This window comes from Notamacropus eugenii, chromosome 6 (assembly GCF_028372415.1).
Source record: "Notamacropus eugenii isolate mMacEug1 chromosome 6, mMacEug1.pri_v2, whole genome shotgun sequence".
Taxonomy (NCBI): Eukaryota; Metazoa; Chordata; class Mammalia; order Diprotodontia; family Macropodidae; genus Notamacropus; species Notamacropus eugenii.
Window position 1 is genome coordinate 99,988,431 of NC_092877.1, and position 144,179 is coordinate 100,132,609.

Consider the following 144,179-nt stretch of genomic DNA (forward strand, 5'->3'; position numbering starts at 1 on the left):
AATCAACTCTGCCAGAAGTACTGGATTAATATGTTCCCCTATGACTTCAATCACAATCCCACAATTTCTATAAATTTCCAACCCAAAGTGTTCCTCCCTGCTACTTTTTTCTATATATTATCCCCCCAATCCCCTCATTAGAACATTAGATCCCTGAGGCAGAGATAATCTTTGCTTTCATACTTATATTTCCAATGTTTATTTTAGGGTTCACTCTAGGCCTGCAAAACTAATGGCAATCAAAGTAGGATCTTTTGATGACTTGTTTTACTAAAAGTGTCTCTGATTGAATGTGATTAAAGAAGATCTTTCCCACCCATTGATGGGTCTGCCCATTGTGGGAAGTTTGATTAGGGGAGATGTTTTGTAGGATAATCTCTTTTGCTTTCTTCTACTGGGGCACTGGGTCAGAGGGTTACGCCCTCCATCCCTAAAAAAAGGTATAAAAACTTGAGTTGAGGTTTTACTTTGAGGCTTAGTTTTTGTAAGAGTGGTGAGATGAGGACTCTGAGAAGCCCTCAAAGGAGCTCCCCAGCTTTGAGAACTTAGATGTTTTGCTTCTCTCTCTGGTAACTATGGTCAGATAGCTGTACATGTCTGTTGAATTATGGTCAGGCAGAGGAAGCCATGTTTGTTTATTATTGTGGGGCTTACTGACTGGAAGTGTTTTGTTTGCCTAGAGGAGGACTGTAGGAAGCCTCTTAGGAGCCCTCTGACTTTAAGTACCCAGATGTCCTCTTTCCCTCTCTGATAACTATGGTCAGACAGTTGTACCTCTCTGGTGAATTCAGTCAGATGAAGCCAATCTTGATGACTTTTTAATTACTCTGTATTTTCTTTGAAGTTAAGGGTGCTGACTCTCCTGAATTAAGTGAATGACATATGCTCTTGGTTAAAAGATTGACTCATATGCTTCATTAAAGTGATTGTTAAGCATTCAAAAGTTCCCTTTCCTTTTATGAATGCAGATCCAACAATCTATGATAGCAGTTCCCCTTGTGGATGCTGGAGTGTTTACTGTTACAATAACCTGTGGCCCATCAAAGGATTTTAGTGGCCCATGAAAAAATGTAAAGGAAAAGATCCTCTCTGTTTTTTGTAGGTTGAGCAAAATCCTTTGGCATGCCCATGGGCAGTAAGCAGTCTGCCAGATGCAGGTTGTGTAGGCCTGGTTTAGTACATCACAAGCACTTGGTAAACTTTTTTAAAGATTCATGTATCTATTAATGCATCCATCCTATTGTACAAATAGTATAGGCCTCAAGATTAAATCATCATTTCTATCACTTGGGTGTGATATAGATACTTTTAATTTCATTTGTAAATTTTAAATTTGAGAGTCAAGATGGTGGAGTAAGCAGTAAACCACTGTGTCTCTCCCATATTCACCTTCAAACAACCATAAAATAGCACCCCAGAACAAATCCTGGAACAATGGAGCCCAATGGTGATCCCAGCTGCCCTATTTTCTTCCTGTTTCCTCTGGAGTGCTGAGGCATCCCTGGATCCTAGTGAGAGTTTCCACCCCTCCTGGGGTTCCTCTCTTGGCTCTGAGGCTTGCTTTGGTCCTAGTGAGAGTTTCCTATGCTCTTTCCCCTTTCCATCCAGTTTGCCTCTGCCACAGTAGGAGGAATCCCCCTTAACTATTTTCTTAGCTTCAGTTGTTATGAGACTATTTGCCCCCTCTGCTATTCCCGCTGATCCAGGATTTTTCTGGGGAAATATTTTATGGTTCTTTCAAGGTCATCAAGGGGGAAAGAGAGCATTTACTGATCACTCCTCCATCCTGGCTCCCAGAATTTCAAGTAGGTGACTTATAGAGGTTTAATCTGGGGGCTGAAAGTCTCAGGAGCTGCTGGACTGATATCTGGCCCTCAGCAGCTGTCACTGGCTGGGCTCTGCTGGTCTCTCACCCTGGGCTGTTGCTCTGCAAAAGTTCATTATTCTTACCATATATTTCTAAAATGTTTGTAGGAAGATATAGGGATTTTCTTATAATTTTAAAATAATTATAATATACGAGAACCAATCTACAGAGGTCCAATCAAAACTTCTATGTATACTGAAAGAATGTTTATATATATATATCAGAAATTAATTCTTACAGAAATAAAACAAGTCTTAAATATTTGGGAAGATGTTCATTTTTTCTGTGGTATAGTAGAAAAAACATGAAAATTGTCTTCACAGGAACTGAGTTTGAATCTGGGCTCCAAGGTGGCTACCTATATGACCTTGGTCAAGTCATTTAAGCTATTCGGGCCCCATCTTTCTTATTTATAAAAGAAGTTGAACTAGATTTCCTCTTTGAACCCTTCCAAGCCTGGAGACTATTTGAGTCTATATTTTATTTTTTAATACACCTTCATTTTTTCAGATCCCCATCTCAAATTCACCCCTACTTTGAAAATATCCTACAAGAATCTTTCCACTTTAAATCCAGATATTCCTTAGGAAATGCACATATAAAGACACATATAGCAAGTTTTAGGCCTCTGCCTCATGTAATACAGAGTGACATCTGGCACATAGTCAAACAAATGTCAGTGATATATCAGTTGATATACCCTTTCCCCAACAGGTGCCTGGATGGTTGGCAGTTACTGAATATTACAGCGTGCTCTTGGTGAAAGCCTTGCCCTCTACATAGGGAGCTGTCAAAAGCACACCTGGATAGAGAAAACAGAAATGTGCAGATATGAGATAGTGAAAGTGAAGCAGTCAGACTCAGGCATTTTAAAAAGGTTATTATCAGCTATACCCTTTTTCATCAAGATTATAGCCTATATCCATCTCTAAAGTTAATCCTGTTTGAAAAAAGAAAGAAAGAAAAATACAGGTTAGATTAAAGTTCATACTGTTTAAAAAAGAAAAAAAAGGTTTAGAAAAATGCAGGCTAGATACCAGCACAGTTATGTGGATACCAAAATGGTTGAGTGTCTGGACCAAAGAATAATCATTAACAGTTCAATGCCTTGCTAAAGTAGGGCTCTCTTGTAATAGCCTATGCATTTGTGTTTGGTCCCATTTTATTTGACCATTTTATCAATAGAATAAACAAAATTTGAGATGAAATGCTTATCTAATTTTCAGATGACATGGGGGGAGGGGAAAGTGAGGTAACTAACTTGTAAGATGACAAAATAAACAATGCAAAAGATTTCAATAACCTAGAATGCCAGGCTAAATTAAATAGGACAGCATTTGATAAGGATAAATATAAAGTCATCCTTGTTTTTAAGACAAACTGATTTTGTAAGCATAAGGTAAAAAGGAATGTATAGACTTCAGGTTTTGTGAACAAGTTCAGTACAGGTCATTATGGACCTGCCCAGTGATACACGCAAAAAAAAAAAAAAACCAAAACAGAACTCTAATCTAAATTCCAAATGTTAGAGACTAAAATCTTCAGTGTTGCCATGGGAACACCTTCATCATTAAGTCTTTATTTTGATGTTATTATACTGTGTATGCTATATACTATTTTGTTGTAGTTGCAAAACAATTAGGAAAATAGAAAAATAATAGTTGGCAATCGTTAGTTTTGCTGTCCTTTGCTATTATCAGACTACATCTGGAGTAATACCTTAATGCTGAGTCCTACTTGTCACATTTTGTAAAGGACATTTAAAGAAGAAGCCCTAGAAGAAGATAAACAGGCTACTTATTAAAGTACCTCAAAGTTATGCTATATGAGTATTTACTGAAGAAACTGAGAATCTTTATTCAAGAGAAAAAGACTTCATTAAAGGCTCACAATAGTTTTCTTGAAAGAGTTGAGTGCTGTCATGACAAATGGATTGGATCAAATTGACCTGAACTGTCAGGAGAAGGAGGAGTGGGTGAAAATTTAATGGAAGTACATTTAGGTTGGGGAAAGAAAAAAACACACTAATCAGAGCTTTGTCAACGTGGAATAGGCCTTCTTGGGGAAAGAGTGGATCTCCCTTCATTTAAGAATTTTTGGGGAAAACTGGCTGATCCTTTTCTATATTGGAAGGGGAATTCTCATTCAGGCATAGAATGCAGTAATTGGCCTCTGAGTTCTCTCTAAAATCAGAAGTTCTACAATCCTGTGATCAATAGTAAGGATGCTCTGTCTCTGGTGAGACTTGAGTTCTCTAAGACTGGCAAATATGTATGTATTGCCCTATTTACACTTCAGAGAAAAATAACCCTTTCAAATAGAGGAGTGATACTTGATCAGCATTTAAATGCAGAAATACCTTTGATCAAAGCAGACTATGAGTTAAACATTTTCTATGGAAGCAAATTAAAGGATAATTAATGAATTTTCTGTTTTTTCTTCCCTGCTTTAGACATTACCTATGTTCAGACAACAGTCAAAACGCTTAAAAGTTACTGTCGTTCATAAACAAAAAGCAACATACATTTACAGATACCACTCTTTTATTAAACTAGTTATTCTATAAAATCATGTTATAGTATTATACAGATCTGTATTATAGTATTGTAATATAAATAGTACTATAGACATGGCATTTATGACAGGAGAAATGTTGCATAAATAAAAGAAGAAACACTGCTCATTTTACAAGGAACATCAACTTACCTTCTGGTTACTCTGTCACCACAAGATATGAATAAAACAAAATGAAACAAACAAAACAAACAAACAAAATACACAAGTCTGTTTAAGACTTGTGGTTTCAGGGTGAGAAGGTAACAGTATACTTCCCTAGACCTAGTCACAGGTGGCTGCAGTGTCCATTTTTGGAGCCCTCGGCCTAAAGACCCTGAGGGAATCAAGCAGCTGATCTGAGTTTCAACCCTGAGTGGCAGACCTGGAGTGGGAAGGAGCACTGGTCTGGTGGAGCTGGAGGTAGTTCTGGAGAGGGAACCCTACTCACAGATCCTGGGCAGAAAAGCTTGTGGTTGCTCCCAGACCAGAGCACAGGCCAGGAGAGGAATAAGCTCTGTTCCCTTCATTGTACCACCCTGGAGGAACTGAGAAATTACAGCTCCTTAGAATATACCCTCCATTTGACAAAGGACTCAAAAGTCAAGTAACTGGCTGGAAAAATGCCCAAAAGTGAAACAATATAAGACTATAGAAGGTTACTTTCTTGGTGAACAGGTATTTTCTTTCATTCTTTCAGATGAAGAAGAACAATGTATACCATTACAGGAGGATATCAAAATCAAGGCTTTTTCCATCCAAAACCTCCAAAATAAATTTGTAATCATCTCAGGCCATGGAAAAGCTCAAAAAAGATGTTGAAAATCAACTAAGAGAGGTGAGAAAAAATTGGGAAGAGAAATGAGAGTGATGCAAGAAAATCCTGAAAAATGGGTCAACATCTTGGTAAAGGAGACACAAAAAATACTGAAGAAAATAATACTTTTTAAAATAGACTAACCCAAATGGCAAAAGAGGTCCAAAAAGTCAATCAGGAGAAAAATGCTTTAAAAGGCAGAATTAGCAAATGGAAAATTAGGTTCAAAAGCTCACTGAAGAAAATAGTTGTTTAAAAATTAGAATGGAGCAGATGGAAACTAATGACTTCATGAGAAATCAAGAAACTAAAAAAAAAAAGCCAAGAAGAATGAAAAAATTGAAGACAATGTGAAATATGTAATTGGAAAACCAAATGACCTGGAAAATAGATCCAGGAGAGATAATTTAAAAATGATGAGACTACCTGAAAGCCATGATGACAAAATGAGCCTAGACATCACCTTTCATGAAATTATGAAGAAAAACTACAATGAAATTCTAGAGCTAGAGGGCAAAATAAATATTGAAAGAATGCACCAATCACCTGCTGAAAAAGATCTGAAAAGAAAATCTCCTAGGAATATCATAGCCAGATTCCAATGTTCCCAGTTCAAGGAGAAAATATTGCAAGCAGCCAGAAAGAAATAATTAGAGAATTGTGGAAATACAATAAGGATAACACAAGTTCTAGCAGTTTCTGTATTAAGGGATGAAAGTGCTTAGAATATGATATTCCAGAATTCAAAGGAACTAGGATTAAAACCAAGAATCACTTACCCAGCAAAACTGAATATAATGCTTTAGGTGAAAACTGGTCATTCAATGAAATAGAGGATTTTCAAGCATTCTTGATGAAAAGACCAGAGCCGAATAGAAATTTTGACTTTCAAACACAAGAATCAAGTGACACATGAAAATTTAAACACGAAAGAAAATCACAAAGGACTTACTAAAGTTGAACTGTTTACTTTCTTACATGGAAAGATAATATTTGTAACTCTTGAGACTTTTCTCAGTATTTGGGTAGTTGGAAGGTTTCTATACGTATAGAATAGGTGATGATACTTAAAAAATAAAATTAAGGAGTGAGAGAAGAATATATTGAGAAGAGAAAGGGAGAAATGAAAGGGGGTAAATTATCTCTAATAAAAGAGACAAGAAAAAGCTTTTTCAATGGAGGGGAAAAGGGGAGAGGTGAGAGGGAAAAAGTGAAGATTATTCTCATCACATTTGGCTTTAGGAGGGAATAACATGCACACTCAGTTTGGTATGAAAATCTATCTTACACTACTGGAAAATAAGGGAGGATATAAGTTGGCTGCGGGAGCAGATTGAAGGGAGGGCAAATGGGGGAAGGGAGCAATTAGAAGTAAACACTTTAGGGGAGGGACAAGGACAAAAGAGAGAATAGAACAAATGGGGGACCAGATAGGATGATGGGAAATATAATTAGTCTTTAATAACATGACTATTATGGAAGTCTTTTGCATAACTACACATGTATAGCCTATATTGATCTGCTTGACTTCACAATGGAGATATGTGGGGAGGGAGGAAGGGAGACAAGTTGGAACTTAAAGAGTTAGGAACGAATGTTGAGAATTGTTTCTGCATGCAACTGAGAAATAAGAAATACAGGTAATGGTGTACAGAAATCTATCTTGCTATACAACACAAGAGAAGATAGGGGTAAGGGAAGGGTGTGATAGAGAAGAGGGCAGATTGGGGGAAGTGGCAATCAAATTGTATGGTGTTTGGAGTGGAGTGAGGGAGAGATGGGAATAAAATTTGGAAATCAAAAACTTGCGGAAATGAATGTTGAAAGCTAAAGATAAACAAATAAAGGAAAAAAGGGGGAAAAGAATTGTGATATGGCTGAATAAAAGCAAACAACTACTTTAAATCACATAAGACAATTTTTAATGCATACATAGTTGAAATTATCAGATGTATACCATAGACACAGGAAAGCAGTTGAAGTCAGAAAAATTCAGGTAGGTGTTAAGCACAGATAGGCATCAAGGATAATAGCACTAATACGTGTCACTAAATGAGCTCTAACTCCAGAGGTGAGGGCTGTTGTCTCTCCTCTGTTCTCTATTATATTCCCTGTTATATCATCATGCCCCCTCCCTACAGCCCTCTCCTTGACCAGAGGTTCAATCTTTAGCCAGAAGACCTGCAAGTGAACTCTGTTCCTGACTTAAGTACAGAAAAAGATGCTGATAATAGTTGGAACTGTTTTCTTGAGCTAATGGGGGGAAAAAGTTAAGAAATTAAGGAAAGAAATACATTTCAGAAGACTTAAACCAACTATACTTTTAATTACAGAAGACATAATACCACAGAAATTTAACTTTGAAAAATAACAAAATTTGGAGGAAAAATTCAATATTTCACCAAATATTTTTGTAAAATTTATTTTTTTGCTTTGAAGTTTACACTTATTTATTTATCTTAATTAACTTAATTTCAGTTTTCAATATTGACTTCCACAAGATTTTGATGTCCAAATTTTCTCCTCATCTCTCTTCTCTTCTAACCTCAAGAGAGCATACACTCTGACCTCTCCTTCCCTCTATCTGCCTCCCTTCTATCACACACACACACACACAAACACACACACACACACACACACACACACACACACACACACACACCCTTCTCTTAGGCCCTTCCCTTCTAATTTCCTGTAAAATAAGATAGATTCTATACCCCATTGCTTGTATATCTTGTTTCCCAGTTGCATATAAAAACAATTTTTAACATTTGTTTTTAAAACTTTGAGTTCCAAATACTCTCCTTTCCTCCCCACCCACCCTCATTAAGAAGATAATTTGATATAGTTTGTACATGTATGATCATGAAAAAGACATCATTGTCATGTTATGAAAGACCATATTTCCCTCCATTCTATTCCCTCCATTCATTCTCTTCTCTCCTTTGACTCTGTCCCTCCTCAAAAGTGTTTCCTTCTGATTACACCCTCCCCCAATCTACCTTCCTTTCTATCATCACCCCTCTTTTATTCTCTTCCCTCCTACTTTCCTGTAGGGTAAGATAGATTTTTTATTAATTATTTATTCCACAATCTTCCCAGAATCCTTCCCATTTTTAATTATTTTCAAGTATGTTTTAAAATGATAATAGCTAACAGTCGCATAGTGCTTTAAAATTTCAGAGCACTTGACAACATAATAAGAGTCATAATAAGTTACAAAGAGGTCACATAATAGGAGTATATGGCAAAATATGCTCAGGATGTCCCAGCCCAAAGTCCACCCCTCTATCCACTATGCACCTCACTAACACCTAACATAGAATAAACTTCTTGCCAGGTGGGGAGTTGTGCTGGATTTTCCTCAAGGATATTTTCAACTTAAAGATTCTATAATTCTTGATGTCCTTTCTAGGTATGTTCTTTTCAATACCCCTATGATAAATGTTCTTAAAATATGTATCTCTCTCCTTCATATATAAATAAACCTAAGTTATAGATAATCTAGTAATAATTATGGAATCAAGAGCCATGGTCAGATGTCCTTTGAACTCTCTCCTTTCCAGAATATAGGTACATACTATTTGATTTTTCTCTTGGCTAAAGGGTAGTCAATAGTTAATAACAGAAAATGTTTCAGATTCACATAGTTTTATTTTATATAATCATAATTTATCAATGAATTCATAATTCTCCTTAGAGCTACAAACTCCCCAACAGAATGTTAAGTCATGAATACAATTGGAGTACTACTACAATAAGTGAATAATTTTTCAGTGGTCCAATAAACTATGCAGCATGTTTATTAGGGACTCCAAAATTATGAGCATTAGACACAACTATAATGGTAATCATCTGTCTTGTGAGTGACACAGACTATAGTTCCTGGGAGTTCTAAGAGGAAAAAAACCACAAGCAATATTCAATTTGTAAAGCAATTCAGAAAGAAACAAAGTGGACACAATTAACCTTCAAAAATTACTCATCCATATGTAAATGCCTAATTTTCTTAAAATGAATTATTAAAGGAGCATAAAATATATTTGCTTTTAAACTTGAATTTGATACAGATGAAATACTCTACTAGTTGACAAAGTTCCATGTGTTTTGACTTTTAAAAGCTTACCTGCACGAAGTAATAGCAATATTGTAAGATGATCAGCTGTGAATGATTCAAATACTCTCAGCAATACAAGGATCCAAGAACAACTCTGAAGGACTTATGATGAAAAATGCTATCTATCCCCACAGAAAGAATTGATAATGTCTGAATAGAGATTGAAACATACATTTTTTCTTTTACTTTCTTAATTTTTCTTGGTCTATGTTTTCTTTCACAACATGACTATTATATAAATGTTTTGCATAACTACATATGCATAGCCTATGTTGAATTTTTTGCCATCTCAATGAGGGAGGTAGAGAAGGAAGAAGGGAGAGAATTTGAAATTCAAAGTTTTAAAAGTGAATGTCAAATATTGTTTTTACACAAAACTGGGAAAAATAAAATACTAAATAAGAAAAAAAATGTTTACTTGCTTATGATAGTTTTAAAATACTTTATATGCAAACATGAGAAACAACATATTGGTTCAGATTCATAGTTAATCATGTTCTATGATATTCTGTCTCTGGGATTAACTACAAATGGTGTCTCATAGGATGAAAGAGTTGATTTCCCTGATGTCAACTTCAAGCATAAGGGGTATAGCTCAGACAACCTGGATTTTTCCAAAATTCCATGATAGATCTAGCATTCTTGATATTACCTAAATAGTTTTTGAAGTTATTTATTACTTAGGTTTTTGTTAATGTTAAATTTATATTTATCTTTGTTGTCTAACCTGATCTGGACCTGCAGTTCAAAGAAGCAACTCATTTAAACCTCCCTAATTTCCTATTCTATTTCCTCACCCTATTCTCTCAAAGACTTAACTTCTTACTTTAAAGATGATATTCTATTTACTGAGAATATTCCTGTGAGACATAAAAATTAACATTATATCTGACTTCTACTGCAATGATTTTGATTTTATAATGTAATTAATATTTATGCTACATTGATTTTTAGAATTGTCAATATTTGCTTGAACTTACCTTGATCAAATGTCAGTCTTTCCTAACCTAACTGGCTTAAAGGTGTGATTAAAAGGGAGTAGTATTATAGCCCGTGTTCCCAGCCCACCACTCTGGAAATTTTCTTGCCATCCAGTTTATCTTGGGACTCACTTGTTGACTGTAAACAAAGGATCAGCTTAAGCCAGATGATCCCCAGTCCCCTGGAGTGACATTTCTAAAGGTTTCAGAGACATAATTTCTGGATAATTTAATCATTTTATTAATAATGCCAGCATTTTCATTAATAAAAATGATGGTCATTTGGTCATTAATTGCTATTAATGGTCATTAATAAAAGGATGTCCCTCTCTTAGACCAAAGATAATCATGGCATTGAGCTATTGGGTTACATGACCATTGGAAGGGGCTTGTTCCTGAGGATGCAATTAACTCTGATTGGTTAATAATTAATGAGAAAATGAATATTACACTAAAGGACAATGCATTCAAACGAATTTTGATTAAGTTATTTAATTCTATGTTTTCCCCAGCCTTTAATCTATTCAAAGAATTTACCCCCACCCAAACCTGAGCAGAGCACTGTGACTTCCCCACCTGGGTGAGGTCTTAACAAGAAAGTTCAATTTCATTATCAGTAATGTCCTTCAAGAGAACTTTCAAAATCAAGACTTTACAAAAATGGAGCAACTCTGGATCTCCCTAAATCATTTTTATTTGCAATCATTTCTCTCAAAAGACAGTTCTTCAGTCTTTGCCTGTCCATGTAAAACTAGATGTCTCCAAGGAGACAAGGTATCCTGTGGTCCTTATTTTCATGGTCTTGATTTTCTAGTCAAGATAATTAGAGGCAGTCAAGGCCCCTAAAGCAATCAACATTCCAAAATTGTCATATAGGGGTATGATCAGTCACTTCTAAAGGCTAATCCACTTTGCCTAGCTGCAGCCACATCCTAGGGCCTCCCAACTACCTCACCCCCTCTGTTCTTGCATACCAAAAATGGGTGATTTTTTTCATACCGTCTGAGGTTTACTGAAGTTTTCAGTGTGACCTACTTTATTTACAGCTATATAAGTCACTGTTAATAAGTACTTTTCTTACCTAGAAAAAAGTACCTCATTTTCCCTATTATCAGTATTTTACAATTCCATTTTCTGTACCTTTTAAAATCCTTTTGACATCATGCCTCACTCTCTGCTGTTCTTCAGTAATTGATAATTACATATTCCTTCTTTTATCCAAGTCCAACTTTCTATGTGTAGCTTTGATTCCATATACTCTGTCACCGTGTTTTAGTGTCATGTGAGCAGCAACAGAATGGACTGGTCACTTTTTTCAGACTCATTTCACTCTATTCCTCTGAAATCAGACATAATAGTAAAGATTATTTAAAAGAGAAAATGGTAGAGTAGAAGGATGGACCTGTCTAGCTTTCCCCCCATAGCCCATAAAATACTTGCAAAAATGACTTTAAACAAATTCTATAGCAGCATAAACCACAACACAACAGAGTGAGAGATTTCTAGTCTAAGACAGCCTGGAAGTCTGACAGGAAGGGTCGGTCTATCACACCTGGCTCAGAGCAGAGGGAAGCCCAACCTTGACACAGAGAGGACTAGAGCAGGCTTCAGGGCACAGAAGCACATTTAGCAGTTGAAGTTCCCAGATTTCTAAACCCACAAACACCAAAGACAGCTTCAAAAGTCAGGAAGAAAGCTCTTTTACCTAGGTGAGAGGGGTGTGTGATCTGGCCCCAACCCCTGCCTCCACTTCTGAAGCCCTCATCCTAAAGACTCTGAGGGAATCGAGGAGCTGATCTGGGTTTCAGTTCTGACTGCCAGTCTTGGGGAGAGGAGGAGCACTAGAGTGGTGGGGCTGGAGGTGTCTGTGGAGAGGGAGTCCTATTTGCAGATCCTGCCCAGAAAACAGTGCTTGTGGTTGCACACAGACCAAGAGAAGAGTAAATACTTTTCCCTTGATTGCGGCCCCTTGGAGAAACTGAGAACTTACAGGTTCCTAGAGTATACTCACCACTTGACAAAGGACTAAAAAGACAAGTAACTGACTAGGAAAATACCTCAAAAAGGGAAAAATTAAGACTATGGAAAGATACTTTCTTGATGAACAGGTATTATCTTCCATCCTTTCAGATAATGAAGAAGAAAGTATACCATCAGAGGAAGACATATAAGTCAAGGCTTCTACATCCAAAACTCTAAAAAAAATATGTAATGGTCTCAGGCCATGGAAAAGCTCAAAAAGTATTTTAGAAACCAAGTCAGAGAGGTAGAGGAAAAAATGGGGAAAAAAAACTAGAGGAATGCAAGAAAATCATGCAAAGTGAGTGACCAGGTTGCTAAAGTAGGCCCCAAAAAATGCTGAAGAAAATAACACCTTTAAAAGTATATTAACCTAAATGGCAAAAGAGGTTCATAAAGTCAATGAGGAGGAAAATACTTTAAAACGTAGAATTGGCCAAATGGAAAAGGAGGTTCAAAAGCTCAAAAGAAAATAGTTCTTTAAAAATTAGAATGGAGCAGGTGGAAGCCAATGACTTTATGAGAAATCAAGAAATTTTGAAACAAAACAAAAATAATGAAAAATATTGAAGATAATGTGAAATACCTCATTAGCAAAACAATGGACCTGGAAAAATAGATCAAGGAGAAATAATTTAAAAATTTATTGGACTGCCTGAAACCCATGATCAAAAAAAGAGCCTAGACATCATCTTCCAAGAAATTATCAAAGAAAACTGACATGATGTTCTGGAATCAGAGGGTAAAATAGAAATAGAAAGAATTCAATGATCATCCCCTGAAAAGGATCCCAAAGTGAAAACTCCCATAGAACATTGTAGCCAAATTCCAGAGCTCCCACGTAAAGGAGAATATATTACAGGCAGTCAGAAAGAAACAATTCAAGTATTGTGGAAGTACAACCAGGATAGCACAGCATTTAGTATCTGCTACACTACAGTATCAAAGGCCTTGGGATATGATATTCCAGAGGTCAAAACAATAAGATTAAAACCACAAATCACCTACTCAGCAAAACTAAGTATAATACTTCAGGGGAAAAATTAACTTTCAATGAAATAGAGGATCTCTAAGCATGCTTGTTGAAATGACCAGTGCTACATAGAAAGTAGTGCTACAATAGAAAATAAAACAGAAAACTTTCAAATACAAGAAGCAAGAGAAACATGAAAAGGTAAACATGAAAGAGAAGCCTTAAGGAATTAATTAAATTTCGACTGTTTACATTCCTCCATGGAAAGGCATATATATATATATATATATATATATATATATATATATATATATATATATATATATATATATATATATATTATATATATATATATATAATATATATATATATGTGTGTGTGTCTGTGTCTGTGTGTGTGTGTGTGTGTCTGTGTGTCTGTGTGTCTGTGTCTGTGTGTCTGTGTGTATATGGGTGTATGGGTGTATGGGTGTGTGTAGGTAGGTATGGATATGCATGTATATGTATATTTTATATGTGTATGTATGTATGCATGTATGTATATGCATTTATGGGGTATATGTATATATATATATAGATATAGATATAGATATAGAGAGAGAGAGAGAGAGAGAGAGAGAGAGAGAGAGAGAGAGAGAGAGAGAGAGACAGAAAGAGGGAGGGAGAGAGGGAGAGAGAGGGCCCATGGTGAACTGAATATTAAAGGAAAATACTTACTATAAATAAAATTTGTTGTTGAAAGGGATGTACTAGGAGTAAGAGAAAGTGAGAGGTAGAATGTAGCTAATCATCTCACATAAAAGAGGGAAGAAAGAGCTTTCACAATGTAGTGTAAGAGGGGGAAGATGAAAGGAAATAATTGAACCTTACTTTCATGAGATTTGGCTTAAGAAGAGAATAACACACACTCAATTGGATATGAAAATCTATTTTACCCTCCAGGAAGATAAGGGGGATGGGGATAGGAAAAGGAAGATAATAGGAGGGACAGCAAATTGGGGAAAGGGATAATCAGAAGCAAGCACTGTTGTGGGAGGACAGGTCAAGGGACAGAATGGAATAAATTAAGGACAAGATAGGACAGAGGGAAATATAGTTAGTCTTTTACAAGATAATTATTATGGAAGTACTTTGCATTGTTACACTTGTATGACCTATACTGAATTGTTTGTTTTCTCAAGGATGGTGGGTGGAGAGGGAGAGAAAGAGTAGAGAACTCAAAGCTTTAAGAATGAATGTTAAAAATTGTTTCAGCATGCAACTGTAAATTAAGCTATACATGCAACAGAGTATTGAAATCTATTTTGCCCTACAGGAAAATAGAGGGGAAGGGGGACGAAAGAAGGGTGGATAACAGAAATGAGGACAGACTGGAGGAATGGGTGTATGGGATTCATACTGTCTTGGGATGGGGGTGGGGGTGGCAAAAGATGGGAAGAAAATTTTGAATTCCAATTTTTGTGGAAGTGAATATTAAGAAATGAAAAATAAATAAATTATATATTTTTAAAAAAGGATTATTTACCAGATATAGAGCAAATACAGTTGGGTCTAGAGTACAAAGAAGAGAGAACCTTGACAGAGTAAAAAACTTATGAACTAGTATAAAATTTTAATACTTAAATATCTCACTCAATCCCTACCTCCCCATCCCCTGTCATCCTACATGGATTTCTACAACTGAAAAAAAGCAGACTCTCAAGCTTTTGTTTGAGGTTTATCCTGGGATTTCTACCTGTTTCAAAGTCTCTTCCAAGATATCCTTATCCCATATAAGCCCACCACTTTGCACGTTAAGAGACTGGCATTGAATTCCCATACGCATGAAAAGCAAGGGGTAGAAGATAAATTACAATATTCTCTCTTCTTACCGATCCCAAGGGATAGATTAGGAACTGCTTCTCCTTTGCCGTTTCCTCAGCCTGGGATATCCTCTTTGACCTTGCTCACCATGAAAAAAGGAACAGCTCCTCATTCAGGTAAGGCAGAGAAGGAAGGAAGGAAGGAAGGAAGGAAGGAAGGAAGGAAGGAAGGAAGGAAGGAAGGAAGGAAGGAAGGAAGGAAGGAAGGGAAAAAGGAAAGGAGGAAAGAAGGAAGAGAGAAAGGAGATAGAGGTAGAAAGGAAGAAAGAGAGAATGAAAGAAGAAAGGAAGAAAGAAAAAAAGGAAAGAAGAAAATTTACTGAGGGTTACCTGTTTGTTGAATGCAGAAAGCCTAAAAGAAAGGTGATTTAAATCTTATTGAGACCAGTTCTGTCAACCTCAGATTTTAGTCAGAGATGGTATTCAGAGGACTGATGAACCATATATTCCCTCAATAGATAAAACCTTTGTAGCTCAGCTTTTGTGGGTATAACCATTAATATAGTGCCAGGAATCAGAAAAAGAATAATGGGGGAATAAAAGAGGACTGAAACACTAGGGATTTCAAGAAGAAGAAAAACTTCAATAATAATCACTAGCAAACGCAGATAAATCAATAGGAGGATGAATACTAATCATAAAAAATAAAATACAAAAATGAACCAATGACCTTTGAAATAGAATCTTGTGGAAGCATCCATGCCTTGCACAAACAAGAAGGAATTCTAGAATGTTCAAAAGGGTAATTATGTCAAATAAAGAATGAATTAGAAATGAAAAATGTTCAAAAACCAGAGTCGTTATTGAAGCATTTTAAAACTTAAATAGTAGAAAAGAAAAATTACATTTATGGAAAGAATAGTTAAGATGGTGGAATATGAGAAAGCAATAGAGCCTAGATTTCCCCCACAACTCATTCACAAAGACATAAAACAATGCACCAAATTGAATTCTAATCAGAAAATCCATGGGATGTGAGGGAAATAATGGAGAATAATAATTTTCAGCCCTAATTTGACGTAGAGAAACAACTACCTGTATAAAAAAGGAAAGAAAAGTATGAGGAATTTGTGATACTCAAACCTTGTTTTCATCTGAATTGACCCACAAAATGAAAACACACACACACACACACACACACACACACACACTATTAACAATCATGACTTTGAAGGAACAGCAAAAATAAATTTGATTAAAAGAGAGAAACAGGAAAACTAGTTTGATGAAATGCATCATAGACAATGAGATGATATGAATAGCAAACATCCACCAAATGACATAGCATCTAAATATTCAAAGTAAATATTCAAATATCCAAAATATTCAAGAGTTAAGTGAGGTACATGGAGGACCTCAGCGTGCCCTTTTCAATCCTGGATAAATCAGAAAGGAGGGGCGGGGAGAGAGAGAGAGAGAGAGAGAGAGAGAGAGAGAGAGAGAGAGAGAGAAACATTAAGGACACGAACATAATTTTGCAGTGATCCTTTATGACTGATTTCTGGTGATTATAGAATGGTATTAGAAAAAACACTACATATTTCTCAGGCATGCATAGCACCTAGACAAAAATAGGGCATAAAACTGTACAAACCAAGGTATAAAATTAGAAACGTAAAAGATGTCTTTTTCACCCATATGCTATTCCAAAAAAAAGGGTTAGTGAAGGAAAAAATATAATTAGTTAGAGACATGGTAATCATAAAGAATGAGTAGGTTAAAGAACAAATCATAAAAGTAATATATAACTTTATTAAAAACAATGACAATAATGAGAAAATATGCATAGCATTGTGAGATTCGTCAAGGCAATCCTTGGTGGAAACTTTATATCTCTAAACACTTACATCAATAAAAGCACAAAAAACTAATTGAAGACTTGGAAGTGCAAATAAAAATATATTAAAAATCTAGCAAATTTATAGTACCGTATTAAATCACTAAAGAAAAATACTGTAAGTTGAGGAAGAAATTAGATTTAGTATATATTCTGGGACAATTTTAAATAACAATTGGATCCCCATCATAGAAGTTGTTTGATTTAAAAAAGAAAACATATGATCCTACTAAATTATTTATATGATACAAACAAGATCTTGATATTTAAATCAGGGAAAATCAAAACAGAAATAATATAAATAGGTATAAACCAATATCCATAATAATCATTAGTTCAGAATTTTAAAAATCAAAATGCACAGAGTATACAGTAATGTATTATAAAAATTTACACTATGGTCAGTTTAGACTTTTACAAATAATGAAAGGTTCATTAAGTATTTGGAAAATTATCAACATAATTAACCATATTAATTACATGAACAACAAAAATCAGAAGATTTTACTAACAGATGCAAAATATTATATTAAAGCATTAGAAAACAAAGGAATATATGTGCCTTTCCTGAATATGATAAGAAATATGTACCAAAAGAGTCAGCATTATATGTAATAGGGATAAACTTTCCCAAAAGATCATTGGTAAAATAAGGATGCCCATTATTAACATAGCTACTTGATATATTGCTAAAAATAATAGCTATAGCTATAAGATTGAAAATAATTAAATTAAAGGAATTAATGTAGGCAAACAGAGGAAACAAAATTACTACATTTGCAGATGATATTGTAATTTACTTAGAAAATAAATGAAAAAAATAATTACTAACAAATTTGTAAGATATAAAGCAAAACTTCACAAGTCATGCTCACTTCTATATATTACTTCCAAAATTTGTGTAAGCAGGGATAAAGAAATCCCATTTAAATATATTTCAAAATTTATAACATATTTGGGAGTCAACCTGTTGAGGCAAACATCAAAGCAATGTTCTTTACACAAATACAGATCAAAATAAAAGATGATAGGTAAAGCCAATAAAACAAAAAGACAATAGTACCACAGTAAATGTATTTACATACCAATAAAACTGCTAAGGATTTGTTTTTATAGAACTAGAAAAAGTAATAATTTATCTGGAGAAACAAAATATAAAGATTCTTAAGGGAAATAATGGCTGGGGTCTAGGAAGGAAGTGAGGAGAAAGAAAGGCTACCAATACCAAATCTCAAATAACAATGCATTCTTCTTTGAAATTATTTGTTTTTCATTAAGGAACAGAAAGATTGGATGGTGAAATAGATTAGTCACAGAACATATAGAAGCATATTACCATAGTAGTCTACTGTTTGATAAACTCCCAAACCCAGACACTAGAGAAAAAAAAAATTATTATTCAACAAAAACTGCTGGGAAACCTGGACAATGTTCTGATTGTCAAAGTACTAGGTACAGACAAACAGCTCACACTACCGCCCCTGCTCCTCTTCCTCCCCCCAACAAGATAAGCATCAAATGGATATATAAGTTATACAGAAAGGATGACAGAAACAAGTTAGACAAAAACACATTAGAAGAGCAAGGAAGAAATGATCTTCAGATTTATCATCTTGGAGAAATTTCATCACTAAAGGACAGAAAGGATCCTAGAAGACAGCATAGTCAATTTTGATTACATAAAATTGAAAATGTTTTACACAAGCATCAATACCACAGCCAATATTAGAAGAGAAATATGTAACTTTATGTGTGTGTGCACATGTGTCTATACACACACATGTATATGTATACACTTATGTGTGTGTATGCACACATATACATATTTATTTGCATCAGTGTTCTTTGATAAAGGTCTCATTTTGAAGATATATGAAATGGATGAAGATTTATAAGAATAAGATCCATTTCCCAAATGATAAATGCTCTATGGGGGGTCTATAGATACACAAGGCAAGTGTTCTCAGACTAAGACTGATAACCTCTGAGTTATTGATGATAATTGACCTCAAAGTAGTCTTGACTGCTTTCCTCTCTGAATGTGACTCTGAATACTCCTCTCTCTGAATCAAAGAGAAATGTTTAAGCCTGAGTCAGCACTATTTTTCTTCCTAAATACCTTTTTATCCCTTCTGTTCTTCCTCTGAACCTCTCTTTCTAACTTCAGAGATGGAAAATAGAGCCTATTTTGTTCTCATGTTCTTTTAATCATCTTCAGCCAGATATAGAGGCCAGAAATAGTAAAGGACTTACATCTAGAAACCCAGGCTCAATATGTATCCTTATGTTAATCCCTTTACCTCTCTGTACCTTGGTTTCTTCATACATAAAGTGAAGGAGTTGGACTAGGTGACTGCTAAATTCCCTTTCAGCTCTCGTATTCCCTAATTCTCTTATATTTAAAGATAATCATCAAAAAGACATTTATTTTTGTATGACCATAGTTTTATATCGTTTTTCCCAGGCACAATTTGTCTATTCACTATAATCCCCCAATTAGTTTCTCCTTTTCCTTTAGCATTTAAATAAATAAAAGTCTAATTACTAGAGGCAGACCTGTCATGTCACATGCTTAAATAATGCTTCATTACTTTTTCATTACATGACTCTAATTGTTCTAAATTGATGTTTTTCATAACGAATAGAAAAATAAAAGCCCTTCTAATTTTGTTATTTTCATGAATAATTGCTGTAAGTTTATATTTTATAATTTTAATCAGTTTAACTTTTGTAGTAGTTTTGAAAGAAAAATTTGTCACTTAAAAGCAACTTGCTCAAAAGATGCATTTCTAATTGCAGAATTTCAAAGTGAAGTTCACTCCTCAAAAATGATAAATTCATTCAACAATGTCTTTGTTTTTTCTTCACAGTACATGAATTGTGTAGAACGAGACATCAATAAGACCTAGAAAATTCTGCAAATTCCAGGCAATGGAGCAAATTAATTCCTTGTGGAGAAAATTTTAATTGTTTCTTGATAGTTGAGATTTTCAAATTCACTTTGAGAAGGATGAGATAGAGTTCCTTAGCATCAGATTCAGGGATCATAGCATAATAGATTTAGGATTGCAAGGATTCATGGGACTCATGGAGACAAATCCTCTCATTTTGCAGGTCAGGAAAGAGAGACTCAGAAATGGTTAAATGAGTATGTTCAAGGTCATATGGGTAGTAAATGGCAGACGCAAGATACAAATTCAAATTTTCAGTCTGCAAAACCAGCACTATTTTCACTTTTTCTAAGCTATAACTGAATTTGTCAATGCAGACTAACATCACAGATTAAGTAATTAATAACACTTGTCTAAGGTAGGTATCAAGCCTAAGATAAACTGGCTACTCCAAATTCTCCAGTTTTCTTGCAGCACTTCAGCTAAATACCTCCCCATACACGAAAACTACTTAAATTGATTCTTCTAAGACTTTTCCCCACAAAGCAAAGAAACTCTAGACTGTCATATCTATCCATAATCCTAATTGCCCTGCTTTTTGCTTAGATACAAAAGCTGAATATAATTTTTGTAGGACACTTTTCAAATATTATTTTTCAGTCATGTAAGACTTGGTAACCTCTTTTTGGCTTTTGTTTTGTTTTTTTGCAGAGATATTGGAATGACTTACCATTTTCTTCTCCAGCTCATTTTACAAATGAGGAAACTGAGGCAAAGTTTAGTCACTTGCCCAGGATCACACAGCTAGTAAGTGCGAGACGCCAGATTTGAGCTCAGGAAGATGAGTCAGGCTGGGTCTCTATTCACTGTGCCACCTAACTGCAGTACTAGAGCACAATTATTCCGGAAACATTTTAGTTCTTTCTATCTTTTTTTATAGATGTACTGGATTTTCCTAGTTAAATCATAATTTTTAGGAGGATTAGTAAGCATTAACTACAGATACTTTCACTCGGGAAATTAGCTGCTAGCAATCATTAGTTGTATCCCTTATATCTGACAAAAGAAGCCTCTTATAAGAGTGGAAATCTTCATGGATGAGAGGAAAAGAATGCTTAAGTTTTCCCCACACAAAGGGACAGTGTGCAATTTGTTAGCGCCTTCTCCCAAACATACACACATGCACTACAATTAAGAATAGTCTTTGTTGTCTTCAAAACCTTCTCCCTTCCTTGCCTTTGACTGTCATCATTCATTTTTCTAGTAAATGAAAAGTTATGAAATTTTAAATGGCTTAATATGGAAAAGGGGCAGCTTGGTGTCACAGAGGATAGAGTGACAGGCCTGGGGTCAGGAAATCTCATCTTTCTGAATTCAAATCTGGCCTCAGGCACTTACTAGTTGGTGATCCTGGGCAAGTCACTTAGCCCTATTTGCCTCAATTTCCTCATCTGCAAAATGATCTGGAGAAGGAAATGACAAACATCTTTAGTATCTTTGACAAGAAAACCTCAAATGGGATGATGAAGGTTTAGACATAACTGAAACAATTAATCAACAGCAACAAACAAAAATATGTAAAATAAACATGAAAAGTTTGTCTAGAAGGAGAGACCACAGGTACTCTTATATCACTGATTAGAGAACAATATACATCTAGCAAAAGATGTTGCCTTATTTCATGGAGTAAAGAGCTTATAAGGTTATATTAGAAGTGCTGAGGAAGGAAAGGGATATCAACATAACCCATTCATCAACCTAATTGATCTGGACAATCAATGAGGTAACAAATGTCAGAAAGAGGAGAAGAAGAGAATAAGTATTTGTATAACACCTACTATGTACTAGGCACTATGCTGGATAATCATTTGTTAAAAAAATTCATGATACAATCGCAATTTGAGGACCATCTGACCATTGTCATCATCAAGTCCCCTGGGTTAATTTATCATCTTTATGCTGCTAATTTCCATAACAGTCTATTCCTGGTCTCTTGTCTGAGCTCCAGTCTCATATCATAACAACATCTTCCTACAGGACATATCAAATTGGATTTCCCAAAGATGTGTCAAATTCAATATGTACAAAATAGAACTCTTTATTTTCCTATTGCCATAGGCAATCCATCTGTATTTTTGCTTTTAACGTTTTCTTATTTCAGCTCAGGTCAATTCCATACTTTTAATCACCCAGGTTTGTGACATAAGCGTTATCCTTAAACTCCTCACTCTCACCCCCCAATATCTGTAGTTTTTAGGGCCACAAGTCTTACATCCATTTTTTTGTCTTAGATTACATAGCTGCTACTCTAATGTGGATCCATAACATTATGCCATGGCTACTGAAATTACCTTCTAATCGGTCTCCCTATTTCAAACTTTTCCCCACTCTAATCAGTCCTTTGCAAAAGTGCTAACATGAATATCCTAAAGTGCAAATCTGACCATGCCTAAATGCATTTCCTACTCAACAAAGTATAAAGGCTTCCTATGACTTCTAGGATTAAAAAGAAACTTCTCCATTTGATATTTGAAGCCATTAACAGACAAGACCCTTCCTGAATTTCATTAAACTTATATGTCACTGAATGTACTTTATGATTCATCAGGACTGCCTTACTTGAAATTTCTTATGTGTAATACTCCATCTTCCATCTTTTTGTCTCTGTAGAGTCTCCATCCAGAAATGCTCTCTTTCTTCATTTCTTGGGATCGATGACCTTAAATCTCACTTCCAATTCAAACTTTTTCAACAAGATTTGCCTGGTTTCTTCAGCTACTAATTGCTCACCCTCTAAGGTTAACTTCCATCTACTTTTTGCATATCTTGCATGCACTTATTTTTCTATGTATTATATAACCCATTAGAATATAAGCTCCTTTAGGTCAGGTTGTATTTCTTTTTTTCTCTGTATCCTGAGTGCTTAGCAGAATGACTGACACATTCATTAAACAATAACATTTGATTCAATATAATAAAATGTTGCCTTAAAGAGTCTTCTCCAATAAGGTACTTCTGAAATGTGGCTCAAAATCATGCAAGAGACCTCATAAAACACAAGAATGGAAGCAAATTTGTTTTGCAATCCTGTTAATATTAATAATGAGTGAGAAATAAAAAGGACTATCTATACTTTCCATAGCTAATGGCCATTTTTATAAATTATATGCATTGCAGAACTTAAATGTATTAGGGATTGCCTATAGATGGTAAGGTCCTCCAAATGCTACTATTCTCAGATGACATTGTCATGGTTACCAAACTTGGGAACATTGGATAGCATTCTGAGTGAGATCTACAATCACTCCCTTGAGATTGGCCTAAATATCTGCAATGGGTAAGTGTAAAATGGATCTGCAACATCTACAAAACAACTCTGATAGGCATTAGACCATAATGTTTGTCCAGCAGAATGTATGTATGTGTATATTATAGAGACACCAGATAGTTAATGAATTGCATCTAGAGTTGAATAAGGGGCAAAGTAAACTAGTTTTCATTTAGGAAACTTCATGTTATCTTCAGTGATACTAGGCTTCTCTTTGAAATAAAATTCCATGTTTTTAGCCACTTCAGGCCATGGTAGGATGGAAAAAAACATTGGGTTTTAAGTCATAGGATCATAAAGACCTTAAATGTCATCTAGTCAGAGCTGCTCTTTATATATGAGGAAGCTGAGGGATAGAAAGAAGTTAAATAACCGATCGTATGGGTAATGCAGGTACTAAATGATAAAACAGCACTTTGAAAAGCCTGATGACCTGGGTTCAAATTCCGGTTTGGCCAATAACTATCATTTTGTTCTTTGATAAGTCTCTTTTTCTCCCTTTCCCTTATTTTTTTTCTGAACAAGAAAATGAGGGATTTCAAAAAATGCTTGATGATTTCCATTTTAGTTGTAAACCAAAAAAAAGAATCAGTCTTCAAATATAGTTTTATTTGGGAATGTATTTTTTGTTCAAAATAGAATTGTCTAGCGATCAGTAAAATCACGAATTTTGGTAAATCTCATACCACTAAAGAAAATTAATTATTTTAATAATTAATAGTTTAACGATAGATAGTAATTTAATAGTTAGTAAATCCCCATGGAGAAAGTCTTCATTATTCTGCAATGTCATAACCTTCAAATGTACAGGAATGATCTGTGAGTTTTTTGATTCTCCCATTGGCATCACATATCTGAGAATCATGAAAGATCACACTGTCCAAATAACGGAAATTGGAGCTCACATGAAGAGCTAGGGCAATGATGTATGATGGATACAAATATTGGATTGCCCTTAGGTAGTAACATAATAAAAATTATCAAAGAGATGTAGGAAGAGAAAAAAGTATCGCAATTATGTCATAAGAGGGAGAAGTAACAACCTTTGGACAATCCCTGTACTGCATTTTTCTATAACATGCCATGATATCAAGAGGAAGTCTCCAATTAAGTGAATCCTCTTCAAAGGATTTGGAGGAAAGAGGGGAACAAGAGTCAAAGATAGCCTGATGAGTTGGGTCAATTGCATTCTGCTCTCTTGGAGGGACTATCTCCAAGTGATAAGATCATGAATCCACTGAAGCATTGAAGAAAAATTACATGCGGGGTAAATAGGACAAGTTTGGAGCAACAAAACAGGCAATCCATTTTCTGCTTCACTTCTCCCATTCTCCTCATTCAAAAAGGCCTAATAAAGGTATCTTTGTCCAAGTGTTCTATTTTTCTGCTTATTTCAAAGCATTAAAGTCAACAAGGTGTTCATAACCAGTATTTCACTTTAGAATGACCAGCTTTATGATACGGACACTAGGAAAACAATTTTAAAAGTGAGTGCTAGGAAGACTGTGAGAGAAGATGCAAGATGACAGAGTAAAGGAAATGTTTTTGTTTTTTTTTTGATGAGCTCTCCCAACATTCCCTTTAAATAACTTAACAAGAGCATCAGATTGAATTCTAAACAGCATAACCAACAAAAACTCAGAGTGAATTATTTGTCCTGTCTAAAACATATTAGGGAAGAAAGGAAGGTCTGTGGCCACTGATGTGGGGGTGGTAGCAGAAACAGAGGTACTAGCGTAACTCAGCACCCAGAGATAGTAAAGGAATAGAGTATTTGGTCAGAAAGCGATTTCAGTCGACCTCTTTACAAACACTGGATGTAGGACCAAGTGCCATTTGTTAACTCCATTACCCATTACTCACCTCTGAAATGTAGTTCTAGGGGTTAGAGGAATTATGGTCATATAAGAATACGGGCCCTATTTGCGTCTGTACCAGAGCACAGACCAGGAGAGCAGTGATCACACCTCCCTCCGGATCACACCACAGTGGAAGCACTGAAAACTTAAAACACCTAAAATTAGCTGTGAAGACATCAGGTCAAAAATATCTGAAGCTCAAGACATTTATCCTCTTATCCTAGAAGTGACCAGAGCACAACTTCAAAAAAACTTCAAAGAAAAAAATGGAATGGAAAATATACAATATAATAATTCAAAATTCACCATCCAAAACTTCTGTAGTGATAGGAACTAAAGACAGAAATTCAGGAAAAGATGACTTGAAAACATCTACAAACAACATCAGGAAGGGAAAAAATATAATACAAATGGGACACGGGCCCAACAAGAACACCTAGAAGAGCTTAAAACAAGCAAAACTATTTTAAAAATAATAAAGAAGAAACATTTGAAAAGCAATGAGAAAAAAGAGAAAATTATAGAGAAATATTAGCAGATTGGCAAAAGACACAAAAATACTGAAGAAATAACTCCTTAAAATCAGAATTAGCCAAATTGTAAAAGAGGTTCAAAACCTCACTGAAGAAAAAATTCTATTTTGTCCTTTTTAACTAATTAATTTATTTTTAGTTTTCAATATTCACTTCCAAAAGATTTTGAGTTACGAATTTTCTTCCCATCTTTCCACTGTCCCGACCCCAAGACAGCATGCATTCTGATTACCCCTTCCTCCAGTTTTCCTTCCCTTCTATCACAACCCTCCCATCTCTTATCCCCATCCCCTCTATTTTCTTGTAGGACAAGATGGATTTCTATACCTCATTGCCTGTATGTCTTATTTCCCAGTTGCATGTAAAAACAATTTTTAACACTCATTTTTAAAACTTTGATTTCCACCTTCTCTCCCTTCCTCCCTCCCTTCCCTTCTGAGAAAGTAAGCAATTTGATACAGGTTACATGTGTGTAATCATGCAAGGTACTTACATAATAGTCATGTTATGAAAGACTAACTATATTTCCCTCCATCCTAACCTGTCTCCCATTTATTCTATTATGTCTTTTGATCCTGTCCCTCCTCAAAAGTGTTTACTTTTAATTACTCCCCTCCTCCCATTTGCCTTCCCTTATATCATTCCCACCTCCCTGCTTATCCTCTCCCCCTACTTTCCCGCAGTGTAAAAGATATTTTCATACCCAACTGAATGTCCACATATGATGAGAGTAAGGTTCATTCTCTCTCTCTCTTTCTCTCTCTCTCTCTCTCTCTCTCTCTCTCTCTCTCTCTCTCTCTCTCTCTGTCTCTGTCTCTCTCTCTCTCACCTTCCCCTTCTTCTCCTCTATTGAAAAAGCTTTTTCTTGCCTCTTTTATGTAAGAGATAATTTATTCCATTGAATTTCTCCCTTTCTCCTTCCAATATATTACTCTCTCACATCTCAGTTTTATTTTTTTAGATATCATCCCTTCATATTCATCTCACCCTGTGCCCTCTGTCTATAGATATGTAATGCCTCCAACAACACTAATACTGAGAAAAGTCTCAAGTGTTACAAATATTATCTTTCCATGTAGGAATGTAAACAGTTCAACTTGAATAAGTCCCTTATGACTTCTCTTTCTTGTTTACCTTTTCATACTTCTTTTGATTTTTGTGTTTGAAAGTCAGATTTTCTATTCAACTCTGGTCTTTTCATCAATAATATTTGAAAGTCCTCTATTACACTGAATGACCATTTTTCCCCTGAAGTATTATACTCACTTTTGTTGGGTAGGTGATTCTTGGTTTTAATCCTAGTTCCTTTGACCTTTGGAGTATCATATTGCAGGCTCTCCAAGACCTTAATGCAGAAGCTTCTAGGTCTTTTGTTATCCTGATTGCTTTATCATAACACTCAAATTGCATATTTCTGGATGCTTGCAACACTTTCTCCTTGACCCGGGAAATTTGGAATTTGGTTACAGTATTCCTAGGAGTTTTCTTTTTGGTATATCTCTTAGGAGGTGATTGGTGGATTTTTTCAATGTCTGTTTTACCCTCTGCTCCTAGAATTTCAGGGTAGTGTTGCTTGATAATTTCTTGAAAGATTATATCTAGGTTATTTTTTTTTTTTGTCATAGCTTTCAAGTAGTCCTGTAATATTTAAATTGTCTCTCCTGGATTTATTTTCCAGGTAAGTTGTTTTTCCAATAAGATATTTCATATTTGTTTTCGATTTTTTTTCATTCCTTTGATTTTGTTTTCTAATTTCTTGATTTTTCATTAAGTCATTAGCTTCTATCTGCTTCATTCTAATTTTTAAGGAATTATTTTCTTCAGTGAGCTTTTCCATCTCCTTTTCCATCTGGCCAATTCTACTTTTTAAGGCATTCTTCTCCTCATTGACTTTTTGGATCTCTTTTGCCATTTGGGTTAGTATATATATATATTTTTATGTAATATCTTGAGTTTATTTGAGGTTAGGGGATTATGTTTGCTTTTGGGAAGGGAGGGAAATGTTCTCTTCTTGATTCTGAACATCAGGCATAGGCCAGATCTCCCTACTTTCCCTGTACACACACAGCCTGGCTCTTCTTGTCCTCCATTCCTAAGTCTCTTATTCTTTCACCAGCAGGTAGATGTGATGTTGAGCTCCATGCTCACTTGGAGATACTTCAAACATGTATGCAATACACAGTAAAGTTTCCTGGGTATCTCTGTTGGTCACCACCTGCAAAATAGTGAAGTTCTCCAATACGCTGTTCATCATGTATTTCTCTGACAGATTGTTGGGATTGGAAGCTCAATTCCATGTGGACAGTCTCGGGCGGGTAAAGGTGGGAGCTTCTAAATCTTAGAGCTCTCACGAGACCCCCCCAGGAAACGGCAGTGGATCGAGGTGAACCGAGCTATCTTGAGTAATTCTGCCTCTTCCCGTGAGAAACGTGATGGGAGAGAGATCTCCCCACCCTCGAGATTGTCCCGGATCTGGGCACACCTAGTTACCTAACAGCACGGTATTCAGATGCAAACTATGCGGCTGAAGGTTAAGTAGGATTGAGGAAGCCTGAAAGCTCTCTTAGCACGTGAGGAGCCAAGAGGACAGTAGGCTCCGCTTTCTTCTTTCCTCTCTCCCCTCCCCCTCTCTCCCCGCTTTTACTTCTACTTCCAATCCCTTAAGATCTTAGCCTCCTTAGGAAATCTCCCCCTCTTCCTCCTAAGGAAGATCTCCCTGCATTTGTAACCTAGACCCTGAAATAAAGCTCAACGCTTGTTCGACTCTGGAACGTCCTTTCTCTCATATGAGCATCCGGTTTTGGCCAACCAAAGACCTCGGAGGTGAGGTAAGAAGACTCGGGTAGCCCACACAGGCCTCTAGGCCTGGCAACAGATGCTTTAGCTTATGGATGAAGTTGATCATATATTCGCAGAAAGGAGATCGGTGAATTCGGTAGGAGTAGTGGCCATTCTAATAGTGGGCGTACTCTGTCTCTACTTTCTCCACAACCTGTTTGCCAAAGGAGCAGACTTTGGTGGAGCAGGTGATGATCATATTCTCAGGACTCTCATACTGACTGGAGACACCATAAAAAGAGCTGCCTTCGTCCTCGATGTTGGTGTTCAGGTCAGCCCAGAATTTGACAAGGAAGAAGGCATTTGAGGGTCCTCGTTCAAAGAGTTCCTTGAGTCCTCCCTTTTTATCAGGGAATTTGTCATAGATCTGGTGGATATCCACCGCTTCGAGGTAGGGGTCACTGTAGCTGGGACTGGACTGGCCAATGTGTACAAATAGGTGCTTGTTATACGTGTCTGGGTCTTGCTGCTGCTCCAAGAAGGCAGAGAACTCCAACATCCAGAGCTTGGAGCTGGCCACACTTCGGCCTTGCCATGGAGGGGTTGACGGTGACAAGGTAGATCCGGCAGGAGATTCAAACCCTGGCAGAGGGAGCGGAGGCTGAACAGCATGGGTTTGTTGAGAGAAAGGTTTCACATCATGGGAATTTCCCGCTTGGCCTGGCAAAGTTCCTTGCCAAAACCCTGAGACGGCTGGGTAGGCGGGTCCCCGAGTAAGGGCCATTTTATTGTGGAAGGCTGTAGCAGAGATGATCTGAGCAGATGACATGATAGCCATATTCTGCAGGGTTTTGTCCTTAGCTGCCTGATCCTTTAACTTGGCTTGGATCTTCCGGGCTTTACGACGGGCCAGCACCTACCTGGATGTGGCTAGATACCTGCTTCCTGGTTCTAGTTTTCCCCGTCCGGAGCTTAATGTAGTGAGCTATCAGCTCATTTCGGCCATACATCTTGCCCTCATCTGATAAGATGATCTTGCACCTGTCACAGGGTGGGTAGATGGCAAGGGCCTCTTGGAAGCTCTGCTCAATGTCAGGGCTCCACACGCCCTCTGCATCATTGTCAATGGGTTTGTCCAAAGCCTCGCTGCCTTCGGAGACGTTGCTCCCCTCAGGGGAGGTGGGAGAGCTCCACTCGTTGGAGGTAATGGTGCCGGCTAGGCCCTCCAAGGCTCTGCTTGGAGAAGGACCCGTTGGACCTGCTGTCCCAGGATGGGGGATGAGAGAGGAATGGTGTGCTAAGTGAGTTCTGAGGGGTGCTCTGAGATGCAGCAACTCTGCTCCAGCTCTCCAATAACTCTCACCCTATTGAAAGGAGACTCAGACTTGGGAAAAGTTGGCTGGAGGACAGTAGAGCCCTTCTCCAAAGGACATAATGATGGGGAGACAGGATCCCCACAGTATAGCACACAACTTGCCACACACATGGCTCCCACTTTGAGGGTAGGGGAAAGGCAGGAGGCCGGAAGCGAGAGAGGAAGGAGTTTTTCCAGAATCGAATTGACAGGAAAATACAAGATCCCTATTCTTGGAGGAGTGAGTCAACTGGAAGAGAGGAAGAAGGAACTCTGGAGGAGAAACGAAAGGAAGAAGAAAGGAGAGTTCAAGGAATAGAAAGGGGAGGAAAGAAAGGAGAAAGAGAAGTATGAAAAAGGGAAAGGATAGAGTGAATGAGGGAAAGGAAGAAAGGGAAGAAGAGAGAAAAGAAAAGATGGGGTCAAGAAAGAAAAGAGAAGAAAAAAGGCTAAGATAGAGAGGGAAGGGTAGGATAAAAGAGAGAGGAGGGGAAAGGAGGAAAAAGCAAAGGATGAGGAAAAGAGCCAGAAGAAGCTGAGGAGGGTGAGAAACAAGAGGAGAGAGAATGAAAGGGGAGGGAAAGCTGGGTTAGTATATTTTTAAGGTGTTATTTTCTTCAGCATTTTTGGGTCCCCTTTAGCAAGTTATTCACTTGTTTTTCATGGTTTTCTTTCATCCCTCTCATTTTTCTTCCCAAATTTTTCTCTACTTCTCTTACTTGATTTTCAAAATGCTTTTTAAGCATTAATCCATTGCCTGAGACCAATTCTTATGTTTTCTGGGAGACTTTGGATATAGTAGCTTTGTCTTTGTTGCCTTCTTCTGTTTCTATATTTGGTCTTCCTTGTTACCACTGAAGATTCTATAGTCTGATTTTTTTTTCTTAGTTTTGATCATTTCCCTGGTCTTTTACTAGACCTTTGAGTTCTTTGTTAAAATAGTTCTCTGCTTCCAGTGTGGGGTGGGGGTATACTGTCACCTGCTCGATCACACTCCCCCCCCACACACACACAGTATATGTGGTGCTAGAGTTCCAGAAACAGCCTCTGGTGCTGGTGTTGCCTCTGCTACTGCTGCTGCCTTGGGTTCCTCCACCCCTTCTTCCACTCTGGGACTGGGACCAGACCACTCTTCTCTCTCACACGTTCAACAATTTTGTTTTTCTTTTCCACTGTCCTAGGTGTTTTGGGGTTGTGAAGTCTGGAAACCACCAGAGTAGTCAGAGGTTCAGCCCTCCTGACGCCTGCTCTGGTCCCAGATGTGTGGGGCACTGCCCACACTGGTCTGTACTCTGCTTTCATTGCACTATGATAGATACTTCCTGTCAACTTTCTAGATTATCTTGGGTTAGAGATTTGCTTCCCTCTATCATTCTGCCGGTTCTGCAGCTCCAGAATTTGTTTAGAGTGATTTTTTACAGGTATTTGTCTGGGTTTGGGGGGAGAGCTGTAGAAAGTCCCTGCTTTTACTCCATCATCTTTACTCCACTCCTGAAAAAAAATAATTCTTAAAAATTGGAGTTGGTCAACTAGAACCTAAAGACTCCATGGAAAATTTAAAACTTATTAAACAAAGTCAAGAGAATGGAAAAATGAGGAAAATTAAAGAATCATTGATTTCATTAAAGATAAAGGCTACCATGAGATAACACACCAAAAACTTTTGGATGCAGATGAAGCAGTACTTAGGAAAAATCTATGTGTTTAAGGGTTCACATAATCAATAAAATGGAGAAAGAGCAGATCAATGAAATGGGCTTGCAAAAAAAAAAAAAAACTTGGAAAGAACAGATTAAAAATCTTCAATTAAGCACCAAAATAGAAACCCTGAAAATCAAAGAAGAGATGAATAAAATTGAAGGTAAAAAAAATTATTGAATTAACAAAATAATCTAGGATAAGCCATTGGTAAATTAATTTCAAAAAAGAAAGATGAAGACCAAATCAATATCAATAATGACAAGGGTGAATTAATAACCAATAAACATAAAATTAAAACAATTATGGAGAGCTATGTTGGCCAATTGCATGCCATTGAAACTTACAAGCTAAATGGAATGGATGAACATATTTTTTTGATTGCCCCATTTAACAAAAGAGGAAATAGAATGTTGAAATAGTTCTCTTTCTGGAGGAAAAATTTAACAAGCCACAAATGATCTCCCAAAGAAAAGAGGCCCAGTACCAGATGGATTTACAAACAAATTCTATCAAACATTCAAAGAACAATTAGATCCAATACTATATTAAATATTTGTAAAAAATAGGCAAAGAAAGAGCCTCACCAAATTCCTTCTATGACACATAGTTTTGATACCTAAACCTGGAAGAGCAAAATCAAAAAGAAAATTGTAAAACTATTTCCTTGATATATGTCGATGTAAAAATTTTAAATAAAATACTAGTAAGGAAACTATAGTAATATATCATAAAGATAATATAATATGACCCAGTGGGGTTTATACCAGGAATTCAGTGATTTTTCAAAATTAGGAAAACAATCAGCATAATTAAATATATTTACTAAATAAAACAAGAATCACATGATTATATCAATAGATGCAAAAACAAGTCTTTTGAGAAAATACAGCTCCCAATCCTATTAAAACATTAGAAAGTAGAGTAATAAATGGATATTTTTAAATTAAAAATGATAAATGATATCTATCTAAAACCAAAAGCATTATGTATTATGGGGATAAAGTTTCCAGTTAGATCATGGTGAAGCACCATTATCACCACTGTTATTCCATATTGGACTAGAAATGTTAGTTGTGGCAAAAATACATGAAAAAGAAATTGAAGAAATAAGAATAATCAATGAGGAAACAAAACTAAGCATGCAGTGGTATGCTTGGAAAATCCTAGAGAATCTACTAAAAACCAGGTCAAAACAAATAGCAACTTTAGAGAAGTTGCAGGATATAAAATAAACCCTCATAAATCATCAATTATTCTATGTATTAGCAACAAAACATGGCAGGAAGAGATAGAAATTTCATTTAAAATAACTACAGATAAAATGCTTGAAAGTCTACCTGCCAAGAAAAATTTAAGAAGTATATTAATACAATTACAAAACATTTCACACATATAAATATTTATTTAAACAGCTGAGCAAAACATTAATGGTTCATAGTGGGATGAAACCAATGTAATAAAAATGGCAATGCCTAAAATCATTTATTTATTCAGTGGTATATCAAACTATGAAGAGTTATTTTATAAAAATAAGAAAATTAAAAAAAATTCTTTGGAATAGCAAAATGTCAAGAATATGGAGTATGATTTGCAAAAAAAAGTGAAGGAAACCAACCTTGAACTACCACATCTCAAATAATATTGAAAAATAGTAATCATCAAAACAACTTGTTATTGGAAAAGAAAAAAAATTATCAAATAAATGGAATAGATTAGTTAAAATAGATGGATAGATAGATGTAAATGAACACAGTAACAACATCTGATAAACATAAAAATCTACTGTATTGGGGCAAGAACTCAATAATTGACAAAAGCTACTGGTTAAACTGGAAAGCAATCTAGCAGAAACTAAGGCATAGAGCAATATATTATACCATATGTCAGGTTAAGGTCAAAATGAATATGTGATTTAGAAATAAAGGGTGATATAAGCAAATTAGGAGAGCATGGAAAAAATTACCTGTGAAAATAGTTTGCGACTAAATGAGATAGAGAGGAAGGGGATACAATGGATAATTTTTATTATATTAAATGAAAAGCTTTTTGCTAAAAGAAAAAGAATACAGTTGAAATTAGAAGGAAAGTGGAAAAAAGGGGGTGATTATATCAAATTTTTCTAATAAATCTCATTTCTCAAACATATAGGAAACTGAGCCAGATTTCAAAATACTACTAATAATAATGAACTGTTCCTGAATTGGTAAGTAGTCTGAGGATATTAATTTTCAGAAGTTTTCAGAAAAAATAAAAATCATCAATAGTCATATGAAAAAATGTACTAATAATTAGAAAAATGCAAATGGAAACAACTTTAATGCACCACTTCACACCCATTGGACTGACCAACATGATTGAAAAGGAAAATGATATACTGGAGAGTATAGGAAACAATAGGGACACTATTGCTCCATTGGTGAAGCTGTGAATCACACCATTCAGAAGAACAATTTGGAAGTATGACCATAGGGCCTATAAAACTTTGCATACTCTCATCCAGCAACACTGATATCCCAAAGAGGTGAAAGAAAAGGCAGGAGTCACATGTACAAAAATATTTGTAGCAGCTTTTTTTTACTAGTAAGGAATTGGAAATGGGATGGTCATCAATCTGGGAATAACTGAACAAGTTGCAGTACAGTATATGATTGTGATAGAATACTGTTGTACTGTAAGAAATGATGAAGAGGATGTTTTCAGAAAACAATTGAGAAGATGCTTGTGAACTAATTCAAAATGAAGCAAGCAGAAGCAAGAGAACATTGTACATCGTAACAGAAACATAATGATGATCAACTGTGAGAGAACTAAGGACTGTCAGATATAATTATGGACAATAATTTCAAAGCATTCATGATGATAAGTGCTATTCATCTCCATATTGACAACTGGTAGACTCTTGAGTGAAGAATGAAGCATAATTTTTCATATTTTTGCACTATGACCAGTGTGGAAGTATGTTTTCATTTCTTCATATGTATAATGGATATTGTGTTTCTTGGCCTTCTCAACATGTGGGAAAAGGGATAAAGAAAGGGAAAAAAATTGGGACTGAAAACAAATTTTAAAAATATAAATAAAAGTGAGTGAGTTGTGTCTGAAACTATTTTCATTTATTGTTTACTTGACTACTGGACAAATTTTGAGTATGGTACTAACTTAATGAAACAGATTATCATAAGAATGTTTGGTTCACCATTTATTTAAATAGAAGATCTTATTAGAAAAGAGATATAATCAAGTTGAATAGATATTTCCTAAATATCTATAATGTACAAAGCTGTTGTGTTAGGTGTGCAAAGACAATAAGTAACGCAAACCCTTCCCTGATGGAATTTACAATCTAAGAGTACTATGAGCCAGGTATATAGATGGCAATACTACAGATTAGAAAATGATTAAACATTTGAGAGATGCTAAACACTCCAGCCCAAATTATTTGAAAGGCAATGCTGATTATTAGAGTTCTAGAGTCTAATGCATTTGAGTAATGTATTAGATGCTTTCTAGCTGTCCTCAACCTGCCTGTATGAATGGGCACTGTAATAACAGGTCCAGAGAATGCGCTACGTTCTATTACAAAGGTATAGTGTAGACAACTGAAGGCTAGATTAAGGAATTGGTGGGGGGGTGGGGGGGAGGGCGGTTCAGTTGACTCTCCTTTCAATTGGGTTTTCCAAGTCACAACATTTATTCAAATTGATTTTGGGAAGGATTTAAATCTATTTCTTCAGTTATTATGCAAAGATAGCCAAACACTTGGCTCTTGACACATTTCCTAGACTCCTAGGATCACAAACAGCACATATTTGGTACTAAAAATGTGAAGATGAAGTAAATATTTTTGTAAAAGTATTGATTTTTTTGTCACGTGGTGGCTTTAGGGCTTGAAAACAGGAGTAGCAACTATTCAATTCTCTGCTCCCAGAAAACAGACAAGGGAATCAACCATTGGTACATCATGAGGAATAATTGCAGAAAATAATCATATGGGATTTCTCACACTGCTTGAAAGACAACATTTATATGTAGTGCTCCCTTGTTGAGAAAAAGGGCTGAAGGTCAGTCAGTCTTCAAAGATAAGCAGAAAATCAGTTAAGACAGAGGTAGGGAGCTAGACTATTGAACCAGATTCTTAACAACTATAAAAGTTGGAGAGGTGGGGATGCTAATTAAACTAATAAAACAAACAAGTCTTTAGGAGACAAATGCAGTGGCTGTATGAGTAGTTACATCACAGGTATTATTCATATATCAAATACAGCATTTTGCTGTCTTATTTTGCCATTGTTTTATTGTGTTTATGCTGATATTTTGCCCAATTATTAAATTAGCATTAATGCACTCAACTAGGAATTGATTGATTTATTAAAAAATATTAAATCTCCTAAATAATGGATAGAGTACTGGTCTGAGATTTAGGAAAGCATGGTTGCAAATCCACTTCTGGCACATATTGATTACATGACCCAGGCAAGCCAAGTACTTTCTCCATGCGCCGAAGGTAACTTTCTCTATAGTTAGACTATCTCTTCCCCCCAGAAAAGTACCACTTTATATGTCCAAGTTATTATTCATATTTTTATCAAATAGGTGACTAATTGCAGTGGGATCTTCACATTAAAATATAGATTTATGCTTTCATTATCTGTGAATATTCCCTGTGAGGAAACTCTGTACCAATTGGGACATACTTCACAATTTACAACCTTAGAAAATTGCTGAAGGGACCTGACATTTTAAGTGATTTCCTCGGGTGTCACATACTAAAATGTGTTACAAAGTTGAATTGAAATAAGATCATCCTGACTCCAAGATGAGCTTTCTATGCCTTCTGTCATGCTTTTTCTGTCTCTGTTGCTCCATTTGTGTCACTTTTTTTGTGTAGGAGTTGGACAGAAGAACATATTATAAAATTTTATAAATATTTTTTCTACTTCTATCTCTAATTATAAAATGTCAAAATATTTTCTTTTTCTGGATTTATTAAAGATGGTTTATATTTTTCTTTTCTTCCACCCATCTTTGTCTGGTTTCATTGATATTGATTCCCTAAAATATCTTGGTAATTGTACAGATGATAAGAGATTCTGATAGCTAAGGAAGAGATGACAACTAGAAACTCATTTTCCCTTGAAATCTCATTCATATTATAAATTTGATCATGATTTTTGGGTCTCACTTTCTTTCCAAATGAGCTAAAGTCATTTATCTATACTGCTCTCCAACTGGCCCAGACAGATTCGAACAGTATTATAATTTTCAGTTTATTCTGATGATTTTAAACCATTCTCTATTTCTTCACTTTTCCTTGGGAGGTTAGGTTTTTTGTTTATTTGTTTCTGTGCAGAATCAAGCCTTTTTTTAGGACAGGTTATCAGCAGTATTATGGTACACTAACGAGGTAGAGGCCTTTACAGAACAAACCTTACATTCTATCGTATTATTTTCTGATTTTAGTTGCAGATGTAAGAACAAAGAGGAAGATACTAAAATCCTAAGTCAAGATAGTATAGAAATTAGTGGAGACGATTTTGTTGACTATATAGAATTTCCTCTGTTTGGAGGTTTTTGTTTTAATTATATCATTAAGAGAGAAGCTTACCCTCTCATAGAGAAGACAACAAGCCCACATAGAAGCATATTAAAAAGCAACAAATGGAGAAGAAATACAAGGCAGTTAGGGAGGCATGACATGAGCAGTTGGGGAGATCAAAGAATGTTGTATTTAGAAATTGATACTTTAAGTGATTCTGTGAGGTAGAGGTGAAGAAATGCATTCTCATCAGTATACATCAGTATACAACCATTTATTAAGTGTCTACCACATCCACTGTTCCTAAGTACTGGGAATGGAAGATGGCCATTACAAAGACATATAGTCACAAATACAGTGACCTGTGTGAGAAAGAAAAAAATTGCTGATTGACCAAATCGAATTGAAAAGTGTTGGAAGGGAATAATGTATAATGTCAGAAAAATGAGTTGGGATCAGATTGTAAAGGGCTTTTAAAGGTAAGTAGGAGTTTATATAGAGACAACAGAAATCCATGGTGTTTGGACAGAGCAGTTACATGGTAAAAATTATGTTTAAGAAAATTATTGTAGGAGATGAATGGAAGATAACTGGGAGGAGAGAGGAAGTTAAAAGCAAGGAATACATTAGAAAGCAACAGCATTAATTTAGGTGAGAGTTAGTAAAGGTTTAAAAGAGGGTGGAATCTGAAAGGTTAGATGGAAAAAATCAGATGCAATAAATATTGTGGAGGTAGAAATTGGATATTTGGGAATTGGTCAGATATTTGAGTTCAGTGAGAATGATAAGGATAACAATGAAGTAACAAATCTTAAAGGAAAGAATGATGATGATGAGGTGACAGTGACAGAATAATTCAGAAGAAAGGGGGATTTTAGGTGGACAAGATAATGAGTTACTTTGAGGTAAATGTTGAGTTTGATATGTCTCTAAAGTATCACTTGCTTATCCAGCTTTTTTTCACATTATATGCTTCTGTGCTGCTCTTTCTAATCTTATCCTGATACCAGCAACATTCTCCATTCCCAGATCATCCTCATAAGCACTCAACTTGCATAAAACTGCATCCATTCCTTCATTCCACTTTCCGCCTTTAGCTCTGTGAGCAATTACCAAATCGACTGACACTGCAATACCTGGAAGGGAATGTCAAAATGTCAATGAATTACTCTATGATCCTACTGATAATTTCTGTGACTTCCCTGACTCAGAATATGCCTCCCTAGATATTACTCCCGCATATGTGCTGTTTTGCCCTATTGGAATGCAAAAATCTTGAGTTCAGGTATTGCTTTGCTTTGTCTAATTGAATCCCCAGAACTGATAAGAGTACCTCCCACATATTAAACATGCGATAGATGCATTTTCATAATCCATTTATTCATTCATCCAATTTCAAATGCTCAATAAGCAATTAATGATAAAGTACTGGAACCTAGGAGAGAGGCTTAAAATAAAACAACAATAACAAGGAGCATTTATAAAGTTCTATAAATTTTGCAAAGCACTATATGCATAGTATCTCATTTGATTCTTACAAAAATTATAAAGGAGGTGCTATTATTATTCCCATTTTACAGATGACAAACCTGAGGCTGAGAGTTACCCAATGATATAGAAATAATAAGTGTCTGAAGCAGGATCTGAATTTGTTTTTTTTTTTTTTTATATGAAGTCCAGTGCTCTTTATTCTCCTCTGTAACACCATTTGCCAGATGAAGGATGGATGTATAGATTTGGGAGACATTTGCATTGAGGTATTAGTAAAACCCAAGGGAACTGATGAGGTTACCAAGTTAAAGAAAGTAAACAGAAAAGTGGGTCTTGAATTTAATACTATAATTACTCAAAATATTCATTTTGCACCTGTTCTAGACAAAAAAGAACATTTTATAATTGCAATGGGGCACTAACATTTATATTCACTTTATGAGGAGAAGACTAACACAATAATATATCTACTACAAGAAAGCATATAGTTGTCATGATGCATTGTACTGAAAATCTCAGGTCTGATTCATCCAAGTCATTGTTTGAAAGGTTAAAAATTGGACAACTGAGCACGAATTCCTGGGATACTATGTTGCATATCCATTAAAATTACCATAAAAATTGTATTTAAAATACTGACACCAAACCAGTTTCAAGCCACATCATCAACTAACTCACATATGCCAATCTTTCCCACAAAGAATATAAGATGTTCTCAAAGACTTTGTAGAAATCTAGGTGAATTACATTTATAGCTTTCCCCAAAAGTACCAATCTAACAATACTATTAAAAAAGGAAATGAGGTACATGAGATATGAGCTGTATTTGATGAAATGCTATTTGATATCACTGCTCCTGTTACAGATCTTCACTAATGATTACTTTAATAAGTTCCTAAGTTTTATGAAGAAGCAAAGTCAAGGCTACTGATCTATATTTTGCAGACTTAATTTTCTCCATTTCTTTTTTAGATAATATATTTTGTGCCAGTTTTCATATATTAGTTACCCTTGGTATTGTGGAATAGCCTACTATATTCACTGTTATTGATTTTCCCTTTACATTATTTGCATTTTTTGCTTCTGAGAATATTATATTCCATAATTTGCTACCACATCACATAATATGTTGAATATTGTTGCCCAATAGATGGCTTTTGGCTCAGGAATCAGTTTAGTATAACTTAAAATACCATACAGTTCCTAAATTAGGATTCAGTTTCTTTTCTTCCTCTTACTCTATCCTAGGGTCAGATTATATTCTGACATCTTATTTGTGTAAGTTCTTTTCCAAGTTGGAGGTCCTATTAAAATAAATTTTTATGTTCACTCAATTGTTAAAGAAATTGAAGTTTTCACCTGGGTTATTTACTCCTAATAATGAAGACAAACATTTCTTTTTGAACCTGGCCAGTATTAAGTACTCACAACATGGAAACTCTTTTTATCAGTGCAAATTAATAACTGTTGAAAGAAGAAAATGAAGGAAGGAAAGAAGAAAGGAAGGAAGGAAGGGTATAGGCAGGCTTTTATAGAATTCTAGCTGAAGCATACCACATCTTTGTACATACACTAAAAGTTAATAGAAAGTAAAAGATCTCTGCATTTATTTTTGTCTCTGTGATTTTGTGTTTATTTTTCTATTAATTAAAAAAGGATTTGATTTATAACTGCAACAGAAGCTCAATAGTATACATAAGGTATTTTTCATGAAAATATTAAGGTCAAACAAAATCACACTTAAGATTCATTGAGAAGTGGAACAGAGAAAATTTTGTTCAACCATTATCTGCTTATCAAATGAGTGTTTCAATGGAGCAATATATGTGCAATATAGGGATGAAGTTAGTCTCTCCAAGGTTGAAAAATTTTCTGCAGTTCTTATTGATGTCTTCCCATAAATTCTCTATATCAATATAAATTGAAGCATTTTATGGGGAGATGTTTGCATATTAAAGATATACCTTCATCATTGTCATGGCAGTTGTCCTTCAGAGAGTCCAGTGGAAGAGGATTTCCCTACAGAGAATAAAGTGGTCCAGATGCTTCTGGTTGGAGATCATAATGTGCTTGATACAATCAAGGCCCAAAATACTAAAAGACTTCCAGAGAAATTTCTATGACTGTTGAAAAGAGATCAACCTGAGAATATCTATGAAAACAAAAACAAAAACCAAAAGACAAAAAGAAACAAATAGAGGCTGTACATCACCCAGGTTAAAGTATTCAATTCTATGGAGAACCTAATGAATCAGTTTTGATATGTTGATTGGACAATGAACTTGGCCCACATATGTACTGCTTGTGACATAATAAGCTGAACCTAGAATTGAATAGGCTTAGGAAAACATTACAGTTGTTTTAGTCTAAATTAATTTCCTAACTAGGTTCCTCTGTCTTGAAGAAAATATGATTGAGTAAAATGAACATTGGTCTGTTTCAGAATTGTATTTCTTATTGCAGTTTATTATGTTGACTTTACTATTATAAATCATTCTCATATGATTTAGTTGACTTGAGCCTGTTTTCTCAGGAACTGTGTGCCCCTGGATAAATTGTCTGTTTGGGTTCTTGACCTACATTGAACAACACTTGGATGTACTTTAGAACAAACAAAGTTATTACCAACTTTATGACTGTTTCTGATCATTATACTAGCCCTCACTACTACAAAGGGTCATGGATAAAGACAAAACGGTTGTCAAAAGAGAACACAAACTATACTTGGCAAGAAATCTTTCCATGTGTTCTTTTCAAAGCACTCACCAGGTGATAGGTGTAAAGTAGAAATATTTCCTGTTTCCTTCTTCCTTGGTATCTTCCCAGGAATGCTAATTGGAGGTTTTTGATTAAGTAACTGGCATGTTTGTTGAATTGAGGAAAAGTAAAACCAGAGAGGAGAGAAGCAGTAGCAAATTGTCAAAGAATTACAGTAAAGTCCTGGTCTGCTTTGTGTGACTAATTTGGTTTTTTAATTATTATTTTATTTAATTTTAGTTTTCAACATTCACTTCTACTTGAGTTCCAAATTTTCTCCCTATCTCTTCCCTCTCCCACCCCAACACTGAAAGTATTCTGATTACCCATTCCCCTAATCTGCCCTCCCTTCTATCAACCCCCTTCTCTCATCTTCTTCCCTTCTATTTTCCTGTGTGTGACTAATTCATAACCTACCAACAATCATTTAATTTGGAAAGAAAATAAGTTCTATATGGAAGAACTAACTGAACCACTTATATGATAAAGAAAATATTGTAGAAATGGATAGCTTTGAATCACTTAGAAATAGAAATGCAATGACCAATCAGGATTCCCAAGGACCAATGATTAGGAATGCTGCTCACTTCCTGACAGAGAGGTTACAGACTAAAAATATAGAATGAGGCATATATTTAGGAAATGAGGAAGATCTCAGTTCAAGTTTCTCCTCTCATACATGCTGGTTGTTTGACCCTAGGCAAGTCACTTAACCTCTGAATACTGTAGGCAACTTCATAAAACTGTAAATTACCAAGACTTTTGTTAGTTAAAAAGAGTTTCCTAAGCTGACAAGCTATATAACCTATGGTCAGAAGAACAAATCTGACTGGCTGGTTTTTATATGACCTGCAAGCCAAGAATTTTTAACTTTACTTATTTAAATACAATCAAACTTCAATATATAAAAACCATTCAAACAATTCTTAGCTCACAGACTACATGAAAACAGTGGGTGACATATATCTATATACACACATATTGACTTCATATATTTACTCACATGTGTACATATATACCTGTATATCAGTATATATATATATATATACATATATATATATATATATCTTGTATATTATATCTGTGTATACAAAAGTCTACAGAAAATATGGGAAAAAAACAAGTATCAAGAGGAAGGTCCACAGAATGTTGAATGAATCCCCTAAAGAGACTTTATGGAAAGGAATAGAGAAAAGTTTGACTGATAGGCATGGATGTGTCATTTGTGGAATTATCTATATTGATATACGATAGATCCTTAGAGTTAAAAAAGTATATGTAAGTATCCATAGACACAATTATAGAGATGAAAGTGAAAATACTGCTTGTTTGAGGGGTTTTAAGAATGCCACACCTCTAGGAAGTTAGCGTCTGTATCACATAGTCTCCCATTTAGTAAATTTCATTCACCTCATTGACTTCTAAGATTCCTTTGATGTGCTCATTTCATCCAGCTAGACTCATGTAACCTGGAAAAAAAACGATCCACTTATGTACTTTTCTCATGATAACAAGTGACATTTGAGGATAAAGCTGGATGCCTTGCCTTTATGCTACTATGCAAATATTTATTCCTGACCCCTGCTACTGCATAATCTGTTTCATTTTGTCTTGGCCACTTTATTGTAACTATACAATTTGATCATAGGTTTTGAAATTGAATCAAAATAGTTTTTTTTTCTCATTTAAGAGTTCATATATCTAGAAATGAAGGTGCTGCTATAAGGCTGAAGAAAGAAAATTATTGTAATCAGTCTTGCAAGTTAAAATATAGAACTTATATGACAGTAGCTTTTTAAAGAAAAAAATATTTAATTTTATTAGTGCTGGAACCAAATCTTAGTGTCATTCAGGATCAGTGAAAACATTAAAGAAAAACATAGAATTATACAATTGCCTCCTTCCTCTTGCTCTCTTCAGAGGCCTACTTTTTCTGAATTTGATTTTTATTGACTATGACTTATGAAACATCAAGTGTATGACCCAAATAATAATTTTTTCCATGAAAATTCTGCTTTCTGTACCTGCCTTTATATTGCAGACATAAAATATGAAGTCAATCTCCTCTGGTATTATCATCACTTTTAATGTTTTAAAGGACCAGAAGTAGCTTTATTTCAAAGGAAAAAGAATAAGGATAACACAGGCCAAGAAAAAACATCTTGTCTCAGCTAGCCATCGCATTTTACATGTGAGATATGACCAACATGTCAGTTTCTCGCTATGATATGTATAGAAAAACTGCAAGGAAGGAAGTATTGCTCCTTCAATACACAACTAGTTAGCTCACCGATTTGGAAAAAAGGGCCAAGTGGAGATATAAAGTGGTTATGTTGTATTTTTAAGAGATTCTACTTACAGATAATATTCTTGTCTAAAAGGGCAGTAGGCAAAGGAAAGTTTTCTCTCTTAGATGTCAAGAAAGACAGGCAAAGAGATATGTACCTGACATTTTGTGCATGAATGTGTGCTGATCCCGTCTATCGAGTCACTGGTACTGAGGAGTAAAGAATACTTTAGCTCTTTTGCAGTTTCAAAAATGTTAACCAAATGCTAATGGCCCTGACCTCTAGCTGCTGCTTACTCTTCTGTTCCAGGAAAGACAAGACATCTGCTGGAAAGTATCATGACTTTTATTCTATGGTCCAAGGTCTGTCATCTTAAACAGCAAGAAAGATCAGGGAGCTAAAAGAGTATGACAGCCTTCTCAAGTTCTCCTAAGGTCTGACTGGTCATGTGATCTTCTAGTGGAGAAAGGCTTAGCAGAAGGAAATAATCAACACAATGCAGCAGAAAAGTATAAAACAGAAAGGAAGACATTATCTCTGTTGCTACAGAAATGTGGCCAAAAGATATTAACTTTCCCATGTATCAAGGCTTCTTTTTTTTTTTTTTTCTAATACCTAAACCCATATCAATAGGCTCATATAAAGGAGTCAATATGAAATAATGGAAAGAGTAGAGTTGGAGTCCTGGGATCAAACCCCAGCTTTGCTATGTATTGTGTCATCTTGGGAATGTCACTGAACCCCTCAGCACCTCAGTTTCCTCATCTGTAAAATGAGAGGATTGGACTATGTGGCTTCTAAGATTCTTTTTCAGTACTTATTTATGAGCCTGTGAGCCTGAGGCTATCAATCAAAGTAGGTTAACACTAAAGTTTTTGTTTCTAAAAGTTTAATTATAGAATTACTTAGTGTGATATTGAAGTTAGTATGATATCTAGTGGACCAAGATGCTTTTCAATTTGTAAATTTCTTAGAAAATAGACTCCTACACTCAAACAGTGCTTTTATACAGTATTGAACAACATTTCACACTTTAGAAAAATGAATGTTCACTTCAGAAAGGCTATAATCTTCCATATTCTGGAAAGAGCAGGAAACTTTGAGACAGAACACCTGAATTTTATCCCAGCTCAATCACTTGCAAGTTACTTGACTACTTTTCCTTATCTGCAAAATGAAAGCACATAATTAAACTTAATACTTCTCACCATAATTTGCAAAGAAATTCAATTCAATAAAAAAATCTTGTAAATATCAATTGTGGATATATTCCAGCACAGAGCAAGATATAAAACTTATACACTGTAAATGTGTATGTTGCAGCTGTAAAGCACTTTATAGATACAATATGTTTTTTTCCTCTTTCTGCCCCTCTCAGTCCTGTTACAAGAAAGAGCAGTGGGGATTTGACTGGAGGTCTTGATGGACAGTGAGGAGGACTTGGAAACAGCTAGAGGGATTGCACTCAGGGATTAGGTTGAAATTATGTTGGGATCAACAGTGGAAGCAATATCCCTTGACCAGAATAGCTATTGAGTCCATTCATCCTGCTTTATCATGTGTTAATCAATACCAGTCATAGTTAGAGGCCATCATCAGGAATAAGACCACTAAAACCAAGGGAAGCACAAATTCTCTTGAGTTCTAGTTCAGTTAGAGCCTGAAGTTCCACAATCCCATAACATAAGACCAACGTCCAAAATGCTACCAGAGGTTCTATTTTGCCTATTATTTGTCCTGCTATAAGTCAAATATCTTGTAGACCATTTTGTTATATATTACTTTTCCTGCTTAAGGGAAGATGCAATACAATGGAAATACATGTCCTGAAAATGTTTTAATTATTTCTTTTAAATTGTTCCCTAGTTATTATGTACTCCTTTTATTTTCTGTACCAATTATGTGCTTGTAAGTCAGTGGAGGAAGCATCCAAATATATTTGCCTGTTTCTGAAGAAAACCATTCTGTCAAGGTCATATAACATCACTCCTTAAAGACAACAGGTCATGAAAGCTGCTAAGTATTGACCAGTAGATGGGAACCCAAAGCTAAGTTAAATTAGATAGACCCACAAATCCATCTATTCCATATTAGTGTCACATCCAGACAGAGAACAAGTTAAGAGATAAAATGTTGCTAAGTCTTTGGTAAATATCAATACAGAGAGCATGGCACTGAAGATTTCTAACCATCAGGATATGCATGAATCACCAAATGAAAGTAAGACTCCCCAGAAAGTTTCTATCAACACTACATAGTACATATGTGTGTGTGTATATATGTACATATGTATATATATATGTATATGTGTGTATAAATATATTTATATTGATGCTTATAGATTGATAGATATAATATATCAGTACTACCTAGTATAATAAACATACACTGTTATCCTTATTACAGTATTTGAATATGTTATGAGGTTTAATTTTTTATGAGAATTCCCTCATATTCATAAATTATGTAGGAAGTAAAAAAAAATCAGACTTGCTTTTTCTCAAAAATTCTCCAATATATCCATATTTCTTCTTTAGTGAGAGGTACTAAAGGCTTCCTCCTGTTGTTCAGCACTGTGAACCCCCAAAGTAATGCATATTTGTATATAGCACTCAACCACATACACATTTAACTAATGAAATTTTTTTATAAACTAATATAATTTGGAAGTCTACCTAAATGTGCTTTATTTTTCTTTATAATGTCATCTCACATGTTTTCTAACAGGAGGAGATAATTAACAAGTTAATGGATGACTGTCTTTTTTCTTCATTTTTATCATAAAGGGCAATCAATCTCTTATTTAGATGAATTGAATAAAAGCCTTTCTTCTCATAGGAATTGGTTAATGTGTTGATAAAAGCAGAATGATGCATGCGTGATGCATGCTTAGGTGTATATTCAAAATTTAAGAATATAATAAGAATATAAGGGTTCTAATAGTAATAACAGAAATAGAAAAAAGTGGAAAAAAACCTCACAAAAGTATAGATAGGATCTTTAATGAATAAATACCCCTGCTAATTCAGGATGAGAAGGATAACATAAAACTTCTGCACTTCAAAAAGAGCACTGAACATTTAAAAAGGCAAAAAATTTGAGATGTAACTCTAATACTTGCTAGCATCTAAGCAACCATGGGGAAATCACAATTTGAGGTCTGTTTCCTTGTCTATAAAATGAGGATAAAAATCATATTAGTGATTTTATAGACTTGTTGTCTGGAGCAAGTAAGGTAATTTCCTTCCTTTAATATGGGTTGGAAACATTTATGGCACAACATAAAAAGGAAGAGGGAACAATATTTACAAGGTTCTAACTTAGAAATTGTTTAGAAGCAGAACTCAATATACATTCTGTTTTTGTTTTATTTTATTTATTTTCAGTGTTCTACAATCACTTCCATATAACTTAGGTTATTTTTCCTTCCCTCCTCTTCCTTCTCCCCTTGCTATTCCCTCCCTCCCTGAAATGGCATACAATTTTATATAGGTTCTACACATACATTGCTATTAAATACATTTACACCTTAGTCATGTTGCATAGAAGAATTAAAATTAATGGGCGAAATCGTAAAACAAACCAAAACGTAATACAAAATAAAATGATCTGCTAAATTCTGCGATTAAATTTCATAGTTCTTTCTCTGGATGTGGAAGGCGTTTGACATTAAAATGCCATTGAAAATTTTTTAAGTCCTTGCATTGCAATGAATTTCTAAGTCTACCAGAAAAAATCCTTGCACACTGTGGTTGTTGCTGTATACAAAGTTCTCCTAGTTCTGCTCCTTTTCCTCTGCATCAGATCATATAAGTCTTTTCAGGCCTCTCTGAAGTCTTTCTGTTCATCATTTCTTATATCACAATAGTATTCCATTATATTCTTGTGCTATAGTTTATTCAGCCATTCCCCAATCAATGGGCATCACTTTGTTTTCCACTTTTTGGCTGGTACAAACAGTGCTACTATAAATATTTTTGTCAGACCCTTTCCCATTTTTATGAACTTCTGGGGACCCAGCCTTTGCTGGGTCAAAGAGTATGCACATATTTGTAGCCCTTTGGGCATAGTTCCAAATTGCTCTCCAGAATGGTTAGATCAGCTCACAGTTCCACCAACAATGAATTAATGCTCCAACTCTGGCACATCTTTTCCAACATTTATCATCTTCCCGTTTTGTCGTGTTAGCCTATCTGATAGCTGTGATGTGGTATCTGAGAGTAGTTTTGATTTGTATCTCTCTAATCATTAGTGATTTAAAGCATTTTTTCATGTAATTATAGATATCTTTAATTTTTTCCTCTGAAAACTGCCCGATCATATCCTGTGACCATTTATCAATTTGGGGAATGACTTGTATTTTTGTGCATTTGACTCAGTTCTCTATACATTTTAGAAATGAGGCCTTTATCACAGATACTAGTTGCAAAATTCTTTCCAAGTTTTCTGCTTCACTCCTGATCCTGGTTGCATTGGGTTTGACTGTGCAAAACTTTTCAGCTTAATGTAATCAAAATTATCCATTTTGTACTTCATATTACTTTCTATCTCCTGTTTAGTCAAAAACTCTTCCCTGCTCCATAAATTTGATAAATATACTATTTCTTGCTCCACTAACTTGTTTATAGTATCAATCTTCATACCTAGATCATGTACCCATTTGGACTTTATTCTTGTGTATGGTGTTAGGCATTGGTCCATACCTGGCTTCAACCACACTGTTATCCAGTTTTTCCAAAAATTTTTGTGAAACAGTGAGTTTTTATCCCAGAAGATAGGGTCCTTGTGTTTATCAGACAGTAAATTGCTATATTCATTGACTACTGTATCTTGAGTACCTAACCTATTCCACTGGTGTACCCTTCTTTTGTTTAGCCAGTACGAAGTGGTTATGATAATTGCTTCTTTTTAATACAATTTCAGATCTGGAAGAGCTAGGCCACCTTCCCTTGCATTTCCTTTCATTAGTTCCCTTGATATTCTAGACCTTTTCTTTTTCCAGATCAATTATGATATTATTTTTTCCAGCTCCAGAGAATAACTATCTGATAGTTTGATTGGAATGGCACTGAATAAGTAAATTAATTTAGGTAGAATTGTCACTTTTCTTATATTGGGCACCCAGGAGCAACTGATGTTTTTCCACTTACTCAGATCTGACTTTATTTTTGCAAAATGTATTTTGTAATAGTGTTCATATTGTCCCTGGATTTGTTTTGGCAGGTAGACTTCCAAATATTTTACGGTGTGTACCCTAGCTTTAAATGAGATTTCTCTTTCTATCTCTTGCTGTAGGGCTTGGTTAGTAAAATAGAGAAATGCAGAAGATTAGTATAGGTTTATTTTATAACTTGCAATTTTGTCAAAGTTGTTTATTATTTCAAGTTTTTTGTTCCTTGAATCTCTGGAATTCTCTAAGTATATCATCATATCATTTGCAAAGAGTGATAGCAGTTTCTTCTTTGCCTATTCTAATTCCTTCAATTTCTTTTCCCACTTTTGTTGCTACAGCTAACGTTGCTAGTACCATACTGAATAATAGTCGTGATAATGGATATCCTTGCTTCACCCCTGATCATATGGGAAATGCGTCTAGCTTATCCCCATTGCATATAAGGCTTGTGCGAGGTTTTAGGTAAATACTGCTTATCATTTCATGGAAAGTTCCATTTATTTCTTTCTTCTCTAGTGTTTATAATAGGAATGGGTGTTGTATTTTGGAAAAGGTTTTTCTGCATCTGTTGTGATAATCATGTAATTTCTGTTAGTTTTGTTGTTGATATGGTCAATAATGTTTATACATACATATATATATACATATATATATATATATATATATATATATATATACATATATATATATATATATATATTCATTAGAGAAATTGGTCCATAATTTTCTTTCTGTGTATTGGCTCTAGCTGGTTTAAGTATCAAAACTGTATTTGTATCATAAAAAGAATTTGGGAGGACTCCTCCTTCCAAGAGTTTAAAAAATAGTTTATATAGTATTGGAATTAACTGTTCTTTAAATGTTCGATAGAATTCACTTGTAAATCCATCTGGCCCTGAAGATTTTTTCCTAGGGAGTAAATTGATGGCTTTTTCAATATATTTTTTTTGAGATGGGGTTATTTCAGTATTCAATTTCCTCTTCTCCTAATCTGAGCAATTTATATATATATATATATATATATATATATATATATATATATATATATATATATATATATATATATATATATATATATATATATATATTTTAAATACTCATCCATTCATTTAGATTGTCAAATTTATGGGCAAAAAGTTGGGGAAAATAATTTCTAATTATTGTTTAAATTTCCTCTTCATTGGATGTGAGTTCACCCCTCTCATTTTTTATATTGGTAATTTGGTTTCCTTTTTTTAAAATCAAATTTACAAAAAGTTTATTCATTTTATTGTTTTTTTCTTAAAACTAGCTCTTACTTTTATTTATTTGTTCAATAGTTTTCTTAATTTCAATTTTATTAATGTCTCCTTTGGTTTTCAATATTTATAATTTGGTATTTACTAGGGGATTTTCAATTTCTTCTTTTTGAGCTTTTTCAACTGCATGCCCAATTCATTGATCTCCTCTTTCTCTATTTTATTCATGCAGCATTCAAAGATATAAATCTTCCCCTAAGAAGTGCTTTTGCAGAATCCCATAAGATTTGGTAGGTCGTCTCATTATTGTTACTCTCATGAATGAAGTTGATGATTGCTTCTATGATTTGTTGTTTAACCCACTCAGTTCTTTAGGATTAGAGTATTTAGTTTCCAATGAATTTTTGGTCTCTCTTTCCATGCCGTTTTAATACATATAATTTTTATTGCTTTTTTTTATGTCAGCTGAAGCACAATATATTGTGTTCCAACTCTTACCCTGTGTGCATCCTCCTGTTTCAAACGTACTTCTTGTAAACAATGTACTGTTGGATAATGGCTTGTAATGCATTCTTCTATCTGTCTCTGTTTTATGGGAGAGTTCATCCCATTCTCATTCACAGTTATGATTACTATTGCACAGACTAAATAAGATTGTATTTTCAAATGGCGCTTGTATAAGTACCTATAACTTTCATAGAAAACTAGAACTAGAACTATAATGGAGGTATCTTTTTTTAATATTTCTGTTTACTGGTGGTTTTTTTTTTCACAACTGCTACAGATTTAAATTTTACTAGCAATGTGGCAAACATGTATCCTTTTAACTACAATATGTTTTTTTTCACAGAAACTAATATGTTATGCAATTGTAGTTAAGCCAAATAATAAAGAAAAAATTTTAACATAAATATAAAAATTTTGTGGCTTATTATTCAAGTTTCAGTTTTGTGTGGAATTTTTGAAGAACCTACAGTTTAGTTTCTAATTTCTAATTCCACTCAAAGGATTCCAGTATTTAATTTTGATAGTAACTTACATGAAGGTATATATTTTTATAAGCCTATTCCTAGCATTGCGCATTAAGCTGTTAGTGCATTAAAACACATAGTTAAAATAATATTAAAAAAATCTTAGGAAGAAGTTACACTTTCTTTGAAAGAAATAACAAAAAGAAAAAATATCAGATAATGTTGAGATTTTTTCCTCCATAATTATTGACAAACCAATGGAAAATCTCTTTTAAAAAAATATAGAGAGAGATGACGCTATCTAGATCTTTTTGGAGAAAGACTTTCATTAATAGCATAATTTGCTCTTAGGGATTGAGTTAAGCCTCCTGAGAGTAGTCAGAATGTGATTCAATAAAGGGAAACTGAAATGGGCTCCCTTCTCCTAGATATTTTGCTAAGAAAGAAAAGTCAGAGTAAAACACATTGGAATAGTCATATGGTGGATAGTTTCTCTAGTAGAGGATTATAGCTAAGGAAAAGGCACCTCTATCCTCTAGCAAAAAATGATGTCATTTCTTTCCCATTCATATAACCTCATTTTATGTTTTAAATTATTTAAATTTATTTTTTTTCAACCTTCATTTCCACAAAATTTTGGGTTCCAAATTTTCTCCCCATTTCTCCCCTCCCCCCACTCAAAAATGCCAAGCATTCTAATTACCCTTATCACCAATCTGTCCTCACTTCTAACGTCCCTCCCTTCCCTTATCCCCATCTTTTCTTTTTTTCCTGAAGGGCAAGAAATTTCTGTATTTCTTATTACCTGTATTTCTTATTTCTTACTTGCAAGAACAAAATTCAATAGTTATTTCTAAAACTTTGAGTTTCAGCTTCTTTTCATCCCTCCCTCCCCACCCATTCCCTTTGGGAAGGCAAGCAATTCAATATAGGTGATATTTGTGTAGTTTGGCAAATGGATTCCATAATACTCGTGTGGTGTAAGACTAACTATATTTCCCTCCATCCTATCCTGCCCCCCATTTCTTCTATTCTCTCTTTTGATCCTATTCCTCCCCAAAATTGCTCCCTTCTCCCACTGCCCTTCCTTCCATTAATCTCCTCACCCTGCTTATGCCCTTCTCCCCCACTATACTGTATTGGAAGTTAGATTTTCATACCAAAATGAGTGTGCATTTTATTCCTTCTTTTAGTCGAATGTGATGAAAGTAAGCTTCATGTTTTTTCTCTCACCTCTCCCCTTTTTCCCTCCACTGAAAAGTCTTTTACTTACCTCTTTTATGAGAGATAATTCCCCCCTGTTCCATTTCTCCATTTCTCCTCCCAATATGTTTCTCTCACTGCTTAATTTCATTATTTTAAGATATGATCCCATCTTATTCAATTCACCCTGTGCTCTGTGTGTGTGTGTGTGTGTGTGTGTAATCCCACCAACAACCCAGATACTGAAAAAAGTTTCAAGAGTTACAAATATTGTCTTTCCCTGTAAGAATGTAAAAAGTTCAACTTCAGTAAGTCCCTTATGACTTCTCTTTGCTGTTTGTCTTTTCATGCTTCTCTTCATTCTTGTGTTTGAAAGTCAAATTTTCTTTTCAGCTCTGGTCTTTTCGTCAAGAATGCTTGAAAGTCCTCTCTTTCCTCGAAAAGGTACTTTTTCCCCTGAAATATTATACTCAGTTTTTATGGGTAGGTAATTCTTGGTTTTAGTCCTAGTTCCTTTGACTTCTGGAATATCCTATTCCAGGCCCTTCGATCCCTTAATGTAGAAGCTGCTAGATCTTGTGTTATCCTGATTGTATTTCCACAATACTTGAATTGTTTCTTTCTATCTGCTTGCATTATTTTCTCCTTGACCAGAGAACTCTGGAATTTGGCCACAATGTTCCTAGGAGTTTCTCTTTTTGGATCTCGTTCAGGAGGTAATCAGTGGATTCTTTCAATATTTATTTTGTCCCCTGGTTCTAGAATATCAGGCCAGTTTCCCTTCATAATTTCATGAAAGATGATGTTTAGGCTCTTTTTTTGGTCATGGCTTTCAGGTATTCCCACAATTTTTAAATTGTCTCTCCTGGATCTATTTTACAGATCAGTTGTTTTTTTAATGAGATATTTCACGTTATCTTCCATTTTTTTATTCTTTTGGTTTTGTTTTGTGATTTCTTGGATTCTCATAAAGTCATTCACCTCCATCTGATCCATTCTGATTTTTAAAGAACGATTTTCTTCAGTGAGCTTCTGAACCTCCTTTTCCATTTGGGTGATTGTGCTTTTTTAAAGCATTCTTCTCCTCCTTGGATTTTTGAACCTCTTTTGCCAATTGAGTTAGCCTATTTTTAAAGGTGTTACTTTATTCAGCATTTTTTTTGGGGGGGGGGGAAGGTCTCCTTTAGTAAGGTGTTGACCTGCTTTCATCCTTTTTTTTTTATTTATTTTTTTATTTAACTTTTAACATTCATTTTCACAAAATTTTTGGGTTCCAAATTTTCTCCCCTTTTGTCCCCTCCCCCCAAAGCAAGGAGCATTCCAATTGCCCCTATCACCAATCTGCTCTCTCTTCTATCATCCCTTTCTGCCCTTGTCTCCATCTTCTCTTTTGTCCTGTAGGGCCAAATAACTTTCTATACCCCTTTACCTGTATTTCTTGTTTCCAAGTAGCAAGAACAGTACTTGACAGTTGTTCTTAAAACTCTGAGTTCCAACATCTCTTCCTCCTTCCCTCCCCACCCCTTCCCTTTGGAAGGCAAGCAATTCAGTATAGGCCTTATCTGTGTAGTTTTGCAAATGACTTCCTCGTGTTGTATAAGACTAACTATATTTCCCTCCATCCTATTCTGTCCCGTATTGCTTCTATTCTCTCTTTTTATCCTGTCCCTCCCCATGAGTGTTGACGTCAGATTGCTCCATCCTCCCCATGCCCTCCCTTCCATCATCCCCCTCACCCTGCTTATCCCTTTATCCCCCACTTTCCTGTATTGTAACATAGGTTTTCATACCAAAATGAGTGTGCATTTTATTCCTTCCTTTAATGGAATGTGATGAGAGAAAACTTTATGTTTTTCTCCCACCTCACCTCTTTTTCCCTCCACTAAAAAATCTTTTGCTTGCTTCTTTTATTTTGCCCCATTCCATTTCTCCCTTTCTCCTTCCAATACATTTCTCTCTCACTGCTTGATTTCATTTTTTTAAAGATATGATCCCATCCTCTTCAATTCACTCTGTGCACTCTGTCTCTATGTGTGTGTGCATGTGTGTGTGTGTAATCCCACCCACTACCCAGATACTGAAAAGTTTCAGGAGTTACAAATATTGTCTTTCCATGTAGGAATGTAAACAGTTCAACTTTAGTAAGTCCCTTATGACTTCTCTTTGCTGTTTGTCTTTTCATGCTTCTCTTCATTCTTGTGTTTGAAAGTCAAATTTTCTTTTCAGCTCTTGTCTTTTCATCAAGAATGCTTGAAAGTCCTCTATTTCATTGAAAGACCAATTTTTCTCCTGAAGTATTATACTCAGTTTTGCTGGGTAGGTGATTCTTGGTTTTAGTCCTAGTTCCGTTGACTTCTGGAATATCCTAATCCATGTTCTTCGATCCCTTAATGTGGAAGCTGCTAGATCTTGTGTTATCCTGATTGTATTTCCACAATACTTGAATTGTTTCTTTCTAGCTGCTTGCAATATTTTCTCCTTAACCAGGGAACTCTGAAATTTGGCCACAATGTTCCTAGGAGTTCCTCTTTTTGGATCTCTTTCAGGTGGTGATCTGTGGATTCCTTGAATACTTGTTTGGCCCTCTGGTTCTAGAATCTCAGGGCAGTTTTCCTTGATAATTTCATGAAAGATGATGTCTAGGCTCTTTCTTTGATCATGGGTTTCAGGTAGGCCCTTAATTTTTAAATTGTCTCTCCTGGATCTATTTTCCAGGTCAGTTGTTTTTCCAATGAGGTATTTCACATTATCTTCCATTTTTTCATTCTTTTGATTTTGTTTTGTAATTTCTTGGTTTCTCATAAAGTCATTGGCCTCCATCTGTTCCATTCTAATTTTGAAAGAACTCTTTTCTTCAGTGAGCTTTTGAACCTCCTTTTCCATTTCATTAATTTTGCTTTTGAAAGCATTCTTCTCCTCATTGGCTTTTTGAACCTCTTTTGCCAATTGAGTTAGCCTAATTTTCAAGGTGTTATTTTCTTCAGCATTTTTTTGGGTCTCCTTTAGCAGGGTGTGGACCTGCTTTTCATGCTTTACTTGCATCTCTCTCGTTTCTCTTCCCAGTTTTTCCTCCACCTCTCTAACTTGATTTTCAATGTCCTTTTTGAGCTCTTCCATGGCCTGAGCCGATTGGCTGGGCTGGGATACAGAAGCCTTGACTTCTGTGTCTTTCCCTGATGGTAAGCATTGTTCTTCCTCATCAGAAAGGAAGGGAGGAAATATCTGTTCACCAAGAAAGTAACTTTCTGTAGTCTTAATTTTTTCCCCTTTTCTGGACATTTTCTCAGCCAGTGACTTGAATTCTGAGTATTCTCTTCACACCCACTTTGCCTCCAGATCTGCCCAGCCAATGCTTGGGGTCTGAGATTCAAATGCTGCTTCCCAGCCTCAGGGCTTTGGGCAGGGGCAGGGCTGCTATTCAGTGTGAGATTAAGTTCAGGTGCTCAGGTGGGGGAGGTATGCCACACAGGGTTCAGTTCCCTCAGGGGGTTTATGCAGAGACCTTCAACAATGATCCGGGGTCCTGCCTGCTTGGGGAGCCCTTGTCTACTCCCACCTCCACTGCTGCCTCCCAAGGGGGCCCGAGTTGTGGGGGGACCCCACTCCCCTCTTGGCAAACCGAGAAGATCCTCTCACCAACCTTTGGGGCCCTTGGGTGGAGGGACCTGCACGGCTGCTGGAGACTGTGTCCCTGAAGCCTGCTCGGATCTGCTCCTCTTGGTGCTGCATGGACAAGGCAGGGCTGGGCTCAGCTCTGGGTCCAGGCCTGACGGACCTTTGGTGAAAGGTTTGAAGGGCTCTCTGGAACAGAAATCTCCTTTGCTCCATTGTTCTGTGGCTTCTGCTGTTCCAGAATTTGTTGGGAGTTCTTCTTTACAGATATTTCATGGGTTGTGGGTTCAGAGCTAGCATATGTGTGTCTTTCTACTCCACCATCTTGGCTCTGCCCCCTATTTTTCATGCTTTTCTTACATCTCTCTCATTTCTCTTCCCAATTTTTCCTCCACCTCTCTTACTTGATTTTCAAAATCCGTTTTGAGCTCTTCCATAGCCTGAGCCCATTGAATATTTATTTTTGGATGTTTGGGATGTAGAAGGCTTGACTTTTATGTCTTTCCCTGATGGTAACCATTGCTCTTCCTCATCAGAAAGAATGGGAGGAGATATCTGTTCACCAAGAAAGTAACCTTCTATAGTCTTATATTTTTTTCCCATTTTTGGGCATTTTCCCAACCAGTTACTTGACTTTTGGGTCCTTTGTCGAGAGTAGGTTATACTCTGGGAATCTGTGAGATCTCAGTTCTTCCAAAGTGACACAATCAAGTGTGTACTGGTCTGGATGCAGAGAGGGATTTTTGCACCTAGAATCTTAGCAGATACCTCTCCATAGCCTCACAGCCTCCAGTTTGGCCAAGTCAGCACTGGGGACTGATTTTCAGATAAGCTGGATGGGCAGGGCCCTCATTTAGTGTGAGACAAAGACCAGCTTGGCCAAGGCCTCCACACAGGGCTGAGGTAAGGCTCAACTCTTCAGTGCCCCCAGGGGTTTTTGTGCTCCAACAATGGAGCAGTCCGTATGGGCTGCTGTGCAGCCTCTGTGGCCGCTGTCTGCTGCCAGAGCTATGGGAAAGCCCTTCTCCCTTCTTGGCCAGCTGAAAATACCCCGTCACTGTCGTTTGGTGCCTGTGGGTTGAGGAATCTGGGAACCGTTGCTACTGGGACTGGAGATTCCATAACTGGAGATTCTGCCCCCAAGGGCTGTTTGTGAGCCAAATCACCTGGCCAGGGCTGGGCTGGGGTCCATGCTCTGCTCTGCCTCCAGTGCAACCAACATTTCCCATGGGTCTTTCAGTTCACCCTGGGCTGAAAAATCTCCTCCACTCTGTTGTTCTCCACTTCTGCTGCTCCAGAATTTGTTGAGAGTCTCTCTCTACAGGTATTTTATGGGCTGTGGGGGGGGACCCTGCGTATGTGTGTCTTACTACTCCACCCTGATAAGTCATTTTAAACTAAAGACATGCTGATTCAAATTACTGTTTCAGGATAGGTAGAAAACTTATCTTCCAGGGTTCTCCCATTCCATCCAAAATTGATTTATACTAGGTTTTCCCAGAAAAGTGAGGACTTGGAAATTTCATTGGTGTAGAGGGCCAAGGCATCAGCTTCCTTTCCTTTGTTTTAGCTTCCTAATAGCCTCTAGTTCCATTGACATGGCTTCCTTGTGGTTTAAAGGAACAAAGGTTTCCCACCCAGAAGGGATCATTCAGATTTAGTAGTCATTATAAACCTATTCCATATACCTTCATGATGATCAAATAAGTTTCCATATGGAAACAGTAGAAACATCTACTCAAGCTCAATGCTGAAGAATCCTATGCTATGGGAAAAAAAATTTCTTATTAATCAGTAAATGACCTACAAATGCCTCATTTCATTCCAACATCAGGCTTGTTACAAATTACTTCTCTACATTCATTCTATATTCCAGGCAAAGTGTTCTACATGTTGGACCTCACATGAGGCATTCCCTCTTCATCTTTGGGCCTTTAAATAAAATTATACTGTACACTTGTAATGTATTCCTTCTTGACTTATACTTCTTTATTTTTAAAAGATTTATTTATTTTTCGATTTTGACATTCATTTCCGCAAAATTTTGAGTTCCAATTTTTCTCCCCATCTCTCCCCTCTCCTCACCCCATAATAACTTGCAATCTGATTATCCCTTTTCTCAATGTACCCTCCCTTCTACCCCACCCCACCCTTCCCTTATCCCCATCTTCTCTCTTTTCTTATAGGGCAAGCTAAATTTCTATACCCCATTACCTGTATTTCTTATTTCCCAGTTATATGCAATAATAATTATCAATATTCCTTTCTAATATTTTGAATTCCACCTTCTCTCCCTCCCTCCCTCTCCACCCATCCCCACTGAGAAGGCAAGTGATTCAATATAGGCTATGTCTATGTATGTATATGTGTGTTTACATATTATATATATATATATATATTTATGTATGTATGTCATTTTGTTAAAAGCTTCCATAATAGTTATATTGTGTAAGACTAACTATATTTCCCTCCATCCTACCCTCACCCCCTTCTTTTATATTCTCTCCTTTGACCTTGTCCATTCCCCAAAGTGTTTATTTCTAGATACTTCCTTCTCCCATTTGCCCTCCCTTCTATCATCCCTCTCACCCCACTTGTCCCCTCCTCTTCTATTTCTTGTAGTGAAAGATAGATTTTTATCCCAAATTTAGTTAACATGTTATTCCTTCCTTAAGCCATATGTGAAGAGAGTAAGATTCAATCCTCCCTTCTCACCTCCTCCCTTTCTCCTCCATTTAACAATATTGTTCTTAACTCTTTTATGAGTGATAGTCTGCCCCATTCCATTTTTCTCCTTCTCCTCCCAATATTTTCCTCTCTCACTCCTTAATTTTATTTTAGTTTTTTTATGGATATCATCTCTTCTGATTCAGCTCAACTTGTACTCTGTCTATTTGTGTGTGTGTGTATGTGTGTAATCTCTCCACCTATCCAAATACTGAGAAAAATCTCAAGTTATACATATTATCTTTCCATGTAGTAATGTAAACAGTTCAACTTTAGAAAGTACTTCACAATTTCTCTTTCCTGTTTACCTTTTCATGCTTCTCTTGATTCTTGTGATTGAAAGTCAAATTTTCTATTCAGGTCTAGTCTTTTCAACATGAATGCTTGAAAGTCCTCTATATCACTGTGTGACCATTTTTCCTTTGAAGTATTATACTCAGTTCTGCTGGGTAGGTGATTCATGGTTTTAATCCCAAGGTCAAGGAGAAAATATTGTAAGCAGCTAGAAAAAAGCAATTAGAGTTTTGTGGAAATACAATCAGGATAACACAGGAACTGGCAGCTTCTACATTAAGGGATTGAAGGGCTTGGAATAGAATATTCCAGAAATCAAAGGAACTGAAGTATTATATCCAGTTTTGCTGGGTAGGTAATTCTTGGTTTTAATTCCAGTTCCTTTGACTCTTGGAATATCCTGTTCCAAGCCCTTTGATCCCTTAATGTAGAAGCTGCCAGATCCTGTGTTATCCTGATTGTATTTCCACAATACTCGAATCGTTTCTTTCTAGTTGCTTGCAATATTTTCTCCTTGACCTGGGAACTCTGTAAACAACTTTAAACACCTTAAATCTAATTCTGAAGCAGCAGCACCAAGAAGTACAGGTTAGGGTGAAACAAATTTTCAGATCAGAACAACTTAGGAAGTTTGCAGAAAAAGTCTGTCTCAGCACAGTGGAAGTTGTACCTGACTCTGAGCAAAAAATAATTCAGTCTAGGATGTGCCAGAGTGCCAGAAGCAGTTCTTGAAGGCAGTTTATCATCAGCAATGATAGAAGCTTTAACAATTCACACTCATAGACAGGAAGCACTCAGAAACTGGTTGGAAGGACATGCTGGTACTGGATGTAGAACTCTGTTACATCATCTATAAGCAGTTTCAGGTTATGGTCCCAGAGCTAAGAGGAACACCAGCACACTAGTGCTTGTATGTACAGAGATTCAGATGTCCTGGTAATAGTTCCAGGGTGGAGAACAGTGCTTTTCTGGTTGGTTACAGACCACAGAACAGACAAGGAGAACAGTGAGCAAATCTCTCTTTACATCATAGAACCTTGGAAGAACAAAAAAACCCCAGACGTCCTGAACTATGTCTGAGAAGAGCAGCATGAGAAACCTGAAACTTTGGACAGTGGCCACTCCAACCTGTGAGCACATATCAACTTTAATGTAAAGTTATAGGTCAAATAATAGGCTGAAAAAAAAGAACAAATGATAAGAGCAACAGAAATGAAAAATTATTTGATCATAAAAAAGCTACTAAGGGAGGGCTGGGGACAAAACGGTGGAATGAGAGCAACTATTCACCTAAACTCTAAGACAAACTCCTTCAGATACCTCTAAAAAGAGAATCTGAGCAAATTTTAGAGTGGTAGAATCCAATATGAGAAAAAGGGTGGTAGATTTCCAAATCAGGGCAGACTAGAAGATGGACAAAAAGGATCTGTTGCATGTGACTAGAGGAGCACACAGCACACAGTCCACAAACTGTACTAGTGCAGACCCCATCATAACAAAACTGAGCAGGAAAGCCTTGGCAGTCTGACACAGCAGCAATACTGTAGAATCTCAAACTTATCAGCCCAGGACAGAAGTCCAGTGGAATTGAGCAAGAGAGAACCCCAGAACCCCAGGGTAAATGCAGCATCCACCCCTGAGACTATCAGTCTGCAGATTAAATGTCTATAAGTCACCTATTTGAACTTCTGGGAACAAAGATGGCTGAGTGATTGGTAAATGCTATCTTCCTCCCCTTACCAACCTTGAAAAACACGGAGAATATTTCCGCAGGAAAAATCCGGGAACAATGAGAACATTTGAAGGGGTACACAGTCTCATAAACCTTGAGGCTAGGAAAATCACAAAGGGAGTTCCCTGTTACTGTGGCAGAAGGGGGCCAGTGCAGGACTGGAGCTGTCCCATACAACCCCACCTCAGCAAACTGGGAGGAGATCCTGAATCCCAGGGGAGTGGAGTCAATAACTGTCAACACCAGGACCCCAGACCTACCTAAGCACAGCCAGGGGAATCGGGAAGACATTAGCACAAATGGGGATCACCAAACACTGAGACTGACTGTGCTTAGGAGAGGAGACCTCCTATGGCCAGAATCCCTCCCCAACACTTAATGCAAGTAGCTCCAGGGTAACTCTAGAGAAACTCAGAAAAATTTCTCCTGGCCTCTGCTATGGCACACCAACAAACTCAGCATCAGGTAAGCTACAGTATTCTAGCTTCTAGGTGAAAGAACCAGAGGCCACAATACACAAAACCTCGAGTTATGAGCACAAGAAGCAAGAGCCATGGAACAGAGCCCCCTATTCCCCCAGAAGCAGAGATCCACTTTAAAAGCCAAGGAAAGGGTGATCAATGTGAGCAAGAAGCAAACCAGAAAAGATAAGACCATAGAATCTTTCTACGGGGACAAGGATCAAAACACAAATAACAAAGAGGTCAGCATTGAGAAAATATTCCCATGTGAAATTTCAGAAGGAAATATGAACTGGTCTCAAGGCCAAAGAGCATTCTTGGAAGAGCTCAGGAAGGATTTTAAAATCCAAATCAGGGAATTAGAAGAAAAACTGGCCAATGATTTTAAAAATAAGAAAAAAGAAATCACAAAGGAATTTAAAAGGAAAAATGGACAAATGGAAAAGGAAATGCAAAAACTAACTGGAGAAAATAACTCCTTAAAAGGAACAATTGAGTAGATGGAAAAGGAGATGCAAAAGTTAACTGAAGGAAACAAATTGTTAAAAATTAGAATTGGGAAAGTAGAAGCTCATGACTCTGTGAAACATCAAGAATCATTCAAAGAATGAAAAGAAATAGAATAAAATGTAAAATATCTCATTGGAAAAATAACTGACTGGGAAAATAGATCCAGGAGAGAAGATTTAAGAACTCTTGGCCTACCAGAAAGATATGATGAAAAAAAAAAGATCCTGAACACTATCTTCCAATGAATCATCAAAAAAAAAACTGCCCAGAGGTCTTACATATGGAGGGCAAAATAGTCAGCAAAAGAATCCACCATTGACCTCCTGGGAGGGATCTCAAACTGAAAACACCAAGGAATATCACTGATAAAATTCCAGAACTGTGAAGTGAAGGAAAAAATACTGCAAGCAGTCAGAAAAAAAATGCAAATATCAAGGAGCTACAGTTAGGAGCACACATGACTTTACAGCTTCTACATTAAAAAATCAGAGGGATTGGAATATGATATTCCATAAGGCAAACAAGCTGGGACTACAACCAAGGATCAATGACACAGCAGAACTGAGAATAATATTTCCGGCAAGGAGATGGACATTCAGTGCAATAAGGAATAATGAAATAATAAATTTCCTGATGAAATGGCCAGAGCTCAATAGAATATTTTATTCTCAAAAACAAGTCTCAAAAGAGGCATAAAAAGGGAAATAGGAAAAAAAACACTAGTAATACCATATGAGCAAACCATATCCCTATAAGGGAAGATGATACTTGTTAATCTTGAGAATTGTACATTTATTATGACATATAAAAGGGATTTAAATAGATAGAAGGAGTGAGTATAAATTAAATGATGTGATGATAAAAATGTGATTTAAGTGTGTGAAGAGATTGTAACTGGAGATGTGAAAAAGAGGAGGCAGAACAAAGGTAAATTACATCACAGGAAGAAGCACAAAATCTTATTACATTAGAGGGAAAGAGGAGAGGGAGATGAACATCATTTGATACATACTCTCATCTGATTTGAATCAAGGAAGGAACAAAAAATTCAATTAAGTATAAAAATCAAATTCACTTTATAGGCAGTAGGAGGAGAAAGGGGAAAGAAAAGGGAGGGGAGGCTAAAAGGGAGGGAAGAAGTAGAAAGGGAAAAGGGAAGTAAAATGGAAGGGACTTAAAGAAGGGAGGCAAGACTGAGGGAGCCAGTGGTCAAAAATTAAAACTCTGTTGTGGAGGGGAAGGGAGAAGGAACAACTAAAAGCATAAACATGGGGAAAGAAGATGGAAAGAAAGACACAGTAATCATAACTATGAATATGAATGGGATGAACTCTCCCATGAAACGGAGCCAGGTAGTAGAATGGATTAAAAACCATAATCCAACAACACGTTGTTTACAAGAAACACATTTGAAATCAGGGGATACACACCAGGTAAAAGCAAATGTTTGGAGCAGAATATATTGAACTTCAGCTGATGTAGAAAAGTAAGGTTTCAATCGTAATCTCAGATAAAAAAAGCAGAAATAGATCTAATCTAAAGACGAAAACTATATCCTGCTAAAAGGCACCATAGATAATGAAGTAAAATCATTATTAAACAAACATGCTCCAATTTGGTATAGCATCCAGATTGTTAGAGGAGAAGTTAAAGGAGTTACAGGAAGAAATAGATAGCAAAACTATACTACTGGGGGAGTTCAAACTCCCCCTCTCTAAACTTGATAAATCTAACCTCAAAATAAACAAGAAAAACGTTAAAGAGGTGAATAAAATTCTGAATAAGGTAGATAGCATAGATCTCTGGAGAAAACTGGATGGGGATAGTAAAGAACATACCTTTTTCTCAGAGGTATGTGGCACAAATACAAAAACTGACCATGTCCTGGGGCACAAAAACATCACATTCCAGTGCAGAAAGGCAGAAATACTCAATGCATCCTTCTCAGACCGTAATACAATAAAAATTATACATAATAAAAAGCCATAGAAAGATAAACCAAAAATTAATTGGAAAAATAAACAATCTCATTGTAAGGAATGAGCGGGTTAAACAATGAATCATAGTCACAATCAACAACTTCATGCAAATGAATGACAATGAGACAAGCTATTAAAAGTTATGGTATACTGCAAAAGCCATTCTTAGGGGAAGTTTTATATCACTGAGTGCCTAAATGAATAAAATAGAGAAAGAGGAGATCAATCTAGTGGGCTTGCAGCTGAAAAAGCTAGAAAAAGAACAAATAGAAAATCCCCAAATAAACACCAAATTAGAAATACTGAAAATCAAAAGAGAGATTAATAAAATTGAAATTAAGAAAACTGCTGAACTAATAAATAAAACTAAGGGTAGGTTTTATGAGAAAAAAACACCCCAACAAAACTGATAAATCTTTTGTCAATTTGATTTAAAAAAAAATAGAAGAAAATCAAATTACCAATATCAAAAATGGAAAGGGTTAACTCACCTACAATGAGGAGGAAATTAAAACAATAATTAGAAACTATTTTGTCCAGTTGCATGCCCATAAATTTGACAATCTAAATGAAATGAATGAATATTTTAAAAATATATAAATTGGTCAAATTAACAGAAGAGGTAGTTGAATACTTAAATAACCCCATCTCAGAAAAAGACATTGAACATCCATCAATGAATTTTTAGGAAAAAAAAAATCTCCAGGGCCAGATGGATTTACAAGTGAATTGTATATCACATTTAAAGCAGAGTTAAATTTAATACTATATAGACTATTTGAGAAAATTGATGAAGAATTGCTACCCATTTATTTTTATGATACAAAAATGGATCTGATACCTAAACCAGGAAGAGCCAAAACAAAGAAAGAAAATTATAGACCAATTTCTCTAATGAATATGGATGCAAAAATTTTAAATAAGATATTAGCAAAAGGAACATAGCGACTTACCATGACAGTAATATATTGTGATCAGGTAGGATTTATACCAGGAATGAAGGGCTGGTTCAATATCAGGAAAACTATCAGCATTATTTATCATATCAATAAGAAATGTAACAGAAGCCGTATGATTATCTCAATAGATGCAGAGAAATCTTTTGACAAAGTACAGCACCCATTTCTTTTGAAAACACTGGAGAGCATAAGAATAAAGGGTGTTTACCATAAAATAATAAGTAGTATCTACCTAAAACCATCAGCAAACATTATATGTAATTAGGATAAGCTGGATGCATTTCCAATAAGATCAGGGGTGAAGCAAGTATGTCCATTATCACCACTGTTATTCAATGTGGTACTAGAAATGTTGGCTGTACAAGTAAGAGAAGAAAAAGAAATTGAAGGAATAAGAATAGGCAAAGAAGAAACTAAGTTTTCACTCTTTGCAGATGATATAATGAGATACTTAGAGAATCCCGGAGAATCAAATAAAAAGTACTTGAAATAATAAACAACTTTGGCAAAGTTGCAGGTTACAAAATCAACCCACATAAATCATTTGCATCTTTATATGTTTCTAAGTCCAACAGCAAAAGACAGAAGGAGAAATCCCATTTAAAACTATGGTAGACACTATAAAATATCTGGGAGTCTACCTACCAAAACAAACTCAGAGACTAAAATGAACACAATTACAAAACACTTTTCAAACAAATAGACATATTTAGGTAAGTGGAAAAACATCAGTTGCTCATGGATAGACAGAGCTTATGTAATGAAAATTACAATCATACCTAAATTAATTCATCTGTTCAGTGCCATACCAATTAAACTACCAGATAATTATTTTCTAGAGCTGGAAAAAATAATAACAAAATTCATCTGGAAGAACAAAATATCTAGAATATCAAGGGAACTAATGAAAAGAAATGATAGGGAAGTTGGCCTAGCCCTACCAAATATCAAATTGTAGTATAAAGTAGAAATCATCAAAACCATTTCATGCTGCTTAAGAAATAGAGGGATAGACCAATGGCAAAGGTTAGGTACTCAAGACACAGTGGTCAGTGTTAAAACCAAGAACCCCAGCTTCTGGGATAAGAATTTACTGCCATAATTTGCTGGGAAAACTTGATAACAGTGTGGGGGAAACTGGGCATAGACCAGTGCCTGACACCATACACAAGTATAAAGTCCAATGAATACATGATCTAGGTATAAAACTGATACTATAAACAAATTATGGGAGCAAGGAATAGTGTATTTTTCAGATTTGTGGAGAATGGAGAAATTTTTGACTAAAGAGACAGAGTATTTCATACAGTGTAAAACGGATAATTTTGGTTGCATTAAATTGGAAAGCTTTTGCACAAACACACCCATTGCAACCAAGATTAGGAGCGAAATAGGAAACTGGGAAAGAATTTTTGCTACTAGTGTCTGTGATAAAGGCCTCATTTCTGAAATACATAGAGAACTGAGTCAAATGTACAAGAATAGAAGTCATTCCCCAATTGATGACTGCATATAGAGAGACAGAAGACATAGGCTGAGCTCAATATGAAAGGAGAATACCTAAAAATATATAATGAAAATTACTCTTGAGTGGAACATAATAAGAGAAAGGGAGAGGTAGAATGCAGTTAATAGTCTCATAGAGAGAAGAAAGATCTTTTACAATGGAAGGGAAGATGGGGGAGACGAAAGAAAATAATTAATAATTGACTCTTATTCTCATGGGATTTGACTTAAGGAGGGAATAATATACAGTCAGTTGGATATGGAAATCTATTCTACCCTGCAGGAAGGCAAGGGGAAAGGGGATGGGAGAGGGAAGATTTTAGAAGGGACAGAAAATTGGGGAAAGGGATATCAGAAGCAAACACTGTTCTGGAAGGACAGGTCAAAGGAGAGAACAGAATAAATGGAGAACAGAATAAGATAGAGAGAAATGGGGTTAGTCTTTTACAGCATAACTATTGTGGAAGTGCTTTGCATTCTTACACATATATGACCTATATTGAATTGCTTGTTTTCTCAATGAGTGTGGGGGAGAGGGAGAAAGGGAGAGAATATGAAACTCAAAGCTTTAATAATGAATGTTAAAAGTTGCTTTTGTATACAACTGGAAATTAAGCTGTACAGGCAATGGAGTATAGAAATATGTTTGCCCTACAGGAAAATAGAGCAGAAGGGGATGGAAGAAGGGTGAGTAATAGAAAGGAGGACAGACTGGAGGAAGGGGTGGATGGTGTGCATGCTGTCCGAGGGTGGGGGGGTGGGAAGAGATGGGGAGAAAATTTTGAATTCAAATTTTTGTGGAAGTAAATGTTGAGAATTGAAAATAAATAAACTTTATAATTTTTTTTTAAAAGCAGAATTGGCCAAATGGAAAAGAAGGTACAAAAGTTTACTGACAGAAATTATTCCTTAAACATTAAAATTGGGCAAATGGAAGCTAATGCTTACATGAGACAACAAGAAACAATAAAACAAAATAAAATGATTGATAAAAATGGGAGAAAATGTAAACTATCTCATGAAAAAAAAAAACTGACCTGAAAAATAGATTGAGGAGAGATAACCTGGAAGAGCAAGCAAGGTGAGACTTTTTGTTTTGTTCTGTTTTGGTTTTGTTTTTTTTTTGGAGTTCATTTTCCCATTCTCATTGAAAACATCTAAAGATTCAATCTCCTTTGAATACTGATGGTCCACAATGGAGCTAATCATGTAAGTTTCATGCTTACTGACTCTGAGCCAATCAGGAGCTGGGTTTTTGTTTTATATACAGGGAGGTTGGCATTTTGTTTAATGGTTTCACTTATGAGAAGAACCTTTTGATTCCCTGAAAGGAACTCTGAGTAGCCATTGTTTAAGAGCCCTAAATACTCAGATGTTAGTCCTACCCACTCTGGTGGTGTACGTAGGTAATTGTATTACTTTATGGGACAGTTGGAGCCTGGTCTACTAATCTTTGTCCTAATTCCTCTGCTTCTGTTTTCTCTGTTTGCAGTCTTTCCATGTTCATGGTATTGACCTTTCCTCTGAATTAGTGAAAAACCTATATATGTTTAATTAAAGAAGGATTGGTAACCCCTTTTAATCTGTCTTTCCTGTAGAAAGCAGATAAAGTGACCTGTGCTAGCCGTCCATCCTCAGTGTGCTATGGTGCTTGCTAATATACTTCCTGAAAGCCACCATAAAAAGAAAAGTGTCTAAATGTAATATTTCAAAAAAAAATATCAAGGGAAATTACCTTGACATGCTAGAATGAAAAGCTTAAAAATAGAAACTGAAAGAATCTGTCAATCACCTCCTGAAAGAGATACCAAAATGTAAATTCCCAGGAATGTTATAGTCAAATTTCAAAGCCCTAAGGTTCAAGGAGAAAATATTGAAAGTAGCCAAAAAGAAACAAATATCATGGAGACATCATCAGGACGATCCAAGATTGCTTCTGCATTAAAAGATCAGAGGGCTTTGAATGTGAGATTTTGGAGGGCAAAACTAAAAAACAAAAACAAAAACAAAAGAACAAAACAACAACAACAACAACAAAAACTACCTATACTTAAGAATGTACCTATTCCCCAAGGAAGTAACCTTCTATAGACTTATTTTTCTTCTGTTTGATCCTTTCCCCAGCCAATTACTTGACTTTTGAGCTCTGTGTTAATTGGAAGGTGTATTGCCCCAAGTTCCAGTTTTGAGCAGCTGTTTTCAGAGATAACTCTAAGGGCTTATAAATTCTCAGTTGCTCCAAATTGTTATGATCAAAGAAGGGGTGCTGACTGCTCTCCTGGACTGCACTCTGATCTGTGACTTTTTCTGCCCTGGAACTGTGAGTAGGATTCCCTCTGCAGAACCACCACCAACTCCTTCCTGGCACTGCCCCTCCTCACCCCAGGATCATCACCCAGGACTGTGAACCAGATCAGTTGCTCAAATCCCTCACCATCAGTTGGCTGAGAGCTCCAGAAGCAACTGTTGTAATGGCAGTGGATCCTGCTGCCCTGTGTCTAGGCCTGGTTCTGGGACTGAACTAAGTTCCTTTCTCATCCAGGTAAGAGAGCTTTCCCACTGACTTTTGAAGCTATCTCTGGCAATTGTGGGTTGAGTAGTCTGGAAACCACTGTGGCTACCAGTGCTTCAGTGCCTTGAGGACTATTTCAGTCCCATTTGTTGCCAGTGTGGCCCATGGAGGGCTGCACTCTGCTCTGAGCCTGGTGGAATAGATCCTTCTTGTCAGCCTTCTAGATTGTCTTGGGGTAGAAATCTGTTTCACTCTGTCATTGTGTGGCTTTTGCTTCTCTAGAATTTATTTAGAGTAATTTTTTACAGGTAGTTTGAGGGGTTTTGGGGGAGAACTCAAGCAGGTGCTTGCTTCTACTCTGCCATTTTGGCTCTTCCCTCTTGTAGTATCCAATTCTTAAAGGAAAGGTTAAATGATTTACAGTGTGGGAACTCAAATTTCTGCTTCCAGAATTACAATATTCTGACTGTAGATAAACACAAAAGAAATCAAGAAGGTGAATAGAATTTTTTTGAGTTAGACAAGATGGACCTCTAGGACAAAAAATTGAATGGGAATAGAAAGGAATATACTCTTTTCCCCCTCAACGGTACATGCCACATGTGTAAAAATTGACCATGTATTAGGGCATTACAAAAACAAACTCAAAGCCAAATTCAGAAAAGCAGAAATTGTAAATTTTTCCCTTTCATATCATGATGCAATAAAAATCACATTCAATAAAGGACCATGGTAACATAGGATTAACAAATGGCAACTAAATAATCCCAAGGAAATAAATAATCAATAAATTCATTAAACAGAATGACAAAAATCAAAAATCATGCCAACACTTTTGGGATGCAGACAAAGCAAGTACTTAGGGGGAAATTAATATCTTTAAACTCTTAAATTAATAAAACAGAGAAATTGCTGATCAATAAATTAGGCATGCAACTCATAAAAAATCTAGGAAAATAAACTAAAAATTCCCAACTAAATACCAAATTATAAATTCCTAAAATCAAAGAACAGTTTGATAAAATTGATAGTAAAACAACAACTTCAAACTAATAAATAAAACTAGGAGCTGACTTTATGAAAAAGAAAAAAGAAAATAGATAAACCATTGATGAGTTTGATTAGAAAAAGAAGAAAATGAAATTACCAGTATCAAAACTAAAAACAGGAAATTCAGTATCAGTGAAGAGGAAAATAAAGCAGTTGTTAGTATCCTTTTTCCAAACTGTATGCCAACAAATCTGAAAATCTAAGTGAAATTAATGAATATTTACAAAAATATAAATTGCCTAGACTAATAGAAGAGGAAATAGAATACTTAACAGTACATTAGAAAAAGAAATTGAATACACCATGCATGAGCTCCCTAATAAAAAAAATAAATCCCCAGCACCAAATGAATTCATACCTGAATTCTTCTAGAATTTAAAAATAATTAATTCCAAAGCTCTATAAAATATTTGGGATATTCTTATATTTAAATTTATACTTATATATTTATAAATACAAAAAATATTTGTACTACAAATGTAGGGCTAGTTTAACGTTAAGAAAAGTATGAGCACAATTGACCATATCAATAACAAAAACAGCAAAAATCGTATCATATTCCAGTTAGATGCACAGAAAGCAAAAGACCATACCAATTCCTACTAAAAATGCTAGAAAGTATAGAAACAAAGGGAAGGAGCTTTCCTTAAAATGATGAGTAGTATCTATCTAACAAGCATTATTTATAATGAGAATAAGTGAGAAGTCTTCCCAATAAGATCAGGAGTGAAGCAAGCATGCCCACTTTTGCCACTATCATTCAGTATTGTACTAGAAATGCTAAAGTATAGCAATAAGAGAAAGAAAAAAAATTGAAAGAATTAGAATAGGCAATGAGGAAGTAAAACCATAGATATTTGCAGATGACATGATGGTATACTTGAAGAATACTAGAATATCAACTAAAAAACTAGTTGAAATAATTAACAACTTTAGCAAATTTGCATAATATAAAATAAACCCACAAAAAGTGTCAACATTTCTATATATTACCAACAAAATGTGGCAAGAAGATACAGAAAGAGAAATTCCACTTAAAATAGCTGTAGACAGATTTCCAGGACCTAACATGGCAGAGTAAGCAGTAAATTGCTCTAACTCTACCATACTCATCTCCAAACAACCATAAAATAGCACCCTCAAACAAATCATGCAACAGTAGAACCAGCAGAAAGTAGTGGTGAAACAATCTTTTAGCCCAAGAAACTTGGATTGTCAGGAAAGGTTAATTTTACATTGGTGAAACGAGAGCACATTCCAGGGTGGGCAGTATCCCAGCAAGTCTGCAGCAAGCCCCACCTTGAGAAACCAGGAGATCTTGAGTACCACTGTGGTAGGGCAAAGGCCAACACCAAGACTTCACCATGCCCCCTTCCCTCCACCTATGTACCTTAGCATAGCCAGGGAATGTATCAGTAAGCACCCTATAATACACAGAGGGGACTGATATCACAGGTTCTTAGATCAGCAATGATAAAAGGAAATCAACTTTCAAGAGGTTAACAATCACTTTAATTAAACACATCTATGATTCAACTAGTTCAGGGGAGTCAACACTCTGAACTTCAAAGAAAATATAGAGAAATTAAAAGTCAACAGACATGGCTTCCTCTGTATGAATTCAACAGACTGTTGGACCCCAGCTGCCTCACCATAGTTGCCAGAGAGGGAAACATGATGTCTGGAAAGCCTGGGACTCCTTGGCCGGCTTCCCAGACTCCTCATCTGGCTAAATACTCTTACAAAAACTAATCTCCAAAGTAAAGCCTCACCCTCAGAGACTTTATACACGTTTTGAAGCCAGAGGGCATCACATTCCTTAATAACCAGTGAATCATTATCAAAAGGCTTGGATCTCTTTACAAATCTTCCCAGACCCAAAAATGGGTGGGAAAGATTCTTCTCAGTCACATTAAAATAGAGACATTATACCTTTCTATTATCCTAAATCAAAAACAGCAGAAAAACCTAGTTTACTTGCCATTACAGCAAACCACCTGACTCCATTTCTGAGAACCACCATTGTGCATCAGTGTAGTACTGGATAAACAGGCATCTTCCACCAGCCAGACCTCCACAAATTTCAATGTAGCCACAGGAAATGCAAGCCTCAGCACACACCAGATACCACCATTAGGACTCCAGCTTAGTGCCATGTAAGCTGCCAGACACTTAGTGCTTCCAGTAGCACCAGCCAACCCCCTCAGTAAAGCACCAGACAGAAGGGTCTCCCATGGGCCTCAGGGCAAGATCAGTGCAACATCAGGTAAGCAGTCAGGGCATGCAGCCCCTAGCACAAGAAACCTGAAACAGTTCCCCTTTCATCCCAGGAGCAGAGTTCAACTTTCAAAGAAAGGAAAAATGGCAAAAAAAAGAATGAAAAACATAAAAATAACTGTGGACAATGTAAAAATCTTGAGACTCCTCCTGCCAAAACAAGTTCAGGAAGTATATAATCATAATAAATTGGAGAAATGTTAATTTCTCTTAGGTAGCTCAAACCATTATAATAAAAATGACATTTTTTGCCTAAATTATTTTATTTAAGTGCCATACAAATCAAATACCCAGCAAGTTATTAAACAGAGTTAGAAAAATCACATCAAAATTCATCTAGAAGAACAAAAGTTAAAAAATATAAAGGTAATCAATGAAAATAAGAATGTGAAGGAAAGTGGCCTAGCAGTAACAGATCTCAAACTATATTACAAAGTGGCAATCACCAAAATAATCTGACACTGCCTAAGAAACAGAATGGTGGAATATATTAGTAAATGAACAGAGTAAAGTAGTTTTTGACAAACACCAAAATTTAAGCTTTTGGAACAAGAACAAAATTGGAAAGTAATATGGAAGAAAGTAGGCATAAACCAACATCTCGCACACTATACTAAAATAAGGTAAAAATGAATACATGATTTATACACAGTGGTTAATACCATAAGCAAATTAGGAGAGCATGAGATATCTAACCTGTCAGAAACTGAGATAGTGGAAGAAATTGTCACAAAACAAGAGATAGAGAGCATTATATGAAGCATAGTGGCTTAAATTAAAAAGAGATTTTGCACAAACAAATCCAATGCATCCACGATTAGGAGGAAAGCTAAAATCTGGGGAATTTTTTTTATAGCAAGAATACAAGTCATTCTCCAATTGATAAATGGTCAAAGGATATGAACGGGTAGCTTTCAAAAGAACTCAAAAGCTGTGTAAAAATGCTCAAATTCACTATTAACTAAAGAAATGCAAACTAAAGTAACCCTAAGTATGACCTCACACCTATCAGACTGACAAATACGTCAGAAAAGAAAAATGATAAATGTTGGAGATAATTTGGAAAAAAAAATATGAACATAAATACACAATTGGTGAAGTTGTGAACCAATTCAGTCATGATCAAGAGAAATTTGAAACTATGCCACAAAGGCTATAAAGCTGTGCATACCATTTGATCCAGCAATTCTACTATTAGGTCTATATCCCAAACTGATTTTTATTTATTTATTTTTAGATTTTGACATTCATTTCCACAAAATTTTGAGTTCCAATTTTTCTCCCCATCTCTCCCTTCCCCTCACCCCATAATACCTTGCAATATGATTATCCCTTTTCTCAATGTACCCTCCCTTCTATCACACCCTATCCTTCCCTTATCCCCATCTTCTCTCTTTTCTTGTAGGACAAGATAAATTTCCATGTCCCGTTACCTGTGTTTCTTATTTTCCAGTTATATATAATAATAATTCTTAACATTCATTTCTCATACCTTGAATTCCAACTTCTCTTCCTCCCTCCCTCCCCACCTATCTCCACTAAGAAGCCAAGCAATTCCATACAGGCTATATTTGAGTTGTTTTGCAAAAGACTTCCATAATAATCATGTTGTGTAATACTGCTATATTGCCTTGTATCATATCCTGTACCCTTCCTTTTTTTATTCTCTCATTTGACCTTATACCTTCCCCAAAGTGTTTACTTTTAATTACTCCCTTCTTCCATTTATCTTTCCTTATATCATCCCCCTCACCCCACTTGTCCCCTCCTCCCCTTCTTACCTGTAGTGTAAGATAGATTTTCATACCAAATTTACTGAGCATGTTATTCCCTCCTCAAGCCATATGTGAAGAGATTAATCTTCACTTTTCCTTTCTCATCTTCTCCTTTTCTCCTCCACTGAACAAGATTTTTCTTCTCTTTTATGAGTTATAGCCTGCATCATTCCATTTCTCTCTTTCACCTCCCAGGATTTTCTTCCATCACCCCTTAATTTTTATTTTATTTTTTTTATGTATATCATCTCTTCTGATTCAAGGCAACATGTACTCTGTCTATGTGTGTGTGTGTGTGTGTGTGTGTGTGTGTGTGTGTGTGTGTGTGTGTGTGTGTGTGTGTGTGTGTAATCCCTCCACCTATCCAAATACTGAGAAAAGACTCAAGAGTTACAAATACTATTTTTCCATGTAGGAATGTAAACAGTTCAGCTTTAGAAAGTCTTTTATGATTTCTCTTTCCTGTTTACTTTTGCATGCTTCTCTTGATTCTTGTGTTTGAAAGTCAAATTTTTTATTCAATTTTGGTCTTTTCATCATGAATGCTTGAAAGTCCTCTATATCATTGAATGACCATTTATTCCCTTGAAGTATTATACTCACTTTTGCTGTGTGGATGATTCTTGGTTTTAATCCCAGTTCTTTTGACTTCTGGAATATTCTATTCCAAGGCCTTTGATCCCTTAATGTAGAAGCTCCAAGATCCTGTTATCTTGATTTTATTTCCACAATACTTTATTTATTTCTTTTTAGCTGCTTGTAATATTCTCTCTTTGACCTGAGAACTCTGAAAATTGGCCCCAGTATTCTTAGGAGTTTCTGTTTTTGGCTCTCTTTCAGGAGGTGATTGGTAGATTCTTTAAATATTTATTGTGCCATCTGTTTCTAGAATATCAGGGCAGTTTTCCTTGAAAATTTCATGGAAATTATTGTCTAAGCTCTTTGATCATGACTTTTAGGTAGTCCTATGATTTTTTAATTGTCTCTCCTGGATCTATTTTCCAGATCAGCTTTTTTTTTTTTTTTCCAATGACATGTTTCACATTATCTTCTATTTTTTCAATCTTTTGGTTTTGTTTGCTAACTTCTTGGTTGATCTCATAGTCATTAGTTTCCCTGAACTCCACTCTCTCTTTTAAAGAACTATTTTCTTCAGTGAGCTTTTGAACCTTCTTTTCCATTTGGCTAGTTCTGCTTTTTAGAGCCTCCTTCTCCTCACTGGCTTTTTGAGTTAGCCTATTTTTAAAGGTGTTATTTTCCTCAGCATTTTTTTAGTTCTTCTTTAGCAGGCTGCTGACACACTTTTCACATTCTTCTTTGGCCTGAGCCTATTTCTTATTCATTTTGGAGGTACTAGACGCAGAGGCCTTGACTTCTTCTGACAGTATGTCTTGTTCTGCCTCATCTGAAAGGATGGAAGGAGACACGCATTCACCAAGAAAGCAACATTCTATGGTCTTATTTTTTTCCCAATTTTTGTGCATTTTCCCAGCCAGTTACTTGACTTCTGAATCCTTTGTCAAGAGGAGGGTCCTAGCGTTCCTCCACTCCCCAGTACCACGCTCAAGGTTTGTATTCAAATCAGCTGCTCAACTCCCCCTGGGGCTTTGGGTGGGGGTGGGGCTGCCACTGAGGGCTGAGGTTCAGATCAACTCCTCAATTCCACCAGAGGCTTTAAACAGAGCATTGGACAATGGACCCAGGCTGCTTCCAGGAAGCTACCTATCAACTGCTCCTGCCACTGCCTGGGGTCAGTGCTGGAGGAACCTCGCTCCCCTGTCTCTCAGCTGGGAAAGCCCTCCCACACTGACCTTTGCAGCTTTCTTTATTGCTTGTGGGTTGAGGGGTCTGGGACCCTTCCTGCTGAGAATTCTTCCCAGAGGTCTGCTCAGGTCCTAGTCCTCCCAATGCCACTTGGCCAGGTCTGAGCTCTGCTCTGTTCAGCATCCTGTGAGATAGACTTGTTTAGAGTCATTTTTTGCAGGTATTTTGTGGGCTGTGGGGGAAGTGCTAGAGTATATGTGTCTTTCTACTCTTGGCTGCACCTCCCCCCCCCCCAAGTGATTTATTTTAAAAAAAGGAAAAAAAGACTTTTATGTACAAAAGTATTTGTAGCACCTAGCTTTATGGTGCAAAGAACTGGAAATTGAAGAACTGTCTATCAATTGGAATATGGCATAGGATTGTGATGGCATATTATTATGATACAAGAATTGATGATCACAGGGGTTTCAGGAAAAGAAACTTGGAAAGATTTACATGAACTGATGCAAAGTGAACTGACCAGAATCATGGGGACATTGCACAGTAATACTGTAACACTGAATGACAGCTATTCTCAGCAATATAAAAAAGACAGTTTCACAGAATTTATAGCAAAAAAGCTATCCACTGCCTAGGAAATAGCTAATAAAGTCTGAATGCAGATCAAAGCATACTTTTTTCCCCTTGTTTTTTTTTTTTTGTCTGCATTTTCTGTTGAAAAATGCATAATGTGAAAATATGTTTTGCATGACTTCATATGTGTAATTCATATTAAATTTCTTGCCTTCTCAAGGATCATGAAAGGAAAGGAGGGAGGGAAAGGATTTCAAACTCAATATTAAAAAAAAAAAACAAGTGTTAACAATGTTTTACTTGTAATTGAGAAAATAAAATTTAATACAAAAAATTTAAAATGTTGTAGAAAGGTTAAGAAAAGTAACAACTGTGTAAAGGCCATTACATTGAGTACTTAAACTATTGTTGGTTGTTTTGGAGAAGCAGTTTTAATCAAATGATAAGCCTAGAAGTCATTTTAAATGAGACTAAGAAGTAAAGGGGAAAGTGAGGAAATCAAGGAAACAAATACAGACATATTCTTTAAACTATTTCAACTGTGCAGATGTAGCTTGAAAAAAATGATGTGGTTTTATTTTTTTAAGAATAAAGAGACCTGGACATTTTTATGGGAAAGAAAAGAGAGGAGAAAAGAGAGAGAGAGAGAAAGAGAGAGAGAGAGAGAGAGAGAGAGAGAGAGAGAGAGAGAGAGAGAGAGAGAGAGAGAGAGAGAGAGAGAGAGAATGCCAGCAGTAAAAAGTCTAGCCTTATCTATATAACATGGTCAGCTAGTCACAGTGACTTTTTTCTTTTCTTTTTTTTTTTTTGTCTTTCAAACATAAGAGAACTGGTTGATGCAATGAAAGGTGACAGTTTAATAGTTCTGGATAGTACATTGTTCAGTTCAAACACATTATACATCCCACACAAACAGTGAAGATAAAAGCACCTCTAGTCTCTTCTGTCATCATTATCATCAACAAACATTTTTTTTTGAGTGCCTGTTATATGCAAACCAATGTTCCTTGTCTCTCAATTGTTCTCAACTTAATTTAAAGTTATATGCTCTATAAGTTTCATTGTCCCACTATTCTCTCCCAGAAATAGTCAAGGATTGTATAAATTCCAATAGCAGTGATATTTTTAAAGATGTGGTGGCCTGCTTTTCCTGAAGATAAAGATGGATTCAAACCATCAAGGAACCATCTATTGAAATTTTCTAGCAACTGTCCCCCAAGGGGTCACATCCAAATCAGGGACCCTTAATGAAGAGGTGTTCTTGGCATTATCAAAGCATTTACCCCAGCAGAAGAGGAGAGACATTCAAGTCACCTCTATTCTAGGTTTAAAAAAATCTCTTAAAAATTCGTGCCTGATGGAAAGGTTTCTATGGAAACTGACTTCAAAACACAATATGAGGGAAAAAAAAGAAGTACCTTCAGTGAGTGAATTAAATGGATTTCCAAGAAGCCTTTAAGTAGGTTAAAATATAAATGCAAATTTTTTTTCCTATGGAAAATATCTAAAGGAGATTGGATTTGTAGAAGATTTAACTTTATATTATTGGAGGTATGAGAAGAGTATGAATATTTTGTTACCTCCCCCCTCAAATGTACATATTGCATCCAAGTCATGTATTGTTTATATATGGTCCATCTTCACGATACTTTACATGAATACTAATGCCCATTTTTTGGCTAGAGTACCCCCATTTTTCTTTCCATTATGGTGCACTCAAAATGCATTTCCATTTTATCACTGTTAGTCCTCTATCACATAAAAGCATTCATTTATCAGAAAGAATTCTAAACTAAAGAGTACAGTGCTTTCCATGGTAAAAAAAAAATAAAATAAAATAAAAAGTCTTTTCCTTTGTTAATTGAGAAGTATTTGAAAGCTGTTAATTGCTGTTTTAACTTGCCTTCATTTTGCTCCTTCTCCTTTCTAAAAAGAGGCTTTCTTTTTAAGTATTAAAACCACTAGCATCATTGAGGAACAGGCAAATATTTTCATGTAAAAAGTCAGCGCATTGAAATGTTCCTGTCCTTTTAGGGAAAGTGGAAATGTCAGAACTCTAGTATACTGTTCCCATTATTGGTATAATGTAATTAGATACTTATTGGGCTATTCCTTGATAACCTTTTCCAGCATATCTACCTACCTACCTACCTACCTATCTATCTATCTATCTATCTGTCTGTCTGTCTGTCTGTCTGTCTATCTATCTATCTATCTATCTATCTATCTATCTATCTATCTATCTATCTATCTATCTATCTGTCTGTCTCTCTGTCTGTGTCTGTCTGTCTATCTATCTATCTATCTATCTATCTATCTATCTATCATCTATCTATCTATCTATCTATCTATCTATCTATCTATCTATCTGTCTGTCTGTCTGTCTGTCTATCTATCTGTCTGTCTGTCTGTCTGTCTATCTATTTATCTATCTGTTTATCTATCTATCTATCATCTATCTGCACACATGTGTATATATTTATGTGTGTATATGTGTGTATACATACATATATGTATATACATATATACATTTCAGTGAAAATCCTTAAATTTATCAAAATCATTCCATCATCATTTTATCTTGTACTTTTTGTGTAATTTATCTTTTTTAGAAAAATGATATAGCAAATGAAAGAATTTCATGGGAATTGAATTATTTATGTGTTTGTGTGTGTGTCTGTTTGTTCTTTGATCTATGGTACTTAAAGGCCTTACTCATGAATGACTGACTAACCTTATATGACTACAGGGTTGGAGTGATTTCATTCACCAAGTTATAGTATGTTTGGGTGTATAATTTGTATCAATTAGCTACAACTTTGAATTTGCAGTGTTAAAACTAATGGTCAGATCTTCCAAGGTTAAACTTTTGGGGAATATGGGACTACCAAGGGCAAGGATTCATATAGTCTATTTTACTCCATGGTTTTTACCATAGAGCTTGGAACTATCCTACTGCTCAAGGTTCTGAGTAATATAGTTACATTTACTTATTTCTCTTTAAGCACTATAGTCCTAGAATCATCAAATTTGAATGATAGGTATCTTAGTGTTATGAATTTGTAACACAGGTTCTGGGGTTCATTCTAACACATTGATTTCCCAGAATTGAGCTACAGCCACCCTCCTCAGAGCTCTAAGGATGTTCCTGAGGCAATGGGTCTTATTTTCTACTAATAACTTTGGGGTCAAAAGACTCCAACCATTAAGTTCCCACGATATCAATTACCCAATTGGCAATAAAATTTTTGTTCACTGGTTTGTAACCTTATTTGGGGTTTTCTTGGCACAGATAGTAATTTGCTATTTCTTTATCCAAGCAGTAAAATATATCTCCAATATCATTTTAATATTTAACATCCTTACATTTCACAAAAGGATATTTACAGAGAAAATATAGTAAGCACAGGAGAAAAAATTCGAAAGCAGGAGTCTAAAATCTTGGTTGCTTGGGAGAGTAAACTCAGACATAAAATGTTCACTCCCAACTATTCCTTCCACTAGTTTCTGTGTATGGCATAAACGATGGATGAGAAATTCCCTTGTTGAAATGTTGGGAACCTTAGCTACTGGGGGCATTTCTGCTGAGCCAAGATAAGCAGTAGTCCTCAAGGCAGGCTTGTTACCAGGATCAGGTACTATGATTACTGGTAGATTCTACTATGGATTCCAATTGCTGGAGCACTAGTGATTCTGCTGCCATTTGAAGCTCAAATGGTTTTAATCTAGTCTTTTTGGACTGATATCCATTCACCTAAAATCAGGAAGGGATACAGATAACAAAGGTAGAAACAGGTGACACTCTACTCTAGATGACATCTAGAGGCAAAGAGGCAACACAGTGGATAGAATGCTTAGCCTGGAGTAAAGAAAATCTGAGTTCAAATCTGCCTTATATACTTACTAACTTTTGACTTGGGCAAACCAAGTTAAACTCTGTTTTCCTCGGTCTCAACTGTAAAATGGGTATAAGAAGAATACTTATCTTCTAGAGTTATTACAGGGATCAGTGTCTGGCACAGAGTAGGCATATAATCAATGCATATTTTGCTCTTTATTCTAGCTTATAGTCACAACTACACAGTAGGCTGAGTGGGAAATTAAGGCAGCCAACTAAAAGCTCCCTGCCACCACTATTTTCACCTCTCTTCTTCCCACCTGAAATATCTCCACATTTCTTCTTCCTCATAACTCAAAAGCCATTAAGGAAGATCAAGAGATGCTCTCTATTTGAGTCTTTTGAATGCCCACTCATTTATAGCTCAGCAGTCAATTATAATGACTTCTTCTTCATTACAATGTCAGTTGACAGTTAAGAGTCAAATAATAGCACATATTCTCATACAGGGATAAGACCCTCTCTATTTTCTTCCAGCAGACTTACCAAACTTGTGAGGAGATTGTAGCAGGCTGGTGGAGAATATTGGGAATGTTTGAAAGATTGAGCTTCCCTTGGCCAGTTCCTTCACTATGAGAGAAATCATCTAGTTAGGAAGTGTCAAACTCATGGTCTGGGGACCCAAAACCATCCTGCACAAGTCAGTGCAAGCAAACAAAACAACCTTTAAATGTAGTTAGGAACTGTAGAACAAAATAAATAAAAATACAGTACAACACAGACAATCTTAATTTGTGGTTTTCTGAGTCAATATACAGACTGGCCCAGAGGGATCCATTTCTATTTGAGTTTGATACCCATGATTTAGTTTATTTTTTCTATTTTATATATGAGGGAGAGAATTTAGAACCATGGAGATTTGTTCTCACTCTTCTGTCTTTCTCCTTCCTTTTCTTCTCTCTTTCTTTATTCTAGATTCCCTCCTCCTCTTTCTCTTTCTTCTTATCCTTCTCCTTCTCCTTCTTCTCCTTCTCCTTCTCCTTCTCCTCCCTCCTCCTTCTCCCTCCTCCTCGGTCTCCATTCTCCTCCTCTTTCTTCTCTTCCTTCATCTTCTCTTTCTCCTCTTCATTCTTCTCTTCTTTCCTCTTCTCTTCTTATCTCTTCCCTTTCCCCTCTCTCTGTCTCTGTCTGTCTGTCTCTGTCTGTCTCTGTCTCTGTCTGTCTGTCTGTCTGTCTGTCTGTCTGTCTGCCTGTCTGTCTGTCTGTCTGTCTCTCTCTGTCTCTCTGTCTCTCTCTCTCTCTCTCTCTCTATGTCTCATTACCCAGACTCTGGGATGATAGATGATAATTGGTTGTCACATTTTTTCACTTTCATATTTCTTATAGTACAATTGTATCCCATCTCTTTCCTACACCACAACTTATTCAGCCATTCCTCAATTGATAGACATGCCCTTATTTTCCACTTTTCCCATTACTAAAAGAGCATCTGTTTATGAATCTATTTATAAAACTTTATATTGATAATTACATGTGTATATGTGTATACATATGTATGTGTGTGTGTTTATGCTCTTATGCTCATTCTTGGGTCTCTTTTGAATATAGACTTAGAAGTGGTATACTAGGTCAAAAGGCATGCCATGCTAAGTAACTTTTTGTTTATAATTCTAAAGCAATTTCCAGAATGACTATACTTAGTCACAAATATTCACCAGTAATGTATCAATACAACTTTTCTCACAGTCCCTTTATTGTGTATAATTTTTCCTTTTTATCATCTTTATAAATCTGTTAGGTTTAAGGTGGAATTTTAGAATTATTTTAATTTTTATTTCTTTATTTTGATTTAGAATGCACATGTATATATATATATACATACTACATATATGCAAGTTTTATGTATGCATATTAATGTATGTACGTGTGTATGTGTATGTATATATGTGTATGTATGTATATGTGTGTGTAAGATTTTTCCCTCAAAAACTACTTATTCATAAATTTAGACCACTTATCAGTTGAAAAGGTGGTTATTATTTTATATTTGCATCACCTTTATTAGAAACATTCTTAATGAAACAATTTTTTAAAGATGTTTTTCTCTCCCAGTTAATGTTAATTGGGGCAACTAGGAAGTATAATAGATAAAGTGCTTGGCCTGGAAACAGAAAGACCTAAGTTGATACATGACCTCAGATATTTTCTATTAACTATATGATCTTGGGCAAAATATGAACTTAATCTCTGTTTGCCTCAGTTTCTTCATTTGTAAAGAAAGAAAGAAATACATATATATTTAGAGAGAGAGATGATAGTCTAATAATAATAACAATAACAGCAACCCTATGTTCAAGGATTGTTATGAAGAACAAATGAGATAATAATTGGAATGTGCTTAGTACAGTGCCTGCCACATAATAAATACCATATAAATGTTAGTTATTATTGCTGGTTTTGTTGTTGTTTTCCTTTTAATCTTATCGATGTTGAATTGGGGGGAGGTTAAAAAAAGCTTATGAAATCAAAATTATCCATTTTATCTTCTAAGGTCCTCTCTCGTCTGGTTATGAAAGTTTTTCTCCTCTTCATAGATCTGGTAAGTAGTTTTTCCCCATGTTTCTTAATTTGGTTTTGTTGTGACCTTTACCACCTAGTTAATGTTTCCATTTGTAGCTTATCATTGCAAAGGTGAGAAGTTTTGGTCTAAATCTAATTATTTTTATCTTGGTATCAGATTTGTCCAATGTTTAGTTAGGTTTTTTAAGTTAATGAAATACTAGGGTATTAGATATATTTGCTTCTTTATGTTATGCAGCTACTCTGTTTCACTAATCAATCTCTCAATTTCTCTATTTCTCAAACCATACAAAATTGCTTTGAGAGTTACAGCTTTGTAACTCTGGCAAATTCAGTTCCCTTTCATTATAAATTTTAAAAAGTTATTTCCCTTGATGTTCATAAGCTTTTTGCTTCTTACACATGAATTTCATTACTATTTTTTCTAGTTATATAAAATATTCTTTGGTAGTTTGATATGAAGTTGAATAAATTAAAGTGCTATTATTATTTATATTAACTTTACTACAAATGAAAAATTATTATTTTTTTTAAATCTTTAGGTCTATTCCTCTCCCCCACAGCCTTCATTAAAGCTGTTTGTAATTATATAGTTCATGTCAGTGTCTTGGAAAGTAGACTTACAGGTATTTTATATATTTTTCTGCTTGAATTTCTCTTTTTATCTCTTCTTTCTCAATTTTGTTTGTTCTATATTGAAATTCTGATGAATTGTGTGGATTAGTTTGTTGTCTGAAATTGTCTGAAGTTATTAATTTTTCAATTAACTTAGTTACATTTAAATAAATTAATTCTTCTACAATCCTTTAAGTATATAATTTTGTCATTAGCAAAAACTGATAACTTTGTTTTCCCTTTAGTTATGCTTATTTCTTCAAATTCTTTTTCTTATTGCTATAGACATCATTTACAGCAGGAAGTCAAATAGAAGTAGTGATATTAGACATCTGGTTTCACCCCTGATTTTAGTGGAAAGAATTCTAGTTTATATTCATTATAAATAATGGGTTCTCTAAGTTTTAGATATATACTATTTACATTTCCATATAATGCCCATTTATTAGTATATTTCTAGGGTTTTAAGGATAAATTGACATTATACTACATAAAGAGCTTTTTCTGCAACTATTTGTACTATGATAAATTTTGTAATTTTTATTATCTATATGGTAAATTATGCTTATAGTTTTTCTAATATTAAGTCAACTCTACATTCCTTGCATAAATCATAGTCACAGAGTATATTCTTTGTGGTGATGCTGTTTTATGCTCTTTGCTAATATTTTAATTTGAAAAATTTCATCTAACATCAGCATTGATATTCTTCTATAATGTTCTTTTTCAGTTTTGTCAGCAAGGAATTAAGATTTTACCACTATATCTGTTTCAGTAAATATATATAGGAAGCCTTCTTTTGCCACCTTTGGCATTAGTTTATATAATAGTAGGGTAAATGGATATAGGAGTTTTTGGTTCACCCCTTGGTATTTCATTTATATCTAGTTCAATTCCTTCTTCTGAAACTGAAATATTTAATTTCTTTTTCTATTACTTGGGGCATCTTATATTTTTGAAAACAATGATTTATTATCCTTCAAAAAATGGTAAGTTTCATGTATCTTACTGGGCAGCCATTTTGTTTCTTCCAGAATTACTGGGAAGCTTACATGGATGCTTTGTGTTTTTTCTTCATACTGAAGTGTTTTAAAAATCATCATCATCATCAATCTTATCTAAGCATCAAAAACTGTTAATTTTCTTTCTATACCTCAGGAGATTTCTTCTAGATGAGGTCTGAGCCTTTTAGCACCTACGTTTTTGACTTTCACTTTTGCTTTTCTCCCTTAGGAGATTTCTTCCAACTGACACTTTTGTTTTACTTTGTTCCAAGCTTTTCTGTTTCATCTCTTGGGAATTTGATTTTTTTTTTACTTCTTCTCTAAGAGGGTCATTTTTTTAGTGATTTTATGGGCTGTGTTTTGTGTGTGTGTCTGTGTGTGTGTGTGTGTGTGTGTGTTCTATTCCATCATCTTGGTTCTCCCCATTCTAGTGTCATACTTTTTTATACCAAAGTAATATACCATTAGTTTCACATGTGACAATAAATTTGTTTAGTCATTTCTGGACATCAACTTTGTGTCCAGTTCTTTACTACTGTAAAAATGCAGATAATAGAAATCTATCTATTTATCTATCTATCTATCTATCTATCTATCTATCTATCTATCTATCTATCTATCTATCTGTCGGTCTGTCTGTCTATCTACCTGTTTGTCTATCCATCTATCATCTATGTGTTTATGTTTTATTTTTGAACAACAAAATACGTAATCTCAGCATTTATCTATATTTTGATTATATATGGGGTCTTTTATATTATATATAAAATTATAGGTTTCATATCTATACATATATATGTGTATTTATATATATTTACATTTTCATATATCATATATGCATAAACACATGTGTATGTGCATATGTGTGTATATGTGTACTTGTACATACCTATAAATCCTTTAAAATACACCTTTTTGGGATATATTTGATCTCTGTATCAAAGCATATGAACATTTGTTTCCTATGGAAGGAAGGAACAAGGGAAGGAGGGAAAGAATGAAGCAAGGAAGAAAACAAGGAAGGAAAGGAAGAAGCATAGAAGGAAAAGATTAAAGAAATTAAAGAAGAGGATTGTTAAAAGAAGAAAAGAAAAGCACATATATAAGAAGAGAAAAAGGGAGAGACAGAGAAATGAAAAGACTGAATAGGTGATGAGACTTACTAAAATCTACTTACCAAGTCCTGTTTTTGCTTATGTTATTTTTCCAGTCTTTTCGTCCTTTACCTTTGAATTTTGGAATGTCAATTAATGAAGTAACCACAAATCAGTGTTCTTTATCCTTTAAAACCTTTCTGTTTAATGGCTTATTTTCAGTATAAGGTAATGGCTAAGGAGCTAAGCTATGTTTTTAATATAAAGAAATTAACCTGATTTTAAAATCGTACATTTACTTTGAATCCTTTAATAGTATATTAGAAATTAATTTCTCAAAACTAATATATGACTAAGTTTAGAAAACACATTTAAATAAAATATTTTAATTCTGTATTTAAAATATTATATCTGGATTTTAAATCACTATGGGAATAACAAATATGTGTTTACCGGCATCATTGCTTGTTGTTAAAATACTGCATTTGTACATGCTCAGAATAATTTTAAATTCATTTTGATTAGAGCAAATCACTTACTCTCAAGAGGCTGACAAACATTAAGGATCTCCTCTTTAGTGGTTTACACTGACATCAAAGTTGCATTGCATCTTAGCAAAGATCTGTTTCCCTGACAACACGAAGCATACTGTTCATTTCAGGAAAGCCAATAGAAGCAAGAGAGATTTTATTTTCATGTTAAATACCACAGCCTAATGTGGATAATTACATTGTGCAGAATATAAGATTCTAATTAAAAGGATTCTGAAATCTTCTAAAGCAGAATTAAAACCATGTTGTTTTGCCAGTGATAGTAAATATAAAGAAAATGTTGCTTTCAATGATACAGAAAATGAGCATAATCCTTTTTTAATATATGAGCATCATGTAAAATATGACAAAATAAGGAATGTTCTGGTTTCAGTTCTACATTAAAGTATAACTTATTGTAGGTCCCTTAACCTTTCTGACCTTCAGTTTTCTTACCTGCAGAATTAAAGAGTTTTACTAACTTTTCTAAAGTCTCTTCTAGCTCTAAAGTTCTATAAGTTTATGATTTCTAGTGGATGCGGAATCTAGTGGAAAACCAAGAACAGTTGACATGTACTGTGAATATAAAATCATTTTGCAACACTTGGAGACTGTGCACCTCTCAGCTGAACACAATCAATTGATCCTACTGCCTGTATGTAAAATAAAGGTCTTGGCTTAAGTAATCTTTAAAGCCACTTCTGTTTTTTAAATATATGATCCTATGAAATTAGATTCTCTGCTGTCACTGTGACTGAAATTCCACCATTAGTTTTCTTTTTATAGAGTCCTGAAAGCTTTGAAGACAAAGTGTTTTTACACTGGAGTTTTAATTCCTGTTATGGAGAGGTTGCACTGCATAGTCTTCCATGTATGCAACCTCTCACAGATTCCATGATTCTGTATATATGGAGGGGAGGCAGGATGATACAAAATACACAATTTGTCAAGTTAATTCTATTATTTCTTAATATGTGGGATAGGAGAATTTCAAGGAACCTTGCTTCATGTAGGTCAGCGCCTTCACTTTGCAGAGGAAAAAAAAATAATCTAAGACCCATAGAGTTTAGTTGCCTTGCTAAAGTCACATGGATATTAAACAGAAGAACTACAATTTGAACCTAGTTGTTATGCTTCCTGTGCTCTTTCCAATATATATAATATTATAATATATAATATAATAATATAAATATTTGTATATAATTACAATATTTGTATTTTCTATATATGTACATATACATATACATACATGTGTATATATTATATATCTATATATGTATAATATTTATTAGACACTTACAAGTTTGGGAAAGATTTTAGTTTCAGCTCTGAAGCTACCAATGTTCAAACATAGGACAATTCACAACCTATCTGAGTCTTAATTCCCTCATGTTACCTATATGAGGAAGAGACGAAAAGGAAAAAAGGATCATCAAATGTTGCCTGCTTCTTAACAACCAAGGATTACCCCAGACAAGGAGTAATCAACAAGAAACAAAATAAAACAAAAAACAAAACAAAACAAAATATTCTCTCTCACAATTTGACCCAGGGTTGTACTGATAGTAAGAAAAATACACAGAAGGAAAAAAAGTTTTCTCCTTCTCTATGAAGACCAGACTTTTTAAAAGCAGTTTTGTTTGCAAAATAGACTTGAAATTAAATACTACTTTTCCTTCTGGAGTGACCTCAGTTTTTCAGAGAGAAGAACTTTTGCTTTGGCTTTGAGGGTCAGGAGCCCAGTTTTTCAAGAGTGGTCGGATATATCAATGGTGTAGGGATGATGAGTGCTTATTTTTCCCTCTATAATAGCTAATATTTATATCTGGGACAGCTAGGTAACACAGTCCTCAGACACTTAATAGCTGTGAGATCCTGGGAAAGTCACTTAACTCTCTCTACCTCAGTTTTCTCATCTGTAAAAAGAACTGGAGAAGGAAATTTGAAAAAAAAATCTAGTATCTCTACGTGGAAAACTCCAAATGGAGTCATGAACAGTAAGGCACAACTAGAATGACTGAATAACAACAACATGTTTATTGAGCTTTAGGCTTTAAAAACATTTTAAAATGTATTATGTTATTTTATCATATTAACCCTTGAAATTGGTGTTACTATCCCCATTATACAGGGGCACTCAGTCTGGGAAAAATAAAGTTACTTCCCTAAGGTCACTTAAATTTTTGAGGCAAGATTAAAACTCATTACATCAATGTTTATTTACCACTTGCTAAGTGTCAGATACTATGCTAAGTCCAAGGAATACAAAAAATCAAAATACAGTCTCTACCCTTATGGGGTTCACAATCTAATGGGAAGAAAACACAAACAAACACATATATACCACAAACAATATACAGGATAAAAAAGAAATAATTAACAAAAGGAAAGCACTAGAATTAAGACGATTAAGTGAAGGCTTACTGCAAAAGATGGAATGTTCAGTAAGACTCAAAGGAAGCCAGAAAAACCAGACAATGGAGACAAGGAGAGAGAGAGCATTCCAAAGAAAATGTTCAAGTCTTACTGATTCCAAATCTGTCACTCCATGCAGTATGATACCTAAGTGCCACTTTAAACAAAAATGATGGATCTTGATTACTAATTCATGGTCCATGAAAATGAAGAGATAACAGACATGAAAGAAATGATTCAACATAGATTAGTTTCAGGTGTACCAATTTCAGATGAACAGATTGTCCTTTTGCCTTTTCTGCTTCAGTTTCCTTAAATAAAAGTGGGCATAATAATAGCATCTGCTTTTCAGGGTTGTTATGTGGTATTAATAATGATAAAACACTTAGTTCTGTACCTGACACGCAGTAGGTATTACGCATAATAATTACTAGGAATAAATAATATTGATAATAAATACTATTGAAATATTTAATAAGGATCAATAGTTTATTAGTATTAGTTTATGACATTGGAAAAGTCTCTTAATTTTTTTGGACTTCAGCTGCTTCTTTTTTTAAGGTAGATTTAAAACTAATTTAGCTGTGTGAAGATGTTGGCCTAGGCCAGGAGACCTCTTAGAGTGCTAGTTCTAAGTTCAATAATATCATTTAAGAATGAGAAACAAAATGTCATGACAAATAAGTGGCTATCTAGTCTGAAATATTTAGGTTCAAGTTCAGTTTCTAACATATAATCTATAGTAAAGAAAGTTCCCCTTATCTATGAAATCACAAGTTAAATCACACATTCACTCCCAAAGAAATCAAAAGTTAGGATATAAAGATTATCGCTGGACTGCTGTAACAGCAAAGTCCCTGACATATACAAGAGGACCTGCTGCATAGGTCCTTAGATCTGCTTTTCTAAAAGGAAAGCCACTTTTGATGGGTCAACAATCTACTTTAATCAAGCACTTATATCATTCAGCTACTTCAAGGGAAAAAGCCAGCACCCTGAACTTCAGAGAAAATACAAACAGAGAAATAAAGACCAACAGACAAGGCTTCCAACTGTCTGAACATATACAATACATACATCATTATGAGAGGGAGAAACAACAACATCTGGGCTTTCAAACCCAGAGGTTTGCAAAATGGCTGTCCAGAGAGAGTCTCTTCTGGTGCATGAACCTTCTTCCAAAAAATAAGCCTCAAAACAAAACCTCACCTCAGAGTATATTTACTTTTTTCACACCTGAAGGGCACAATCCTTGTGACCCTTTGCATCATTAGAAATTAAAAAAAGGTGTCTGGGGCCTATTAATGGGCAGATAAAATCTTTAACTCTTCCCCTTCCCCCAAGAAAAAATAAATCTTGCATTAACTTTACAATCACCCAGGATTAAAAAGGACAGCAACACTAACTGCTAATTACCATTAACAAGGACAGTACATTGGAAAACTGGAAATGATCTCTGGGTCACAAAGCTCTTTTGTTCAGAACTCATTGTTAATGAATCCGAGATAACAAGTTCAGTCTTTCTATGAGTCATCTAGAAACACAGAAGTACACTTCATTCCAGGTCAAAGCTGTCTCCAAGTCCCAGTCAGTTGTCTGACAAAGGTGAACTGTTGGTCAGAAGTGGCTCAACACAACCCATTAATCCTGGAAGCCCTAGAAAAATAATTCAAATATCTACATAACTCTATTAGAAGAATATTGCCAATATGAACTTCAGTTTATGCATGTATGCATACATACATACAAATATATGTAGATACATACATACACACATATCATTATAGATAAAATAATTTCTAAGTATCCTTCCTTTTAAATATAGTTCTATGAATCTATGAAAGAATGAAGAAAGTTAGAACAAGCCATGATCAGGACTCTTGCTTTTCTACTTTTTTAAAAATACTGTCCTAAAAATAATATTCCAAGATCTCATGGAATAGACAACATGGTGCAATAGACATTTTTATGAATGAAAAGAAATAGCTAAGATAAGAAGATACTAATTTTGCTCTGGATTTCATTCACCTTTCCACTCAACCAAAATAAGGAAAACAGTTCATTGACTAGAGTATTGGGCAGTGCAAACCTAGCAGGTCCTCTGAATATAATAATATATTAGTATTCTTGATGAGATTTTCAAGTTCATTGGGAAAGAGAGCAATAAGGAATGGGTACATAAAGTCACTGAAATTTCAACTGACACCTCTTGAATGAGAGGACTTCATTTCAAACACAGATAGATACCTTTTCTGCAACTTAATGCCTAGGTCACCAAAGGGTTAGGCTAATTGCATAAGGTTACAATGGAATGATTTTCCTAACGCCATACATGTAGTAAATGGTAAAGCCAGGATTTGATATGAAACTCAGGTTCACAATTTTGGACACTTTACACTATCCCATGATGTCTATTCCATGAGATCTTGAAATGTAACACCAAGAAAACACAGGTGCTCCTTCAGCCACCATCACACCATCCACACATGGAACCATCAGTTACAACAAATACAGAAGTTTTGAATGCTGTGGATAAGGTCACTTACCTTGGTAGTGTACTTTCCAGGGCTGTACACATTCACAATGAGGTCAATGCATGCAGTGCCATAACTAGCTCAGTGTTTTAGAGGCTCCGAAGAAAGGTTTGGGAGAGAAGAAGTATTAGACTGACTACCCAACTGAAAGTCTACAGAACTGTTGTGCTGACCTCATTGTTGTATGCCTGTGAAACATGGACAGTCTACCAGTACCATGCCAGGAAACTGAGTGACTTCCATTTCTACTGTCCTAGGAAGATTCTGCGGATCATCTGGCAGGATAAGTTATCAGACACTTAAGTCCCTACTTGTGCTGAACTGCCAAGCACTCAAACTATGCTTCAGAGAGCACAACTCTGATGGACTGGCCACGTTGTTCAAATGCAAAGTGTACTCTTGCCTAAAGGACTATTTTATAGAGAACTCACATTGGAGCAGATGATCACATGGTGATGAGAAGAAGTGATACAAAGACACTTTCATGGTCTCCCTCAAAAACTTTAGATTTGACTATGCAACATGAGAGACACTGGCACAGGACCGCTCAGCATGGTGTGCCCATATCAGAAAGGGTGATATGCTCTATGAAGAAAGCAGAATTGAGATAGCACAAAGTAAGTAATTGCAGGGGTACAAATTTGACATATCTACCCCAAATATTCACACATACTATCTATGCCCAACCTGTGGTAGAGCATTCTGAGCTCATATTGTTCTGATCAGCCATTGTTGGACACACTGAAATTTCACTTTATCATGGTGATATCATTTTTTGATCCTCTTCAAGAATGAAGAACAACTACCAACCAACCAATGTATGTTTGTACATATATATTTATGTACATATATTTGCATGTATGCATGCATGCATGCATAAACTGAATCTCCTATTGGCAGTCTGTCCAAAGTCCTTCTGATAGAGCTTTTGTCTAATGTACTTTCTTGTGTAATCCTCCAACTGTACTGGGCATTAATTTATAACATGGGATAAAATGCATCTTAATTGCCATTGGTCATTGAGCAAATAGGGTGGAGTTACCATTGCTTGATGAAAGTTACCTTTTCCTTGGCCAAGGAAGCTATCCCTATCCAAACCCAAGTCCTTCATGAATGTCCTTAATTCTACCACCTCTCAAGTACTCTGGGAGTTTACCCCCTTTAACAGCCCCATTGTTTTCACTCGTCTCCTGTCTCCTTATTGGCTTCTCAACTTCTCAAATGCTTCCATATAAACAAGGAAGTAGTAGAGAGGATGATCATCACTTGAACTCATTTCCATCTGAACTAGTTAAATGATGGCAACACACCATGCACATACACACAGTTGCACGTGTGCACACACACATATAATTTGGTATAGAAATACATTTAACTCAAGAAGGAAGCAAGAATATAAAAGTAGGAAGAATGTGGGTAACATAAAAAGGAAGACAGATTCAGGAAAATACTAGTCTTAAGCAAAACAAACTCTGCTCTTGGAGGAAAGAGAAGTATTTAAGAAGAAAAGGGCGGGTACTTGTGATTAAGAGGGGGTAGGAAGCTAAGCAAGGAAAGTGTTATAAGGGACTAGGACATTTAGAAATACAATATGATCATAGCTTTGAATATGAATGAGAAGAAATCACTTCCAAAATTAAAGAGGATAATAGAATGCACTGGAAAGTGAAATCCATCACCATGTTGTTGACAAACTTTTAATACAAAGATTCATACATTAAAACTATCATGATTTCAAATACTACAGACTCTAAAATAATTAAAATTAGTAAGCAATGAAACTAAATTTGTCAGAAGGTAGTAGAAATAAAAAATAATTTAAATAGGATATCTAGAGAATATAATAGCATCTAAATACTTAAGAGAAAAACTAAATGGATTACAGGGAAAAATAATAAAACTTCAAATATATGCCTTTCAAGTCTAGGAAAATCATAAAAAAGAAGATAAAGACTTGGAAAGAATTTAAGAAAATGTAATTAGGACAGTTCTCTAATGATTACTGAAAGGGAATAGAAAGGAATATATATATGTGTGTGTGTGTGTGTGTGTGTGTGTGTGTATGTATGTATGTATGTATTCCTGACCTGTGTGTGACACCTTTAGAGAGATTGACTATATATCAGGGCATGAAACCCTCACAAATGTGTACAGAAAAAAAAACCACTATTAAATCCATTCTTTAATGACCATAATGCAATAAAATATGTATTCAGTAAAGAGGCATTGAAGAAAGAATTGAAAATTACCTGGAAATTAAATAACTTCAATTTATAGAATTAGTAGACCAAAGAACAAATCATAGGAATGTTTGAAATTTTCTGTAAAGATAACATCGATGTCACATGCCATTTTTAAATGATATATGCAGAGTAGTCATTAAAGAAAAATTTCTCTCTAAACTGTCTCCTCAACAAGAGAGAGAAAAAGAACAGATCAATTAATTAGGCATGATGGTAAACAAAAGGAAACATTTTTTTAAAAATTAGACCATGAAAGTCCTGTGGGGAAAAAATTAAACCTCTCCCATAAAAAAAAATGAATTTTTTTGTGAGGAAGTTAAATTAGAAATTCTAAAAATCAAAGAAGACGTTAAAAAGATTAACAGCAGTAAATTAAACAAAACCACATTTAAGTATAAAACAAAATCAGAAACCATTTATAAATAATAAAATAGGTAAACCATTAACTAATTTGATTAAAAAGGTGATGAAAACCATATTACTAATATCAAATCAAAAAGGAAAATTCACAGAAACTGAAGACATATAATTGTGGGTATTTAAAGCTATTTCCCCAAGACATATAGGGAAATGTCAATAAATCCTACAACATAAATGAAATTGATAAATATTTACAAAATACACACAAACTAATCTCAGAAAAATAATCAAAAAATCAAGTAATGATCTCCCATAGGTTATAATGAAGCAAAAGAAATGACAAAAAAGTCCTGTGATCAAACAGATTTATAACTGAATTTTATCAAATATTGAAAGCAAAACTAGTCCTAATACACATAATGTTTATAAAAATTGGAAAGGAAGAGATTCATCCAGACTTCTTCTACCATAGAAATATGGTCTTAATGTCTCAACCAAGTTGAGTCAAAATAGAGAGGAAACTGAGATTACAGGTTAAGAGGTTTATCCCTGATCTTACTGGAATTAAATGGAAGATCTAATTTTTGAGTCTGGAGTCTCTAACTTCAGACTCTATTATCTTTCCTGTATCACACCAACTTTTATTTTTATTGTCATTTTTACCCATAACTTTAAAAGAGCAGCCTAATAATGGCTAAGGATTTTACATCCCACTTACTTTTATCTTTCTTCAGAAATTTGGGCCCTTTTAGTAATTTTTTTCTTCATAGCCATTGAAACCTGTCACTGTCTCTTTATGCAAATGATACTCTAGTAAAGAAGAGAACACAAAGTCCGTGTTATCAGTTTTGAATACCAGTTTTCATGTCAACGACTGACAAGAATGTTATTTGAATAGGGCTTTTTAGAATCTTCAATCACTTATGTGCCATGTATTTATTACTCAGAGGCATATATGAATCAAGCATTCTTTACATAGATTAAGTTATGCAAATGTTCTTTCAAATACTGAGTCTTTTATATTTCCTAGTCATAAAATTGCCTTTGGGCTTCAGGTCAATCATCTAGCTTTGCAAACTTCCCCACAATTTACATGAGGTATCACATCTGATTCTTTGCAGAAACCTCAGAGGAAAGTGAATATGTCAAATAAAACACCTTTAAATAACTGAATGGCAGAATTTTTTCTCACATTGTACCTTTCTGGCTTTAAGCTGGTTTTTCATCTTAATTTACATATAACTTCCATGAAACCAATGTGTATGAGGAGCAATACAGTCTTCATTCTATTCCCCTTCCAAATGCAAAGAAGATTGTCTACATTTTTCAAAGTAGACTGGGTCTTTGTTACAATACATAGATAGATCAAATAGAAATTAAGCCAAATTTATGGCTATGGATGTGCCTACCACATCTGGTGTGGAACCCAGAATATAGAAGGGACAATTTGAAGCACTCTAGCTCAACAATGTCAATCTGCCTCCACTTTTAAGATCTTTTAAAATGCAAATATTTTTTGAAACTGTTAAACTCCATTGACTATTAACAGCATTATTTGCTTATGGATCCATATTGCTTAAGGAATAAAGTCCTTACTCCTTTGGGGGCATTGAAGACAGTCCTTAATGTGACAAGTTCTCCCTTCTTCAACCTTATTTTATGTCTCCTGTACTCCATGTACTCTAGGCTCTGGTCAAACAAATTACTTATTATAATATCTTTTCATTCATCAGAAAGAATTTTGCATTTTATGAATCTAGCAAGTATTATTTGGCTTGGAACTAATTGTGTTTGCCTTCTACAAAGTACTAGGAAGGCTCATATGTGACCTAAATATTATTTAACTGATATCCAATTCTAATATTCTGTTCACAGTATTAATATTCATAAAGTGATTTGTTGGTTGACTTAATACAAATAGATGTTTTTTTCACATAATAAAAAAAAACTAAACAAAAAGAATGGATTTCAAAGTCTTGGAGAAACAGGATGGGGATAAATTTTTGGCAATGATGCTTTCCTAGGGGACATTGAGATTTAAGAAATCCAAATAAAGGTGGGAAATTTTGGTTGTCTATATTTTTAATATTAGCATTTGTTGACTTGAAGGTCTTTGAAGTCACCGTATAACTTTTAAAATGATAGAGAAAACAGTAGAAAGACAAAGAAAGATCATTCCATATTTTTTGGGGGGGGGAAGAGCAAAGGTCAGTCTTTTCAGTTCTCTTCAATGAACATCCTTAAACTGCCTTCATCCCCAAGAAAAAAATGAGAAAGGGGATGGATTACTGGAGGCAGCAGTTTGAAATCAATTTTATTAACAGTTTTCTTCATATCTTTTTCCATTAGGGAAAGTAGAACCCTTGGGGACACTGGCTCTATCCTATAGGATATAAAATGAACTGACTGACTAGAACAAAAACACAATGATAGCAGATTGTGAGCTTTGATTTGAAGAGGATCCTGTTATTACCTCAATTCTAGGGGGTCCATAGATGTTACATATATTCCTTTTCCCCCTCTGGACCTAGGATTTCTTCAGTTTATTGAGTTCCCAAGTGAGGAAGATTCCTCTGTTTGGCAGGGACTATTCCGTAATTTCAAGTCTTAGCAAGTGACCTGGTATAGTAAGAGGTTGTGTGATTTCCCCTAGGTCATGCAGCCAATAAATATGTGGCAGAAATGCAACTTAAATCCAGCTAATTCTGTTTCTAAAGAGCACCTTCTTTCTACTGCATTGTGATGCCTCTGAATAATTATGATTACATTATTTTATGAAGAAAGGCAAAGATTTAGTATTGAGTAGGTTTTAGTGATTTTCAAGCTAGTAGTATGGCAAGCATTGACCTTATCCAGTTATTAGATATAAAACATATTTGGTAGCTATAGTTTCTAATAGGCAAATCCCTGGAGACAAAACAATTTAGAGCTACAGAATTAAATAACTTTAAATTGAATAGAGTGCTAAATATAAAGATTCAATTAAGGAATAAAAAGTTTGCGAATACTCCATAACCAGAACAATGCATTTCAGACTTCTGGTTTGTTTTGATTTCCTTTCTCCTGTTTACTTCTGATACAAATCACAACTAAACAGATTTCAAGAAGAGTTCATCTCCTGATTCATGCAAATCACTTGATTCAATTCCGATGAAGTTGCTTCATGAATTTAAGGAGCTAATTTGGTTAACCAACAATGGTTTACTTCATTAAGATTTATGGAAACTTTGGATCTGCACACCAGTGTAAAAGGAGCGAATGGCTTTTAGGAAAGCCAGTTCTCTAAGAGGATTATGCATTAATAAGTTTCCAATCTTCTCTTTATTTTAAGGGACTATCACATCGCGTTATCAAAGTTTTGATACTCTACAGTAAGGGTGAGAAACCTGTGGTCTCAATTCCACATGTGACCCTCCAGGGTCTCAAGGGTGGTTCTTTGAATTTGAACTTCACAGAACAAATCCACTTACCAAAAGAATTTATTCTGTAAAACTTGGATTCAGTCCAAAGGCTACATCCAAGGACCCAGAAGGCCACTTATGGCTTTGAGGTCACAGGTTCCCTACCCCTGTGGGACAAACCTCATCTTTTTAAATTATATAATCACAGTGTTCACCACAGAGACACACAATCATTGAAGCAAGGATTTTACAATGAAATTCAACTTCTCAAAACTTTTTCCAGAAGCATCTTCAGTAGACAAGCTACAAAATTGACCTTTCCTAGGTTTGAACTGTACCATTTGTCTCTAACAAAGGTGAAATGAAGACAGAGAAAAACTGGACAATATTTTTTTTTTACTATTTTTCAAGTTCTAGGTATTATTTTAGGTTCTAAGTATGTGAGGATCATCAGATTCACAGTCAAGCAAATCATCATCTAATAGAAGAAATCAAATTAGTGCTGAAATAAAAACAGACCTAAGAAATTTAATGGAAAAGAGATAAATGTCAATAGAGAAACAAGAAAAAAGAGTTGCTGCCAGCATACAAAAACTGAGGTCCTGCCCACACTCCAAAATTTAAAAGAAAGGAACAAAAAAAGAAAATATACATTTGTTGTCTGTTATGTGTCTGGCCCTATGCTAAGCACTTGAAAAACATTACCTCATTTCATCTTCACAATAACCTTGAGAGAAATAAATAAATAACAAAACTATACTGGGGAGAGATCTCAACACCCCGCTCTCAGAACTAGATAACTCTAATCACAAAATAAATAAGAAAGAAGTTAAGGAGATGAATAAAATTTTAGAACAATTAGACTCTGGAGGAAATTGAATGGGGATAGAAAGGAATCTATATCTTTTCCTTAGGGGTACATGGTACATACACAAAAATTAGTCATATATTAGGGCATAAAATCTCATAATCCAATGCAGAGAGGCAGACATATTAAATGCATCTTTTCAGATCATGATGTAATAAAATTACATGTAATAAAGGGCCATGGAAAGATAGACTAAAATTAGTTGGAAATTCAATAATTCAATCCTAAAGAATGAGTGTGTCAAACAACAAGTCATAAAAATAATCAACTTTATCCAAGAGAAAGACAATAATGAGACAACATACCAAAACTTATGAGAAGTAGCAAAAACTGTGCTTATGGGAAGTTTTATATTTCTGAATGCTTATATGAAGAAAATACAAAAAGAGGAGATAAACTGAATTGGACATGCAACTGAAAAAAAAGTTAGAAAAAGGACAAATTAAAAGTTCCTGATTAAATACCAAATCAGAAATTCTGAAAACCAATGGACCTATTTATCACATTTAAACTAAGAAAGCTATTGAATTAATAAAATGGTGAACTGGTGTTATGGGAAAAAAACAATAAAAAAGATAAACCTTTGATTGATATGATTTTAAAGAAAAAAAACAAAAATTAATAGAACAAAAAAAATGAAAAGATTAAATTCACCATCAGTGAAGAACAAATTAAAACAATAATAAGGAGCTATTTTGCCCAGTTGCACACCAATAAATTTGATAATTTTAGTGAAATGGATGAGTACTTACAAAAATATGAATTGTCCACACTAATGTAAGAGGAAATAAAATACTTAACCCTGTATCAGAAAAAGAATTTGAACATCAATGAAATCCCAAAGAAAAACTTGATATAACATTTTTCCCATATACCCTCCAACATTTGTCATTCACCTTTACTCTCCTATTATCTAATCTAATTGTTACGAGGTAGTGCCTCAGAAGTGTTTTAACTTGCATTTCTCCAGTCAATAGTGAACTAGAATATTTTTTTCACATGACTATAGATAGCTTTAGTTACTTCATCTGAAAGCTGATTATATCTTGGTCATTTATCAATTGAGAAATGAAACTTATTTTGGTATAGATTTGACACAACTCTGTATTCGTCAGAGAAATCAGACCCTCATCAGAGAAATTTTTCTTGTTTTTTTTTCACACAGTTGCTATTGCTAACTGTATTCCCTGCATCCTATTCCCCTTACTCTATTCTTTGTCCTTTCACCCTGTCCCTCCCCGAAATTATTTTGCTTTTGATTACCACCCTTCTCATCTCCATTTCACCTTCTATTTTCCTGAAAGGTAAGATAGATTTCTATACCCCATTGTCAGTGTATCTTATTTCCCAGTTGCATTTTAAAAGACTTTTGTTCATTCATCTGTAAAACTTTGAGCTCCAAAATCTCTTCTTTCTTCCTTCCCACACACCCTCATTGAGAAGGCAAGCAAACTGATACAGGCTATACATGTGTAGTCATGTAAAACAATTCCATAATTATCATGTTGTGAGAGACTGACTATATTTCCCTTCATCCTGTCCCACCCCTCATTTATTCTATTCTCTCCTTTGATCCTGTCACTCCTAAAAGTGTTTGCTTCTGATCACCTCTTGTTCAAATCTTCCCTCCCTTGTACTACACCCCTCATTGTCCAATTTCCACCTACTTTTCTTTAGGGTAAGATAGATTTCCATACCTAACAGAGTGTGTACTTTATTCCCTCCTTAAGTCAAATCCAATGACAGTAAAATTTCCTCATTCTCTCTCACTTTTCCCTTCTTCCCCTCCTTTGCAAAAGCTTTTTCTTGCCTCCTTAATGTGAGATGATTTACCCTAATCTGCCTCTCCCTTGCTCTTTCACACTTAATTATATTTTTTAGATATCATACCTTCATATTCAACTCACTCTCTGCCCTCTCTCTCTCTCTCTATACATATGTGTGTGTGTATGTGTGTGTGTGTGTGTATTCCCTCCAAATACCCTAATACTGAAAAAGGTCTCATGAGTTACAAATATCATCTTTCCTTGCAGGAATGTAAATAGTTCAACTTTAAAAACTCCCTCATGGGGGGAGGAGCTAAGATGGCAGAGTAGAAAGACACATATATGTTAGTTCCAAACCCACAGCCCATAAAATATCTGTAAAAGAAGAACTCCCAACAAATTCTGGAGCAACAGAAGCCACAGAACAATGGAGCAGAAGAGATTTCTGTTCCAGAGAGAACTAAAAACCTGACGTGAAAGATCCGTCGCGCCCCAGACCCAGAGCAGAGCCCAGCCCTGCCTTGGCTGCACAGCACCAAGGGAAGCAGATCCAAGCAGGCTTCAGGGACAGAATCTCCAGAAGCCATGCAGGTCCCTCCACCCACAGGTGACAAGGGTCAGTGAGAGGGTATCTTTGGCTGGTCGAGAGGGGAGTAGGGTGCCCCATAACTCAGGCCCCCTCAGGAGGCAGCAGCAGGAGCATCGGTGGACAGGGGCTCCCCAAGCAGGCAGGAGCCAAGATCCATTGTTGAAGGTCTTCACATAAATTCCCTGGGGGAAGTGAACCACTTGTGGTGGCCCTGCCCCCACCTGAGCAGCTGAACTTAATCTCACACTGAATAGCAGCCCTGCCCCTGCCCAAAGCCCTGAGTCTGGGAAGCAGCATTTGAATCTCAGAGCCAAGCAATGGCTGGGTGCATCTGGAGACTTGGTGGGTGTGGAAAGAAAATTCAGAAGACAAGTCACTGGCTGGGAAAATCCCCAGAAGAGGGGGGAAAAATAAGACTAGAGAAGGTTACTTTCTTGGTGAACAGATAATTCCTCCCTTCCTTTCAGATGAGGAAGAACAATACTTACCATCAGGAAAAGACACAGAAGTCAAGGCTTCTGTATCCCACACATCCAAAATAAATATACCATGGGCTCAGGCTATGGAAGAGCTCAAAAAGGATTTTGAAAATCAAGTAAGAGAGGTGGAGGAAAAACTGGGAAGAGAAATGAGAGAGATGAAAGAAAAGCATGAAAAGCAGGTAAACACCTTACTAAAGGAGACCCAAAAAAAAGCTGAAGAAAATAACACCTTGAAAAATAGGCTAACTCAATTGGCAAAAGAGGTTCAAAAAGCCAATGAGGAGAAGAATGCTTTCAAAAGCAGAATTAGCCAAATGGAAAAGGAGGTTCAAAAGCTCACTGAAGAAAATAGTTCTTTCAAAATTAGAATGGAACAGATAGAGGCTAATGACTTTATGAGAAACCAAAAAATCACAAAACAAAACCAAAAGAATGAAAAAATGGAAGAAAATGTGAAATATCTCATTGGAACAACAACTGACCTGGAAAACAGATCCAAGAGAGACAATTTAAAAATTATGGGACTATCTGAAAGCCATGATCAAAAAAAAGAGCCTAGACATCATCTTTCATGAAATTATCAAGGAAAACTGCCCTGAGATTCTAGAACCAGAGGGCAAAATAAATATTGAAAGAATCCTCCAATCACCTCCTGAAAGAGACCCAAAAAGAGAAACTCCTATGAACATTGTGGCCAAATTCCAGAGTTTCCTGGTCAAGAATAAAATATTGCAAACAGCTAGAAAGAAACAATTCAAGTATTGTGGAAATACAATCAGGATAACACGAGATCTAGCAGCTTCTACATTAAAGGATCAAAGGGCGTGGAATAGGATATCCCAGAAGTCAGAGGAAGTAGGACTAAAACCAAGAATCACCTACCCAGCAAAACTGAGCATAATACTTCAGGAGAAAAATTGGTCTTTCAATGAAATAGAGGACTTTCAAGCATTCTTGATGAAAAGACTAGAGCTGAAAAGAAAATTTGACTTTCAAACACAAGAATGAAGAGAAGCATGAAAAGGTAAACAGCAAAGAGAAGTCATAAGGGACTTACTAAAGTTGAACAGTTTACATTCTTACATGGAAAGAAAATATTTGTAACTCTTGAAACTTTTCAGTATCTGGGTACTGGGTGGGATTACACACACACACACATGCACACGCACACACACACACACACACACACATAGAGACAGGGTGCACAGAGTGAATTGAAGAAGATGGGATCGTATCTTAAAAAAATGAAATTAAGTGGTGAGAGAGAAATATATCACAAGGAGAAAGGGAGAAATGGAATGGGGCAAATTATCTCTCATAAAAGAGGCAAGCAAAAGACTTTTTAGTGGAGGGAAAAAGAAGGGAGGTGAGAGAAAAAGATGAAGTTTACTCTCATCACATTCCACTAAAGGAAGGACAAAATGCACACTCATTTTGATATGCAAACCTATCTTACAATGTAGGAAAGTGGGGGAGAAGGAGATAAGCAGGGTGGGGGGAGGATGGAAAGGAGGGCAATGGGAGGAGGGAGCAATTTGAAGTCAACACTCTTGGGGAGGGACAGGATCTAAAGAGAGAATAGAAGCAATGTAGGGTAGGATAGGATGGAGGGAAATATAGTTAGTCTTACACAACACATCTATTATGGAAGTCATTTGCAAAACTACACAGATATGGCCTATATTGAATTGCTTGCCTTCCAAAGGGAAGGGTGGGGAGGGAGGGATGAAGAGAAGTTTCAACTCAAAGTTTTAGGAACAACTGTCGAGTACTGTTCTTGCTACTAGGAAATAAGAAACACAGGTAAAGGGGTATAGAAAATTACCTGGCCCTACAGGACAAAAGAGAAGATGGGTACAAAGGAAGGGAGGGATGATAGAAGAGAGGGCAGATTGGTGATAGGGGCAAGTAGAATTCTCAGTGTTTTGGGGTGCGGGGAGGGGACAAATGGGGAGAAAATTTGGAACCCAAAATTTTGTGAAAATGAATGTTAAAATTAAATAAATTAATTAAAAAATAATAAATAAATAAAAATTAAAAAAACTCCCTCATGCTTCTTTTCATGCTTCTCTAGAGTCTTGTATTTGAAAGTTAGATTTTCTATTTAGCTCTGTTTTTTCTCAAGAATGCATTCTTCTCCCTCAGTGAATATGATTTTCCACTCATGGATTACACTCAGTTTGGCTGGGTTGGTGATTTTTGGTTTTAATCCTCGCTCCTTTCACCACTGGAATTTCATATTCCAAGCCCTCCATTCCCTTAATGTAACAAGCTGCCAGATCTTGTGTTTGTCTAATTATGGTTCCACAATACTTGAATTGTTTCTTTCTGGCTGCTTGCAATATTTGCTCCTTGACCTAGGAAAACTGGAATTTGACTATAATATTCTTAGGAGTTTTAATTTTGGAAACTTAGGAAGTGATCAATAGATTCTTTTAATTCCAATTTTACCCTCTGGTTGTGTACTAGCAGGGCAGTTTTCCTTGATAATATCTTCAGAAATCAATTCTGGACTCTTTTATTGTTCATGGTTTTCAAGTAGTAAAATAATTTTTAAATTATCTCTTCTGGATCTATTACCCAGGTCACTTGTTTTGCAATGAGACATTTCACATTGTCTTCTTTCATTTACATTCTTTTGGTTTTTATTTATTTATTTTTTATATCTCATAGAGTCCTTAGCTTCCATTTGCTGCATTCTAAGGAATTATTTTCTTCAGTGAGCTTTTAGACCTCCTTTTCCATTAGCTAAATCTGCTTTTTAAGTCATTCTTCTCCTCATTGGCTTTTTGGACCTCTTTTGCCCTTTGGTCTAATCTATTTTTCAAGGACCTATTTTCTTCAGTATTTTTTTGGGTTTCCTCTAGCATGCTGTTGGCTTACTTTTCATGGTTTATTCATGATTTTCTTACATCATTCTCATTTTAGGCCATATATGAATAACTTGGTATTTTTAAGTTACATACAGAATAGAGAGGAGCTAAATCTCAAAGGGGAATGCCTTCTATAGAAGGTGGGATTTGAAAGGAGTCCTGAAAGAAGTCAGAATAACAAAGAGATAGTGTTGAGGATGAAAACAAAAATCAAAGGATCTTTGCTGGTGGTTATCACCTACATGGTATGGACAAGTCAGAAGAGGAATTTGAACCATTGCAAGATTAGATTACTTGTGCTCACATTTGTGGTTTTCTTAGCAAAGATACTAGAGAGATTTGCCATTTTCTTCTCCAGTTCATTTTACAGATGACAAAAGTGAAGCAAATGTAGTTAAATAACTTGACCAAGGTCACATGGCTAGTAAGTGTCTGAGGCTAAATTTGAATGCAGGCAGATGAGTCTTCCTGACTCCAGGGCTACTACTCTATGCACCATGCCATCTAGCTGCTGATTTTTAGGCTGGAGAAATTCATTTTTCCTTATAATAAGAGTCAGCGAAACACTATTTGCATGAAAGCAAACCTAGAGTTTACTGGGAGTACTGTGTGCATTTATGTGTATGTGTGTGAAATTAGGTAGAACTCTTGGGCCTCCTCAAGGATGAGTCTCAATTGTTGTGTGTTTACTCTAACTTTGTACTATATAGTCTCTAATTTTATAGATGCTGGAGAGATTGGTAGGTGTATTTTTCTCCAAAATTAATTTAGTTGAAAATAAATTCACTTGAAATGATGTTTAAAACACCTTTCTGAGAAATATCATCTTATGCCTATTGTGAATATTGGGGGCTATTTTATAATGTTACTATCTACTATCCTTCATGCAGAGCCTGGGCATATATTTCCCTAAGCTCAGTTTTATTATTAAGGAAAGAGGGTCCTGATGGCTTCCAGTAGCAGAGCAGAATTTTACACATGGAGAACTTTGAAATTATGGAAAGGAGATCATGAAAGAAGATGAGACTGAAAGATGGTGGTCATGTGATATAAATTATACAATGGGAAGAGGACTGTGGAATTTTGTATTTTGAAGTTTTGGGGGCACCTACCATTAAAAAGTAAGTCTTTACATTTATGATTTTAATAGAATATAAGTTGCTAGAAAAAAGAACTTATACTTTTTCCTCTTTTTACATTCAATAACTATCACAGCACCTTGAACATAGTAGTTTTAAAAATTGTTAAATATTTTGAATACCCCAGAGCATAACTGCTCAGTGAGCTTCACATGATTCTCCAACCTTTGACACTAATGCATTAAACAATTTATTGAACAAGTGAATGAATAAATGAACAGGTTCAAATGCATAAAAATGAGGGTAGGAATTAGTATTTTTCTGCCAATTAAAATTATTCCCCCTAAAGGAAACTTTGCTGGTTAGCATAAGACATATATTTAAGTATCCATGGGTACAGAGCCATTCTTTCTCATGGGGTCAAAAAATGCTATTTATTCCAAAAATATTTTATGAGCATCCACTACATTCAGGAAACTGTGTTAGGTTTTCAGAGTATATGCTTTGTGTGTGTTTGCATGCACATCCAAGCAACATTTTATAAAATATATATCTTTTTAATTAGTTCTTATCCTACTCAATCCTAAGTCTTCATGTAAATATGACTATAGTCAAGCATGAATTTTCTTTTATCTGATTTGTTTGTAGATTTCAGGCTATATTTCCACCCAGAAGCAACAAGCAGAGGATAAATCTTTTATATATCTAAAAGTAATTTTCATGAAAATAAATGTACAGTTATTAGTCATATCTGTCAATATAGTGCAATTTTCAGACAAACATAATTCCAAGTTTTTTAGGCCATAGTATCTCACCTTTGAATTGATATACTCTGCATCCCAATTCTTATCCTCCTTGCAAGTTGATATTCATCGATTTATTTATCAGTGACACTAAAAATTGAGAAAAGGGGAAATGGATAGATGAAAAATTCTAAATCATTAGAGTGTGATAATTTTAAAAGTAAAAATTAAACCTTCAACACTAAACTTTCCTCTTCAATTTAACTTAAAACATCAATAAAATATCTCCAAAAGTTTTCAAGAAAAATGAAAAAAAAATTCCATGAACTGTCAAAAAATCATTGTGTTTATATATTCCTTCAGCTGAAATAAGGAAAGAGCCTCAGGACTAAAAATGTATAATTTAGAATGTCAAAGTGAAATAATGTATACTTAGATATGCTCTCTGACTAATGAAATTAGTTTCTAATAAAAATTTGGTAAAAGTCTAATCATTATCATATGTGGGGAATAGGACTGAAAATGTCTATTCTCTTCCCCAAGTTTTGACTTTTGTTGGCTAAGAGAACTTAGTAAAAGAAGTATAGAGGGTACCACACCTCTCCTGTAATCTCTACTTAGCAGAGCCTAATAGTTATATAATAGAGCACAGCCTCCTCACCTAGGGCCATTTGGACTATGTAGATTGTCTAGATGCAAGACTATTAATGTTGCGAATGAATTTGGAAAAAGTCACCCCAATGTTAAAAAACAACAATAAAATGTACTTAGAATAAATAATAACAATAATAGAGCTGACATTTACATGTATTCCAGAGCACTAGCTGATTTAATGACTTGTGCAGTATCAAATAGCCATTATATGTCTGAGACAAGATTTAAACCCAGATCTTTCTTAATTTTAAGAGCATATCTCTACCCTCTCTATGTACATATATCTATATCTACATCTATATATCTAAAACTATATTATATCACATACTTACATATTAAGTACTATACTATATATCCTATCTATATCTACATGTATATCCATATCTATATGTATACATCTATAATTAAATTATATATCTACATGTCTGTAGCATACACACATGTATTCATATGTATATATGTATATTTTATGTATTTTGTGTATATGTAGGTACATATATCTATATATTATACAATATAGTAAATCTATAATTGCTGTTATCTACATAAATATATTTATATCACAAAATTTGGTCATAAATATTTAGATATAATATAATAGTTTTATAATTTGGTGTATAATATATTCTAAATAATATTTATATAATAAAATATAACTATGCAGTATATAATAAATATATTTATAAAATATAAATTAAATTGTATTTATATTATATTAAAATATTTCTAAGTGGTATATTTTGTCATACATATCTACAATACCTATATGCAAAATATATAAAATATGCACATGCGTACATATGGGCATGTTATATATATACATGTAAAATGGATGTACATATGTAAATATAGATATAAATTGTGGATAAAGAGCTATTGCCAAAGTCAAGAATGATCTGAGTTCAAGGCCTACCTCTGACATATACTGGCTGTTTGACACAGAACATGTCCGTTATTCTATATCTCTATACACATATGTTTATACACATATGTAAGTACATGCATACACATACAGAGCAAGTCCTATGTAAATATCAGTTATTATTATTAGTAGAAGTAACATTAATATTGATATGTGTGGCATACTCTTTTTTCATTTCTGTATTATGCAAAATAGATATACCTACTTTTTTCCTCCCCAGGAACAATTTAACTTAAAATTGCTCTCTATTGGATAATTCTAATTCACTCAATCATGAAGTCATTCAAAATGGCTTTACATAAAAAAGGATGCATTTAAAATGCAGTTTGAATAAAAGAGCCATTTTCATTTAGTTTAAATGATTGCTTAGTAACTCTCAGTTGCCACTGAATAAATTTGTAGTAGCCTGAATCCTGATGTATTTTTTCAAATGACTTAAGATTTCCTGAGTGGTCTTCCTGTGCTTTGTCAAAGTTAGCTTAAGTGAGTTATACGGAAGACAGACAAGGGACATAATCAATTGTCCTGCTAGGTAAATAAGTTATTAACTAAGAAAAAATTATTTCTGTTATTCTCTTCTGGTTCTTTTGCTTTAACCTAACTGGAGCTTTTTGAATCACTTTTTTCTCCACCTTCGCAATTCAGCACTTAGGTTTCCAACTTTTCTTCACACGTAACTCTTAGAAAATCAATCACTTCATTTTACCATTTTGTTTAGTACTTTGATGTGTCTCTCCTGTGGTCTGTGTCTTGAAGGCCCATTACATGTAGGGCAAGCATTCCAGTGGAGGAAGAGGATTCAAACCATTATAACCCCAAATCCATACTAGTTAATTATGAAGGATTTTTTTTTTCTTAGTTCTACAATACAAAAGAAGAAGAAGTCAAAAACTATTTGTGAAAGTTTTGGTTCTGTCAAGGAAATCAGAATCACACTTAAGATGCAGGGAATTGGGGGAGCTTACTGTGTCACTGCACCTGTTTCAGAAACAAAACAAAATACCCTTTATGGCAGCCACACCTTTTTCTTATGCTGACATTTTGGGAAATAGATAGGGACTTGGACTGGCTCTATCCTGCCTCCATTTGACTTGATTGAACCCATAAGACTGTTTAGAAAGACATTTTGAAATAAGTATGCAAAGCTCCTTTAGATTATCTAATGCATATTGCTACTGGTAATTGGTGAAACTTAGAACCATTGATATTTTGCTGAATCTGTAGTTTCATCAGTATAGCTATTCTTCCATAGTTGTAGTTCATAACACAACTTTCTTAGCCATCTATTCCTTTCCATTTCTTTGTTTCTTTGTTTGTTTTTAAGAACCTGGGGTAATTTTTAAATGACAAATTAAAAGTAATTTAAATTATTTTTAAAAGAACTTTTTTTTTTCAATTTATCAAAAAGTATCTTTCCCAGCACTATGGAATTCCATTGCAGAATGCAGCAGATCATTTTCTTTTGTATTACATTTTTTTTTCTTGTTTTATGATTTCTCCCATTCATTTTAATTCTTCTATGCAACAGGACTAAGGTGAAAATGTATTTAATAAGAATGTATGTGTAGAACCTATATAAAACTGTATGCCTTCTCAGGGAGGGAGGGGGGAAGGGAGAGAGAGGGGAAAAGTCTAAGATACCTGGAAGTGTTGGAGAACACTGAAAACAAATACAAGTTAATGTGTGAATACCAATTGCATCTTATTTGTATGATTACTCTTTTTACCTTTTTCCTAAATGATTTTATTTCTAGAATCAAATCATACTCAGGACTACTCCAATCTTTCTTTCAAACTACCCAATTACTAATAACCATATTAGACATATATTTTACATTTTCTCATATAAAAAGTAAATAGTCTGTCCTTGTCAAGTCCTTGTAATTAGTCTTTCATGTGTACCTTATATTTCTCCTAGATATTGTATGTTAAATTTTCCACTACATTCAGGGTTTTTTGCTTTTCTTTTTTGTTTTTGTTTTTTTTGTAACAAAATCCTGAAAATCTAGTAATTCATTGAATGTCTTCTTTTTTCCTCATGGAGAATTATATTTAACTTTGCTAGGTATGATATTTTTAGCTCTGACCTCAGTTCTTTTACTTTTTCAAGACCTATGGTCTTTTAGTGTCACCGCTTCTAGATTTTGTGGGATTGTAACTGTGACTCCACCATATTTAAATTGTTGGTTTTTTTTCTTTTTGTACCTCATTCATAGTATTCATAACATTTTCTCTTTGAGATGGGTGTTTTAGAATGAGTATAATATTCCTATAGTTTTTCCTCATAGGATCTCTTTTAGGTGGTGGTTAGTGAATTTTTCTATTTCTACTTTTTCCTCCTCTTCTAACACTTCAGGACAACTTTGTTTAATTATTTCTTGTTTTATTGTATCAAGATTCTTTTTGTTTGATCTTTGCTTTTAGGTGGTCTGATTATTCTTGCTTTTTTTGTGATCTGTACTTCAGATCAGTTGTTTTTTTATGGGTTGTTTCACATTTTCTTCTATTTCTTTCATTCTTTGTATTTTGTTTAATTATTTCTTGGTCTCATAACTTTACTGGGTTCCCCTTGCACAATCCTAATTTTCAAAGAGTTGTTTTCCTTAGATTCTGGATTTCCTTATTCAGTTGGTTGACTTTCTTTTCATAATCTTGTTTTTCTTGGATTATTCTTTTTTTTTTTTTAAATTTTGTCTCAATCTCTCTCATTTGATTTTTTTAAGTCTTTTTAAAGCTCTTCCATGAATTATATTTGGGCAGGTAACCATTTGATATTACTCATTGTGATAGGAGAATTTTTATTTATTTTTGCTGCAGTATCCTCCTCTGATGATGAACCCCTTTCTCGTCTTCTCCCAAAGTAAGTTTCTATAGCACGTTCTTTCTTCTTTGCCTACTCATTTAAAAACAAACTAGCAGATTATTATTTTAATCATCTCTACTCCTGGGATATGGGGGATAGTGCCCCGGGCCTCAGATCCTCCTTCAGTTCTCTGCTCTGGCCTGGAACTAAAACCAAGAACTCTGCCCTCTTATAAGTACAAACAGCCTACAGCATCCCTGTCACTCTACTTCTGCACTCACTAGGCATGTACTGGTTCTTTCTTACCCAGGGCCACGTGATGAGTCTGGCATACCTTATCAACAGAGGTTCCCTCAATTTTCTTCTGCTCAGATGCCAGATTTCCTACACTGTCTGGGAGGTGAAAATTCCTATGGTTGGGTCCAAGGCTTTCTCCCAATCCAGCTAGCCCTGGAGTTTAGCTGCTTCAGCAGAAATAGCCTGAAGGCATTTACACTTCACAGAGACCAAACCTGGATCCTGGGATCTTTCTTTGGATCTTCCTAGGAAGGCCACTGTTCTGCCCCAAGTTTTGTTTATTTTTACCACTCTACGTTTGCCCCAAGATGCTAGTTTGTCTTGTTTGTGGGGGAAATCTGGAGTGCTTAGAATTTTCTGACCTACTGCACATCTTCTAGAATCTTCTGTGAAAACTCTTTATCTACCTTTGGAAACAAATAGGTAGACATAGGCACAAGGAATCTGAAGGCAGAGGATAGAGTGATTTCTTGACAAACTTTTTTTTAAAATTTTATTGAGCCCAAAGCACTTAATTCAAGTCCATACCAGAGAACATCCTATAAATATTTGAAACAAAACATTAATCAAAACATTCCTTTGGCAATATAAAGAGTTCAGTAAGTTTCTCAGCAACGATGGTACATCTCATACAAAGAGGCAATAGAATATAAACATATGAACACAAACATTAAGTAACAAACCCTCAAAAATACAGAGATGCCTCCTTTCCAAAAGTGCCAAAAATGAATAAAGGTATGTATTTTCTCTTCCATCATGAGACAGCATTTGGTAAGAGTAATGTTGACTAGAAAACCTATCTAATGGCACCCGAGCCTCTTGAGTATGTGTTTTTCCCATTTACTCTCTAAATGATATAATTCTGAATAAGTATAGGCTGTCATGTGGCAATAGCAATAGTGATTGAAGATTATAAGAAATGGGTAAACTCATCCATCTGTTAAGGCAAAAATGTATTTCTGTCACATTGAGTTGAATATTTCACTCATTTATTCAATTAAATTAAAAGGAATCTCTTGAAAGTGCATTACAAGTCAATATTTAAAAACACATACCCAATTATAAGTGTAACTCAACAGGAAAAACAATCACATTAACAAATAGCATTGAAAAATAGATTTTTACAAATAATGAAATTTCATATTCGTTAGTCATCTCTGTTACAGAGGGGAAATTCAGCAGGGTATTTATTTTTCCCAAGAAACTAAGAAACATAGCTTCTGTGTGATCATGGAAAGCTCATTTCTCCGACATTCATGTCAAGCTCCAGATGATTTAATTTGACAACTATTTATTAGGATTCTAGTAGTTATAAAATACTATGGAATGTGCTGAGAATTCACACACATGCACACACGCACACGCACACACACACACACACACTCCCTTTCCTCAAGGAATTTAAAGTCTTAGAGGAAGGCAAAAACTAAAGAATATTCAAATTTAAGGATATCATTAAAGTTTGTATTTCCTAGAAAAAAAAAAAAGAAATTCTTCACAATCACAATGTTTCAGAAAAAAATGAGAGAGGAAAAAGCTGAAGGCCACAATGAAAAATGACGAGATAGTATTATTAATTTTTGGTCCATCACTTTACTCAAATATAATAATAATAATAATTATTATTATTATTAGCAATATTTATTAATACTAATAATAGTGTCATCGTATAACATTGAAAAATTTAGAGTTCTTTCTAAAAAATTGGTAGTGACAGACAAAGTTTAATAGTACAAGTGGATTGCTCATTTTGTAAATGAGACTGAGAATCAGAGTGGTTACTTACTTTTTCAGTGATCACACAGTAAGAGGTAGTCATTTATATATATATACACACACACACATACATACATATATACAGACATACATATATGTATTTATGTACATATGTATGAGTATGTGTACATACATATATGTAAGTACATATGCATGTGTATGTGTGTATATATGTATGTATGTATATACATGGAGTTGATTGTATTCCATTTTCGAAGAGGACCCAAATGATATCACCGTGATAAAGTGAAGTTTCAGTGTGTTCACCTGTGAGTGATTAGACCAATATGAGTTCAGAATGCTCTACCACATATTGGGCACAAATAGTCTGTGTGAACATTTGAGGTGGTTGCTATAAATTTGTGCATCCTACATTTCCTTTGTGCTGTCTCACTTCTTCTTTGCTAATAGAGCACAGCACCCTTTCTGATGCCATGTTGAGCAGTCCTGTGCCAGTGTCTCCCATGTTGCACAGCCGAATCTGAAGTTCTTGAGAGAGACCTTGAGAGTGTACTTGTATCGCTTCTTTTGACCATCATATGATCTCCTGCCCTACGAGAGTTCTCCATATAATAGTCTTTTTGGCAAGCATTGATTTTGCATTCAAACAATGATGCCAGCCCATAGGAGTTGCTTTTAAGTCCCCTATATTTAAGTCCAATGTTCTTTCTAACATTCCATGCTAAGAAAATTTCTTTTTGGTTCTTATAATTATCCTTCTTCTTTATGAGCTCAAAATGATAATTGTGATATTAATAAGCTTCCCACTTGCTTCCCTCCCTCAAGGAATTTTCACTAACATTAAAGCCCCTGTTGGCTTTCTACTAGTCCTTCCTATGAAATTCATAGAAACAGCAATACAAATACAATGCCTCTTTGCCTCTGCCTTGTATAAATCTTACTCTGGGATGCTTTTTCCACTTCTCTGATATTGATTTGTTCCCAATATTTGATTCCAGAGGTTATAAAATGTCTGTATGTGCATGTGTGGAGGTGTATTGTGTGTTCAGGTGAGGAAGAATGGGAAGGGATGTGAAGTTATACTAAAGTATGTGTATATGTTTCCATAACTCTCTAATGATTTTTATCACACTTACTATTAATCAGAGGTTCTTCTCTTCATTTCATAGGAAATAAGTGTGGTGACAAAATCTTTGTGCTGTAGGGCTGCCTTCGTGTGTTTACATGAAATGGTAATGTAGCTCTCTTGGTGGAGATCAAGAGACTCAAGAAAATGAAAATCAAGTTGGAAAGCAGGAGAGGAATAAATAATAACTTCTCTTCTTGATATTTCATTTCATAATTAGAATATAATTTCGGGAAGCTCTCACAGGAGCTGCTCAGGTAAAGAGACTGTGCCTGTGATTTCCCAGTTAGGAACTCCCTCTACTAATACAGGTTGGCACCTTCTCTGCAACTTAAAATAGGAAAACATGGTCTAGAGCTAAGGTTAAGTAACTTTCTCAGGGACACACAACCAGCGTGTAGCAGAGATGGGACTTAAATCCTTGTCTTTCTAACCTCGTAGTCAGTTCTTGATCCATTACATCACATTTCCTCTCTGAGAGCAATATGATACAATTCAAAATCTGTTTATAGTGTATCCATGTATAATAGATGTATACAGCATCCCCAGAATAATTTTAAAGGTGGGAGAAAATGAAGCTATAGAATAAGAGACTCTAAAATATCTATTTCAGTCCTATATTTACTGACTCCAGGAGTTTTTGTGGACTTTTTTCTCCATTATAAATGCAAAGTTCATCCATTTCACTAAAGTCTGATTTCCCTCTCCCTACACTCCTGCCCCTCTTTCCTCTCATATATACCTAGTTTTGCTCCACAACTAACTACTAGTTTATGTGTAGGTCTGCAAATACAAGTCTCTCTAGGATAGTCCTTCCTAAGGAGAATTAATGACAATACAGACATAGCAATTACATAAACCTTTCTGTGTAGGGGGCAGTCTCCACCTTAGCAGATACACTGCATCCAGGTGTGCTCACTTTATATTTTCTTAAAATAACTCTTATGTTCTCACCTGCAAGCTGGCCCTGCCCTAGGTTTGCCCGTTAACTCAGCAGGAGGAAAAGAAAGTCTCTTGCAAGCAAACAGGAAGCTTTGTTTTCTAACTTTCTTTGTTGCAAATGTTTTGAGGCTGCTATTCTGACATGCTGATGTCTGACCCACTGCCTTGCCTTGCCCTCCAGTACTTATATATCAATAACCCTGTATTTCTTGTCTAAATTACAAATCCCAGTCTATCTTAGTCACTTATTTCTGAGTACTCTTTCTTTCTGTCTCAATCCTGTGCTTGCTTCTTTTTTGTCAAACTTGTCCTTGTTCACCTGATCCCATATCTCCATCCTTTCCCGGAATGTCATTGGTTAACATGGTCCAAGCAAGGCATTTTAAGTGGCTCTTCAATTTTTCACAACAACTTCACTGCCCAGAGATATGTGTCGTCAAAGAAGCATAAATTTAAAGCAAGAGGGGATCTTAGAGATCATCTAATGCAGCTAACCATTATAGCAATGAGAAAACAGAGCCCCAGGGACATTGAGGCTCACATACAAAGGTAGTAAGTGGCAGAACCAAGTTCCATTGTTTCTTCATTACTAAGCTCTATATACCAGGAAGCCAAGGATCTTGTTCCTTCTAAAAATTCATGCTTCCATCAGCATCCAACATGATACTCAGTACACACAGGGTGATAAGCAAATGGTTTTATATTGTATTCAATACAAATCTCATTTTGTAACCTAAGTAATAATGCAAAGGTATAATTCTGTAGAATTTTTTGACTGTTAAGTACAAAAATATGAAGACAGATAACAAAAAATTTTTGATGAGTGTTTGATTAGATAATTGTGTAGATCAATCATTCAATATTTAGATACTATTATATGCCAGGTACTGTATTAGGAGCAAAATTAAAAGAAATAATTGAATAGCCTCTGATCTATAGGGACTTATGTCCTATCAGTGGAAATCTGGACATATAGAAGTAAATGAAAAACATAAAAAGGCTATTCAGTGTAATTTTGGAGGTGGAAGGTAATTAGGAGCAGATGGGAGGATCAGTAAAAAGTCTCATGAAGAGAATGGTGATTGAGCTTAAATTTCATGAAAACTGGAGATTCTAAGACATGGAAATGACTAGAGACAGCTTGTGCAAAGGCAGAGATGAAAGATGGAATGCTGGGTATGAGGAGCAGCAGGTGAACCAGTCTACTTGACTGTAGAATGCAGGAAAAGGTATAATGTGAAATGAGTCTGGAAAGGTAGCTGAAGTCAGATTATGAAGGGGTTTGGATGCCGCACCCAGGGCTTATATTGCTTTCTAGAGAAGAGAGAGTTATTGGAGCTAATTTAGCAGCACTGTCATGTCATCTAACCCATTACTCTTCACCAGAAGATACTGGTCTTTACTAATAGAACAACCACAAGATATCACTAGTAATAATGGTTGTCATTTATATATTGTTTTTTACAAAAAGCTTTAAAATAATCCTGTGGGGTAAATGGTGCAATTATTTTATGCCCATTCTGAAGTTGAAATAACCAAGACTTGGTAAGATTGAATAATTCTCTAGGGTGAATCAGCTCGTATATGTTATAGCTGGAACCCAAACCCAGCATTTCTTCTGATTTCAAGACCTGTCCTCTTTCTACTACACCACTGGTATGTATAAAAGAACTGTACTCATATAAGGAAATTGGAGGAGGGTGTGCATGTGTACTGAAATCAAAAAACATATGGGAGTTGGAGTCTCATATTGCTCTTACCCATGTATTATTAAAATACTTAACAAATCACTGAATACATATTTGATTCTCACTGATGCAGAAGGGAGAGAGGTACCATTTTATCCCCATTTTACAGATGAAGGAATTGATGCAGACAGAGATTAGGTGATTTGTCCCAGGGTCACCTAGCTAGATCATGTCCGAGACAGGATTTGGGTCAGGCATGCCTGACCCCAAGTACAATGTTTTTGACATTGTGCCACTTAGCTGCCTCCATAATTTCTTAGTAATCTTAAAATCCATTGAAAATCAATAAGAACATATCCATCATCATAAATTATAGATATTTATTTTAAAAAATGTTTCTCAACTATTTGGTAATTAATTCAGATGCAAAAAAATTAGGGAAATAGTAACATATTTTGAGTAGCAAATCATGGAAATCATGCAAGTTAGAAGTTTCATTTCATTTCATTTCCTAATGTGATGGCATCTCGTGATGTTTCTGCCATCGTTTTAAAGAAGAAAGTGAGCACACAGAAATTGCCTTCTGCTCTCCTTGTAAACTGTCTAAAACAATGTTAAAATTATTCAGAGTCACAAATGTATATATATATATATACATATACATATATATGTATGTATATATGCACACACATATATGTATACATGCACATATATGTATATATGCACATATATGCATATATACATACATATATACTGATTTTATAAAACACACATGAACATGGAGGAAGTACTGAATCATTTCCTACTATTTGTACTTGTATGATGTAGATACAAATGTATTCAGAATATTGCTCCTGTGAACATGAGTATAAGTGAAATATGGCCTGCCAGAAAAAAGGACAAAATCATTCACGTTCACCTTCAGTTTGTGGACTCTACAAAATGAAGTTTCTATGTCTCTTCCCTTTTGAAATATATACTATGCTGTTTTCTCTACAGGTAGTTAACTATTTGCCCCTAGAGAAATTCATGTGAAGAAAAGATTGTGAAATCAATTTAGATGTTTTGTGCATTTCTCCGCATCTAGGTCAAAACAGAAAGTATTTCTAGTCCTAGTAATTTAGCACCTATCACTAAGAGTAGATATGAAGTTCATTTAAAGAGATTTATGGACACATTAGAGACAGAATAGAATACCTGCCTCTATACTGGTATGTAAACAATGAAATGTTGGGCTATGGGTCTGGAAGTCATGGATTTAAATCCTTCCTGTGACACTTACTAGTTAATTATGTGACAGTGGGAAGATCACATAACTTCTTCATGCCTTAAGCAACTCTTATGGATTTACTTAGTAATATCTAGAGAGGCTGTATTCTGCTTTAGTGAAGGAAATTCTTCACACTGATGAAATCAGGGATTCTTGACTTGTAGGTACATAATCTGTTTTAATTTCTAGTTTAAAATTACAGTAAATACGAGAATGGGTCAATAAGTCAGAAATATTTCGTGAGTTCTAATTATTTTGTAGGCATTATAAATATATTCATCATTCTTTAATAAATATATAGTATTCTAAATTTCAATAATGCACATCTTAATGGGTAATATTTAGAAGTTCTATGAACAGTTATGATTTCTATAATATATTTCTTTGAAACAGTTGATTTCCATTTAGTGTTTACTATGATGGAGATTCCCATTATACAACGACATTCATATGCAAAACCAGATATTCCAATATAGAAGTAATGACACCTTCTAATTTCTACACATTCAGGCCACTTAAGTATACTCAACAGAATGTATATTCAAGGTGGAGGAAGGTGTTCATGAAGTAATGTGCAGTTGACTGTACTCAATACTAGTGACTTTCTTTTGTTATTAGAATACCTGTCATAAAACTATGTAGCTAGGATGTTGTTGCATTGCAAAACAATTTATAACCATGTTTCTGGTACAAACTACTTTAAAGCTCACTGAAATTCTCTTTGGCTATTGACCTATACTCATCATGCAAGTGTCTAGGTGAAGAAACTGATGGTTAATTATTTTCAATACAACAAGAACTATCTCCAATAAAACCTGAGATATGTGTCACAAAACAGAATGTCTGTTCACAACAAATTTTATCGAAGTAAGGAAAAACTTTTGTCGTTCTTAATAATTACTGCCATGGCTAAATGGGATATAATCCCTTACTAGTTTAGTGTCCTTTGCCACCATCTCAGTAATTGTCCCATCTGTTTCAACTAACCCATTTGTTAAGAGGAGGGGAGAAGGCAGCCATGTTGACATATATTGAATCAAAGTAGTTTATTTTTAATATGCAACAAATTGGGGGGAACATTGTTCATTACTGGAACATTTTTATACAAGCAGAGTACTGAACACATAGGCAATTACTTGCTGATTTTGCCGTTATGTTTGTATGGAGAGACCTAACTACCAATAACATTTTGCACAGTTGGAGTGCTACTTGGCCTTTCTTCCCCTACTTTTTGAATTTCATTATAATTTCTTTCCCTTCTGAATTTTTTTAGTTCTCTTTTCTTTGCTGTCTTCCCCCCCCCCCTCTCTCTCTCTCACACACACACACACACACACACACACAGAAACACACATACAGGCATATATATATATACATATATGTATATATATATATACACATATAATTAAGATATGTTTACTCTTTGTGCCTATTTGAGTAGCATATAGGATATTTATTTTCTCTTTTGTCAAAACTATGTTTTGAAAATTGGCAACTCCTATGTATTACAAACTGTCAAACTCATCTTATACTTGATAATCTATTTCAGTTATCTAGCTTGAAAAATAGAAAAGAAAACTTGCAATGGGGAAATACGTCACACTATCACATGAAGAACTTATTTTGCTCATCTTTTAGATGTAAAAAATAACTGGGAGTCACAGGAGAAAGTTTCAGAGAAGTAGGATGAAGACTGATATATAAAAAAAAACAACAAATATTCATTTTAGAGGTATTCAAATGTGTCATCTGCTGCTTCTGAGATCAAATTATTCCTCCTAAAAGGAATTCTTCACACACAGTCTGGATTTCTGTATATTCTGTATATAGAAGAGATTTTTTATTTTATACAGATTGCAAAAGATGGCCTCTCAGGTTCATCCCAGACATGAGATCCTCTGAAACTTTTCATACTTTTCATTTCTTCCTTATAGAAGCACTAGGTGGTGCTGGCAAGTAAGATAGTCTAAGCTAACATTCACCCCTGGGCAATCAGCTAGTCTTCTCCTGTCCTGTCAAGTTCTGTCCTGTACTGTCCTGTCTTCTCTCCCCTCACCTGAGGGTGTTCTTCCAAAGGAAGGGAAAGTTTGATGCACAAAATCTGCCTAGTTAATTTAGGGTTTACTGGTTAAATTTATTTCTTGTAGATTAAACCTTAAACCCAATTGACTCTGAATCTCAGGAATGGACCATAAATCCCTGCTCAAGTACTACTTCATGATTATTTTTTGGGTCCTCCTGTTTCAGAGTAAATAGTAACTGCTTCTCTTTTGACTAGAAACTCCGAGGGTCTTTCCCTCCCAGTTTGATATACATTTTTTTAAATTAATGTGTCCATCCTTTGATTCACTTCTCAAATAATCCTATTCACTGAATAGCCATTGAATGGCTCACTCAAAGTGAGAACTTGAAAATATCTTAGCTCAAAAGGGCCAAGGTCTCCTACTGCATCCTGGACAATCTCCATGCATCCTGATCAATATCTTGCCACTGGACCCAGATGACTCTGGAGGATAAAGTGAGGTTGGTGAACCCTCCGTCATTCAAATCAAAGTCAATTGCAAGTCATGTCATCATCTCCCTGATGTTATAGTTCTCTTTGAGAATGAAGGACAGACCACACACAACTACAACACCCCTGGGACTGGGACCCTAAATTCAGTTGACTTCCTTGAGTTTCCCTTTGTATGAACAGAACTTCCCTAGCAATTTATTCCCCTTCTAGGGTGTTATTTTCCTCTCCAAAACTATGCACACATTGCCTTCCAGGGAAAAGAGAAGAAAAAAAAAAAAGACTGACCCCTTCACTACTTGAAATACAACTTGAAATGGCTGCTCATTTTGACTTGCTATGCTGAATGACAATCCACAACATTTTCCTCATCAATTCTCAATTCTACTACTTATGTGACTCTAATCCCCCAGACAGTTTGCCCTTTCCTATGTCAATTCATCCGATTCCTTTGCAATTTCCCAGCACACATTAGAGTAAATGAATATGGCTCAGATGTGTAGATGGTATCTACATGGCTGTGATTTAGTTTCAAATGCATAACAACAATGATAATGCTATTCAAAGATATAACAGTTCTAGATGGTGGTTGTTCACTACATATCCAGGAGTGATTTTTCACCTTCCCTTGTATCTTTCTCTGTTTGAATGGGTTAAAGCAGAAAGAAGATAAAAAGAAATAAGAGAGGAGTTTGTCTTTACTTCAGCAGAATGCATGAACTCATGTGGTCTTATGGAATAGCTGCACTTCTGTGATACACACTCAAGTCCAATATATAATGCCAGACCTTGTACCATTCCTTTTGCATTTATGTATAGTTCCTTTTTTCCCTGATCAGGGATAGGTCAAGGTCAATTAACTACCTCAGGAATGTGGTGCTATGTGTTTAAAAACAAACCCTCAGATAGTACCAGTAAGCCTTCTCACACAACTGCTTGCCCCCACTGATCTATATGGCTTGAAGAAAGAGTTTGATGTTGCTCTAAAAGCACATCAGCACCAATAATAAGCATTTCTACAACACTTCAAAATTTATAAAGCACTTTCCTTAATGTATCTCATTTGAGTCTCACAATGGCCCTAGGAGAGTGGTGCTCTTATTGTCCCGACTTTATAGATGAGGGAGCTGAGATGATGTAGAATAAGTGACTTGTCCAGGATCACAGTAGCTAGGTTCTAAGATGGGATATGAACTCTGGATTTTCTGACTGAAAGCCTAAAACTTGTCACCACTTAGCTTTCTCAGGTAGGAAAAAAAAAAACAAAACTGAGGACAAAAACTTTTTTGAAAGGGGCCAGTGACATCATGTTTTCAGATAAACAAAAATGTGCATACTAAATAATTTGCTATCCTTGATGGGAATTACTATCCCTAAAATATGTGTTTTCCTGGAGTTGGTATACTCCTACTGGGATGATAGGATCATTAGAACATTAAAGACCCTGATTTAAAGCTGCTATATGTTCATGTGGGACTCTATAAAGAGACGTCTAGTATGCTCTGAAGACTGCAGCTGAAGACTGCTTAGTGCTTCACCAGCATGTGTATTCTTGGAAGCTTTCTGACTCAAGGTCCCTATATTCCCTTTGCAGCTCTATTATCATTGGTTGTACCATAGGGACTACATAGTACTGGTGATGTTGTTTCTTTTAGCTAATTAATGTCTTATTAGAAGGATTTCAGTGGGACACATTTTGAAGAATGTAGGAAATGCCTTCCATGCCATTTCTTCACAGGTAGTGCTTGGGTCCACTCAGAACAGAGGAGTGAGTCAAATAATTATGTCCCTAAACAGCACAAAGACTGATCATATTCAGCCATCTGATGGGATTTGGTGGCTCAGAACTCTCTCTCTTTCCATATGGCAACAATGTTGACAGTAGCAGATGGGAGCACCAAGTTCTGTTGACTATGGCTGACTGCATCTTGGAGTGCCTCTTTTCTGATGGAAAAGTGAAACTCACAAAACTTTTAAAGGGATGAGAGAGATAGAATTTGTCCCTAACTCCCATCCATATTATGCATATAACTAATAAACAATTTACTTGTAACAACTTGTCTCTATTACCTGTATTCTTAGCCCTGGCTGATGAGAGGGCAAATTGTGTCAAAGGCATTTGTATTTTATAGGGTTCTCTACATTGTGTACCACTTACAACCTATACCTGAATATTCTTCTTAAAAAAGGCTACACCATTTTTGCTTCAAGACTCTTTCTGCAGGAAAACTCACTACTTCCTGAAGTAGATGACTAAACTTTCAGATAGCTCTAAGTTCAAGGAAGTTATTTTTTTTCCTTTGATTGATCTAAAATCAGTTTCTCCAAAAGTAACAGCTCCTAATTTATCCTTTGATGCCAAATAGAACATATCTAATACTTTTACTACATACTAGACCTTCAGAAATTTGAAGACAGTTAGCCTTCTCCTTCTACCATGCCTATCACCACTCAAATCTTTTTAGCCTAGGTTAAGTATTTCCATTTTATTCAACCTAACATGTCAGATTTAAGAGGTGGTAAATCACAATGAATAGAGAGCTGAACTTGAAGCCAGGAACAATTGGATTCATATCTTGCTTCTGACACATGTAGGTTGTAATACCTCAAATGAGTCATTCAACTGATCACTGCTCTAGGCCAGAAGTATCAGATGCTTGGTTCTTTAGGCCAACAGTACTTTCAAATGAAGCCAAGTCAGATTAAAATGTATCTGGGTAATATTTAACAAAAATATGCAGTAAAATATGGATGATGTCAACATGTGGTTTTTAAAGTCAATATGCTGCCATTAGGGACTTTATGTACCAGATAGAGGCCCTGTTTCTATTTGAATTTGATACCACTCCTCTAAAAACATTTCTAGTAGTAGAAGTTGTGAAGAAGGTGACCCACCAGTGGACACTATGACTCACAGTGCCCCTTAAAATCTCAGTAGCATTTTTATGCTGCCATCTTCCATTACTCCATCATACCAAGGGCTTCAGTTCATTGAATCCTCTACATCTTTTTTTTTTTTTCAGACAAACCTCCATTTTAATATAGTTATAATTCTAACTCTTTTTTTAACCCCAGATTAAACCATTACATTTTTTCACATTGTATTTCATCATGTTTGACTTTGGATGTTAATAGGGTAAAAGTTTTAGCCTATTGAGAATCTTATACATTGACTAATTTCAATGATTCTCCCTGATTTCATTGTAAGTTTCATTGTCACTTCCTTATATGATACATCAGGTACTGAGATGCACTCAATTAGGGTTATATTTTTATACCATAATTAATGTGAATAAATCTACATAAAAATTTCAGATGATCTAGTGCATTTACTTCTATCTATTGTATTTTTATTTTCCCTTTCAAATTTTCTTGGGATGATAGGTTTCAACTGAATCTCACATCACTATTTCTATGAGCTAATTTTCCTTTCAGCCACTTTTTTTGGAAAGACTAGTGATGTTATGCTCTTCATAATCATCTAATATTTTGAAAATTAGGTCTACCTCACAGTCAGCATTGTCCTCTCTTTTTGACCTGGAAATCAACTGAGTGCTGCTGAGGCTCATTTGGTCTCTTAACACGACTATTTTGTAACCTTCTGCAAACAATAGTGATGATCATTATTTTCTGTCCATTTCCCATCTTTGAAAAACAAAATATTTAACAGCTTGTTATATCAGTAAAAATCCCAACATACACAGGGGGGCCTGCTATCACAGGTTGTTATATCTCCATTCATAAAAGGAAAAGCAACTTTTGAGGGGTTAACAATCACTTTAATCAAGCACATATATCACTCCTTTAATCAAACACATATATCATTCACCTAGTTCAGGGGAGTCAACAGTCTGAGCTTCAAAGAAAATACAGAGAAATCAAAGATCAACAGACATGACTTCCTCTTGCTGACTATAATCAACACATATATCACAAATCAACAGACAGGTACAACTGTCTGACCATAGTTACCAGAGAGGGAAGTACCAGCATCTGGGTTTTCAAAGTCAGGGGACTGCTTAACAGTTTCCCAGGCTTTCATCTGGCACTGAAACCTTCTTTTCAAAACTAATCCCCAAAATGAAACCTCATTTCAGAGTCTTTACACACTTTTTAGAGCCAGAAGGCATCACATTGTTTGAGAAACAGTGCCTCATTAACAATAGGTGTGTGTGTGGGGGGGGGTAGAGCTAAGATAGTAGAGTAGAAAGATCCACATACACTAGCTCTTCTCCCACAGCCCATAAAATACCTGTAAGGAAAGACTCTCAACAAATTCTAGAGCAGCAGAAGACACAGAACAGCAGAGTGGAGGAGATTTCCAGTCCAGGGTGACCAAAAAAGCTGATAGGAAAGGTTTGTCACACCAGACACCAAGTGGATCCCAGCCCAGTCTTGGCAGTGCAGCACAACTCAAGGAGAAGCATCTAAGTAGACATCAATGGCAGTAGTGGAGTTTTGCAGATCCTTCAAGTCGCAGTTTCCAAAGGTCACTGAGAGGGTTTTTTCAGGTGGCTGAGAAAGGAGCAGGGTCTCTCCATATCTTTGGCCTCAGGCGGTGGCAGCAGAAGCTGCATGGGGTGGCAGTAGCTCCCACAGCAGCCCGCATCCCTTGTTCCATAGTAAAAACCCCTGGGGAAACTGAGCAGCTTATCTGAATCTCAGCCCCCATTGCTATCTTGGTGGAACTGGAGGCCATGTAGTTGTGGAGAGGAAACTCTACTACTCAGATTCTGGGCACAAAAGTTTCTTGTTGATCCCAGGCCAGTGTACAAACTTGATTGTGCCACCTTGGAGGAACTGAGATCTTACAGATCCCCAGAGTATACCCTACTCTTGACAAGTGATCTCAGTAACTGGCTGGGAAAATGGCCAAAAAAGGGAAAAAATAAGACTAGAGAAGGTGACTTTCTTGGTGAACAGATATTTTCTTCCATCCTTCCAAATGGGGAAGAACAATGCTTACCATCAGAGAAAGACATAAAAGTCAAGGCTTCTGTATCTCAAACATCCCAAATAAATATTCAATGGTCTCAGGCTGTGGAAGAGCTAAAAAAGGATTTTTAAAATCAAGTAAGAGAGGTGAAGGACAAATTGGGAAGAGAAATGAGAGAGATGCAGGAAAATCATGAAAACTGAGTCAACAACTTGCTAAAGGAGATCCAAAAAATGCTGAAGAAAAAAACACTTTCAAAAACAGGCTGACACAATTGGCAAAAGAAGTTCAAAAAGCCAATGGAAGAATGCTTTAAAAAGTAGAATTAACCAAATGGAAAAGGAGGTTCAAAGTCTCACTGAAGAAAATAGTTCTTTAAAAATGAGAATGGAATAGATGGAAGGTAATGACTTTATGAGAAACAAAGAAATCACAAAACAAAACCAAAAGAATGAAAAAATGGAAGATAATGTGAAATATTTCATTGAAAAAAACCACAATTGGCCTGGAAACTAGTTCCAAGAGAGACAATTTAAAAGTTATGGGACTACTTGAAAGCCATGACCAAAAAAGAGCCTAGATATCATCTTTCATGAAATTATCAAGGAAAACTCCCTGATATTTTAGAACCAGAGGGCAAAATAAACATTGAAGGAATGCACCAATCACTTCCTGAAAGAGATCCAAAAAGAGAAACTCCTAGGAATATTGTAGCCAAATTTCAGAGTTCCCAGGTCAAGGAGAAAACAATGCAAGCAGCTACAAAGAAACATTTTGAGTATTGTGGAAATACAATCAGGATAACACAAGATCTAGCAGCTTCTACATTAAAGCATCAAAGGACTTCGAATATGATATTACAGAAGTCAAAGGAACTAGGACTAAAACCAGAAATCGCCTACCCAGCAAAACAAAGTATAATGCTTCAGGGGAAAAATGGTCATTCAATGAAATAGAAGACTTTCAAGCATTCTTGATGAAAGGACCAGAGCTGAAAAGAAAATATGACTTTCAAACACAAGAATCAAGAGAATCATGAAAAGGTAAAGAAGAAAGAGAAATCATAAAGGACTTTCTAAAGTTGAACTGTTTACATCCCTGCATGGAAACACAATATTTGTAACTCTTAAAATTTTTTTTCAGTATCTGGGTAGTTGGTGGGATTACACACACACATACACACACACACACACACACACACACACACACACACACATATATATATATATATAGAGAGAGAGAGAGAGAGAGAGGAAGGGGGGGAGAGACAGAGACAGAGACAGAGAGACAGAGACAGAGAACCAAGAGTGAATTGAATAGGAAGGGATCATAGCTAAAAAAAAATGAAATTAAAGGGTGAGATATTGGGAGGAGAAAGAGATAAATAGAATGGGGTAAATTATTTCCCATAAAAGAGGTAAGAAAAAGACTTTTCAATAAAGGGAAAAAGTGGGGAGGTGAGAGGGAAAATGTGAAGCTTATTCTCATCACATTTGACTCAAGGAAAGAATAAAATACGCACTCATTTTGGTATGAAAACCTATATTACAATACAGGAAAGTGGGGGAAAAAGGGATAAGCAGGGTGGGGGGATGATGGAAAGGAGCACAATGGGAGGAGGGAGCAATTAGAAGTCAACACTCTTGGAGAAGTACAAGGTCAAAAGAGAGAATAGAAGAAATGGGGGGGGCAAGATAGGATGGAAGGAAATACAGGTATACTTACATAATATATTATGGAATTCATTTGCAAAACTACACATGTATAGCCTATATTGAATTGTTGGACTTCCCAATGGAGATGGGTGGGGAGGCAGGAAAGAGGAGAAGTTGGAGCTCAAAGTTTTAGGAACAACTGTTGAGCATTGTTCTTGCATACAACTGGGAAACAAGAAATACAGATAATGAGGTATAGAAATTTATCTTGCCCTACAGGACAAAAGAGAAGACGGGGATAAGAGAAGAAAGGGATGTTAGAAGTGAGGACAGATTAGTGATAGGTGTGATTAGAATGCTCAGCATTTTGGAGTGGGGGAGGGGAGAGATAGGGAGAAAATTTGGAACTCAAAATTTTGTAGAAATGAATGTTGAAAACTTAAAATAAATAAATTTAAAAAAAAAAAAAACAATAGGTGTGAACCTTCCTACAATTCTTTCCAGGCCCAACAAGAGGTGGGAATTATCCTCATTAATTGCATTATTCAGAGGCATTTTGTGGTATTGATTGTAATCTTTGCTCAAGTAAGTCAATGATCTGAATGACTGCAAGATGATCCTAAACAGACTGCTGTATTAGTAAGTTGTTGTGTCTGTTGATTTATGTGATATAGTCAATGTTACTTTCTTTGAAGATTACATTTAAGACACTCAAAAAATAAGAATTGAAAAAGACCTTTTTGATCCTCTCATCAAAGTCATATATGAATAGAATCCCCACTTATGCTATCATCAACAAGTGGTCATCTAGACTCTGAATAATTTTTGTAATAGAGGGAAAACAACACCTCTTGGGTCGTGCAACTTTTAAACACCTGAAAATTTTAGGAAGCTCATTTTTATTTCTTTTCTCTTTTCTAGATAGCAACTTAAAATAGGCATCTTATTATCAGGCTACTGAGCAGTTTACACATCATAAGCATTTTTCACTTTTTATCCTAAGCTAAACTTGTCAGCAGAGTTTCTTCTGTCTTCTTCAGTGCCTGCTTTTATTTTGGAGTCACTAAATATTGAAGGCTTTGTGGACTTAGTTTCAGCAAATCTTATTTAATTCTTTACAGAATTGTCTGTTCCATGATTTGTAACAGCTCCTGTTATATAAGCTCTAAACATATTCAACATGGTACAATCATGAGCCCTACAATGTGAAATAACTAGATGTCTTATGAAATCATGTTTTATTTTGCTGTAGGTACACAATTAAGTTAACTGTACCAAATTTGTTATTCCCTTGTGTGGAGAGAATTTAATTTAAACGCAACTTCTTTATGGTTTTAATTATAGGAATAGTGCTGATATGGATTGGAATTGGGCAAATCAATTAAATTCTTTACTCAATTCTTCTTAGCAGAGATAAGATATTTCTAGCACCCAAAATTGTGTTATTGTTTGTTTATAGCCTGAAGATTGTGTTTCTTATCCTATATTTTCCATTTTTAATGTGACAGAAGAGGTATATTTTTATTTTTTACAGAAATACCTAAAATAATATATTTTAAACTTTCCCCCTGGTTACTCAGAATATTCCTGATGCTGCTGTTTGCATTGGATATCAGACAATAAAAAGAAACATAAAAAGATACAGTACTGCCATGTTTTCTTGTTTGATATCCTGGAAGATTTTATGCGTAACTAAGGTTTTTTATTTAATAATTTTGTTTTCTTTAAATTCAATGTTTGTAAACAAAACCTTAGATTCAGAATACTCCTATTTCAAATTTCTAACATATTTAATACTTGAGTTTTAAAATATTCTCTCTTAAATACTCTCATTTGTGTTGAAAGAAACCAATGATGTCTTCCAATTCTTTTGGTTGATTGTAAACTATCTTTCTTTTATTCCTCCTGCCACCTAATCATGTATCACACATAGACTAATACATTTTAACTTAACTCTTTGAGATGTCTTCTGCACTAACTTGACATGTCCCAGGAGTTTCCTGAGCTTGGAGATTTACAGGCTAATTTCTACTTTATTACGAATAACCTTTCTCTTCAGAATTTGGAGTTTATGTTTTTAACACTGGACTGGACTGAATTATGATAGAGCATCTGAAAGGAGAACCTTTTGCCTTAGTCAATATATGTGTCATCACACCTTCTTTGAATTATTTAAGGGAAAGGACTATACTATATTGTTCTTTGAACTTTTCCTTTTTTTTCCCAAAAAATTTCCTGTTCATTAATTTGAAGGTAGTTGATTTCCAGTTATATGTGGAAGGATGAATATTTGCCATCTTATCTTGTTTATTGTTTTCTCATTGACTTTTCTTTATCACTTAGAAAGCAGGAAAGTGGTAAAAAAAAATGGATGGGAGATCATTTTCTTGAATATTGGCACTGACTAGTAAAATTTCTAATCATTTTCTGCACTTTTAACATGTGGTTTTTAATTTTAATTAAATTAAATTTAGTTTTTACTATTTTATTTCTTATTAAATTATTATTTAAATAATTACAGTTATTTGTATTAATTAATATTAATATTGATATACCTTAATTTAAATTAAATTAAATTAAATTTAATTTAGCTGTGCTAAGTAACAGAGATTCAAGTAATTTTTCCTAACAGTCTCAGAAGCAAAGCATCACTTTGTCCAAACTGGTGAAAAGACTGGCTTTTCACATCAAGGATCTGAAAGAGTGAGTTTGAAGCATGAGTATGCATGTCAAATGACAACGTAAAGTGCTGAATTCGGGGCATAGCCAAGATGGTGAAATGAGAGCAGCTACACACCTAAGCTCTTAGACAGATATCTCTAAAAAGAGAAACTGACCAAATTTTGGATGTACAGAATCCAATAGGAGAGAGTGTGGCAGATTCGAAGACCAGGACAGTCTGGAAGGTTGACAGGAAGGATCTTTTCCATGGGGGTTGAGGAGAGCACAGCACACAGTGCAATTAATCCCACAGTGGGAGGGCCAAGCAGGAAAGCCCCATGGTTGCCTGAGGCAGTGGCAGCACTGTGGAATAGCAGCACAGGGTGAGAGTCCAACAGAGCTGAGTGAGAGCCATGAATGGAGCCTCAGGATTCAGCAGTAGCTGCTTCTGAGACTCTCAGTCCACACATTAAATGACTGTAAATCACCTACTTGAACTTTCAGAAGCCAAAATGGTAGAGTGATTAATAAATGCTCTCTCCCTCTCTCCTTGTTGACCTTGAAAGAAGCATAAAATATTTCACCAGAAAAATCCTGAAATGGTGGAATTGGTGGAAAAGGCAAACAGTTTCATAGCACGTGAGGCCAGAAAAATCACTGAGGAGTACTCCTCTTACTCTGGCAGAGGACTGGAGCTGTCCAAGACAGACCCACCTGACCAAACGGGAGGAGATCCCAAGCTCCAGAGGGGTGGAGCCCAGGCATGCCTCTGTGCTCCAGGGAAGCAGGAAGGAAATAGATCAGCCAGGATCACCAACCCCTGAGCTTGACTTTGCTGTAACACAGATGAAGAGATCTCCTGTGAACAGACCACCCCTCCTCTACACTTAGCAAACTAGCTCCAGGTCTAATACAGGGAAACACAAAACAAACAAACAAAAAAAGGCACCTGGTCTCTGCTTTCTCATACCAGCCAGCTCAGCACCAGGTTTTTTAGCTTCCAGTTGAAAGAACCAGAGGTCACAAAAAGCAAAGTGGTATTATCATGAGTAAGAAGAAGGAAAGCAAGAAGGAAAAGATAATAGAATCTTTCTATGGGGACAAGGAACAAAACATGAATACTAAAGAGGTCAGTACTGACACTGTACTGCCATCTGAAACTTCAGAAGGGACTATAAACTGTTGGCATGCACAAAGATCTCTCTTGGAAGACCTGAGGAAGGAAAGAGAATAAAAATTGACCAATGATTTTAAAAGTATGAAAAAAGAATTCAGAGATGAAAACAGGTCTCTAAAAAGAAAAATTGAACAAATGGAAAAGGAAGTATAAAAACTAACTGGATAAAATAATTCTTTCAAAGGAAAAACTGGAAAGATGGAAAAGGAGATGCAAAATAAAACAGAAGAAAACAACTTAATAAAAATTAGAATTGGGAAGTAGTAGCTAATGACTCTATGCGACATCAAGAATCAGTCAAATAAAATCTAAAGAATGAAAAGAGAGAAGAAAATGTAAAATACCTAATTGGAAAAACATCTGACCTGGGAAATAGATCCAGGAAAGAAAATTTAAATTATTTGCCTACAAGAAAGCCATGACGAAAAAAAAGTCTGAAAATATCTTCCAAGACATCATGAAGGAAAACTGTGCAGAAGTGCTAGATTCAGAGGGAAAAATAGGCATCAACAGAATCCACCATCCACCTCCTGAAAGGGATCCCAAACTAAAAATACCAGGAAATATTGTTTCCAAATTACAGAACTATCAAGAGAAGGAGAAGATACCATAGGCAGCCAGAAAGAAACTATTCAAGTATCCAGGTGCTACAGTCAGGATCACACAGGACCTTATAGCTTCTACATTAAAAGATCAGAAGGATTGGAATATGATATTCCATAACGCAAAGGAGCTGGGATTACAACCAAAGATGAGTCACCCAACAAAACTGAGCATAATATTTCAGGCAAGGGGATGGACATTTAGTGAAAAAAGGGATTTCCAGACATTACTGATAAAAAAGGACAGAAATGAATAGAAAATTCAATCTTCAAGTGCAGGTCTCAAGAGAGGCATAAAAAGGTAAACAGGGGAAAAGAAAAAACTTGTTACTCAATATGGGAAACTGTTCACTTCCCTATAAGAGAAGATGATATTTGTTAATTTTGAGAATTTTATATCTATTACAAAATATAAAAGGCATATACTTAGAGGGAGGGGCTATGAAGTAAATAATGTGATGATAAAAATGAGATTTAATGATGCAGAAGTATTATAACAAGGGGGTGTGAAAAGGAGGAGGGAGAAAATGGTAAATTGTATAACAGGAAGAGGCACAAAATTGCATTAGTGTACAGGGAAAGAGGGAGGGAGATGAGCATTGTTTGAGAGGTACTCTCATCTGAATTGGTTCAAGGAGAGAAAAACAAACTTAATTAAGTATATAAATCTAACTTCCTCTATATGCAGCAGGAAGGAAAGGGGGAAAGAAAGGGTAGGGGAGGATGAAAAGGAGTGAAGAAGTAGTAAGGGTAACGGAGAGGAAAAGGGAGGGGGCCTGAAAAAAGGAATGGAAGACTGTGGGAGGTGGTGGTCAAAAATGAAAACTCTCTCTGGAGGGGAAGGGAGAAGGGAGAACTACAAGCACAAACAGGTGGAAAGAGGATAGAAGGAAGCAAAAAGATAGTAATCATAACTGTGAATATGAATGGAATGAACTCTCCTATAAAATGGAGACAGATAGCAGAATGGATTAAAAACAATAATCCAGTAATATGTTGTTTACAAGAAAGACATTTGAAACTGGGACATACCCACAGGGTAAAGGCAAAAGGTTGGAGTAGAATACATTGTGCTTCAGTTGATGTAAGAAAAGCAGGTGTAGCAATTCTAATCTCGGACAAAGCAAAAGCAGAAATAGATCTAATAAAAAGAGATAAGAAAGGAAACTATATCCTGCTAAAAGGCACCATAGACAAGGAAGCAATATCATTACTAAACATATATACTCTAAATGGTGTAGCATTCAAATTCTTAGAGAAGTTAAGGGAGTTGCAGGAGGAAATAGAAAGCAAAAGCAACCCAGTGGAGGACCTCAACCTCCCCCTCTCTGAACTTTATACTAACCATAAAATAAACAAGAAAGAAGTTAAGGAGGTGAATAGGACTCTGGATAAGGTATATATGATAGATCTCTGGAGAAAATTAAATGGAGATAGAAAGGAATATATATTTTTCTCAGCAGTGCATGGCAAAAATACAAAAACTGATCATATACTAGACCATAAACATGTCACAATCCAGTGCAGAAAGGCAAAGATACTCAATGGATCCTTCTCAGATGATAAGATAACAAAAATATATGTATAAAAGGCCATGGAAAGAGAGACGAAAAATTAATTGCAAACAAAACAATCTAACGCGAAAGAAGGAGTGGATTAAACAACAAATCACAGAAACAATCAACAACTTCATTCAAGAGAATGACAATATTGGGAAAACCTACCAAATCTTATGGGAAACTGCAAAAGCAGTTCTTGGGGAAAGCTTTATATCTTTGAATGTCTACATGAATTAAATAGAGAAAGAGGAAATCAATAAATTGGGCATGCAGATGAAAAAGTTCAAAAAAGAATAAATTTAAAATCCCCAAGTAAATACCAAATTAGAAATACTGAAAACCAAAGGAGAGATTAATAAAATTGATATTAAGAAAACTATTGAACTAATATATAATACTGAGAGTTGGTTTATGAATAAAGCAATAAAATTGAGAAACCATTGGTCATTTTTTTTAAAAAGAAAGAAGAAAATCAATTACCAATATCGAAAATGAAAGGGGTGAACTCACCTCCAATGAGGAAGAAATTAAAAAAATAAATAGAAATTACTTTTAAAACTCTATATCCATAAATTTGACAATCTAAATGAGATGGATGACTATTTTAAAAAGCATAAAATGCCCAGATTAACAGAAGACTAAGTTGACTATGAAAACACCCGCATCTCAGAAAAAGAAATTGAACAAGCCATCAATGAACTCCCTAGGAAAAAATCTCCAGGGCCACATTGATTTACAAGTGAATTCTATCAAACATATAAAGAGTAGTTAATTTCAATACTATAGAGACTATTTTTGAAAATTGGGGAAGAAGGAGTCCTCGTAAATTCTTTCTATGATTACCAATATGATTTTGATACCTAAACCAGGATGAGAAAAGAGAGAAAGAAAATTATAGACCAATTTCTCTAATGAATACAGATGCAAAAATTTTAAGTAAGATTTTAGCAAAATGAATACAGCATCTTATCAAGGGAATAATATATTTTGATCAGGTAGAGTTCACACCAGGAATGCAGGTCTGGTTCAATATTAGTAAAACTATTACCATTATCAGTCATATCAACAACAAAACTAACAAAAATCACATGATTTTCTCAACAGTAGCAGACAAAGCTTTCGACAAAATACAACATCCATTCCTATTAAAAACACTGGAGAACATAGGAATAAAGGGAACTTTCCATAAAATAATAAGCAGTATCTACCTAAAACCTTCATCAAGCATTATATGCAATGGGGATAAGCTAGATGTGTTTCCAGTAAGATCAGGGGTGAAACAAGGATGTCCATTATCACTACTATTATTCAATATGGTACAAGAAATGTTAGCTGTAACCATTAGACAAGATAAAGAAACTGAAGGAATAACAATAAGCAAAGAAGAAACTAAGTTATCACTCTTTGCAAATGATATGATGATATACTTAGAGAATCCCAGAGACTCAAGTTAAAAACTACTTGAAATAATAAACAACTTTGGCAAAGTAGAAGGTTACAAAATAAGCCCGCACAAATCTTGTGCATTCCTATATATTAGCAACAAAGTCCAACAGCAAGAGATAGAAAGAGAAATCCCATTTAAAGCTCAGGTAGACACTATAAAATACTTTGGAGTTAACCTGCCAAAACAAACCCAGGGACTATATGAACACAATCACAAGACATGTTTTGCACAAATAAAGTCAGATTTAAGTAACTGGGAAAATATCAGTTGCTCATGGGTAGGCCAAGCTAATATAATAAAAATGACAATTATCCCTAAATTAATTTCCTCATTCAGTGCCATAGCAATTAAACTATCAGGTAATTATTTTCTAGAGCTAGATAAAAGAATATCAAAATTCTTCTGGAAGGACAAAAGGTCCAGAATATCAAAGGGACAAATCAAAAGTAATGCTAAGAAAGGTGGCCTAGCATTACCATATCTCAACTTGTACTATAAAGCAGAAACTATTGAAACCACTTGGTACTGGCTAAGAACCAGAAGGGTAGACAAGTGGAATACACTTGGCACTCAAGACACAGTAGGCAAGGAATAAAGCAACCTCCTGTTTGATAAACCCAAGGACCCCAGCTTCTAGCATAAGCACTCACTGTTCGACAAAAATTGCTGGGAAAACTGGTTAGCAGTGTGGCAGAAACTACGTGTAGACCCATGCCTGACACCATACACAAGAATAAAGTCCAAATGGTTACAGGATCTAGGTATTAAGATTGACATCATGGACAAACTGGAGGAGCAAGGAATAATGTATTTGTCAGATTTATGGAGAATGGAAGAATTTTTTTACTGAATAAGAGATAGAAAGCATTATGAAATGCAAGATGGATAATTTTGATTACATTAAACTGAAAAGTTTTTGCACAACCAAAACCAATGCAACCAAAATTCAGAGGGATGTAGTAAATTGGGAAAGAATTTTTACAGCTAATCTTGGGAATAAAGGCCTCATTTCTAGAATAAATAGAGAAAATCCTAGGATCATTATAGCCAAATTCCAGAGTTCCCAAGTCAAGGAGAAAATATTGCAAGTGGCTAGTAAGAAACAACTTGAGTATTGTGGAAATATAATCAGGATAACACAGGATCTGGGAGCTTCTACATTAAGGGATGAAGGGCTTGGAATACTCCAGAAGTCAAAGGAACTGAGATTTAAACCAAGAATCTTCTACCCAACAAAACTGAGTATAATACCTCAGGGGAAATAATGGTCATTCAATGATATAGTGTACTTTCAAGCATTCTTGATGAAAAGATCAGAACTGAACAGAAAATCTGACTTGCAAACACAAGAATCAAAAGAAGCATGGAAAGGCAAACAGGAAAAAAAAATCGTAAAGGACTTCCTAAATGGAACTGTTGACATTCCTACAAGGAAAAATAATATTTGTAACCCTTGAGACTTTCTCAGTATTTGGGTAGTTGGAGAGATTATACGCACACACACACACACACACACACACACACACATACATGCACACACATACACACACACATAGACAGAGAGCACAGGGTCAATGGAATAGGAAGGGATAATATCTAAAAAAATAAAATTAAGGGGTGAGAGAGGAATATATTGGGAGGAGAAAGGGAGAAGGTGAATGGGGCATGTTATCTTTCATAAAAGAGGCAAGAAAAAGCTTTTTCAATGGAGGGTGAAAAGGGTGAGGTGTGATGGATAAAGTGAAGCTTGCTCTCATCACGTTTGGCTCAAGGAAGGAATAACATGCACACTCAATTTGATGTGAAAACCTATCTTACGCTACAGGAAAGTAGGGGAGAAGGGAATAAACAGAGTTGGGAGGATGATGAAAGGGAGGAAAAATGAGAGGAGGGTCCGATTAGAAATAAATACTTTTGGGAAGGGACAAGGTCAAAAGAGAGAACAGAAGAAATGGGAGCAGAGTAAGATGGAGAGAAATATAGTTAGTCTTACACAACATAATTTGGGATCTGACACTTTAAGTAAGCCACTTTAACTCGCTGGGTCTCAATTTCAGCAACTATGAAATAAAGAATTCGGTATAGATGGTATCCCAAGTCACCTTCCTATGATCAAATTCATATGATCAAATTCCTATTATCATTTAGTTTAATTCAAAATTTTGCCAAAATTATTCTGTCGTAGCAGTAAGTAGACCACATATGCAGAACTATGCACAATTTGACATAAAAGATATAATATGGAGAGTATGGCCAGTTATATACTGACAGGGAGTGATAATTGATGGATAAACTCCTTCTTTACTGCTATCTTTTCAATGACAGAAGAATACCAGTAAAACTCCCACTATGTTGGATAGAAACACTTTCTCCTCTCCCTGTGACAGATTTAAAAGAAGGTGTAGATGAGAGTGCTACAAGAGCAAACATAGATTGGTTGGCATCTGAATCATTAAAGGGAATACACACATTGATGACATCACTGATACACTGAAATTAGGAATACAGTGAAGCCTGTCACCTCACTGAGAAAAAGAAGCCTTTAATTTTACTTTTCTCTATTAACTCTTCTCTGAGTCTTTTAATTTAACCAGTTCTGTAGGCATCTTCCTCTATTACCATCTTGCCCACAACTCTAGATTCCATCTTCAGAGACATCTGCCATGAAAAATGTTGTAGAAACTATGGACGGCAGGAGCTATTTCCTTGTTGCCTTTGTATCCCTAGCACCTTTGTCATAGTCCCGCATGTAGAAGGTAAGTAATACATGTTGGTTGAAGGATTAAGAGACTGTGAAATGCTTTGCTGAAATTTAAGTAGTCTTTATCTATGACAATTCTTTAATCAGTCTAATAACATGTACAAAAATAAATAAATGAAAGTGCAATTTTACATGGTCTGCTATTGATGAATCCATGCTGATTTATTACTGCTTCTGTCTTAACACTCACAAACCATACCTATACCCTAGAATTTTGCAGGAATTTAAGGTAACTTTATGAGTCTACAGTTTGAAAAATTTTACTTCCATTCTTTGAAAACCAGGACTTTTGCCCATTTTCAGTTTTGTTGTTCATGCTTTTTTATTTTTTTTATTTTTATTTTTTTATTTTGTTTTATTTAATTTAAATTATTTATATAAGCTTTCAGCATTGATTTCCACAAAATTTTCAGTTCCAAATTTTCTCCCCATTTCTCCCCCTACCCCAAAACACCAAGCATTCTAATTAGCCCTATCATTAATCCGCCCTCTCTTCTAACATCCTTCCCTTCCTTTATCCCTATCTTCTCTTTTGTCCTGTAGGGCAAGATAACTTTCTATACCTCATTACCTGTATTTCTCATTTCCTAGATGTATACAAGAACAATACTCAACAGTTGTTCCTAAAACTTTGAGTTCCAACTTCTCTTCCTCCCTCCCTCCCCACAATCCTCTTTGGGAAGGCAAGCAATTCAATGTATGCCATATCTGTGTAGTTTTCCAAATGACTTCCATAGTAGTTGTGTTGTGTAAGTCTAACTATATTTCCCCCCATCCTATCCTGCCCCCCATTTCTTCTGCTCTGTCTTTTGACCCTGTTCCTCCCCAAGAGTGTTGACTTCTAATTGCCCCCTCCTCCCATTGCCCTTCCTTCCATCATCCCCCACAACCTGCTTATCCCCTTCTCCCATACTTTCCTATATGGTAAGATAAGTTTTCATATCAAAATGAGTGTGCATTTTATTCCTTCCTTTAGTTTAATGAGATGAGAATAAGCTTCATGTTTTTTTCTCTCACCTCCCCACTTTTTCCCTCCACTGAAAAGTCTTTTACTTGACTCTTTTATGAGAGATAATTTGCCCCATTTCATTTCTCCCTTTCTTCTCCTAATATATTTCTCTCTCACCCCTTAATTTCATTTTTAAGATATGATTCCATCCTATTCAATTCACCCTGTGCTCTCTGTCTCTTGGTCTCTCTCTGTCTCTGTCTCTCTGTCTCTCTGTCTCTCTCTGTCTCTCTCTGTCTCTCTCTCTCTCTCTCTCTCTCTCTCTCTCTGTGTGTGTGTGTGTGTGTGTGTGTGTGTGTGTGTGTATGTGTGTGTAATCCCACCAACTACCCAGGTATTGAAAAAACTTTCCAGAGTTACAAATAATGTCTTTCCATGTAGGAATGAAAGCAGTTCAACTTTAGTAAGTCCCCTATGATTTCTCTTTGCTGTTCACCTTTTCATGCTTCTCTTGGTTCTTGTGTTTGAAAGTCAAATTTTCTTTTCAGCTCTGGTATTTTCATCGAGAATGCTTGAAAGTCTCCTATTTCATTGAAAGACCATTTTTCCCCTGAAGTATTATACTCAGTTTTGCTGGGTAGGTGATTCTTGGTTTTAGTCCTAGTTCCTTTGACTTCTGGAATATCATATTCCAAGTCCTTTGATGCCTTAATATAGAAGCTGCTAGATCTTGTGTTATCCTGATTGTATTTCCACAATACTCAAAATGTTTCTTTCTAGCTGCTTGCATTACTTTCTTCTTGACCTGGGAACTCTGGAATTTGGCTACAATATTCCTAGGAGTTTCTCATTTTGGATCTCTTTCAGGAGGTGATTGGTGCATTCTTTCAATATTTATTTTGCCCTCTGACTCTAAAATATCAGGGTAGTTTTCCTTGATAATTTCATGAAAGATGTTGTCTAGGCTCTTTTTTTTGATCATGGCTCTCAGGTAGTCCCATAATTTTCCCATGGCCTGAGACCATTGAATATTTATTTTGTATGTTTGGGATACAGAAGCTTTGACTTTTATGTCTTTCCCTGATGGCAGGCATTGTTCTTCCTCATCTGAAACGATTGGAGAAGATATCTGTTCACCAAGAAAGTAACCTTCTATAGTCTTATTTTTTCCCCTTTTTTGGGCATTTTCCCAACCAGTTACTTGACTTTTGGGTTCTTTGTCAAGAATAGGGTATACTCTGGGAATCTGTGAGATCTCAGTTCCTCTTAGGTGACCCAATCAAGCATGTACACTGGTCTGGGAGCAGGGGAGATTTTGTGCCCAGAATCTTAGCAGTTTCCTCTCCACAGTCACCTGACCTCCAGTTCCTCCAAGACAGCATTGGGGGCTGATTTTCAGATAAGCTATGGGTGCGGGGCAGCCATTCAGTGTGAGAGAAATACTGGCTCCCCCAGGGCCTCCATACAGGGCCGAGGCAAGAGTGGGCTGCTCAGTGCCCCCAGGGGTTTTATGATCCAATAATGTATATGGGCTGCTATAGAGGCTGCTGTGGGAACTGCTGCCATCTGCCTGATGTGGTCTCAGTTATAGCTGCCTAAGACCAGAGATGTGGGAAGGCCCTTCTCCCTTCCCTACCGGTTGGAAAAACCCTGTCACTGACCTTTGGTGCCTGAAAGTTGAGGGATCTGTGAACCCGCTGCTGCTGAGACTTGGGATTCCATGACTCGAGATTGCGCCCCTGAGGTGTCCTCCTCCCAGAGCCGTACCATGTAGCCAAGGCTGGGCTGGGTTCTGCTCCAGGTCTGGTGCAACAGACGTTTCCCGTGGGCCTTTCAGGTCACCCTGGGCTGGAAATCTCCTCTACTCTGTTTTTCTTCACTTCTACTGCTCCAGAATAAGTTGAGAGTCCCTTTTGACAGGTATTTTATGGACTGTGTGGGGAGAGCCTGCATATGTGTGTCTTTCTACTTTACCATCTTGGCTCCATCAAGTGTTGTTCATACTTTTAAGGGCTAACTGGGAAGAAGGTGAAGATAGCATTTTGAAATTTAGTTTTTTTATGATTAACTCATTATTGCTTTTTCATATATAAAAGTATTATACAAATGTTGGTTATCATCCTTACTACTATTCCTAGTACTTTTCATGGTATGAGGGACGTAGAAAGTACTTAATCAATGCTTGTTAACTTGTTGATAATACACTATAGGTTCTGAATCTCGCAGGAAAAAAAATCAATGATGAATTCTAAAAGTTTATCACAAAATGAGCTCACATACAAAATATAATGATGACATGAGACTTAAATTATTTTGACATTTTTAGGAATTCTTTCTGCTAAAAAGCATGGGAGCAGATAAGTTCTCGACCTCTATTTAAATTTTTAAGAGATTAATTTTATATGGCAGAGAGAAGACAGGAAGCTGCCTGAGTTCTCCCTGGTTTCCCTCAGAAACAGTTTTAAGTCAGCCTCTAAACAGATTCTGGAGCAACAAAACCTACCAAAAAATGGAGTGAAACAATTTTACAGCATAATGGAACTTAGCAGGACTTAGTGAAATGTCTTTCTCACTTGGGTAAAAGGGAAGGCAATCCAGCCCAAACAGTGTCCATACTAGCCAGCAGGAGACTCTTCACCACAGATCAGAAACCATGGCCCTTTAGTCCTGGCTCAGTGGTAAGGCCTTCAGTCCCAGCACACAGGAGACAAGTTATTATTCTCAGAAACCTAGAAAGGCAAAAAGAGTTGTAACAAGACTGGGCCACTCAAGTACAGTGAGCAAGCTGCCAGAACTTGAGGCCCCAGCAGACAAAGTCATTGACCAACCCTATGGCCCCCAGCAGAAGGTCTAAAACTATATTATAAAGCAGCAATCATAAAAATTATTTGGTACTAGCTAAGAAATAGAGTGGTGGATCTGTGGAATAGGTTAGTTCCACAAGACACAGTAGTCAATGACTGTATAACCCTACTGTTTGATAAGCCCATACACTTCAACTTCTCAGAAAGAATTCACTATTTGACAGAAACTTCTAAGAAAACTGGAAAATAGTGTGGTAGAAACTAGGAACAGACCAAGATCTTACACTAAATACCAAAGTAAAGTCAAAATGGATGCATGATTTAGATATAAAGGCTGATACTGTAAGCAAACCAGAAGAGCAAGGAATAGTTTACCCGTCAGATCTATGGTGAAGGGAAGAATTTGTAACTAATCAAGAAGTAGAGAACATTGTCAAATGCAAAATAGATCATTTTGATTACATTAAATTAAGAGATTTTTACACAAACAAAGCCAATGCAATCAATACTAGAAGGAATGCAGAAAGCTGGGAAATCATTTTTACTGCCAGTGATTCTGATAAGGTTCTCATTTCTAAAGTACATAGAGCACTGATTTAAATTTTTAAGAATATAAGTCATTCTTCAATCAATAAATGGTAAGATGATATGAATAGGCATTTTTCAGAGGAAGATGTATATTCATATAAAAAATACTCTAAATCATGATGAGAGAAATACAAATTAAAACAACTCGAAGGTACCACCCTACACCTATCAGACTGACTAATATGACAAAAAACAAAGGAAAATGATCAATGTTTCTTATGTATGATCAACATTGGAGATCAATCCAAGACATATATCTCCAAAATTATTAAGAACTAGGCTGTCAGTTTTAACTTCTATGAAATACTGATACTAAGAAAGTTCCACTGAGCATCACCTGCCTTAGTGATATTTACTGAGATTTTCGTATTCCTCTTTGTGGAGTGTTTTCATTTTTCCATCTTTTATTCTGCCCCTAAATACTTTTCTGAGTGAAAATGACCCTAATAACAAAGTATAATGGTTAAGGAAATCAGTGGTAAAATGAAGATGCATTTGCAAAGGCAAAGCAGACTATAAAACTGAGTAACTATCTTGTGAATTCAACATAGATAGATAAAGCATCATTTAAACCAAATTAACTGCTTTGAAAACTCACCAGCAGCTATTTATAATCAACTGAATGATTCATATGACATTACACTATGAAGTTTTCTGAGGGTTTGCCTGACTCTGAGAATTAAATCTGAAAATTAAATTGCTATTCTGTGATAGTACAATATCTCCTTCTTTGCATTAAAGTTAGAAGAACCTCAAGAGATTATTTGATCTAACCTTATGATTTTAACAAATATAGTATTATGATTCTCCTTTAACAGATGTTGTCAATTCTAAAAGTAAGGTCTAGTAGAATTGTGACCTCATATTTCCAGAAATAAAACAAAACACAGCCTTTATTTCTCTTTGGTAAGCTAAAACTCTTGCTGTGAATATTTATATAGATCAATCCCCTCATTCTTTGAATTCCTGGGGTCATATGCTTAACACTTAGACAAGTACCTACCAAATAATAGATTATTTTGTTAACTGATTCCCAAGTAACGATATCATCAGATCAAAGGTTATACGGTAGTAACTTTTGAGAATTTTTTCCAATTGCTTTCCATAGTAGTTGGATCAATTCATAGCTCCAACAGAGCATTAGACCACCTATTCTACCACAGTTTTGTTTTCCTTTTTTGTTATTTTATCCAATTTGGTGTTTGGGAGGTGGACCCTCAGATTTCTAATTTGGATTATTATTATCAATGATTTAGAAGATTTTATGTAGTTGTTGATAGATTATCTTTCTTTTAAAAAAGTACCTGATCATAATTTTTGACCAATAATCCATAAGGAATGATTTTTGTTCTTAAATATTTGAATCAATTCCTCACATATCTTGGACATTATACTTTTTCATTAGAGTTTGCTTCTAAGATTTTCCCACTCAGTTAAATATTTCTCTTCTAATTTTAGTGAAATTGATTTTTTGGGGGGTGATTTTACTAAAAATTATGCAAGCAAAATTGTCTATTTCATTCTTTCTGATTCTCTCCTTTGGTTAATTACTCTTCCACAGTCCATAGTTGTGAGAGATATCTCCTTCCATATTGGTCAGGTATTTTTATGACATTAAACTTTATCTATAGGTCATGTAACCACTTTAACCTTATTGTAGTATTTAGTATGAGATAACTGTGACTAATATGGGACTTTTTTACATGATAGCACATGGATAAACTATATCAAATTATCTCCCATTTTCAGAAAAGGGAAGGAGGGAGAAAAATTTAGAACTCAAAATCTTGTGAATATGAATGCTAAAAAGATTTTTGGACATGTAATTAGGAAAAAATAAAATAGTGTTAAAAACACTGTGTTTTGAGATGTTGATCTGACCTTAGTATCTGCCAAGCTAGTTCCCAATTACCTCAGTAGTTTTTGTCAAATAATAAATGCTTGCCCCTAGGTTGACTTTATAATGCTCAGCCACAGTTTGTTTTGGTATGTGGTGTATCTATTCTGTACGAGTACCAAAGAATTTTGATGATTAGTGCTTTCTGGTATAGTTTGATGTCTGATGTTATTTCCATTTTCTCTCTTCTTTTTTTTTTTTCATTATTTCCCTTGAGATCATTCACTCTTTATTCCTCCAGATGAATTTTGTTATTTGCTTTTAGTTCTGTAAAGTGATCCTTTAATAGGTATGAAATATAATTTATGGACTAATTTAGGTATTGTCATTTTTATTATACTAGTATAGCTCACTCATGAGCAGTTATTACCTTTTTAATTATTTGTTTCATTTTCTTCTTCAATTTTTCCTTTCTCATTCCCTCCTTCCCTTCTCCTTTCTTCCTTGCTTTCTTTTATTCCTTTCTTTCTTCCCTATCTTCCTCCCTCACTCTTCCTTCATTCTTGTGGTTACATTTGTGTAGTTTCTATGTTTGTCAGTATGTAGACTATCACATATTTTACATATTTTGTAGTTATTTTTAATGCAATTTTTCTTTCTATCTCTTCTTCTTGGGTTTTATCAGTAACAGAAAAAAATTGATCCTTCTGTTGGTTTATTCCATATTCTGTTAATTTTGTGATGTGATCAACTGTTTCCCTTAATTTTTAGGTAATTTTTGGTGATCTTCATGCAGATTGTCATGTGATCAACAGAAAAGGAATTCTCTTTATTTTCCTTTGCCTATGAGCATTCCTTTTCTGCGTTATTGTTGTAAATAGCATTTTTAGAAATGGAGCAAAGAGTAGTGACTCTTTTTATCATGATTTTATACATTGTATCTAATATGCCATTTTGTATGATACTAGCTCTTGAATTTAGTTGAATATTTTTAACCACATTAAGAAATGATAATCATTTTCAACTATTTTTGACAAAATGTATCGCATTCTACTAAAAGTTATTTTTCTGTCTATTGGAGTAATTGTATTTTTTTAAACAAAATGATTTATTTATTTAGAATTTTCTTATTATGGCCAAAGCTTATTTCCAAATGTAAATACAATCAGATTATAGTATTTTTTCACGTGATTCCATAGACTCTTTGCTAATATCATGACCAATGTTCTTCATTGATATTTGTTCTGGATATTGACCAATGATTTTTTTTTTTCTTTACTAGACATATTCTGGCTTAAGAATCAAGTTCATATTGTTCAATAGGGAGTATTTAATGTGATCTTTTTTTTTCTATTTTCCAAAAAAAAACAGGTAATAAGTTAATTTTTATGTGAACGACAGAATTCAACTGTGAATTGGTCTGCTTCTTTTTTCTTTGGGGAATTCAGTTATGACTTCTTAAATTAATTTTATCTGAGGTTGGACTGTTTAAATATTCTGTTCTTGTTCTCTTAATCTCAATATGTTTGTAAATAGCTGTCCATTTAATTGATCAGATTTGTTAATGTGTAATTAAACAACATAATTTTAAATGATTTACTTTATTTACTTTAATTTGTCATAACTTTTAATTGTAAGAATTTTACTTTCCACTTTTCTTATAAACTGAAGGCTTTTTTTAACATCCAAATTTGCTTTCAATAAAAATTTTCTTTCATTTCTAGAATTTCACTGATATTTCTGATTATTTTTCATTTGTTACTTTTCTGCTTCTTTTAGTTTAATACCCATTTGCTTCTTCTAATATTCTGCATCTTGCTGGAAACATGAAAAAATATAGATTCTTTCCTAGAAACTTGTTTTGCTGCATCCCAAATGTTATTATATGTCTCTTTATTTTCATTTTCTTTTCTAATATTTCTATAGTTGTTCTTTGACCCAAAAATTTTAATTTATTAATTAGCATTAACTTATTTAATATATAAGTTTGAAATTTAAGTTTGAATTCTCTCTCCAAATCTGCTTTAATCATTATGATTTAATGTGCTGTAAACAATTTAAGTTATATTTTCTTTTTTTGTATACATATATGCTGTTCCTATGCCTCAGCCTAAAGTTAACTTTTGGAAGGATGCCATGTATATTTGAAAAAAAAATGTAAATTTCAACATTTATCCCTGTTTACTTCAGTTTCTCATCTTTAAAAATGAACTGAAGAAGGAAATGGGCAAACATCTTTGCCAAGGGAAACCCAAATGGTGTCATAAAGAGTCAGACATGACTAATATGGCTAAATAACAATAAAAACAACCCTTGTATTTAGTTATTGCTAGAGATTTAGCATATTTAGTTTTTCTAAAATTGCATTCAGTTCTTTCTTTT

General features: G+C 35.3%; 1 pseudogene; it reads right to left on the reverse strand.

Moving 5' to 3' along the window:
* Positions 1–27,574: 27,574 nt before the first annotated feature.
* LOC140512092 (transcriptional enhancer factor TEF-3 pseudogene) lies at positions 27,575–71,623 on the reverse strand (annotated as a pseudogene).
* Positions 71,624–144,179: the final 72,556 nt, after the last annotated feature.